The 124,995-nt window shown below is 40.8% G+C and overlaps 1 protein-coding gene across 1 annotated transcript; it reads left to right on the top strand.

Annotated features, from left to right (window-relative positions):
• The first annotated feature begins 6,843 nt into the window (after window positions 1-6,843).
• Window positions 6,844-56,196, top strand: LOC139757335 (uncharacterized). Its single transcript, XM_071677758.1, has 7 exons — window positions 6,844-7,036; window positions 10,605-10,686; window positions 22,090-22,264; window positions 26,860-28,141; window positions 28,397-28,611; window positions 44,550-44,783; window positions 55,855-56,196. The coding sequence occupies exons 1-7, from the start codon at window positions 6,844-6,846 to the stop codon at window positions 56,194-56,196; spliced, it is 2,523 nt and encodes an 840-aa protein (XP_071533859.1).
• Window positions 56,197-124,995: the final 68,799 nt, after the last annotated feature.

The following is a 124,995-nucleotide window of genomic DNA, read 5'->3' as shown; positions in this document are numbered from 1 at the left end:
ATATATATATATATATATATATATATATATATATATATATATATATATATATATATATATATATATATATATACAGCTGTTGAATCTTATAAATGTCCTGTAAACGTTTTATTGATTTGTTCTGGAGGCGACTCTTGCTTAGGAAGAACAAGTTTAATTTTCGGAGTGTCTCCTCATATGGTTTGTTACGCAAGAAGGGAATCAATTTATTTGGTCTTCGCTGCACTCCTTCCAGATCAAGAATGCCTTTACTTGATTGAGAGGCCCAAAACTACACTGCATATTCTAGGTGTGATCTAACTAGACTTAGGTGTAGCAGCAATATCACGTCCTTGCTTTCGTACGTAAAGTTTTTGCTTATAAATCCTAACATTCAACTTGCTCTCGTGGCAGCTTCATTGCAATGCTGGGAGAACTTGTAGTTATTGGAGAGAGTGAACACTATGGGTGTCCTTATCATGTGGCTCACCAGTTCATGATCATTTCTCTTTTGAGGTTTCCTACTTTTAAGAGCTGACATCTATTGACGTTAATTGGCATTAGCCTCTTACTAGACTACCCAGAGATTTTATCTAGGTTTCTTGTAATCTTATCCTATCTTCTTCATTCAATATGGCACTGCTGATCTTTGTGTCGTCTGCAAATTTGGAGATTAGGTTATTTACCCTACGTCAACATTGTTAACATAAATGATGAAAAGTATAGGCCCAAGTACGGATCCCTGGGGGACACCACTAGTAACGGGTGACCAATATGATGATTCCTCATTCATTACGACTCTCTCCTTCCTATCACATAACCAAGCTTCTATTCAATTTCCTATGCAACCTGTGATCCTCAAGTCCTGGACTTCGTGCATCACTTTAACTTAGGGGACTTTGCCGAATGTTTTTTTGGAAGTCTAGATATATTCTATCTATAGCTTTGTCTTGTTTTGAATATAGAATAATGTATGATAAAATTCAAGGAGGTTTGTAAGGCATGATCTGCGTCTTCTGAAGCCAATGGTGTGTATTATTGATCAGGTTGTGTTGTTCCAGATAGGCTACGATTTTATCTCTAATAATTGACTCCAGAAGTTTATATATGATTGATGTGAGACTAAGAGGACGGTAATTACCAGGCAATTCCCGTCTTCCCATTCTGTATATAGGAGTGACGTCTACCAGTCTCCAGTCCTGTGGGAGTATTCCATCCTGGAGGGATTTATTCAAAATATAGGTAAATGGTCCGGCAATTTCGTGTTTGACGTTTTTAACCACTTCTGCTATTTATCCATGGCAAAATTCGTGTTGCTTTCGTGCGTAAAACAGAACTGAAGAACATTTTCAGAGTTGTTGCTGTGCTTTTATTGTCCCTAGTGTGTTCCCCAACCTCGTTTACTAAGGTTCCTATTTCGCCCCTTATATGTTTCTTATTGATGTATTTATAATATCTTTCTAAGAGAGAGAGAGAGAGAGAGAGAGAGAGAGAGAGAGAGAGAGAGACAGACAGACAGACAGACAGACAGACAGGCAGACAAACAGACAGACAGACAGACAGACAGAGCTTAGGTAACGTACACATATCTCAGCAGCTTTTCTGCTTCTAATATCCCCAGATAAATCCAAGAGAGGGAAAAGGTCTGTTCGGCAGCCATACGTCAGCAGGGTCGTCAGAGGTCATGGAGGCCTGACGTGATCAGCGGAGGTCATGGCATATCCTACATTGTGTGGGGTCGACGTCAGGAACAAGCTGACGTTGCTCCTGCCGCTACTTGGCTGCTACACACTGTTTCTCTACTGTTTCCGTGAGTACCGCAGGTCAGCTGCTACACCCTTCCTCACGTGATCACGTGAGTACCGCAGGTCAGCTGCTACACCCTTCCTCACGTGAGTACCGCAGGTCAGCTGCTACACCCTTCCTCACGTGAGTACCGCTGGTCAGCTGCTACACCCATCTTCCCGTGAGTACCACAGGTCAGCTGCTACACCCATCTTCCCGTGAGTACCGCTGGTCACGTGCTACACCCATCTTCCCGTGAGTACCGCTGGTCACGTGCTACACCCTTCCTCACGTGAGTACCGCTGGTCACGTGCTACACACTCCCTCACGTGAGTACCGCTGGTCACGTGCTACACACTTCCTCACGTGAGTACCGCTGGTCACGTGCTACACCCTTCCTCACGTGAGTACCGCTGGTCACGTGCTCTACACCCTTCCTCACGTGAGTACCGCAGGTCACGTGCTACACCCTTCCTCACGTGAGTACCGCTGGTCACGTGCTACACCCTTCCTCACGTGAGTACCGCTGGTCAGCTGCTACACCCTTCTTTCCGTGAGTGCCGCTGGTCAGCTGTTACATTTTCTTCCCATGAATATCGCTGGTCAGCTGCTGTATCCTTCTCCACGTGAGCACTGCGAATTTCTTGTCTAATGTTTTCAAAATTTGCTGGTTTGTAATCTGGGATCAAGAGTTTATTGTCATTTATTTCATAATTTGAATTTATCTAGTATCTAATCAAACTGTGATCGCTGTCTGACAAACTCTCGCCTACTTCGAAAGAGTTGATTAAGTTTGTGTCTCTTGTGAGGACAAAATCAAGAATGTTTTTACCTCTAGTTGGTTTTGTAATTAACTGTTCTAGAAAAGCGTCTTCAGTCAGTTCCGTTAGTCTCGTTCCCTCTAATTCACCTGTTTATGTTCGGACTGTTGAGTTTTCCTACTACTGAAACCTCTTTACTGTTTACTATAATTTTGATTTCATTGCATGATATCTTATCGTCGTCTTTTTGCTTAGAAGGTCTGTAAATAACGCCGAGACGTAGTTTACTTTTGAACATGTCAGTAATGTCAATATGAAGAGTCGTAAGTGTTTGTATCTGCTTATCTTAATAGCATGTAGATCATAACTACACCACCCACCTTGTACAAGCGATCTTCGTTTATATCCGGGTATTGCTAACTCGGCCATTAAGTGTTTATTCTCAGAGTTCACCCACGTTTCTGAGATGGCAATGATGTTCGGTTTTTCAGTAACTGCAGAGGATATAATTTCATCGCGTTTCGTAATGCTGCTCTGGGCATTTGTGTATATCAAATTTGATTTCTGGACTTAATTTGCCTTTGTTTTTACTGTCCGTATGATGCGTGTTTGTATTATCTCTGTTAATGTCTGCGTCGTGTGCAGCAGCGGGAGAGAGACGATTCTCCATCTGTTTTGGGTTCGCCGCCTTACTCTGACCCTCCCCGCACTGGACCCTACCAGAATCGTTCTTAAAAATTACCTGAGAGTTGACCTGTAGCTGTGCTAACCCGCTACTTGTATACTGCCAGAGTTGTCCCCAACTGACCCTACTTGACCTTTCTTTGCTAATTCCTCTGCCTGTGAGGTTACCGCTACTAGCCGAGGATCCCTACCGCCAAGGTCCCATCCATCCTCCACCAATACCTTGTTCCTCAGTTCTCGTACACACTCAGATCCCCCCCCCCCACACATACACACCCCGCCTCAACCTGCCCCCACAGCTACTCTCCGACCCTCTCCCTCTCTCCTACCTCTTCCGTTAGCTAGACCATGATTTGCTCTCACTATTCCATGTAAGTGAAGACCATCCCTAGTGTACAGAGATCTATCATGACTAAAATGGTCCCACAGGTCTATACTAAACACACTATCCTCCTCCCTACAGAGAGCTTCCATTCTTCTGTTTATCCCCAACATTCTACTGAGGGTACAGGAATCGACGTCATACCTTGGCAGCAATCACGATATTATGAGCTTCCTACGACCTTCCTTGAACTTGTTAATTAGTTCGCTATACCTTACTACTATTTCTTCCGATCTCCCATTAACTGCCTCGTTCGTCCCCAGCTGAACGAGAAAAATCACATCCTCTGGATTGTTTGAGACTATGTCGTCAAACTTATCTAGGACGTGTTCCATATTATCACCTGCATAACACAAGTTCTTCCTGCTTCTACCCTTAACGCAGAACTCCTGGTCCTGATGTCTGACTATAGATTCCCCGACCCGGATGATGCTACGACCATCCTTCATCCTCCAGTACACTAAACCTATTGTGAGTGGAGAGTTCGTTCGGTTGTTGGGTAATGTGACGACAAGTTTTCCTCGCAGGTTGGAAGGTGGAAGTATCTTCCAGCTTCATCTCTACGGTTGCTATCCTATTATCTAAACTATCTACCCTAGATGATATACCTGTGTCTGTTTCCTGGATCGCAACCGCTTTCACCGTTATGAACCCAGCTTCCTCTTCCCACCCATTCATCCTAACATCTAGTTTCCCCAAGGCTTCCCTGTTTTTCGTAACACCTTCCGAAAACCTATCAAATACGTCGCAGAACAAACAAGAAGTGTACTCGCCTTCATCTCTGAGTAGAAAATTCCTGGTGAACTTTCGATGGCGTCTAGGGCAGGCAACTCGAGAAGCTAGTGCCATATTCTAGGATTTTCACAAAGCTTTAGATAATTATACCGATTCAAAGAATTTCACAAAGATTCAATGGATTTCACCAAGATTTAAGTGAGTCACTAAACGGCACATAAAAAGACCTGTATGAAATTGGTTCGGCGAGCGCTTGAGTAGGGCACATCTGTCAGTTGCTACGGAAAAGGTTCCGGATGAATGGAAGTTTGCTAGTGTAACATTGATAATCCAAGAAGGTAATGAGTCATTGCCGGGAAATTATCGTCTGGTTAGCTTAACGTCTGTAGTTGGAAAACTTATGAAAACCATCACTTGAGACCATTTAGAGGACCATCACTTGACAACGATTCTTAGCATTGGTTTCGACGATACACTTCATGTCTGATGAATCTGCTTAAATTCATCAATAAGATGATAAACATGTATGAAGAAAGTAAGACAACTGATACCGTCTACCTAGATATTGAGAAAAGCATTCGATAAAGTTCCGCATCAAAGGTTACGAGTAAAATTAAGTCACATGGCATTGACTGGGCTGTACTTCGTTGGCTGAGAAATTGATTAACTGGCCGAAAATAGAGTTGTGATTAATGATCCGTCAGAATGGTTGCACGTAAAAAGTGGTGTGCCACAAGGATCAGTCTTGGGACCGGTTTTCTTTCTAATGTATATCAATGATCTTCATAATTTGCTGCACTGAAATATATAGAAATTTTGCAGATTATACTAAGCTGGGGAATAAATTCACAAATAAACTTAAATGTATGCAGCTTCAAAGTGACATAGGCAATATAACTGACTGGGCTCTTGAGTAGAAAGTGAATTTTGGTTCAGATTAGGGCAAATTATTTCATATCAGTAGTAAAAACGAAAAGGAAAGCAAGATATAGTATGAAATCCGTTGAACTGCAAAAGTAAAAGAGAAAAAAGACCTGACTGAAAACTAAGAAAGCAGTGCATAGAAACAGTAAAAAGAGCAAACAAGGTTCTTGGATTCATCGGTATGACTTTTGAATTTAAATCTAGAGAAATAATCTTTGATTTTTACATTTCTCTGGTGTATCCCCATCTTGAAAATTGTGTTCAGTTTGTGTCACCTTACTTGAAATAAGATAAATAGAATGGCACAGAGTCGAGATACGAGGATAGATCGTAAGCTGAGTGACAAATCCTATAACAGCCAACTAAACGACTTCAGTCTATCTAGCTTAGAAAAGTGGCGGCCAGAAGGAAAGTATTATTGATTATCAAAAGCTTTGATATTCTTGATCTCCCAAACACTTAAGCCTTGATTCGTCTAATCATAGTCATAACATCAGACTTTTTACCTCGAATTAGGTGAACTAAAATTTTCTTCAATTGCACTGTTATCAGAGCTGTTGTTATCACTACATATACGTTTAAGAACTGACTTCATTAATATCTTTCTTCAAGTCCATGACGAACATTATTTGTGCCTTCTTAGTCACATGAAGTATTTGTAAGCTTTTGTCTTTAATTCATTTGTATGCCTTTCTACTTTTACCACACAAGTCTGTGAGTTCTTGATATCTTCCGCCATCACAAACAACCTCGAAAGGACCTAGGTGTCTGTTGCTATTTGAATACTTTTGTATAAGAAAGGAGTTTATTGCACCTAACTCATCCTCCATCCCCCAGTATCAACCTTGCTACTCTTATGAGGCATTTGCGGTCATGCTGGTTAAGAAGGCTGTCAGCTTCCTCTCACCAGCACTGCAAATGGAAGGTCTTGCCCAGAACTGTAGAGGACCGATCCTGTGGTGTTGCGTCGGCCATCCGTATGATTTACCTTCTCTCGAGTCACTGATATTAACTTTACCCTCTTGAGAACCAGTGCCACCTGAACAACAGGAACGACCCTTGACCACGGCAGTGCGATCCCTGGGTAGGATGGCCTGACCTTGACCTGCCCTCTGATAGTTACAAAGGCCAAGCCATCATACCCAAGGATCTTACCGTCGTGCTCAAAGATTGTATCGTCGAGCTCAAGGGGTTAGGAAAACGGTTTGTGGTCTGCTGTACAAAAATGGTTCTTTTATTGGTATGACTATAACTGTACAGAGTGAGATGAGGGTAAGAGTTAGCACGGCAGGTGTGACTAGGAAGCTACCCAGGTGAAGTCTGCCGTTGGCCACCCGCTGCCATCTCTACGACGTGACATCTAGCACTGCTTTTCTAAACATCTGATCTCGCTCAGAAGAGGCCTTTGTTTGTTCAGCAGGGAAAGGTTTTACAACGACCACACAAGGTATGTTATTTGCCCAGATATAACAGTTGCTACACGTCTCCCGGTAGATCCTGCTGGTGAAGTGACAGTGCTACATCTCTCAAGACAGGTCCTACTGGAGGAGTGACAGTGCTACATATCTTCCGGCAGGTCCTGTTGAAGGAGTGATGGTGCTACAGTTCCAGAAGGATCGGGTGGCATCGAGCGACACAGTAGCGTGGTACAAGGGCCAGCTGGACCCTGACAGGAAGCTCCTCTCTGTCACTCTCTGCGCCAGGTTCTTCCTCTTCACCATCCACGGCTGGGCCACCTTCTTCGTCTTATCCAATGCCCAGGGCGAAGTGTCCATTCTTGAGGGAGGTGAGTATTATGGCAAAGTCAAGTTCTCCTTGTGTAGCTGTTGTACTTCTTTTACATTTTGTTACATTATTCAATAAGCACTCGATAAAGTTCCACATCAAACGTTAGTGACAAAAGTTATGTCACATGGTATTGATGGGGTTGTACTTGGGTGGTTATGAAACTCGTTGACTCTCAGTAAACAAAGAGTGGTAAATAATAATCAAACCTCAGAAAAGTTAAACGTAGCAAGTGGTGTGCCACAGGGATCAATCTTGGGACCGGTTTTCTTTCTCATTTATATCAACGACATTGATAATGGGCTGCATTGTGATATATCGAAATTCGCTGAGATACTAAGTAATTGTAAGTGTCAGATAGTAGGCGTTGAATTGGTGCACGGAGCCATCTTACAACCTCCTTGTTAGAATTGCTGGTCTTACGTTATGTCCTCATCAAAACGGGACTATCGGGCTAGTTCCGCTGTTATGCCTACTGAGGTTTCACTTTTCTTCATATAAGTTCTCTCGCCATCTCTTTTCTGTACAATCTATTTCTAAATGTGATCATGGTAGGGTCCATGAAATTTATGGCTCCTATTCCCCGGCATTATGAGTTGACTGACAACCTTCGGATTCCTGCCTGACTCTACTGCCAATGAGAGGTAGGGTTTAGATGGTGGTAGTACCAGCCCTGCCATACCTCTCCCTCTCTAGTAGACCTTCCTCTTTTTCTCCTCACTATGCCAGCATTCGTGGTCTCTTTAGTAACCTCTCTTCTGTTGAACACCATCTGTCTACCACCTTTCCTAATAATGATGTTCTCACTGGCCCTTTTCTCATTTCCTGTCATAATGCCCATTCACGATTCCAGGTTCAGAAGTGATGTTTGTGCTTATTCCAACGTCAACACGCCTCTGGCACGCCTCAAGGACCTTGAATCACAAAAGTTTGATGTAATCTGACTCATGGTCTGTCTTCCAACTATCACTGTTTCTATCTGTTTCACCTGCTGCTCTCGTAATTCTACAACCTTTACAACTTTCTTCGACTGTCTAAACTCCTATCATGAGTCCATGGCATCCTCTCACCCGCAAGCCAAGATCCTCTGCCTCGGGGATTTCAACGTTCACCATAGAATGGTTGAAATATCTTTGATACAGATGGTGGTATTGGTATGTGTAGGGGTGGGGGAGAGAGGATGAGGTCCTCACGTTCTCCATTCTCAATGATCCAGAGCAAATCATCTCCCACCTGATCCATATTCCTGACCGCTGTTATCCCTCAATACGACTCAGTGGTGTGTTGTTGTTTGAATTTTTTTGTATATCTATTCCTTCTCTGTCTTTGGTTTATCTTTCTCTTGTGTTAATGTAGAATGTTGTTATTCGGCTACTTATTTTCATTACTTTACCATTCCTTGTTTCTATTAAGCCAGCTGCTTCCGAAATGTATGGATTTTTGTATCATTAAAAGTGGACGGCAGACAATACTATTCCTATTTCATACTGGCTCTAACTCCATTCTCCATATCTCTTTCGTAACTATTTGCTTTCCCAAATTTGCTTCTATCGTCAACTGTTTGTTGTCCCACTGTTCAGTTTCTATTGTTAATTGTTTGTCACTCTGTTCTTCAGCTTCTATTGTTAAGTGTTCGTTTCTCTGTGTTATATTAATTCAGTTTCTACTATAATCTGTTCCTTCCCCATAACTCAGTTTCTACTGTTATCTCTTCCTTCCCCATAATTCAGTTTCTACTGATATCTGTTCGTTCCCCATAATTCAGTTTCTACTGATATCTGTTCGTTCCTCATAATTCAGTTTCTACTGTTATCTGTTCGTTCCCCCATAATTCAGTTTCTACTGTTATCTGTTCCATAACTCAGTTTCTACTGTTATCTGTTCGTTCCCCATAATTCAGTTTCTACTGTTATCTGTTCGTTCATCATAATTCAGTTTCTACTGTTATCTGTTCGTTTTCTCAAAGTTTAGTAATAATATTATCCGTTTGTTTTCCCGCTCTGTCGTCTCTATCATTAATTCTTCGTTTCCCCATTGTATATTTTCTCCTGTTAACTGCTCCTCTCCCCGCACATCTGTCTCTGTTCTTACGTGTTCCTTACCCCGTAATTCCTTTTATACTGTAAACTTACAGTATGTTTTCCTCAGAGTTCAGTTTGTATTCTTTTACTATTTGTTAACCCATAGTTCATTTTCTATGGTTTACTGTTTCTATTGCCTTACTTCATTTTATATTATTTACTGTTAATCACCCCATGACTCATTTTCTTTCATCATCTGTTCTTTACTACGTAGTTCAGGTTATAGTCTTGATTAACTGTTCATTTGGACATAGTTTAGTGTCTGTTGGTGACCGCTCGTTACCCCACAACGCAGTTTCTATTCAAGCTGTTCATTACCCCATATTTCAGTTTCTATTGTAAACTGTTTATTACCCTATAGTTCACTCTCTATTGTTAAGTATTCATTAGCGCATAGTTCAGTTTCTATTGTTAACTATTTGTTACCGGATAGTTCAATTTCTATTAACTTATCTTCGTCCTATAGTTTAGCTTTGAGTTTTAACTGTTCATTACCTAATAGTTCAATTTCTGTTGCTAGTTGTTCTCTGTACAAAAGATTAGCCTAGTTACCCACCATAAGGCAGATTTGTTAATGTGGTTACCCACCACACAGGTCTGTGGACTAACCCACCACACAGGTCTGTGGACTAACCCACCACACACGTCTGTGGACTAACCCACCACACAGGTCTATGTACTAACCAACCACACAGGTCTGTGTACTAACCTACCACACAGGTCTGTGTACTAACCCACCACACAGGTCTGTGGACTAACCCACCACGCAGGTCTGTGTACTAACCCACCACACAGGTCTGTGGACTAACCCACCACGCAGGTCTGTGTACTAACCCACCACACAGGTCTGTGGACTAACCCACCACACAGGTCTGTGGACTAACCCACCACACAGGTCTGTGGACTAACCCACCACACAGGTCTGTGTACTAACCCACCACGCAGGTCTGTGTATTAACCCACCACGCAGGTCTGTGTACTAACCCACCACGCAGGTCTGTGTACTAACCCACCACGCAGGTCTGTGTACTAAACCACCGCACAGGTCTCTGTATTTAAAATGCGAGATATCAGGGGTTTCAAGACGTTTTTTGCAAAAAAAAAAAAAGATGAAACAGCATTTAGCTCCTCACATATTTATCTAAGTCTCTCCATCACATTTCCCTCTGATTATTTCTCAACTTTACTGTCTGATCGTTGACCAGGAGTTAACCACTAAACTAATAAATTAGTCTAGGGTGATGTTTTGTCTTTGATTATTCTTTGTATTTCTGTGGACAATCTGCCCATCGTGTCTAACCTCCTTCAAAACGAAGATGTATGTCTAATATTACTAGACTGAATGTCTATTGTCGCCTCCTTACCCATTAAGTTATAGATCTCATGGCTATGTTCTTCATGAAAGGTTTGTGTTTTAAGAACATTAATGAGAGCAATAGGAAGCCACCCAGAGAGGACAAGTGGTAACGTATAGTCCCTTCTCCTCAGACGTGTGGGTGGAGCGCGTCAGGCCAGTCCTCGCAAGGAATTGGAACTTCCAGATCCTCAAGGATAAGCTTTGGCTATACAGGTGGGTGTCCCAGCTGCTGACTGTACAGGTGGGTGTCCCAGCTGCTGACTGTACAGGTGGGTGTCCCAGCTGCTGGCTGTACAGGTGGGTGTCCCAGCTGCTTACTGTACAGGTGGGTGTCCCAGCTGCTGACTGTACAGGTGGGTGTCCCAGCTGCTGACTGTACAGGTGGGTGTCCCAGCTGCTGACTGTACAGGTGGGTGTCGTAGCTGCTGGCTGTGAAGGTGGGTGTCCCAGCTGCTGACTGTACAGGTGGGTGTCCCAGCTGTTGGCTGTGAAGGTGGGTGTCCCAGCTGCTGACTGTACAGGTGGGTGTCCCAGCTGCTGGCTGTGTAGGTGGGTGTCCCAGCTGCTGGCTGTGTAGGTAAGTGTTCAAATCACAGAGGCATAAGTTTGTTGAGTATTCCAGAGAAATTATACAGAACGTTATTGACTGAGAGGGTGAAGGAATATACAGAGAACGAGACTGGGGTAGAGCGGTGTGGTTTCTGAAGTGGTGGAGAACGTATGGATCAGGTGTTTGTTTTGAAGGATGTATGTGAAAAATACTTAGAAAAACAGATAGATTTGTATGTAGCATTTATGGATCTGGATAAGGCATGTGGTAGGGTTGATATACATACTTTGTGGAAGGTTGTGAGAGTATATGGTGTGGGAGGTAAGTCGCAAGAAGTAGTGAAAGGTTTTTGCCAAGGATGTAAGGCAGGTGTAGGAGTAGGTAGAGAGCAGAGTGACTGGTTCCCAGTGAATGTCGGTTTGCGGCAGGGGTGTGTGTTGTCCCTGTGGTTGTTTAATTTGATCATGAATGGGGTGGTTAGGGTGGTAAATGCAACAGTTTTGGAGAGAGGGACGTGTATACAGTCTTTTGTGGATGAGAGGGCCTGGGAAGTGAGTCATTTGTTGTTCGCCGATGATACAGCTCTAGTTGCTGATTCGTGTGAGAAACTGCAGAAGCTGGTGACTGAATTTGAAAAAGTTATTGAAACGAGAAAGTTGAGAGTAAATGTGAATAAGAGCAAGGTTATTAAGTTCAGTGAGGTTGAGGGACAAGTTAATTGGGATGTATGTTTGAGTAGAGAAAAACTGGGGATAGTGAAGTGTTCTAGATATCTGGAAGTGGATTTAGCAGCGGATGGAACCATGGAAGCAGAAGGGAGTCACAGGGTTGGGGAGGGAAAGAAGGTTCTGGGATGGATGAAGAATGTGTGGAACGAGAGAATGTTATCTCGCAGAGCAAAAATAGGTATAGGAAATAATGAATATAGCTCTCAGTGCGTGATCCTTTTGCAAAATTGTCTGTAGTTATGTCTGTTATTAAGAGCACTGCGGATATGTGATCCCATTGGCAAGGCAGATGAATGTAGTCATAAAAGACGCATCTTTAGTCAGTTACATTATCAAAATTGGTTTTTAAATGAAACTTTCTGGAAAAATAGAGACATTTTATGCTTCTTGTAATAAACATGTGACAAATAAGGCTCAGGCAAAAATTTAGTGTTGCCCTATTCTCACAACAGCTAATTTAAGAAATTTCCAAAAAAACAGTTCTTATAATGTTTCTTTCTAGTAATATAATACCATCAGCAATACCTTAGAAAAGAGTAGGCCAAATTATGCAACAAATGGTAGTGTTTACACCGTTCAATGCAAGGCATGTAAATTTATCTATGTAGGCTTGACCGGTAACACTGAAACGGAGAGGCGTCATTGGCTTCAGAAGTCAGTGCGGATGGATGACGAAAAAATGCGATCGCTAAACATTGTCATAAAAATTGATCACCCAATAGATCTTGAAAATCCCGTTATTTTAAACCCCTCTGCTGATTATGCCATATATCACTGAATATGTCTTAATTGCTAATACTAAAAGCTTCTCTTTGTCCCCAGGTAAATTTAAAGCCCATCTAAGCATTAACCAATTCATTATGAGAGTTTTGAAAAGAAAACTCAAAAACGTGTGCCACATGCATAGAAAAATTACATGTTCGATAAAAGTGTATGAACTGCTATTGAAGTGCGATTTCACCTTAATTTTATTTATTTATTTATTAAACTTCGTCTCCCGCGTTAGCGAGGTAGCGCAAGGAAACAGACGAAAGAATGGCCCAACCCACCCACATACACATGTATATACATATAAGTCCACACACAGCACATATGCATATCTATACATCTCAACGTATACATATATATACACACACAAACATATACATATATAAACATGTACATAATTCATACTGTCTGCCCTTATTCATCCCCGTCGCCATCACGCCACACATGAAATGGAAACCCTCTTCCCCTGCATGTGAGCGAGGTAGCGCTAGGAAAAGACAACAAAGGCCACAATCGTTCACACTCAGTCTCCAGCTGACATGTATAATTCATCGAAACCACAGCTCCCTTTCCACATCCAGGCCTCGCAAAAATTTCCATGGTTTACCCCAGACGCTTCACATGCCCTGGGTTAATCCACTGACAAGCACATCGACGGCGGTACACCACATCGTTCCAATTCACTCTATTCCTTGCACGCCTTTCACCCTCCTACATATTCAGACCCTGATCACTCGAAATCTTTTTCATTCTAACTTTCCACCTCCAATTTGGTCTCCCACTTCTCCTCGTTCCCTCCACCTCTGACACATATATCCTCTTGGTCAATCTTTCCTCACTCATTCTCTCCATGTGACCAAACCATTTCAAAACACCCTCCTCTGTTCTTTCAGCCACACTCTTTATATTACCACACATCTCTCTAACCCTTTCATTACTTTATCGATCAAACCACCTCACACCACATATTGTCCTCAAACATCGCATTTCCAACACATCCACCCTCCTCCGCACAACTCTATCTATAGCCCACGCCTCGCAACCATATAACATTATTGAAACCACTATTCCTTCAAACATACTCATTTTTGCTTTCTAAGATAACGTTCTCGACTTCCACACATTCTTCAACTCTCCCATAACCTTTGCCCTCTCTCCTACCCTATGATTCACTTCCGCTTCAATAGTTCCATCCGTTACGAAATCCACTCCCAGATATATAAAATACTTTACCTCCTCCATATATATATATATATATATATATATATATATATATATATATATATATATATATATATATATATATATATATATATATATATATATATATATATATATATATATATATATATATATATATATATATATATTTTTTTTTTTTTTTTTTTTTTTATACTTTGTCGCTGTCTCCCGCGTTTGCGAGGTAGCGCAAGGAAACAGACGAAAGAAACGGCCCCACCCCCCCCCCCCCATACACATGTACATACACACGTCCACACACGCAAATATACATACCTACACCGCTTTCCATGGTTTACCCCAGACGCTTCACATGCCTTGGTTCAATCCACTGACAGCACGTCAACCCCTGTATACCACATCGCTCCAATTCACTCTATTCCTTGCCCTCCTTTCACCCTCCTGCATGTTCAGGCCCCGATCACACAAAATCTTTTTCACTCCATCTTTCCACCTCCAATTTGGTCTCCCTCTTCTCCTCGTTCCCTCCACCTCCGACACATATATCCTCTTGGTCAATCTTTCCTCACTCATTCTCTCCATGTGCCCAAACCATTTCAAAAAACCCTCTTCTCCTCTCTCAACCACGCTCTTTTTATTTCCACACATCTCTCTTACCCTTACGTTACTTACTCGATCAAACCACCTCACACCACACATTGTCCTCAAACATCTCATTTCCAGCACATCCATCCTCCTGCGCACAACTCTATCCATAGCCCACGCCTCGCAACCATACAGCATTGTTGGAACCACTATTCCTTCAAACATACCCATTTTTGCTTTCCGAGATAATGTTCTCGACTTCCACACATTTTTCAAGGCTCCCAAAATTTTCGCCCCCTCCCCCACCCTATGATCCACTTCCGCTTCCATGGTTCCATCCGCTGACAGATCCACTCCCAGATATCTAAAACACTTCACTTCCTCCAGTTTTTCTCCATTCAAACTCACCTCCCAATTGACTTGACCCTCAACCCTACTGTACCTAATAACCTTGCTCTTATTCACATTTACTCTTAACTTTCTTCTTCCACACACTTTACCAAACTCAGTCACCAGCTTCTGCAGTTTCTCACATGAATCAGCCACCAGCGCTGTATCATCAGCGAACAACAACTGACTCACTTCCCAAGCTCTCTCATCCCCCACAGACTTCATACTTGCCCCTCTTTCCAGGACTCTTGCATTTACCTCCCTAACAACCCCATCCATAAACAAATTAAACAACCATGGAGACATCACACACCCCTGCCGCAAACCTACATTCACTGAGAACCAATCACTTTCCTCTCTTCCTACACGTACACATGCCTTACATCCTCGATAAAAACTTTTCACTGCTTCTAACAACTTGCCTCCCACACCATATATTCTTAATACCTTCCACAGAGCATCTCTATCAACTCTATCATATGCCTTCTCCAGATCCATAAATGCTACATACAAATCCATTTGCTTTTCTAAGTATTTCTCACATACATTCTTCAAAGCAAACACCTGATCCACACATCCTCTACCACTTCTGAAACCGCACTGCTCTTCCCCAATCTGATGCTCTGTACATGCCTTCACCCTCTCAATCAATACCCTCCCATATAATTTACCAGGAATACTCAACAAACTTATACCTCTGTAATTTGAGCACTCACTCTTATCCCCTTTGCCTTTGTACAATGGCACTATGCACGCATTCCGCCAATCCTCAGGCACCTCACCATGAGTCATACATACATTAAATAACCTTACCAACCAGTCAACAATACAGTCACCCCCTTTTTTAATAAATTCCACTGCAATACCATCCAATCCTGCTGCCTTGCCGGCTTTCATCTTCCGCAAAGCTTTTACTACCTCTTCTCTGTTTACCAAATCATTTTCCCTAACCCTCTCACTTTGCACACCACCTCGACCAAAACACCCTATATCTGCCACTCTGTCATCAGACACATTCAACAAACCTTCAAAATACTCATTCCATCTCCTTCTCACATCACCACTACTTGTTATCACCTCCCCATTTACGCCCTTCACTGAAGTTCCCATTTGCTCCCTTGTCTTACGCACCCTATTTACCTCCTTCCAGAACATCTTTTTATTCTCCCTAAAATTTACTGATAGTCTCTCACCCCAACTCTCATTTGCCCTTTTTTTTCACCTCTTGCACCTTTCTCTTGACCTCCTGTCTCTTTCTTTTATACTTCTCCCACTCAATTGCATTTTTTCCCTGCACAAATCGTCCAAATGCCTCTCTCTTCTCTTTCACTAATACTCTTACTTCTTCATCCCACCACTCACTACCCTTTCTAAACAGCCCACCTCCCACTCTTCTCATGCCACAAGCATCTTTTGCGCAATCCATCACTGATTCCCTAAATACATCCCATTCCTCCCCCACTCCCCTTACTTCCATTGTTCTCACCTTTTTCCATTCTGTACACAGTCTCTCCTGGTACTTCCCCACACACGTCTCCTTCTCAAGCTCACTTACTCTCACCACCATCTTCACCCCAACATTCACTCCTCTTTTCTGAAAACCCATACTAATCTTCACCTTAGCCTCCACAAGATAATGATCAGACATCCCTCCAGTTGCACCTCTCAGCACATTAACATCCAAAAGTCTCTCTTTCGCACGCCTGTCAATTAACACGTAATCCAATAACGCTCTCTTGCCATCTCTCCTACTTACATAAGTATACTTATGTATATCTCGCTTTTTAAACCAGGTATTCCCAATCATCAGTCCTTTTTCAGCACATAAATCTACAAGCTCTTCACCATTTCCATTTACAACACTGAACACCCCATGCATACCAATTATTCCCTCAACTGCCACATTACTCACCTTTGCATTCAAATCACCCATCACTATAACCCGGTCTCGTGCATCAAAACCGCTAACACACTCATTCACCTGCTCCCAAAACACTTGCCTCTCATGATCTTTCTTCTCATGCCCAGGTGCATATGCACCAATAATCACCCACCTCTCTCCATCAACTTTCAATTTTACCCATATTAATCGAGAATTTACTTTCTTACATTCTATCACATACTCCCACAACTCCTGTTTCAGGAGTATTGCTACTCCTTCCCTTGCTCTTGTCCTCTCACTAACCCCTGACTTCACTCCCCAGACATTTCCAAACCACTCTTCCCCTTTGCCCTTGAGCTTCGTTTCACTCAGAGCCAAAACATCCAGGTTCCTTTCCTCAAACATACTACCTATCTCTCCTTTTTTCACATCTTGGTTACATCCACACACATTTAGGCACCCCACTCTGAGCCTAAATGTGGACTTGTATGTATATATATATATATATATATATATATATATATATATATATATATATATATATATATATATATATATATATATATATATATATATATATATATACATATATATATATATATATATATATATATATATATATATATATATATATATATATATATTTTTTTTTTTTTTCTTTTTTTTTCATACTATTCGCCATTTCCCACGTTTGCGAGGTGGCGCAAGGAAACGGACGAAAGAAATTGCTTAAACCACCCCATACACAATGTATATACATACAAGTCCACACACGCAAATATACATACCTATACATCTCAATGCGCACAATTCACACTGTCTCCCTTTATTCATTCCCATCGCCACCTCGCCACACATGGAATACCTTCCCCCTCCCCCTTCATGTGTGCGAGGTAGCGCTAGGAAAAGACAACGAAGGCCCCATTCGTTCACACTCAGTCTCTACCTGTCATGAAATAATGCCCGAAACCACAGCTCCCTTTCCACATCCAGGCCCCACACAACTTTCCATGGTTTACCACAGACGCTTCACATGCCCTGATTCAATCCACTGACAGCACGTCAACCCGGTATACCATATCGATCCAATTCACTCTATTCCTTGCCCGCCTTTCACCCTCCTGCATGTTCAGGCCCCGATCACTCAAAATCTTTTTCACTCCATCTTTCCAACTACAATTCGGTCTCCCACTTCTCCTCGTTCCCTCCAACTCCGACACATATATCCTCTTGGTCAATCTTTCCTCACTCATTCTCTCCATGTGCCCAAACCATTTCAAAACACCCTCTTCTGCTCTCTCAACCACGCTCATTTTATTTCCACACATCTCTCTTACCCTTACATTACGTACTCGATCAAACCACCTCACACCACACATTGTCCTCAAACATCTCATTTCCAGCACATCCACCCTCCTGCGCACATCTGTATCCATAGCCCACGCCTCGCAACCACACAACATTGTTGGAACCACTATTCCTTCAAACATACCCATTTTTGCTTTCCGAGATAATGTTCTCGACTTCCATACATTCTTCAAGGCTCCCAGGATTTTCGCCCCCTCCCCCACCCTTTGATTCACTTCCGCTTCCATGGTTCCATCCGCTGCCAGATCCACTCCCAGATATCTAAAACACTTTACTTCCTCCAGTTATTCTCCATTCAAACTTACCTCCCAATTGACTTGACCCTCAACCCTACTGTACCTGATAACCTTGCTCTTATTCACATTTACTCTTAATTTTCTTCTTTCACACACTTTATCAAACTCAGTCACCAGCTTCTGCAGTTTCTCACATGAATCAGCCACCAGCGCTGCATCATCAGGGAACAACAACTGACTCACTTACCAAGCTCTCTCATCCACAACAGACTTCATACTTGCCCCTCTTTCCAAAACTCTTGCATTCACCTCCCTACCAACCCCATCCATAAACAAATCAAACAACCATGGAGACATCACACACCCCTGCCGCAAAACTACATTCACTGAGAACCAATCACTTTCCTCTCTTCCTACACGTACACATGCCTTACATCCTCGATAAAAACTTTTCACTGCTTCTAACAACTTGCCTCCCACAACATATATTCTTAATACCTTCCACAGAGCATCTCTCTCAACTCTATCATGTGCCTTTTCCAGATCCATAAATGCTACATACAAATCCATTTGCTTTTCTAAGTATTGCTCACATACATTCTTCAAAGCAAACTCGTGATCCACACATCCTCTACCACTTCTGAAACCACACTGCTCTTCCCCAATCTGATGCTCTGTACATGCCTTCACCCTCTCAATCAATACCCTCCCATATAATTTACCAGGAATACTTGGTAAACAGAGAAGAGGTAGTAAAAGCTTTGCGGAAGATGAAAGCCGGCAAGGCAGCAGGTTTGGATGGTATTGCAGTGGAATTTATTAAAAAAGGGAGTGACTTTATTATTGACTGGTTGGTAAGGTTATTTAATGTATGTATGACTCATTGTAAGGTGCCTGAGGATTGGCGGAATGCGTGCATAGTGCCATTGTACAAAGGCAAAGGGGATAAGAGTGAGTGCTCAAATTACAGAGGTATAAGTTTGTTGAGTATTCCTGGTAAATTATATGGGAGGGTATTGATTGAGAGGGTGAAGGCATGTACAGAGCATCAGATTGGGGAAGAGCAGTGTGGTTTCAGAAGTGGTAGAGGATGTGTGGATCAGGTGTTTGCTTTGAAGAATGTATGTGAGAAATACTTAGAAAAGCAAATGGATTTGTATGTAGCATTTATGGATCTGGAGAAGTCATATGATAGAGTTGATAGAGATGCTCTGTGGAAGGTATTAAGAATATATGGTGTGGGAGGCAAGTTGTTAGAAGCAGTGAAAAGTTTTTATCGAGGATGTATGGCATGTGTACGTGTAGGAAGAGAGGAAAGTGATTGGCTCCCAGTGAATGTAGGTTTGCGGCAGGGGTGTGTGATGTCTCCATGGTTGTTTAATTTGTTTATGGATGGGGTTGTTAGGGAGGTAAATGCAAGAGTTTTGGAAAGAGGGGCAAGTATGAAGTCTGTTGGGGATGAGAGAGCTTGGGAAGTGAGTCAGTTGTTGTTCGCTGATGATACAGCGCTGGTGGCTGATTCATGTGAGAAACTGCAGAAGCTGGTGACTGAGTTTGGTAAAGTGTGTGAAAGAAGAAAGTTAAGAGTAAATGTGAATAAGAGCAAGGTTATTAGGTACAGTAGGGTTGAGGGTCAAGTCAATTGGGAGGTAAGTTTGAATGGAGAAAAACTGGAGGAAGTAAAGTGTTTTAGATATCTGGGAGTGGATCTGGCAGCGGATGGAACCATGGAAGCGGAAGTGGATCATAGGGTGGGGGAGGGGGCGGAAATCCTGGGAGCCTTGAAGAATGTGTGGAAGTCGAGAACATTATCTCGGAAAGCAAAAATGGGTATGTTTGAAGGAATAGTGGTTCCAACAATGTTGTATGGTTGCGAGGCGTGGGCTATGGATAGAGTTGTGCGCAGGAGGATGGATGTGCTGGAAATGAGATGTTTGAGGTCAATGTGTGGTGTGAGGTGGTTTACTACTTCTGAAACCAAACTGCTCTTCCCCAATCTGCTGTTTTGTACATGCCTTTACCCTTTCAATCAATACCTTACCATGTAATTTCCAGGAATACTCAACAAGCTTATACCTCTGTAATTTGAACATTCATTTTTATCCCCTTTGCCTTTGTACATTGGCACTATGCATGCATTCTTCCAATCCTGAGGCCCTTCACCATGATCCATACATACAGTGAATATCCTTACCAACCAATCTGCTGTAATACCATCCAAATCCGCCGTCTTGCCAGTTTGTATCTTCCGCATAGCTTTCACTACCTCTTCCCTGTTCACGAAACCATTTTCCCTGACCCTCTCGTTTCGCACACCACCCCGACCAAAGCAAACTATATCTGCCACTGTATCATCAAACACATTCAAGAAACCTTTAAAATATTCACTCAGTCTCCTTCTCACTTCATCACTAACTGATTATTACCTACCTATTTGACCCCTTACAGATATTCCCCTTTGTTCCCTTGTCTTACACATTATATCTCTCTAAAATTTATCGTTTCTCACCCCAACTCTCATTTGCCATCTTTTTCACCCCTTGCACCTTTCTCTTGACTTCCTGCAGCTCTCCTTTATACATCTCCAAGTCATTTGCACTACTTATCTGTAAAGTTCGTCCAAATGCCTCTCTTTTCTCTTTCACTTTCTTACCACTTTATCCCACCAATTATTCCCATTTCTAATCTGCCCACCTCCCACCTTTCTCATGAAAGATGCATCTTTTGTGCAAACCGTCACTGCTTCCCTAAATACATCCCATTCCTCCCCCACTCTCCTTACGCCATTTGCTCCCATTTTTTGCCATTCTGCACTCAATCTTTCGTGGTACTTCCTCATACACGTCTCTTTTCCAAGCTCACTTACTCTCACCACTCTCTTTTCTTCAACATTCTCTCTTCTTTTCTGAAAATCTGTACAAACCTTCACTTTCGCCTCCACAAGAAGTAATCAGACATCCCTCCGGATGCCCCTTTCAGTTTCTCTTTCACACGTCCATCAATTAACACGTAATTCAATAACGTCTCTGGCCATTTCTCCTATTCACATACGTATATCTCTCTTTTTAAACCCAGTATTCCCAATCACCAGTCCATTTTTAGCACACAAATCCACAAGCTCTTCATCATTTCCATTTACAACACTGAACACCCCATTTACACCAATTGTACCCTCAGCTGCCACATTACTCACCTTTGCTTTCAAATCACCCATCACTATAACCCGGTCTCGCGTCTCAAAGCTGCTAACACACTCACTCAGCTGCTCCCACAACACTTGCCCCATGAACCACTTACTGAAAGAGTACTGGTGTTATTCCAGGACCCCCTTATCGAGGATATCCTAGGTATACCCGCAAGATGCGTTTTGCAGAAGAACGTCCAGGTCCAATTTCCATTAGTAAGAAAATGATGGATTATTTGGATGGAAAAGTTCCTTAATAAGACTGTGTTCCTTTTCGTTGATAGATGATGGTCTACACAATATCTTGAAAAATAGAATTACGTGTAATATGATTTTTTCTATTACTAATCTGACTTGGTTATAATCACTAAATATACAACCATTGCAGTATAGATAGTGAAAATGTAATGTTTGATACAGAGAACCTAACGTTGAAATTGAAATAAATTAATACAAACATTTTCAATGACTTCCTGTTGGTAGCAGGGAACCTGATCGCTAAAAGTCATCGTCCAAGTCATGTCTTCCTGGATTTGTTAATTCCTGCATCCAGTTGTCATGCTGTTTTCATATTAGCCAAACAGTCAGAAGAATTGCCGAAGGCAAGCATCCTGTTCTCTAGTTCATCACCTGTAATGGTGCATGCCTATACAAACACACAAAAAAGAAACGAGATTTTCCTTCCACATAAAACACAAGGGAACAGATGATACTCTCACCTGCAGATGGCACCACCTGTGCTTCACCTACGACCACCAGCGGCACTTGATCAGCACCTACGTGGACGGACGACTCAACAATCACCAGGAGTATGACGTCGGCCGACACATGTCTGGGGACAGGGCCAAGCTGGGCCAAGGCGCAGAGATACAGCGCAGCCTCAGCGGTGACCTCACACAGGTAAGGTTCGTCAGTGGTGACCTCACACAGGTAAGATTCGTCAGTGGTGACCTCACGCAGGTAAGGTTCGTCAGTGGTGACCTCACACAGGTAAGGCTCGTCAGTGGTGACCTCACGCAGGTAAGGTTCGTCAGTGGTGACCTCACGCAGGTAAGATTCGTTAGTGGTGACCTCACACAGGTAAGGTTCGTCAGTGGTGACCTCACGCAGGTAAGGTTCGTCAGTGGTGACCTCACGCAGGTAAGATTCGTTAGTGGTGACCTCACACAGGTAAGGTTCGTCAGTGGTGACCTCACGCAGGTAAGGTTCGTCAGTGGTGACCTCACGCAGGTAAGGTTCGTCAGTGGTGACCTCACACAGGTAAGGTTCGTCAGTGGTGACCTCACGCAGGTAAGGTTCGTCAGTGGTGACCTCACACAGGTAAGGCTCGTCAGTGGTGACCTCACGCAGGTAAGGTTCGTCAGTGGTGACCTCACGCAGGTAAGATTCGTTAGTGGTGACCTCACACAGGTACGGTTCGTCAGTGGTGACCTCACACAGGTACGGTTCGTCAGTGGTGACCTCACGCAGATAAGGTTCACCAGTGGTGACCTCACGCAGGTAAGGTTCCTTAGTGGTGACCTCACGCAGGAAAGGTTCGGAAGTGGTGACCTAACGCAGGTAAGGTTCGTCTGTGGAGACTTCACGCAGGTGAAGTTCGACAGTGTGACCTCACGCAGGTAGGATTCATCAGTAGTGATCTTCCACAGATATGGTTGGTCAATGGTGACCTCACGCAGTTAAGGTTCGTTATTGATCTCACGCAGGTAAAGTTCGTCAGTGGTGACTTCACGCAGGTAATGTTCTTCAGTGGTGACCTCACGCAGGTAAGGTTAGTTAATGGTGACCTCACACAGGTAAGGTTTATCAGTGGTGACCTCACGCGGGTAAGGTTCATCAGTGGTGACCTCAGGCAGGTAAGGTTCTTCAGTGGTGACCTCAAGCAGGGAATGTTCGTCAGTGGTGACCTCACACTGGTAAGGTCAGTGGTGACCTTACGCACGTAATGTTCGTCAGTGGTGACCTCACACTGGTAAGGTTCGTCAGTGGTGACCTCACGCTGGTAAGGTTTGTCAGTGGTGACCTCACACAGCTAAGATTTGTCAGTAGTGACCTCACACAGGTAAAGTTCACCTGTGGCGACCTCACACTGGTAAGGTCAGTGGTGACCTTACGCACGTAATGTTCGTCAGTGGTGACCTCAAGCAGGTAAGGTTAGTCAATGGTGAACCCACACAGATAAGATTAATCAGTGGTGACCTCGCGCAGGTATGTTTCGTCAGTGGTGACCTCACGCAGACAAGGTTCTTCGGTAGTGTCCTCACACAGGTAAGCTTCGACAGTGGTGACCTCACAGGGGAAAGGTTCGTCAGTGGTGACCTCACGCAGGTAATGTTCGTCAGTGGTGACCTCACGCAGGTAATGTTCGTCAGTGGTGACCTCACGCAGGTAAGGTTCGTCAATGGTGACCTCACACAGATAAGATTCAATAGTGGTGACCTCACGCAGGTAGGTTTCGTCAGTGGTGACCTCACGCAGATGAGGTTTTTCAATGGTGACCTCAAACAGGTAAGGTTCGTTTGTGGTGACCTCACACAGGTAAGGTTTTTCATTGATGACCTCACGCAGGTAAGGTTCGTCAGTGGTGGCCTAACACAAGTAAGATTCATTAGTGGTGACCTCATGTAGGTAAGGCTCGACAGTGGTGCCCTCATGCAGGTAAGGTTGGTCAGTGGTGACCTCACACAGGTAAGGTTCCTCAGTGGTGACCTCACACAGGTAAGGTTCGTCAGTGGTGACCTCACGCAGGTAAGGTTCCTCAGTGTTGACCTCACGCACGTAATGTTCGTCAGTGTTGACCTCAAGCAGGTAAGGTTCGTCAGTACTGACCTCACGCAGAGAAGGGTCATCAGTGTTGACCTTACACAGGTAAGGCGCCTCAGTGGTGACCTCACACAGGTAAGGTTTGTCATTGGTGACCTCACGCAGGTAAGGTTCATAAGTGGTGACCTCATGCAGGTAAGGTTCATCAGTGGTGACCTCACACAGGTAAGGTTTGTCATTGGTGACCTCACGCAGGTAAGGTTCATAAGTGGTGACCTCACGCAGGTAAGGTTCATCAGTGGTAACCTCATGCAGGTAAGGTTCGTTATTGGTGACCAGGCGCAGGTAAGATTCGTCAGTGGTGACCTAGTGCGGATAAGATTTATCAGTGGTGACCTCTCAGAGGTAAGGTTCGTCAGTGGTGACCTCACGCAGGTAAGGTTCGTCAGTGGTGACCTCACACAGGTAAGGTTTGTCATTGGTGACCTCACGCAGGTAAGGTTCATCAGTGGTGACCTCACACAGGTAAGGTTCATCAGTGGTGACCTCACACAGGTAAGGTTCATCAGTGGTGACCTCACACAGGTAAGGTTCGTCAGTGGTAACCTCATGCAGGTAAGGTTCCTCCGTGGTGACCTCACACATCTAAGGGTCATCAGCGGTGACCTCAAACAGGTAAGGTTCATCAGCGGTGACCTCACGAAGGTACGGTTCCTCAGTGGTGACCTAAAGCAGTTAAGGTTCGTCTATGGTGACCTCACACAGATAAGGCTCATCAGTGGTGACCTCACGAAGGTAAGGTTCCTCAGTGGTGACCTCACAAAGACAAGGTTCGTCAATGGTGACCTCACACAGGTAAGATTCATCAGTGGTGACCTCCGCAAGTATGTTTCATCAGTGATGACCTCAAGAAATTACGTTAATCAGTGGTGACCTCACACAAGTAAGGTTCGTCAATGGTGACCTCAAGCAGGTAAGGTGCGTCAATGGTGACCTCAAGCAGATAAGGTTTATCAGTGGTGACCTCACACAGGTAAGGTTCGTCAGTGGTGACCTCACACAGATAAGGTTCATCACTGGTGACCTCAAACAGGTAAGGTTCGTTAGTGGTGACCTCAGGCAGGTAAGGTTCGTTAGTGGAGACCCATGCACACCAATTATACCCTCAACTGCCACATTACGTACCTTCGCACCTAAGTCACCCACCACTAACATCCGGTCTCAGCAGGAAGCAGCAAATTGACTGAAACATCTTTAATTGCAGGATTTTGAGGGGACTAAAGGAGTGTTGGGGTTGGTTATGAAATGTCTTATCAATTACCATTAACCTTTAAGAATATATCACATGAACATGTGCTCCAGAAATATATGTTTGTGTGTTATATGATGTTGACTCTCGTGTTTATCCTGCCACTCGCCTCACTTTCACCCACATGAGGTACATTAACTAACAGTGGTGCTGTGCCACATGTACTGAGTCACCTTTGAGGCAAAGATCATTACATATTTGTGCATCTATCCGACTGATGCCTAACGGAAAGCTTGTAAACATTTCCTGTTATGTTTACGAGGATCATGGAAAAGTTTCTTATCTGAATTATGTACTGTTTATTCAGTCTGTAAAGCAATCTTACAAATAATTCTGTTTTGACATTGCCCGTGTTCCTTCATTTAACAGTTATTTTGAAAGTTGTCGAACGTGTCAGATGCTGCAAAACTTCACTCATTTTTTTGCCAAACATCAGTTATATTATATTAGTAAGAGGTTGATTGACATTCAGCCCTAAAAAAGGGGTTATGTGTTCAGTCACACTGTTATCTCCCCACTGAGGAGCGCCTCTAGATGCATAAAGATCATGTCATCCGAAAAGATCAATCCTTATTTTCTTTCGTAACACAAATACCTACACAGTATATAGGTAATAATTCACGGTAAAACTAACAGAATTATCTGAACTGTAGCTTAACTCACAGGTAAGTTAATCTCCCTCTTACTACACCAACATTAGCCTAGCCTGTCTTCAGGTTGGACCAACCACGACCAACACTCAACTGCGCCTAGGATTAGTAGTCTACAACTTCTTACATTCTGGAACGTAGAGTTCATATTTTACGATGTTTGTGTTGTGACTGGTTCGTTACATTTGACACCTTACGATGTTTGGGTTGTAACTGGTTCGTTACATTTGACACCTCACGATGTTCGTGTTGTGACTGGTTCGTTACATTTGACACCTTACGATGTTAGGGTTGTGACTAGCTCGTTACATTGACACCTTACGATGTTAGGGTTGTGACTAGTTCGTTACATTGACACCTTACGATGTTAGGGTTGTGACTAGCTCGTTACATTGACACCTTACGATGTTAGGGTTGTGACTAGTTCGTTACATTGACACCTTACGATGTTAGGGTTGTGAGTGGTTCATTACATTTGACACCTTTTCAGATATATCAATTTTTAAACATTTCTATTTGGTTTACCTGAGGACCTCACACGCTTTGTATAGATATTACATTTGAGACTCCACTGTAAGTCCTGTTATATCATGGAAGGTCTATAAACAAAGAAATAAATAAGTTTTGGGTAAGCTGTATTGGTAAGGTATTATTAATTTCGAACAGATTGAGGTGCCAGAGCTTCTGGGTTATCCCCGCAATATTTTTGCCTGTATTTAGTCTTATGTATATACGTGTGTTTACAGTAAGTTATCATCTTGTGGCCACTGTAGGTCAATGTGTGGGACACAGCGCTGAGCCAGGAGGAGATCCAGGCGATAGCCCAGTGCCGGAGTGACCCCCAGGGAAACTACGTGTCTTGGGAGGTGGGCTGGACGCTGACCAACGTCACCAGCCGTGACGTACCCCTGGCTGACCTCTGTCGACAGAAGGTTGACCTGACATATTTCTGGTTCCCTTCCGCTCCGTACGACACGGCGCAGTACCTGTGCCGGGCGCTGGGCACCCACCTGACCAGCACTAAAGCCGAACTGCTGGCCATACTTAACGTATCGTCTGTGACCTTCACCAGGGAGGATAGTTGCTACACTGACATCTGGGTAGCCATGAACGACATCGACGAGGAAGGAGTGTGGAAGATCAATGGCCTCCCGGTGACTGGTGAGATCAGCTGGGCGCCTCAGGAACCCAACGGACTCCACTACGAGAACTGTGCCTCAGGCGTTTTAACAGGCATGGCAGATGTTGACTGCCATGCAAATTTGAAATGTGTTGTATGTCCTATGAATGACCAAACGAGATTCTCATTCCTTGGAACGTGTGAGACTGAACTGCGGAACGTCTACTTCACCGCCTTCCAGCACAGCCCTAGTGAGGTGGTCTTCGTGGGCTACGGCGCCTACCACATCAAGAGACAGGAAGGGATATGGACATGGGTGAACGTCGTCAACAACCGCACGATCGCTCAGCTGGGGGAAAGTGTCCCAGACTTCCCGATGGGCCGGCGATGGTGGCACCTACAGGAGCCAGTCTGTGGCCAGAAACCAGGAGGACGGAGACTCTTACTGCTCTCGCCCTGTGGCACAGACCAGTTCACCTGTGACGACGCCACCTGCATCCCCCTAGACAACCGCTGCGACCTAAAGTACGACTGTCGGGACAACACGGACGAGCTAGAGTGTCACACGGTGGCCTTCCCAAGGGACTACCAGGACCATCTGCCACCTAGAGCCAGCGGGATCGACCAGAAGAGTTTACCTATAATTGTCACCATAAATATTGAGTCCTTATCTGTCCAGACTATGGAAATGACCATGGAGGTTTCCTACAGGCTGGAGTTGACGTGGTTGGATAACCGATTACAGTACCAGAACCTGAAGGTGGAGAACACGCTGAACATCCTGCCAGCCAGCACAGTGGACAGGCTATGGACGCCGCAGGTCGATTTCATCAACACCATCGGCAACCATCACACCCTCATGGATGTGGACACCATCATGTTGGTCACCCGGCTGGCCGACTCGATCGGGAGGAACATCACTGCTCCTGCTGAAGGTCAGTTTGTCTACGTCAGCTCAGAGCTGAGACAAATCTGCAGTTGAAGGTTTGGTCACATTAGGTTGGCTATACGGTGACACACGAAACGTAAGTAGTGGGAAGGAAGATTTCTCACCAGGTTATACAAAGAATAATTAGAATAATTCTTTATCCATGATTCAGTTTATGAGATTAGCAAGACTATGATTCTCAATGGTTCCAGTCAACTTCCCTCAGATAACTCTCTTGTCTTTCTCTCTCTCTCTCTCTCAGTGGAAGTCTTCTCTGGAGAGACGAACACCATGACGACCCGCAGGAAGTACGGGACGGTATTTATGTGTGACCTGGACCTGGCTCTCTACCCCTTCGACGCCCAGGAGTGCTTCATGCACCTCATGATCACCTCTGCCACCAAGTCCTTCCTGGAGTTCGACACCATCATATCCTCAGTCAACAACACTGCCAGCAACCTCCTCCTGGAGTATAATGTGAGTACACCAGGCTACAGAACCAACATCTCACCCGCATGAGTCTACACCACTGTGAAAAGTTGCTTTGGCAAGGCTGTATCATTAAGAATACAGTTTCGTCAAAGAACTTATCATTCAAAAGGATTCATCATTTCCCTACCACTGGAAGTAGTGCATCCTTGGAGCCATAGGAGCTCCTGAATAAAAATCTGCCTACACCACAGCTGAGGAATGAAGGACCAATTGATCTGAGAGGCATGGGAAGTTCGACCACAACGGGAAAGCTACCCGTACCTCTACCCAGCAAGGAACATCATGTCTGCTTCAGCTTTCTTAGTTTTGCTACATTTCAAAAGAGATTTCATGAAGGCACAATCTAATTCATACAGTCCTTCATTTATGCTTATGGCGCTGTTAGTTTTGATATGAAATGATTCAACAATAAGCCTTTTGATAAGTGTCACAAAAGGGAAAAAAAAATTTGACATCCTCCAATTCACTGGATGTGAATGATCTTTTGAATGTCTGAATACTGCATCTGATTCCAAGGCTGTCCTTAAAGATTTCTAATACTGTTAAATCTTCCTTTAAAGATTTACCAATTTAGCCAACATACATCTTATCACAAAATAGACACCAGATTTTTCATTAGTTGATGGTCTGTACTTTATTAAGGATATTCGTGTGGTGTTTTCATAACTGAAAGCAACATTCAGGTGAACTACTTTTGAGATACGAGTATGAGATGAAAATTCTTTATGAAAGGGTAGACTCAAATATTTCTCTTGTTGAATTCGTCTTTCTTCTCAATTGTATGCATTTGTCAACAACTTTCTCAGGATAACAAAGTTTTCTTGCAATACCATAAACATAATCAATTTTTTCATTTAAGAATTCAGGATCTCAAATTCTTAAGGTTCTAAGAATCATCCACAAAAGGTGACCATTTTGACAATCCTGGTGGTTCGAAAAATTATGTGTAAATGCATCACCTTGGGTTGATTTCCTACAAACTTTGAGCTTAAGACCCCTAGCTACTCTTATTCTCAGGTGTCAAAGACCAATGAATTAATGACTTCCTCTTCCATTCTTAAAGTTATACAAGGAATAAAGTTATCAAGTTTTTCTAAAAATTCCCTGGGATCGTCACTGGTAGAGCATAGACATATCTATATATCTGCACTATGGTAAACTGAAGGTGCAAAAGAATTCCAGACCCATTGAACATTGGTCTAATTCATTACAAAAATTGCTATAAACTCTGAAAACAAGGTCCAATATTCATTCGTATGTAAGTTCACGAAGTATATTCTCCCTAACTAGAGGCTATGATATACATATATATATTTTTTTTTCTTTTTGCTTTGTCGCTGTTTCCGGCGTTTGCGAGGTAGCGCAAGGAAACAGAGGAAAGAAATGGCACAAAACACCCCCATACACATGTATATACATACACGTCCACACACGAAAAAATACATACCTGTACATCTCAATGTACACATATATATACACACACAGACACATACATATATACCCATGCACACAATTCACACTGTCTGCCTTTATTCATTCCCATCGCCACCTCGCCACACATGGAATACCATCCCCCTCCCCCCTCATATGTGCGACGTAGCGCTAGGAAAAGACAACAAAGGCCCCATTCGTTCACACTCAGTCTCTAGCTGTCATGCAATAATGCCCGAAACCACAGCTCCCTTTCCACATCCAGGCCCCACACTACTTTCCATGGTTTACCCCAGACGCTTCACATGCCCTGATTCAATCCATTGACAGCACGTCAACCCCGGTATACCATATCGATCCAATCCACTCTATTCCTTGCCCGCCTTTCACGCTCCTGCATGTTCAGGCCCCGATCACTCAAAATCGTTTTCACTCCATCTTTACACCTCCAATTCTGGTCTCCCACTTCTCGTTCCCTCCACCTCCGACACATATATCCTCTTGGTCAATCTTTCCTCACTCATTCTCTCTATGTGCCCAAACCATTTCAAAACACCCTCATCTTCTCTCTCAGCCACGCTCTTTTTATTTCCACACATCTCTCTTACCCTTACATTACTTACTCGATCCAACCACCTCACACCACACATTGTCCTCAAACATCTCATTTCCAGCACATCCACCCTCCTGCGCACAACTCTATCCATAACCCACGCCTCGCAACCATACAACATTGTTGGAACCACAATTCCTTCAAACATACCCATTTTTCCTTTCCCAGATAATGTTCTCGACTTCCACACATTCTTCAAGGCTCCCAGGATTTTCGCCCCCTCCCCCACCCTATGATTCACTTCCGCTTCCATGGTTCCATCCGCTGCCAGATCCACTTCCAGATATCTAAAACACTTTACTTCCTCCAGTTTTTCTCCGTTCAAACTTACCTCCCAATTGACTTGACCCTCAACCCTACTGTACCTAATAACCTTGCTCTTATTCACATTTACTCTTAACTTTCTTCTTTCACACACTTTACCAAACTCAGTCACCAGTTTCTACAGTTTTTCACATGAATCAGCCACCAGCGCTGTATCATCAGCGAACAACAACTGACTCACTTCCCAAGCTCTCTCATCCACAACAGACTGCATACTTGCCCCTCTTTCCAAAACTCTTGCATTCACCTCCCTAACAACCCCATCCATAAACAAAATAAACAACCATGGAGACATCACACACCCCTGCCGCAAACCTACATTCACTGAGAACCAATAACTTTCCTCTCTTCCTACAGGTACACATGCCTTCCATCCTCGATAAAAACTTTTCACTGCTTCTAACTACTTGCCTCCCACAACATTATTCTTAAAACCTTCCTGAGAGCATCTCTATCAACTCTATCATATGCCTTCTCCAGATCCATCAATGCTACATACAAATCCATTTCTTTTTCTAAGTATTTCTCACATACATTCTTCAAAGCAAACACCTGATCCACACATCCTCTACCACTTCTGAAACCACACTGCTCTTCCCCAATCTAATGCTCTGTACATGCCTTCACCCTCTCAATCAATACCCTCCTATATAATTTACCAGGAATACTCAACAAACTTATACCTCTGTAATTTGAGCACTCACTCTTATCCTCTTTGCCTTTGTACAATGGCACTATGCAAGCATTCCGCCAATCCTCAGGCACCTCACCATTAGTCATACATACATACATTAAATAATCTTACCAACCAATCAACAATACAGTCACCCCCTTTTTTAATAAATTCCACTGCAATACCATCCAAAAATGCTGCCTTGCCGGCTTTCATCTTCCGTAAAGTTTTTACCACCTCTTCTCAATTTACCAAATCATTTTCCCTAACCCTCTCACTTTGCACACCACCTCGACCAAAACACACTATATCTGCCACTCTATCATCATACACATTCAACAAACCTTCAAAATACTCACTCCATCTCCTTCTCACATCACCACTACTTGTTATCACCTCCCCATTAGCCCCCTTCACTGAAGTTCCCTTTTGCTAACTTGACTTACGCACTTTATTTACTTCCTTCCAAAACATCTTTTTATTCTCCCTGAAATTTAATGATACTCTCTCACCCCAACTCTCATTTGCCCTCTTTTTCACCTCTTACACCTTTCTCTTGACCTCCTGCCTCTTTCTTTAATATATCTCCCACTCAATTGCATTTTTTCCCTGCAAAAATCGTCAAAATGCCTCTCTCTTCTCTTTCACTAATAATCTTACTTCTTCATCCCACCACTCACTATCTTTTCTAATCAACCCACCTCACACGCTTCTCAACCCACAAGCATCTTTTGCGCAAGCCAACACAGCTTCCCTAAATACATCCAATTTCTCCCCCACTCCCCTTACCTCCTTTGTTCTCACCTTTTTCCATTCTGTACTCAGTCTCTCCTGGTACTTCCTCACACAAGTCTCCTTCCCAAGCTCACTTACTCTCACCACTCCCTTCACCCCAATATTCTCTCTTCTTTTCTGAAAACCCCCACAAATCTTCACCTTCGCCTCCACAAGATAATGATCAGACATCCTTCCACTTGCACCTCTAAGCACATTAACATCCAAAAGTCTCTCTTTCGTGCGTCTATCTATTAACACGTAATCCAATAACGTTCTCTGGCCATCTCTCCTACTTACATACGTATACTTATGTATATCTCGCTTTTTAAACCAGGTATTCCCAATCACCAGTCCTTTATCAGCACAAAAATCTACAAGCTCTTCACCATTTCCATTTACAACACTGAACACTCCAGGTATACCAATTATTCCCTCAACTGCCACATTATTCACCTTTGCATTCAAATCACCCATCACTATAACCCGGTCTTGTGCATCAAAACCACTAACACACTCATTCAGCTGCTCACAAAACACTTGCCTCTCATAATCTGTCTTCTCATGCCCAGGTGCATATGCACCAATAATCACCCATCTCTCTCCATCAACTTTCAGTTTTACCTATATCATTCTAGAATTTACTTTCTTACACTCTATCACATACTCCCACAACTCCTGATTCAGGAGTATTGCTACTCCTTCCCTTGCTCTTGTCCTCTCACTAAGCCCTGACTTTACTCCCAAGACATTCCCAAACCACTCTTCCCCTTTACATATATATATATATATATATATATATATATATATATATATATATATATATATATATATATATATATATATATATATATATATATATATATATATATATATATATATATATATATATATATATATATATATATATATATATATATATATATGGGGAATTAAGAATACTTCCCACGTATTCCCTGCGTGTCTTAGAAGGCGACTAAAAGGGGAGGGGGCGGGGGGCTGGAAATCCTCCCCTCTCGTTTTTTTTTTTTAATTTTCCAAGGGAAGGAACAGAGGGGACCAGGTGAGGATATTCCAAAAAAGGCCCAGTCCTCTGTTCTTGGCGCTACCTCGCTAACGCGGGAAATGGCGAATGGCTTGAAAGAAAGAAAGATATATATATATATATATATTGGGTGATTATTGGTGCATATGCACCTGGGCATGAGAAGAAAGATCATGAGAGGCAAGTGTTTTGGGAGCAGCTGAATGAGTGTGTTAGCGGTTTTGATGCACGAGACCGGGTTATAGTGATGGGTGATTTGAATGCAAAGGTGAGTAATGTGGCAGTTGAGGGAATAATTGGTATGCATGGGGTGTTCAGTGTTGTAAATGGAAATGGTGAAGAGCTTGTAGATTTGTGTGCTGAAAAAGGACTGATGATTGGGAATACCTGGTTTAAAAAGCGAGATATACATAAGTATACTTATGTAAGTAGGAGAGATGGCCAGAGAGCGTTATTGGATTACGTGTTAATTGACAGGCGTGCGAAAGAGAGACTTTTGGATGTTAATGTGCTGAGAGGTGCAACTGGAGGGATGTCTGATCATTATCTTGTGGAGGCTAAGGTGAAGATTAGTATGGGTTTTCAGAAAAGAGGATTGAATGTTGGGGTGAAGAAGGTGGTGAGAGTAAGTGAGCTTGGGAAGGAGACCTGTGTGGGGAAGTACCAGGAGAGACTGTGTACAGAATGGAAAAAGGTGAGAACAATGGAAGTAAGGGGAGTGGGGGAGGAATGGGATATATTTAGGGAATCAGTGATGGATTGCGCAAAAGATGCTTGTGGCATGAGAAGAGTGGGAGGTGGGCTGTTTAGAAAGGGTAGTGAGTGGTGGGATGAAGAAGTAAGAGTATTAGTGAAAGAGAAGAGAGAGGCATTTGGACGATTTTTGCAGGGAAAAAATGCAATTGAGTGGGAGAAGTATAAAAGAAAGAGACAGGAGGTCAAGAGAAAGGTGCAAGAGGTGAAAAAAAGGGCAAATGAGAGTTGGGGTGAGAGACTATCAGTAAATTTTAGGGAGAATAAAAAGATGTTCTGGAAGGAGGTAAATAGGGTGCGTAAGACAAGGGAGCAAATGGGAACTTCAGTGAAGGGCGTAAATGGGGAGGTGATAACAAGTAGTGGTGATGTGAGAAGGAGATGGAATGAGTATTTTGAAGGTTTGTTGAATGTGTCTGATGACAGAGTGGCAGATATAGGGTGTTTTGGTCGAGGTGGTGTGCAAAGTGAGAGGGTTAGGGAAAATGATTTGGTAAACAGAGAAGAGGTAGTAAAAGCTTTGCGGAAGATGAAAGCCGGCAAGGCAGCAGGTTTGGATGGTATTGCAGTGGAATTTATTAAAAAAGGGGGTGACTGTATTGTTGACTGGTTGGTAAGGTTATTTAATGTATGTATGACTCATGGTGAGGTGCCTGAGGATTGGCGGAATGCGTGCATAGTGCCATTGTACAAAGGCAAAGGGGATAAGAGTGAGTGCTCAAATTACAGAGGTATAAGTTTGTTGAGTATTCCTGGTAAATTATATGGGAGGGTATTGATTGAGAGGGTGAAGGCATGTACAGAGCATCAGATTGGGGAAGAGCAGTGCGGTTTCAGAAGTGGTAGAGGATGTGTGGATCAGGTGTTTGCTTTGAAGAATGTATGTGAGAAATACTTAGAAAAGCAAATGGATTTGTATGTAGCATTTATGGATCTGGAGAAGGCATATGATAGAGTTGATAGAGATGCTCTGTGGAAGGTATTAAGAATATATGGTGTGGGAGGCAAGTTGTTAGAAGCAGTGAAAAGTTTTTATCGAGGATGTAAGGCATGTGTACGTGTAGGAAGAGAGGAAAGTGATTGGTTCTCAGTGAATGTAGGTTTGCGGCAGGGGTGTGTGATGTCTCCATGGTTGTTTAATTTGTTTATGGATGGGGTTGTTAGGGAGGTAAATGCAAGAGTCCTGGAAAGAGGGGCAAGTATGAAGTCTGTTGGGGATGAGAGAGCTTGGGAAGTGAGTCAGTTGTTGTTCGCTGATGATACAGCGCTGGTGGCTGATTCATGTGAGAAACTGCAGAAGCTGGTGACTGAGTTTGGTAAAGTGTGTGGAAGAAGAAAGTTAAGAGTAAATGTGAATAAGAGCAAGGTTATTAGGTACAGTAGGGTTGAGGGTCAAGTCAATTGGGAGGTGAGTTTGAATGGAGAAAAACTGGAGGAAGTGAAGTGTTTTAGATATCTGGGAGTGGATCTGGCAGCGGATGGAACCATGGAAGCGGAAGTGGATCATAGGGTGGGGGAGGGGGCGAAAATTTTGGGAGCCTTGAAAAATGTGTGGAAGTCGAGAACATTATCTCGGAAAGCAAAAATGGGTATGTTTGAAGGAATAGTGGTTCCAACAATGTTGTATGGTTGCGAGGCGTGGGCTATGGATAGAGTTGTGCGCAGGAGGATGGATGTGCTGGAAATGAGATGTTTGAGGACAATGTGTGGTGTGAGGTGGTTTGATCGAGTAAGTAACGTAAGGGTAAGAGAGATGTGTGGAAATAAAAAGAGCGTGGTTGAGAGAGCAGAAGATGGTGTTTTGAAATGGTTTGGGCACATGGAGAGAATGAGTGAGGAAAGATTGACCAAGAGGATATATGTTTCGGAGGTGGAGGGAACGAGGAGAAGAGGGAGACCAAATTGGAGGTGGAAAGATGGAGTGAAAAAGATTTTGTGTGATCGGGGCCTGAACATGCAGGAGGGTGAAAGGAGGGCAAGGAATAGAGTGAATTGGAGCGATGTGGTATACAGGGGTTGACGTGCTGTCAGTGGATTGAATCAAGGCATGTGAAGCGTCTGGGGTAAACCATGGAAAGCTGTGTAGGTATGTATATTTGCGTGTGTGGACGTGTGTATGTGCATGTGTATGGGGGGGGGTTGGGCCATTTCTTTCGTCTGTTTCCTTGCGCTACCTCGCAAACGCGGGAGACAGCGACAAAGTATAAAAAAAAAAAAAAAAAAAAATATATATATATATATATATATATATATATATATATATATATATATATATATATATATATATATATATATATATATATATATATATATATAAACATATATATATATATATATATATATATATATATATATATATATATATATATATATATATATATATATATATATATATATATAAACATATATATATATATATATATATATATATATATATATATATATATATATATATATATATATATATATATATGTATATATATATATATATATATATATATATATATATATATATATATATATATATATTATATTATATTTTTCTTTCTCGCTGTCTCCCGCGTTAGCGAGGTAGCGTAAGCAAAGACGAAAGAATGGCCCAACCCACCTACATACACATATATTTACATACGCGTCCACACACGCATATATACATACCTATACATCTTAATATACACATATATATATATTTATATATATATTCTCACACAGCCATATACATATATACACATGTACATAATTCATACTGTCTGCCTTTATTTATTCCTATCGCCACCTCGCCACACATGGAATAACAACCCCATCCTCCCTCATGTGTGCGAGGTAGCGCTAGGAAAATACAACAAAGTCTTCATTCGTTCACACTCAGTCTCTAGCTGTCATGTAATAATGCACCGAATCCACAGCTCCCTTTCCACATCCAGCCCCCACAGAACTTTCCATGGTTTACCCCAGACACTTCACATGCCCTGGTTCAATCCATTAACAGCACGTCGACCCCGGTATACCACATCGTTCCAATTCACTCTATCCCTTGCACGCTTTCCACCCTCCAGCATGTTCAGGCCCCGATCACTGAAAATCATTTTCACTCAACCTTTCCACCTCCAATTTGGTCTCCTTTTTCCTCGTTCACTCCACCTCTAACAAATATATCCTCTTGGTCAATCCTTCCTCACTCATCCTCTCCATGTGACCAAACCATTTCAAAACACCCTCTTCTGCTCTCTCAACCACACTTTTTATTTCAACACATCTCTCTTACCCTTATATTACTTACTCGATCAAACCACCTCACACCACATATTGTCCTCAAACATCTCATTTCCAGCACATCCACCCTCCTGCGCAAAACTCTATCCATAGCCCACGCCTTGCAGCCTTACAACATTGTTGGAACCACTATTCCTTCAAACATACCCATTTTTGCTTTCCGAGATAATGTTCTCGACTTCCAAACATTCTTCAAGGCTCCCAGAATTTTCGCCCCCTCCCCCACCCTATGATTCACTTCCGCTTCCATGGTTCCATCCGCTGCCAAATCCACTCCCAGATATCTAAAACACTTTACTTTCTCCAGTTTTTCTCCATTCAAACTTAACTCCCAATTGAAATGACCCTCAACTCTACTGTACATAATAACCTTACTCTTATTCACATTTACTCTCAACTTTCTTCTTTCACAAACTTTACCAAGCTCAGTCACCAGCTTTTGCAGTGTCTCACATGAATCAGCCACCAGCGCTGTATCATCAGCGAACAACAACTGACCCACGTCCCAAGCTCTCTCATCCACAACATACTGCATACTTGCCCCTCTTTCCAAAACTCTTGCATTCACCTCCCTAACAACCCCATCCATAAACAAATTAAACAACCATGGAGACATCACACACCCCTGCCGCAAAACTACATTCCTTGAGAACCAATCACTTTCCTCTCTTCCTACACGTACACATGCCTTACATCCTCGATAAACACTTTTCACTGCTTCTAACAACTTGCCTCCCACACCATATATTCTTAGTACCTTCCACAGAGCATCTCTATCAACTCTATCATATGCCTTCTCCAGAACCATAAATGCTACATACAAATCCATTTGCTTTTCTAAGTATTTCTCACATACATTCTTCAAAGCAAACACCTGATCCAAACATCCTCTACCACTTCTGAAACCACACTGCTCTTTCCCAATCTGATGCTCTGTACATGCCTTCACCCCTCAATCAATACCCTCCTATATAATTTACCAGGTATACTCAACAAACTTATCCCTCTGTAATTTGAGCACTCACTCTTATCCCCTTTGCCTTTATACAATGGCACTTTGCACGCATTCCGCCAATCCTCAGGCACCTCACCATGAATCATACATGCATTAAATAACCTTACCAACCAGTCAACAATACAGTCACCCCTTTTTTTTTATATTCCACTGCAGTACCATCCAAACCTGCTGCCTTGCCGGCTTTCATCTTCCGCAAAGGCTTTACTACCTCTTCTTTGTTTACCAAATCATTTTCCCTAACCCTCTCACTTTGCACACCACCTCGACCAAAACAACCTATATCTGCCACTCTATTATCAAACACATTCAGCGAACCTTCAACTCACTCCATCTCCTTCTCACATCACCACTACTTGTTATCACCTCCCCATTAGCCCAATTCGCTGAAGTTCTCATCTGCTCCCTTGTCTTACGCACTTTATTTACCTCCTCCCAGAACATCTTTTTATTCTCTCTAAAATTTAATGATACTCTCACCCCAACTCTCATTTGCCCTCTTTTTCACCTCTTGTACCTTTCTCTTGACCTCCTGTCTCTTTCTTTTATACATCTCCTGCTCATTTGCATTTTTTTCCTGCAAAAATCGTCCAAATGTCTCTCTCTTCTCTTTCACTAATAATCTTATAATCTTACTTCTTCATCCTACCACTCACTACCCTTTCTAATCAACCCACCTCACACGCTTCTCATGCCACAAGCATCTTTTGCTCAAGCCATCACTGCTTCCTTAAATACATCCCATTCCTCCCCCACTCCCCTTACCTCCTTTGTTCTCACCTTTTTCCATTCTGTACTCAGTCTCTCCTGGTACATCCTCACACAAGTCTCCTTCCCAAGCTCACTTACTCTCACCAACCTCTTCCCCCCAACATTCCCTCTTCTTTTCTGAAAACCCATACAAATCTTCACCTTCGCCTCCACAAGATAATGATCAGACATCCCTCCAGTTGCACATCTGAGAAACATTAACATCCAAAAGTCTCTCTTTCGCGTGCCTGTCAAATAACACGTAATCTAATAACGCTCTCTGGCCATCTCTCCTATTTACATGCGTATACTTATGTACATCTCGCTTTTTAAACCAGGTATTTCCAATCACCAGTCCTTTTTCAGCACATAAATTTACAAGCTCTTCACCATTTCCACTTACAACACTGCACACCCATTGTATACGAATTATTCCCTCAACTGCCACATTACTCACCTTTGCATTCAAATCACCCATCACTATAACCCGGTTTTGTGCATCAAAACCACTAACACACTCATTCAGCTGCTCCCAAAACACTTGCCTCTCATGATCTTTCTTCTCATGCCCAGGTGCATATGCACCAATAATCACCCATCTCTACCCATCAACTTTCAGTTTTACACATATTAATCTAGAATTTACTTTCTTACATTCTATCACATACTCCCATAACTCCTGTTTCAGGAGTAGTGCTACTCCTTCCCTTGCTCTTGTCCTCTCACTAACCCCTGACTTTACTCCCAAGACATTCCCAAACCACTCTTCCCCTTTACCCTTGAGCTTCGTTTCACTCAGAGCCAAAACATATATATATATATATATATATATATATATTTTTCTTTTCTTTCTTTCATACTATTCGCCATTTCCTGCATTAGCAAGGTAGCGTTAAGAACAGAGGACTGGACCTTTCAGGGAATATCCTCACCTGGCCCCCTTCTCTGTTCCTTCTTTTGGAAACTTAAAAAAAAAAAAAAAAAAAAAAAAAAAAAAAAAAATGAGAGGGGAGGATTTCCAGCCTCCCGCTCCCTTCCCTTTTAGTCGCCTTCTACGACACGCAGGGAATACGTGGGAAGTATTCTTTCTCCCCTATCCCCAGGGATAATATATATATATATATATATATATATATATATATATATATATATATATATATATATATATATATATATATATATATATATATATATATATTTATATATCTTTCTTCTTTCACACACTTTACCAAACTCAGTCACCAGCTTCTGCAGTTTCTCACATGAATCAGCCAACAGCGCTGTATCATCAGCGAACAACAACTGACTCACTTCCCAAGCTCTCTCATCCCCAACAGACTTCATACTTGCCCCTCTTTCCAAAACTCTTGCATTCATCTCCCTAACAACCCCATCCATAAACAAATTAAAGAACCATGGAGATATCACACACCCCTGCCGCAAACCTACATTCACTGAGAACCAATCTCTTTCCTCTCTTCCTACACGTACACATGCCTTACATCCTCGATAAAAACTTTTCACTGCTTCTAACAACTTGTCTCCCACACCATATATTCTTAATACCTTCCACAGAGCATCTATATCAACTCTATCATATGCCTTCTCCAGATCCATAAAGAAAGTTAAGAGTAAATGTGAATAAGAGCAAGGTTATTAGGTACAGTAGGGTTGAGGGTCAAGTCAATTGGGAGGTGAGTTTGAATGGAGAAAAACTGGAGGAAGTGAAGTGTTTTAGATATCTGGGAGTGGATCTGGCAGCGGATGGAACCATGGAAGCGGAAGTGGATCATAGGGTGGGGGAGGGGGCGAAAATTCTGGGAGCCTTGAAGAATGTGTGGAAGTCGAGAACATTATCTCGGAAAGCAAAAATGTGTATGTTTGAAGGAATAGTGGTTCCAACAATGTTGTATGGTTGCGAGGCGTGGGCTATGGATAGAGTGGTGCGCAGGAGGATGGATATGCTGGAAATGAGATGTTTGAGGACAATGTGTGGTGTGAGGTGGTTTGATCGAGTAAGTAACGTAAGGGTAAGAGAGATGTGTGGAAATAAAAAGAGCGTGGTTGAGAGAGCAGAAGAGGGTGTTTTGAAATGGTTTGGGCACATGGAGAGAATGAGTGAGGAAAGATTGACCAAGAGGATATATGTGTCGGAGGTGGAGGGAACGAGAAGAGGGAGACCAAATTGGAGGTGGAAAGATGGAGTGAAGAAGATTTTGTGTGATCGGGGCCTGAACATGCAGGAGGGTGAAAGGAGGGCAAGGAATAGAGTGAATTGGATCGATGTGGTATACCGGGGTTGACGTGCTGTCAGTGGATTGAATCAGGGCATGTGAAGCTTCTGGGGTAAACCATGGAGAGCTGTGTAGGTATGTATATTTGCGTGTGTTGACGTATGTATATACATGTGTATGGGGGTGGGTTGGGCCATTTCTTTCGTCTGTTTCCTTGCGCTACCTCGCAAACGCGGGAGACAGCGACAAAGCAAAAAAAAAAAAAAAAATATATATATATATTCATACTATTCGCCATTTCCCGCATTAGCGAGGTAGCGTTAAGAACAGAGGACTGTGCTTTTGAGGGAATATCCTCACCTGGCCCCCCCCCTCTCTATTCCTTCTCTTGTAAAATTAAAAAGAAATAAAGGAGAAGGGAGGATTTCCAGCTCCCCACTCCCTTCCCTTTTAGTCGCTTTCTACGACACGCAGGGAATACGTGGGAAGTATTCTTTCTCCTCTAACCCCTTTTCGCCCCCCCCCCCCAATAACCTCACGTTATATATGCATATATATATATATATATATATATATATATATATATATATATATATATATATATATATATTTTCCCTGGGGATAGGGGAGAAAGAATACTTCCCACGTATTCCCTGCGTGTCGTAGAAGGCGACTAAAAGGGGAGGGAGCGGGGGGCTGGAAATCCTCCCCTCTCGTTTTTTTTTTAATTTTCCAAAAGAGGGAACAGAGAATTGCGCCAGGTGAGGGTATTCCCTCAAAGGCCCAGTCCTCTGTTCTTAACGCTACCTCGCTAATGCGGGAAATGGCGAATAGTTTGAAAGAAAAGAAAGATATATATATATATATATATATATATATATATATATATATATATATATATATATATATATATATATATATATATATATATATATATATATATATATATATATATATAAGAGAGTTTGAAGGAAGTAAATAACGTGCTTAAGACAAGATAAAGAAAGGAGAACATCTGGGAACTTGGCAAATGGGGAGGTAGTAACAAGGAATGATGAAGTGAGAAGGAGATAGAGTGAGCATTTTGAAGGTTTGTTGAATGTGTTTGATGATAGAGTGGCAGATATAGGGTGCTCTGGTCGAGGTGGTATGCAAAGTGAAAGGGTCAGGGAGAATCGTTTGGTATACAGAAAAGAGGTAGTGAAAGCTCTGCGGAAGATGAAAGCCGGCAAGGTGGCGGGTTTGGATGGTATTCTTTTGGATTTTTTTTTAAACAAGTGGGTCTTGTTGATTGATTGGTAAGGATATTCACTGTAAGTATGGATCATGATGAAGTGCCTGAGGATTGGCGAAATGCATGCATAGTGCCATTGTGCAAAGCAAAGGGGATAAAGGCGAGTGTTCAAATTACAATGGCAAAAGTTTGTTGAGTATTCCTGGAAAATGACATGGGAAGGTATTGATTGAGAGGATAAAGACATGTATAGAGCATCATACTGGGGAAGAGTAGTGTTGTATCAGAAGGGGTAGAGGATGTGTGGATTAGGTGTTTGCTTTGAAGAATGTATATGAGAAATACTTAGAAAAACAAATGGATTTGTATGTAGCATTTATGGATCTGGAGAAGGTATATGATAGTGTTGATAGAGATGCTCTGTGGAAGGTTTCAAGATTACATGGCGTGGGAGGTAAGATGTTAGAACCAGTGAAAAGTTCATTTAAGGATGTAAGGCATTTGTACGAGTGGGAAGAGAGGAAAGTGATTGGTTCCCAGTGAATGTCGGTTTGCGACAGGGGGTGCGTGATGTCTTCTTGGTTGTTTAATTTGTTTCTGGATGGGGTGGTGAGGTAGACGCAAGAGTTTTGGGGAGAGGAGGGCAAGAATGCAGTCTGTTGGGGATGTGAGGGCTTAGGAAGTGAGTCAGTTGTTGTTCGCAGATGATATAGCTTTGGTGGTTGAAGTTGGTGACTGAATTTGGTAAAGTGTTTGAAAGAAGAATGTTGAGAAAAATTCAATAAGAGTCAGGTTATTAGGTTCAGTAGGGTTGAGGAACAAGTTAACTGGAAGGTAAGTTTAAACGGAGAAAAATTGGATTGAGTGAAATCTTTTAGATATCTCGCAGTAGACTTAGCAGTGGATTTAACCATGGAAGCAGAAGTGAGTCACATGGTAGGGGAGAGGACGAAGGTTGTGGGAGCGATGAAGAATGTGTAGAAGGAAAGAACGTTATCTCGGAGAGCATAAATGGGTATGTTTGAAGGAATAATGGTTCCAAATATGTTATATGGTTGCAAAGCATGAGCTATGGGTAGGGTTGTGCGGAGAAAAGTGGATGTGCTTGAATTGAAATGTTTGAGGACCATATGTGGTGTGAGGTATTTTGATCAAGTAAGTAATGAAAGGATAATGAATGTGTGGTAATGAAATTAGTGTTGTTGAGACAGCAGAAGAGGGTGTGTTGAAATGGTTTGGAGAGAATGAGTGACGAGAAGTTGACAAAGAGAGTATATGTGTCAGAAGTGGAGGGAATGAAAAGAAGCAGGAGGCCAAATTGGTGGTGGAATGATGGAGCGAAAAAGATTTTCAGCGATCGCTGCCTGAACATGCAGGAGGGTAAATGGCGTGCAAGGAATAGAGTTAATTGAGACGATGTCAGTGAACTGCACCAGGGCATGTGAAGAGTCTGAGGTAAACTTTGGAAAGGTCTGTGGGGCCTGGATGTGGATAGGGAGTACGAGTTTCAGTGCATTATAAATGATAGCTAGAGAATGTATGTGAGAAGAAGTACCCTTTCTTTTTCTGTTCCTGGCGATAGAAATCCTCCTGACCATCGATATCTGAATATTGCCCTCCTATTTTCACCTCATTTGCATTTTCAATTTAGTTATCACACTCCCAAAAACTTCCAGGTAAACCTACATGTGACCTTTAGCTCCTGCAGCCCGCCACTTTTCCTATAGATCAGGAAGAAAAATCTTCACTCTCTCCACCCACCTGAACCTGACCCGACGTCTAACCGAGTGTCTGTGGTGTGCAGGTGGGCGAACTGGTGCTGGAGCACGGCAGGTCGGGGTCTGGTATGTTCAGCGAGGTGTGGGTTCGAGTGCCGCTCACCAGACGTTACGGCTACGCCATCCTCAACATCTACATCCCCACACTTGTCCTCCTCGTTGTCAGCTACGTCACTCTCTTCATCAGGCCCGACGTCTTTGACGTGAGGATGATGGCCGCCCTCACTGTCCAGCTGGTTATTGCCACGCTTTTCTCACAGGTGAGGCAGCTGTATACACTGTTGGAGGTCACATACGTGGATAACGGTCCTGTAAGCTAGGTATTTACACAGGTGAAACTTTCATCTGCTAAAGTTATTTCAAATCTGTGTGTCCGGGAAACAATATCCAGGAAAAATTACGTTCAGGTATCGCCTCACATCTATCTAAAGATATCTAAAAAAAAATTCATCAAAAAAGTCTTGCTTTATCTGATGTGATAACATCTTTACTGATCATGGTTGTATCATAACCTAGTTTGCTAATGATGGTAATTAAAGGTATAACCTAGCTGGGATGATATCTTCACTAATCATGATAATTCATGTTATAACCTAAGTCTTCCTTCACTAATGTAACAACTTCAGAATGATGGTATCTGGCAAATCACCACATAGTTTACGCAGAGATGTAACTATGGTGCCAGAGTTTGGCTGATGTTGTGCAATCAAGTCAAATCCTGCCAACAGATGCCGTCTGTATGCTCCAGCTTCCCTTGATTAAGTCAATCCAAACAAAACTTCATCCATGACCACCTCCAATATGATATGGAAATATCATAGCAAAAGAAACCCTAAGGAAATGCATTGCTGCATCAGAGGCAATGGACTCATTAACCAGTCGACTGCTCTACTGTTACGTGTGAGGCAAGGGACACATTACCCAGTCAACTGCTTTACTGTTACGTCTGAGGCAAGGGACTCGTTACCCAGTCAACTGCTCTACAGCTACGTCTGAGGCGAGGGATTCGTTAACCAGTCAGCTGCGTTGCTGTTACGTCTGAGTCAAGGGCCTCAATAACCAGTCAGCTGCTCTACTTCTACGTCTGAGGCAAGTGGTTCATTAACCAGTCAACTGCTTCATTACTTGGCGACTTAATTGAAGACAAAGGAGTCATGGCAAAGATCTTGAATGATCTAAATTTTGTTCTTATCCGTATTTACCAGTGAAGACGTCTCGTCTTCCAGATCCAGTCTCAGTTATAGTGGAGAACATTTTGCAAACCAATCAAAATATGGCGTCATTATATGCAATAAGGGTTAATAAGACCACAGGTCCTGAAAATTGTATATCTGGAAAAGAAGGAAGAAACTAAATAGTTAATCCCTTGGCTTCTCTTCAGTAAATCACCCACTATCCGGAGCGTTGTACGACATCGGAGACTTGCCAGTGTCACTGTTCATTTATTCATTATACTTTGTCGCTGTCTCCCGCGTCAGGAAGGTAGCGTAAGAAAACAAACGAAAGAATGCCCTAACCCACCCACATACACATGAATATACATACAAGTCCACACACGAACATGCACAGAACTATACCTCTCAACGTATACATGTATATACACACACAGACTTATACATATATACACATGTACATAATTCGTGCTGTCTGCCCTTATTCATTTCCGTCGCCACCCCGCCAAACATGAAATGACAACCCCCTCCCCCCGCAGGTGCGCGAGTTAGCTCTAGGAAAAGACAACAAAGACCACATTTGATCACACTCAGTCTCTAGCTGTCATGTACAATGCACCAAAACCACAGCTCCCTTTCCACATCCAGGCCCCACTAAACTTCACATGCCCTGGTTCAATCTATTGACAGCACGTCGACCCCGGTATACCATATCGTTCCAATTCCCTCTATTCCTTCAACGTCTTTCACCCTCCTGCATGATCAAGCCCAGATCACTCAAAATCTTTTTCACTCCATCTTTCCACCTCAAATTTGGTCTCCCACTTCTCCTCGTTCCCTCCACCTCTGACACATATATCCTCTTGGTCAATCTTTCCTCATTCATTCTCTCCATGTGACCAAACAATTTCAAAACACGCTCTTCTGCTCTCTCAACCACACTCTTTTTTTTTACCACACATCTCTCTTACCCTTTAATTACTTACTCGATCAAACCACCTCACACGACATATTGTCCACAATCATCTCATCTCCAGCACATCCACCCTCCTCCGCATAACTCTATCTATAGCACATGCCTCGCAACCATATAACATTGTTGGAACCACTATCCCTTCAAACATACCCATTTTTGCTTTCCAAGATAACACTCTCGACCTCCACACATTCTTCAACGCTCCCAGAACTTTCGCCCCCTCCCCATCCTATGATTCACTTCCGCTTCCATGATATCCACTCCCAGATATCTAAAACACTTCACTTCCTCCAATTTTTCTCCATTCAAACTTACGTCCCAATTGACTTGTCCCTCAAGACTACTGTACCTAATAACCTTGCTCTTATTCACATTTACTCTCAGCTTTCTTCTTTCACACACTTTACCAAACTCAGTCACCAGCTTCTGCATCTTCTCACACGAATCAGCCACAGCGCCGTATCATCACCGAACAACAACTAACTCACTTCCCAAGCTCTCTCATCCACAACAGACTGCATATTTGCCCCACTTTCCAAAACTCTTGCATTCACCTCCCAAACAACCCCATCCATAAACAAATTAAACCATGGAGACATCACACACCCATGCCGCCAACTAACATTCACTGAGAACCAATTACTTTCCTCTCTTTTTATTCGTACACATGTCTTACATCCTCGATGAAAAGTTTTCACTGCTTCTATCAACTTGCCTCCCACACCATATATTCTTGATACATTCCACAGAGCATCTCTATCAACTCTATAATATGCCTTCTCCAGAACCATAAATGCTACATACAAATCCATTTGCTTTCTAAGTATTTCTCACATACATTCTTCAAAGCAAACACCTGATCCACACATTCTCTACCACTTCTAAAACCACACTGCTCGTCCCTAATCTGATACTCTGTACATGCCTTCACCCTCTCAATCAATACCCTCCCATACAATTTCCCAGGAATACTCAACAAACTTATACCTCTGTAATTTGAGCACTCACTTTTATCCCTTTTGCCTTTGTACAATGGCACTATGCACGCATTCCGCCAATCCTCAGGCACCTCACAATGAGTCATACATACATTAAATAGCCTTATCAACCAGTCGACAATACAGTCACCCCCTTTTTTAATAAATTCCACTGCAATACCATCCAAACCCGCTGCCTAGCCGGCTTTTATCTTCCGCATAGCTTTACTACTTCTTTTCTGTTTACCAAATCATTCTCCCTAACCCTCTCACTTTGCACACCACCTCGGCCAAAACACCCTATATTTGCCACTCTATCATCAAACACATTCGACAAACATTGTAAATACTCACTCCATCTCCTTCTCACATCACCACTACTTGTTTTCACCTCCCCATTAGCCCCCTTCACTGATGTTCCCATTTGTTCCCATGTCTTACGCATTTTATTTACCTCCTTCCAAAACATCTTTTTATTCTCTCTAAAATTTAATGATACTCTCTCACCCCAACTCTCCTTTGCCCTCTTTTTCACCTATTGCACCTTTCTCTTGACCTCCTGCCTCTTTCTTTTATACATCTCCCACTCATTTGCATTATTTCCCTGCAAAAAATCATCCAAATGCCTCTCTCTTCTCTTTCACTAATAATCATACTTCTTCATCCCACCACTCACTACCCTTACTAATCTGCCTACCTCCCACGTTTCTCATGCCACAAGCATCTTTTGCGCAAGCCATCACTGCTTCCCTAAATACATCCCATTCCTCCCCCACTCCCCTTACGTCCTTTATTTTCACCTTTTTCCATTCTGTACTCAGGCTCTCCCGGTACTTCCTCACGCAAGTCTCCATCCCAAGCTCACTTACTCTCACCACTCTCTTCACTCCAACATTCTCTCATCTTTTTTGAAAACCTCTACAAGTCTTCACCTTCACCTCCACACCGATAATTTATATTCAAAAATCATAAGTGTAATTTGCAAGGAAATGATCAACCCATTAGCTATACGTCTGTAGCCGACAAATTTCAGGAAACCACATGGAGATGATGTGGTGGTGGAGAAACGCGAGGTCAAAGCAAAGACTTTGTTCAAGACGTTTTGACACAAGGTCTTCCTTAGGTGGAATTAACATATCATCACGTTTATATACGTACACTCGGCCACAGGAGTTCGCGACCACGCGCAGTACCTCGCACGTTTATGTCATCTGAGCTGATAACACTGTATAGGGGAGGAGCAAGAGTACGGGTAACATAGTAGAGCGACGTAAAATGTTAGATAGATGGCCATTAATAAAAGTCAGATTGTTGTTGCATCTACGTAGGTGTGGTAGTATTCTTATATAAGTGTTGATGATCAGGAATGTAAAAAAAAATAATTAATGAACGTAATATTTCGTGGTGCTAAGGCTGTTGTTATCGTACAGCCACTGTCAATCATCACGTAAAAACAATGTTAGATGGCACATTATTAGCAAGTGTCTGCTGTGGGAGTCCAGCTGGTCCTGAGAAAGGCCTCTGTGATAGCACATGACTTTACCCTATCGCTGTGGGCTTAAAGGGAGTAAATGAAATTGTCCCAGTTTGTCGGCTCCCTATACATAGGGAATCTTGAACCAGATCAGTCATCCAGATTACTGAGTCTAGGATGGAGGTTTCTACACATGGAAGGATACCAACAGGGGCAGATTTGATTACTTCCATTCAGCACACAGCGATGGAACAAAGTGTCATCATAGGGTACCTTCTCAGGGCCTTAAGGATTTACATGAAGAACATCTGGAGGAGATGCACTGTATGATATAAGCGCTTATGAAGTTGGGCTTCCCTAAGGGTCTGCTCATCAATTATCAAAACAAAGCAAGGAGAATAAGGAAAAGTACAGAGTAACGAATGGTGAGAATATAATAACGAAATGAATATTTTGGTAAGAAACACGTTCCTAGTCGTGCCTAACTCTCAAAAGGCACAAGACACAGAAAACTTCTTGAAAGGTGACAGGATGAACATCGTCTGGAGGAAATACTGGGGACCATACAAGACGGAAAGGTAGTGGCCAATCAAGACCAATAACTCAAACGTGGTTTATATGATCGCTTGCAGTGGATGCAAAATAGCAATTTTCTGTCAAACAGCGCATGAATTAGAACAAAGCCCCGTAGAACGTCGAATGCTCTTGTGGCACACGTGGATGAGAAGGGCCCTCTACCCAAGTGGAACGGAGCCCCGGTGCTGTATCATGAGCGAGAAAGGAGGAAAAGAAAGCTCTAAGCGCAGCGCATTTACGAGTGAATGATTCCACGATTACATGGTCTAGTTATGTCTGGTGGCCTGAGATTCCAGATCATATTGTGATTCGTGGGTTGTCGACAGTGAGAAGGGCGGAACTAGCCGACTGGTCCAGCCCATGGGAGAATGAGAACTGAATGAGCGCGAGGCCAACTGGACGAGAAACAAAGTGTTCATATAAGCTTGATGTTAACCTGATGTGTTTTACAATCTCAGGAAAACCTTGTCTCGAAACGTACGGAATGAAGCCTCTGTTCTAAGCTGGTGTTTCTTCCACGCCTCGTTATCTTCATATTTATCATTAACAATACTTATCATCATGGAAACCGCATGTTGAGGAAGACTCTAGATAATTTAGATTATCTCCGCTTACTCAGTGATTCGCGACAAGGTTTTTCACGGAATCATTCATGCCTGACAAATCTGTTTAATTGCTTTTATAACGTAAAACAAGATCTACACCATGAAAAAGCTATCCTGTCTTTCTGTTGAGACGCATGATGACTAACCCTCCAAACACCAATGACAGTGATCCATCTGTTTCTTTGGCAGGTTAGAAACTGCTAGCTGCTGGGGTGAATACTTAGAGGAAAATCGTGTTCTTTTTCTATCATACTATATCATACCATATTATTTATTTATTTATTTTGCTTTGTCGCTGTCCCCCGCGTTACCGAGGTAACGCAAGGAAACAGACGAAAGAATGGCCCAACCCACCCCCATACACATGTATATACATACACGTCCACACACGCAAATGTACATACCTATACATCTCAATATACACATATATATACACACACAGACATATGAATATATACACATGTACATAATTCATACTATCTGCCTTTATTCATTCTCATCGCCACCTCGCCACACATGGAATAACAACCCCCTCCTCCCTCAAGTGTGCAAGGTAGCGCTAGGAAAAGACAACAAAGGCCCCATTTGTTCACACTCAGCCTCTAGCTGTCATGTAATAATGCACCGAAACCACAGCTCCCTTTCCACATCCAGGCCCCACAAAACTTTCCATGGTTTACCCCAGACACTTCATATGCCCTGGTTCAATCCACTGACAGCACGTCGACCCCGGTATACCACATCGATCCAATTCACTCTATTCTTTGCACGCCTTTCACCCACCTGCATGTTCAGGCCCCGATCACTCGAAATGTTTTTCACTTCATCTTTCCACCTCCAATTTGGTCTCCCACTTCTCGTCGTTCCCTCCACCTCTGACACATATATCCTCTTGGTCAATCTTTCCTCACTCATTCTCTCCATGTGACCAAACCATTTCAAAAAAACCTCTTCTGCTCTCTCAACCACACTCTTTTTATTTCCACATATCTCTCTTACCCTGACATTACTTACTCGATTAAACCACCGCACACCATATATTGTCCTCAAACATCTAATTTCCAGCACATCCACCCTCCTACGCACATCTCTATCCATAGCCCACGCCTCGCAGCCATACAACATTGTTGGAGCCACAATTCATTCAAACATACCCATTTTTGCTTTCCGAGATAATGTTCTCGACTTCCACACATTCTTCAAGGCTCCATGAATTTTCGCCCCCTCCCCCATCCTATGATTCACTTCCGCTTCCATGGTTCCATCCGCTGCCAGATCCACTCCCAGGTATCTAAAACACTTTACATCCTCCAGTTTTTCTCCATTCAAACTTACCTCCCAATTGACATACCCTCAACCCTACTGTACCTAATAACCTTGCCCTTATTCACATTTACTCTTAACTTTCTTCTCTTACACACTTTACCAAACTCAATCACCAGCTTCTGCAGTTTCTCACATGAATCAGCCACCAGCGCTGTATCATCAACGAACAACAACTGACTCACTTTCCAAGCTCTCTCATCCCCAACAGACTTCATACTTGCCCATCTTTCCAAAACTCTTGCATTCACCTCCCTAACAAACCCATCCATAAACAAATTAAACAACCATGGAGACATCACACACCCCTACCGCAAACCTACATTCACTGAGAGCCAATCACTTTCCTCTCTTCCTACACGTACACATGCCTTACATCCTCGATAAAAACTTTTCACTGCTTCTAACAACTTGCCTCCCACACCATATATTCTTAATACCTTCCACAGAGCATCTCTATCAACTCTATTATATGTCTTCTCCAGATCCATAAATGCTACATACAAATCCATTTGTTTTTCTGAGCATTTCTCACATACATTCTTCAAAGCAAACACTTGATCCACACATCCTTTACCACTTCTGAAACCACACTGCTCCTCCCCAATCTGATGCTCTGTACATTCCTTCACCCTCTCAATCAATACCCTCCCATATAATTTACTAGGAATACTCAACAAACTTAAACCTCTGTAATTTGAGCACTCACTTTCATCCCCTTTGCCTTTGTATAATGGCAATATGCAAGCATTCCGCCAATCCTCAGGCACCTCACCATGAATCATACATACATCAAATAACCTTACCAACCAGTCAACAATACAGTCACCCCCTTTTTTTCATAAATTCCACTGCAGTACCATCGAAACCTGCTGCCTTGCCGGCTTTTATCTTCCGCAAAGCTATTACTACCTCTTCTCTGTTTACCAAATCATTTTCCCTAACCCTCTCACTTTGCACACCACCTCGACCAAAACACCCCATATCTGCCACTCATTCATCAAACACATTCAACAAACCTTCAAAATGCTCACTCTATCTCCTTCTCACATCACCACGACTTGTTATCGCCTCCCCATTAGCCCCTTCACTGAAGTTCTAATTTGCTCCCTTGCCTTACGCACTTTATTTACCTCCTTCTAAACCATCTTTTTATTCTCCATAAAATTTAATGATACTCTCCCACCCCAGCTCTCATTTTCCCTCTTTCTCAACTCTTGCACCTTATTCTTGACCTCCTGCCTCTTTCTTTTATACATCTCCCACTCACTTGCATTTTTTCCCTGCAAATGTCGTCCAAATGCCTCTCTCTTCTCTTTCACTAACAATCTTACTTCTTCATCCCACCACTCACTATCTTTTCTAATCAACCCACCTCCCATGCTTCTCATGCCACAAGCATCTTTTGCGCAAGCCTTCACTGCTTCCATAAATACATCCCATTCCTCCCCCACTCCCCTTACCTCCTTTGTTCTCACCTTTTTCCATTCTGTATTCAGTCTCTCCTGGTACTTCCTCACACAAGTCTCCTTCCCAAGCTCACTTACTCTCACCACTCTCTTCACCCCAACGTTCTCTCTTCTTTTCTGAAAACCCCTACAAATCTTCACCTTCGCCTCCACAAGATAATGATCAGACATCCCTGCAGTTGCACCTCTCAGCACATTAACATCCAAAAGTCTCTCTTTCGCTCGCCTATCAATTAACACATAATCCAATAACGTTCTCTGGCTATCTCCCCTAATTACATATGTATACTTGTGTATATCTCGCTTTTTAAACCAGGTATTCCCAATCACCAGTCCTATTCAGCACATAAATCTACAAGCTCTTCACCATTTCCATTTACAACACTGAGCACCCCATGTATACCAATTATTCCCTCAACTGCCATATTATTCACCTTTCCATTCAAATCACCCATCACTATAACCTGGTCTTGTGCATCAAAACCACTAACACACTCATTCAGCTGCTCCCAAAACACTTGCCTCTCATGATCTTTCTTCTCATGCCCAGGTGCATATGCACCAATAATCACCCATCTCTCTCCATCAACTTTCAGTTTTACCCATATCAATCTAGAATATACTTTCTTACACTCTATCACATACTCACACAACTCCTGTTTCAGGAGTAGTGCTGCTCCTTCCCTTGCTCTTGTCCTCTCACTAATCCCTGACTTTACTCCCAACACATTCCCAAACCACTGTTCCCCTTTACCCTTGAGCTTCGTTTCACTCAGAGGCAAAACATCCAGGTTCCTTTCCTCAAACATCCTACCTATCTCTCCTTTTTTTCTCATCTTGGTTACATCCACACACATTTAGACACCCCATTATGAGCCTCCGAGGAGGATGAGCACTCCCCGCGTGACTCCTTCTTCTGTTTCCCCTTTTAGAAGGTTAAAATACAAGGAGGGTAGGGTTTCTGGCCCCCCGCTCCCGTCCCCTTTAGTCGCCTTCTACGACAAGTGGGAAGTATTCTTTCTCCCCTACACCCAGGGATGAATATTATATGATATCATATTATATCATATCATATCATATATCATATCATATCATATTATAGATCATATCATATCATTTCATATCATATCATATCATGTTAAACTTCATATCATCTCACATCATATCATGCTTTAGATTATGTCACATCACATCATATCATGCTTTAAATTATCTCACATCACATCATATCATATTAAAGCGTAATATATCGTAGATACTGAGCATAACCGGGAGTTGTCAGACGCATGATGACTAACCTCAATATACAGTTGCCAATGATTTATCAGTTTTTGGACTGGCTAGAAATTGCTTGCTGGTGGGGTGAAATATTTTCTGGAAAATATGTTATTGTTGAACAGGAAGGTTCTGCCGGTGATATGACTGGTATAAGAGGAAACATTGCAGGGAAAATGGTTATGCCATTGAAGTATGCCATTACACCGTTCTACATCAAAAGCGAGCATATGAGGGCCCAAACGGGCCAACTCTGATTGAGTTTGATGAAGGTAAAATCGCTGATATTCATTTAGATTTTTTGAGTATATTAGATTGGGTTCTGCAAAAAAGATTATTATCAAAGTTGTCAAAAGATACAGACAGTGATGTGTTTACACTAGCTAGAAAGCCGAATGACCGTCCTTGAATAATGAATGACAAAATATAGCAAATGATTTGCCACAGGGGTCCTAGTCTTAGGACCAACGTTATATCTGAAACAGATGAGAAACATTTAAGATATGAGATATGCTACAAAGTATCTAAAATTCGTAGACGACCCTTACTAAGGTGAGCAATGAAACTAACACAGACTGAATCTTAGCACTTGCAGGCTGATAAGCTGATGGATTAGGCTCACAGCACAACTTTCACAAATACAAAGTTTTGCATGTCGATGGTAAAAACGAAAAGATTGTGAAAGGTACAGAATGAATTTGTTGACCTTCAAACGTAAATGAAAAGTTCTAGGTGTTATTAACTCCAAGTAAGCAATGCCTCGTTTCACAGGCAGTTAGTTCGAATCCGTCTTGAAAACAATACTCACTCCTTGCAATATACTTGTGCGTTACTGCTCTGAATATTGTGTTTAATTTTTGGCCACATTGAAAAAAGGCATGAAATTGTGAGAATACAGTTGTGAGCTGCCAAGATGATTCCCTGAAGAAGAAACGAATTCTAAAGTATCTAAACTTATCTAGTTTAAACAAGAGAACATTAAGATTCAATTTGATATATATATTGGAAATTAAAAGACTCTGGCAGTCTTGATCAAAGGAACCATCTAGGGTTAAATTTGTTCGATTTCAATCTCGTTGTAATAGATCCAAACTTGTGGGCAAACATTTTACCTCGAGAGAGACAAAATACTTTCTCAACAGATTTCAACACATGGAAGTATTTACCAGATGAGAGTAGTTGGAGGTAAAATCATAGATACGCTAGAGAAAAAACTTTCCAGATATTTAGCTTCAAGTCCACGAATTCCTTTATTTGTCCTTTCGTAGAAATTTATCCCAGATATTTCCCTTCTGTTACTGATCTGTGTTACCCGCATTGCGTTGTAAACATATGTACAAATACGCGCAACATACATCAATACATAAAGTTAAGTGTAGAACCACAGGAGTTGTTATCATGGTTATTCTTTTGTTAATCGTAGTTTACAAGTGTACATGAAGCCATTCCACAATCACTAAAGTGTAGCTTTCATATTGTCTCAGGTCTCTGGCTCCCTGCCTAAGACATCATACTACAAGATGGTGGACGTGTGGCTCATCTTCTGCATCAGCGCTACTTTCCTCACCATCATATTCCACGTGATAGTGGATAACATTCTGTTCTGGAGGGAGGGTGTGATCCAGCCCCTTAATGGGTCATCTGTGGCTCAGTCCAATACCTGGGTGGAGCCAGAAAATAAAGAAAAGTCTACAATAGTGGGTGGTAATAGATGGAGAGGGTCCGAGTGGCTTCAGCAGCGAGTGGTAGTGGCGACCAAGGTGATGGTGGCTGCCGTCTTCATCCTCTTCAACATCTGCTACTGGGCATACATACTGGCTCAGTGACTGCTAACACCCACTGCTGCTACCACAGACATGTACTGCACCATGCTGACATCATATACTGCTACCAGAGATACGTTCTATAGCATACAAACACCATCTACTGCTACCAGAGACAAACTGCACCATACTGACACCATCTACTGCTACCAGAGCCATGTACTACACCATGCTGACACCATCCACTGCTACTGGAGATACTTACTGTCCTATACTGACACCATCTACTGCTACCAGAGATATATAGTATAATATGCTCACACCCAAGACTGCTACTAGATACATATATATATATTTATATATTCAATTTTCTATTATACTTAATCGCTGTTTTCCTGCGTCAGCGAGGTAGCGCCAAGAAATAGATGAAGAGTGGCCCATCCACTCATATACACATATACATACATACATATATATATATATATATATATATATATATATATATATATATATATATATATATATATATATATATATATATATATATATATATATATATATATATATATATATATATATATATATATATATATATACATATATATATTGGTTCTCAGTGAATGTAGGTTTGCGGCAGGGGTGTGTGATGTCTCCATGGTTGTTTAATTTGTTTATGGATGGGGTTGTTAGGGAGGTAAATGCAAGAGTTTTGGAAAGAGGGGCAAGTATGAAGTCTGTTGGGGATGAGAGAGCTTGGGAAGTGAGTCAGTTGTTGTTCGCTGATGATACAGCGCTGGTGGCGGATTCATGTGAGAAACTGCAGAAGCTGGTGACGGAGTTTGGTAAAGTGTGTGGAAGAAGAAAGTTAGGAGTAAATGTGAATAAGAGCAAGGTTATTAGGTACAGTAGGGTTGAGGGTCAAGTCAATTGGGAGGTGAGTTTGAATGGAGAAAAACTGGAGGAAGTGAAGTGTTTTAGATATCTGGGAGTGCATCTGTCAGCGGATGGAACCATGGAAACGGAAGTGGATCATAGGGTGGGGGAGGGGGCGAAAATTTTGGGAGCCTTGAAAAATGTGTGGAAGTCGAGAACATTATCCCGGAAAGCAAAAATGGGTATGTTTGAAGGAATAGTGGTTCCAACAATGTTGTATGGTTGCGAGGCGTGGGCTATGGATAGAGTTGTGCGCAGGAGGATGGATGTGCTGGAAATGAGATGTTTGAGGACAATGTGTGGTGTGAGGTGGTTTGATCGAGTAAGTAACGTAAGGGTAAGAGAGATGTGTGGAAATAAAAAGAGCGTGGTTGAGAGAGCAGAAGAGGGTGTTTTGAAATGGTTTGGGCACATGGAGAGAATGAGTGAGGAGAGATTGACCAAGAGGATATATGTGTCGGAGGTGGAGGGAACGAGGAGAAGAGGGAGACCAAATTGGAGGTGGAAAGATGGAGTGAAAAGGATTTTGTGTGATCGGGGCCTGAACATGCAGGAGGGTGAAAGGAGGGCAAGAAATAGAGCGAATTGGAGTGATGTGGTATACAGGGGTTGACGTGCTGTCAGTGGATTGAATCAAGGCATGTGAAGCGTCCGGGGTAAACCATGGAAAGCTGTGTAGGTATGTATATTTGCGTGTGTGGACGTGTGTATGTACATGTGTATGGGGGGGGGGTTGGGCCATTTCTTTCGTCTGTTTCCTTGCGCTACCTCGCAAATGCGGGAGACAGCGACAAAGTATAAAAAAAAAAAAATATATATATATATATATATATATATATATATATATATATATATATATATATATATTTTTTTTTTTTTTTATACCTCGTCGCTGTCCCCTTTTTTAATAAATTCCACTGCAATACCATCCAAACCTGCTGCCTTGCCGGCTTTCATCTTCCGCAAAGCTTTTACTACCTCTTCTCTGTTTACCAAATCATTTTCCCTAACCCTCTCACTTTGCACACCACCTCGACCCAAACACCCTATATCTGCCACTCTGTCATCAGACACATTCAACAAACCTTCAAAATACTCATTCCATCTCCTTCTCACATCACCACGACTTGTTATCACCTCCCCATTTACGCTCTTCACTGAAGTTCCCATTTGCTCCCTTGTCTTACGCACCCTATTTACCTCCTTCCAGAACATCTTTTTATTCTCCCTAAAATTTACTGATAGTCTCTCACCCCAACTCTCATTTGCCCTTTTTTTCACCTCTTGCACCTTTCTCTTGACCTCCTGTCTCTTTCTTTTATACTTCTCCCACTCAATTGCATTTTTTCCCTGCAAAAATCGTCCAAATGCCTCTCTCTTCTCTTTCACTAATACTCTTACTTCTTCATCCCACCACTCACTACCCTTTCTAAACAGCCCACCTCCCACTCTCCTCATGCCACAAGCATCTTTTGCGCAATCCATCACTGATTCCCTAAATACATCCCATTCCTCCCCCACTCCCCTTACTTCCATTGTTCTCACCTTTTTCCATTCTGTACACAGTCTCTCCTGATACTTCCTCACACATATATATATATATATATATATATATATATATATAGATGGAACCATGGAAGCGGAAGTGGATCATAGGGTGGGGGAGGGGGCGAAAATTCTGGGAGCCTTGAAGAATGTGTGGAAGTCGAGAACATTATCTCGGAAAGCAAAAATGGGTATGTTTGAAGGAATAGTGGTTCCAACAATGTTGTATGGTTGCGAGGCGTGGACTATGGATAGAGTTGTGCGCAGGAGGATAGATGTGCTGGAAATGAGATGTTTGAGGACAATGTGTGGTGTGAGGTGGTTTGATCGAGTAAGTAACTTAAGGGTAAGAGAGATGTGTGGAAATAAAAAGAGCGTGGTTGAGAGAGCAGAAGAGGGTGTTTTGAAATGGTTTGGTCACATGGAGAGAATGAGTGAGGAAAGATTGACCAAGAGGATATATGTGTCGGAGGTGGAGGGAACGAGGAGAAGAGGGAGACCAAATTGGAGGTGGAAAGATGGAGTGAAAAAGATTTTGTGTGATCGGGGCCTGAACATGCAGGAGGGTGAAAGGAGGGCAAAGAATAGAGTGAATTGGAGCGATGTGGTATACCGGGGTTGACGTGCTGTCAGTGGATTGAATCAAGGCATGTGTATGGGGGTGGGTTGGGCCATTTCTTTCGTCTGTTTCCTTGCGCTACCTCGCAAACGCGGGAGACAGCGACAAGGCAAAAAAAAAAAGAAAAAAAAAAAAAAAAAATATATATATATATATATATATATATATATATATATATATATATATATATATATATATATATATATATATATATATGTGAGAAATACTTAGAAAAGCAAATGGATTTGTATGTAGCATTTATGGATCTGGAGAAGGCATATGATAGAGTTGATAGAGATGCTCTGTGGAAGGTATTAAGAATATATGGTGTGGGAGGAAAGTTGTTAGAAGCAGTGAAAAGTTTTTATCGAGGATTTAAGGCATGTGTACGTGTAGGAAGAGAGGAAAGTGATTGGTTCTCAGTGAATGTAGGTTTGCGGCAGGGGTGTGTGATGTCTCTATGGTTGTTTAATTTCTTTATGGATGGGGTTGTTAGGGAGGTAAATGCAAGAGTTTTGGAAAGAGGGGCAAGTATGAAGTCTGTTGGGGATGAGAGAGCTTGGGAAGTGAGTCAGTTGTTGTTCGCTGATGATACAGCGCTGGTGGCTGATTCATGTGAGAAACTGCAGAAGCTGGTGACTGAGTTTGGAAAAGTGTGTGGAAGAAGAAAGTTAAGAGTAAATGTGAATAAGAGCAAGGTTATTAGGTACAGTAGGGTTGAGGGTCAAGTCAATTGGGAGGTGAGTTTGAATGGAGAAAAACTGGAGGAAGTGAAGTGTTTTAGATATCTGGGAGTGGATCTGGCAGCGGATGGAACCATGGAAGCGGAAGTGGATCATAGGGTGGGGGAGGGGGCGAAAATTCTGGGGGCCTTGAAGAATGTGTGGAAGTCGAGAACATTATCTCGGAAAGCAAAAATGGGTATGTTTGAAGGAATAGTGGTTCCAACAATGTTGTATGGTTGCGAGACGTGGGCTATGGATAGAGTTGTGCGCAGGAGGATGGATGTGCTGGAAATGAGATGTTTGATGACAATGTGTGGTGTGAGGTGGTTTGATCGAGTGAGTAACGTAAGGGTAAGAGAGATGTGTGGAAATAAAAAGAGCGTGGTTGAGAGAGCAGAAGAGGGTTTTTGAAGTGGTTTGGGCACATGGAGAGGATGAGTGAGGAAAGATTGACCAAGAGGATATATATGTCGGAGGTGGAGGGAACAAGGAGAAGAGGGAAACCAAATTGGAGGTGGAAAGATGGAGTGAAAAAGATTTTGTGTGATCGGGGCCTGAGCATGCCGGAGGGTGAAAGGAGGGCAAGGAATAGAGTGAATTGGAGCGATGTGGTATACCGGGGTTGACGTGCTGTCAGTGGATTGAAGCAGGGCATGTGAAGCGTCTGGGGTAAACCATGGAAAGCTGTGTAGGTATGTATATTTGCGTGTGTGGACGTATGTATATACATGTGTATGGGGGGGGGTTGGGCCATTTCTTTCGTCTGTTTCCTTGCGCTACCTCGCAAACGCGGGAGACAGCGACAAAGTATAATAAATAAATATATAAAATATATATATATATATATATATATATATATATATATATATATATATATATATATATATATATATATATATATACATATATATATATATATATATATATATATATATATATATATATATATATATATATATGTATATATATATATATATATGTGTGTGACATTCATTTTTCATTTCATTTCAAGCTAGAAGTTTCAGTTTTCTAAATTATTTCTTACATTTTTCATATGTGTATATATATATATATATATATATATATATATATATATATATATATATATATATATATATATATATATATATATATATATATATGTATGTGTGTGTATGTGTGAATATGTGCGTATGTATATGTATGTATATATATATGTATATGCATATATATATTGTCCCTCGGGATACGGGAAAAAGAATACTTCCCACGCATTCCTCGCGTGTCGTAGAAGGCGACTAGAGGGGACGGGAGCGGGGGGCCAGAAATCCTCCCCTCCTTGTATTTCAACTTTCTAAAATGGGAAACAGAAGATGGAGTCACGCGGAGAGTGCTCATCCTCCTCGAAGGCTCAGACTGGGGTGTCTAAATGTATGTGGATGTAACCAAGATGTGAAAAAAGGAGAGCTAGGTATTATGTTTGAGGAAAGGAACCTGGATGTTTTGGCTCTGAGTGAAACGAAGCTCAAGGGTAAAGGGGAAGAGAGGTTTGGGAATGTCTGGGGAGTAAAGTCAGGGGTTAGTGAGAGGACAAGAGCAAGGGAAGGAGTAGCAGTACTCCTGAAACAGGGGTTGTGGGAGTATGTGATAGAGTGTAAGAAAGTAAATTCTCGATTAATATGGGTAAAACTGAAATTGGATGTAGAGAGATGGGTGATTATTGGTGCATATGCACCTGGGCATGAGAAGAAAGATCATGAGAGGCAAGTCTTTTGGGAGCAGCTGAATGAGTGAGTTAGTGGTTTTGATGCACGAGACCGGGTTATAGTGATGGGTGATTTAAATGCAAAGGTGAGTAATGGGGCATTTGAGGGAATAATTGGTATACATGGGGTGCTCAGTGTTGTAAATGGAAATGGTGAAGAGTTTGTAGATTTATGTCCTGAAAAAGGACTGGTGATTGGGAATACCTGGTTTAAAAAGCGAGGTTTACATAAGTATACGTATGTAAGTAGGAGAGATGGCCAGAGAGCGTTATTGGATTACGTGTTAATTGACAGGCGCGCGAAAGAGAGACTTTTGGATGTAAATGCGCTGAGAGGTGCAACTGGAGGGATGTCTCATCATTATCTTGTGGAGGCTAAGGTGAAGATTTGTATGAGTTTTCAGAAAAGAAGAGTGAATGTTGGGGTGAAGAGGGTGGTGAGAGTAAGTGAGCTTGGGAAGGAGACTTGTGTGAGGAAGTAACAGGAGAGACTGAGTACAGAATGGAAAAAGGTGAGAACAAAGGAGGTAAGGGGAGTGGGGGAGGAATGGGATGTATTTAGGGAATCAGTGATGGATTGCGCAAAAGATGCTTGTGGCATGAGAAGAGTGGGAAGTGGGTTGATTAGAAAGACTAGTGAGTGGTGGGATGAAGAAGTAAGATTATTAGTGAAAGAGAAGAGAGAGGCATTTGGACGATTTTTGCAGGGAAAAAATGCAATTGAGTGGGAGATGTATAAAAGAAAGAGACAGGAGGTCAAGAGAAAGGTGCAAGAGGTGAAAAAGAGGGCAAATGAGAGTTGGGGTGAGAGAGTATCATTAAATTTTAGGGAGAATAAAAAGATGTTCTGGAAGGAGGTAAATAAACTGCGTAAGACAAGGGAGCAAATAGGAACTTCAGTGAAGGGCGCAAATGGGGAGGTGATAACAAGTAGTGGTGATATGAGAAGGAGATGGAGTGAGTATTTTGAAGGTTTGTTGAATGTGTTTGATGATAGAGTGGCAGATATAGGGTGTTTTGGTCGAGGTGGTGTGCAAAGTGCGAGGGTTAGGGAAAATGATTTGGTAAACAGAGAAGAGGTAGTAAAAGCTTTGCGGAAGATGAAAGCAGGCAAGGCAGCAGGTTTGGATGGTATTGCAGTGGAATTAATTAAAGAAACGGGCGACTGTATTGTTGACTGGTTAGTAAGGTTATTTAATGTATGTATGAATCATGGTGAGGTGCCTAAGGATTGGCGGAATGCGTGCATAGTGCCATTGTACAAAGGCAAAGGGGATAAGAGTGAGTGCTCAAATTACAGAGGCATAAGTTTGTTGAGTATTCCTGGTAAATTATATGGGAGGGTATTGATTGAGAGGGTGAAGGCATGTACAGAGCATCAGATTGGGGAAGGGCAGTGTGGTTTCAGAAGTGGTAGAGGATATGTGGATCAGGTGTTTGCTTTGAGGAATGTATGTGAGAAATACTTAGAAAAACAAATGGATTTGTATGTAGCATTTATGGATCTGGAGAAAGCATATGATAGAGTTGATAGAGATGCTCTGTGAAAGGTACTAAGAATATATGGTGCGGGAGGCAAGTTGTTAGAAGCAGTGAAAAGTTTTTATCGAGGATGTAAGGCATGTGTAAGTGTAGGAAGAGAGGAAAGTGATTGGTTCTCAGTGAATATAGGTTTGCGGCAGGGGTGTGTGATGTCTCCATGGTTGTTTAATTTGTTTATGGATGGGGTTGTTAGGGAAGTGAATGGAAGAGTTTTGGAAAGAGGGGCAAGTATGAAGTTTGTTGGGGATGAGAGAGCTTGGGAAGTGAGTCAGTTGTTGTTCGCTGATGATACAGCGCTGGTGGCTGATTCATGTGAGAAACTGCAGAAGCTGTTGACTGAGTTTGGTAAAGTGTGTGAAAGAAGAAAGTTTATAGTAAATGTGAATAAGAGCAAGGTTATTAGGTACAGTAAGGTTTAGGGTCTAAGTCAATTGGGAGGTAAGTTTGAATGGGGAAAAACTAGAAGAAGAAAAGTGTTTTAGATATCTGGGAGTGGATCTGGCAGCGGATGGAACCATGGAAGCGAAAATGAATCATAAGGTACGGGAGGGGGCGAAAATCCTGGGAGCCTTGAAGAATGTGTGGAAGTCGAAAACTTTATCTCCGAAAGCAAAAATGGCAATGTTTGAAGGAATAGTGGTTCCAACAATGTTGTATAGTTGCGAGGCGTGGGCTATGGATAGAGTTGTGCGCAGGAGGGTGGATATGCTGTAAATGACATGTTTGAGGACAATATGTGGTGTGAGGTGGTTTGATGGAGTAATTAATGTAAGGGTAAGAGAGATGTGTGGAAATAAAAAGAGCGTGGTTGAGAGAGCAGAAGAGAGTGTTTTGAAATGGTTTGGGCACATTGAGAGAATGAGTGAGGAAAGATTGACCAAGAGGATATATGTGTCGGAGGTGGAGGGAACGAGGAGAAGTGGGAGACCAAATTGGAGGTGGAAAGATAGAGTGAAAAAGACTTTGATTGATCGGGGCCTGAACATGCTGGTGGGTGAAAGGCAGGGAAGGAATAGAGTGAATTGGATCGATGTCGTATACCGGGGTCGACGTGCTGTCAATGGATTGAATCAGGACATATGAAGCGTCTGGGATAAAGCATGGAAAGTTCTGTGGGGCCTGGATGTGGAAAGGGAGCTGTGGTTTTGGGCATTATTGAACGACAGCTAGAGACTGAGTGTGAAGGAAAGGGGCCCTTTGTTGTCTTTTCCTAGCGCTACCTCGCACACATGAGGGGGGGGAGGGGGATGTTATTCCATGTGTGGCGAGGTGGCGATGGGAATGAATAAAGGCAGACAGTGTGAATTGTGTGTATGTTTCTCTATGAGTATATATATGTATACATTGAGATATATAGGTATGTATATTTGCGTGTGTGGACGTGTATGTATATACATGAGTATGGGGGTGGGTTGTGCCATTTCTTTCGTCTGTTTCCTTGCGCTACCTCTCAAAAGCGGGAGACAGCGACAAAGCAAAAAAAAAAAAGAGTGTGTGGATGTAACCAAGATGAGAAAAAGGAGAGATAGGTAGTATGTTTGAAGAAAAAAACCTGGATGTTTTGGCTATGAGTGAAACGAAGCTTAAGGGGAAAGGGAAGAGTGGTTTGGGAATGTCTTGGGAGTAAAGTCAGGGGTTAGTGAGAGGACAAGAGCAAGGGAAGGAGTAGCACTACTCTTGAAACAGGAGTTGTGCGAGTATGTGATAGAGTGTAAGAAAGTATATTCTAGATTGATATGGGTAAATCTGATAGTTGATGGAGAGAGATGGGTGATTATTGGTGCATATGCACCTGGCCATGAAAAGAAAGATCATGAGAGGCAAGTGTTTTGGGAGCAGCCGAATGAGTGTGTTAGTAGTTTTGATGCACAAAACCGGGTTATAGTGATGGGTGATTTGAATGCAAAGGTGAGTAATGTGGCAGTTGAGGAAATAATTGGTATACATGGGGTGTTCAGTGTTGTAAATGGAAATGGTGAAGAGCTTGTAGATTTTTGCTGAAAAAGGACTGGTGATGAGGAATACCTGGTTTAAAAAGAGAGATATACATAAGTATAAGTATGTAAGTAGGAGAGATGGCCAGAGAGCGTTATTGGATTACATGTTAATTGATAGACGCGGGAAAGAGAGACTTTTGGATGTTAATGTGCTGAGAGGTGCAACTGGAGGGATGTCTGATCCTTATCTTGTGGAGGCGAAGGTGAAGATTTGTAGGGGTTTTCAGAAAAGAAGAGAGAATGTTGGGGTGAAGAGAGTGGTGAGAGTAAGTGAGCATGGGAAGGAGACTTGTGTGAGGAAGTACCAGGAGAGACTGAGTACAGAATAGAAAAGGGTAAGAACAAAGGAGGTAAGGGGAGTGGGGGAGGAATGGGATGTATTTAGGGAAGCAGTGATGGCTTGCGCAAAAAATGCTTGTGGCATGAGAAGTGAGGGAGGTAGGCAGATTAGAAAAGGTAGTGAGTGGTAGGATGAAGAAGTAAGATTATTAGTGAAATAGAAGAGAGAGGCATTAGGACGATTTTTGCAGGGAAATAATGTAAATGAGTGGTAGATGTATAAAAGAAAGAGGCAGGAGGTCAAGAGAAAGGTGCAAGAGGTGAAAAAGAGGGCAAATGAGAGTTGGGTTGAGAGAGTATCATTAAATTTTCGGGAGAATAAAGAGATGTTTTGGAAGGAGGTAAATAAAGTAAGAAAGACAAATGGGAACAAATGGGAACTTCAGTGAAGGGGGCTAATGGGGAGGTGATAACTAGTAGTGGTGATGTGAGAAGGAGATAGAGTGAGTATTTTGATGGTTTCTTGAATGTGTTTGATGATAGAGTGGCAGATATAGGGTGTTTTGTTCGAGGTGGTGTGCAAAGTGAGAGGGTTAGGGAGGATGATTTAGTAAACAGAGAAGAGGTAGTAAAAGCTTTGCGTAAGATGAAAGCCGTCAAGGTAATGGTTTTGGATGGCATTGCAGTGGAATTTATTGAAAAAGGGGTGACTGTATTGTTGACTGATTGGTAAGGTTATTTAATGTGTGTATGATTCATGGTGAGGTGCCTGAGGATTGGTGGAATGCTTGCATAGTGCCATTTTACAAAGGCAAAGGGGACAAAGGTAAGTAATGTAAGGGTAAGAGAGATGTGTGGAAATAAAAGTAGCGTGGTTGAGAGAGCAGAAGAGGGTGTTTTGAAATGGTTTGGGCACATGGAGAGAATGAGTGAGGAAAGATTGACCAAGAGGATATATGTGTCGGAGATGGAGGGAACGAGGAGAAGTGGGAGACCAAATCGGAGGTGAAATGATGGAGTGAAAAAGATTTTGTGTGATCGGGGCCTGAACATGCAGGAGGGTGAAAGGAGGGCAAGGAATAGAGTGAATTGGATCTATGTGGTATACCGGGGTTGACGTGCTGTCAGTGGATTGAATCAGGACATGTGAAGCGTCTGGGGTAAACCATGGAAAGCTGTGTAGGTATGTATATTTGCGTGTGTGGACGTATGTATATACATGTGTATGGGTTTGGGTTGGGCCATTTCTTTCGTCTTTTTCCTTGCGCTACCTCGCAAACGCGGGAGACAGCGAAAAAGAAAAAAAAAAAGTATATATATATATATATATATATATATATATATATATATATATATATATATATATATATATATATATGCCTTCTCCAGATTCATAAATGCTACATACAAATCCATTTGCTTTTCTAAGTTTTTCTCACATACATTCTTCAAAGCAAACACCTGATCCACACATCATCTACCACTTCTGAAACCACACTGCTCTTCCCCAATCTGATGCTCTGTACATGCCTTCACCCTCTCAATCAATAACCTCCCATATAATTTACCAAGAATACTCAACAAACTTATACCTCTGTAGTTTGAGCACTCACTCTTATCCCCTTTGCCTTTGTACAATGGCATATATATATATATATATATATATATATATATATATATATATATATATATATATATATATATATATATATATATATATATATATATATATATATATATATATATATATATATATATATATATATATATATATATATATATATATATATATATATATATATATATATATATATATATATATATATATATATATATATATATATATATATATATATATATATATATGTATATATATATATATATATATATTTATATATATATATATATATATATATATATATATATATATATATATATATATATATATATATATATATATATATATATATATATATATATATATATATATATATATATATATATATATATATATATATATATATATATATATATATATATATATATATATATATATATATATATATATATATATATATATATATATATATATATATATATATATATATATATACATACATATATATATATATATATATATATATATATATATATATATATATATATATATATATATATATATATATATATATATATATATATATATATATATATATATATATATATCTTCTGTTTCCCATTTTAGACAAAGCAACAAAGCAACAAAGCAAAAAAAAAAAATATATATATATAAATATATATATATATATATATATATATATATATATATATATATATATATATATATATATATATATTTTCTTTTTTCTGCTTTGTTGCTGTCTCCCGCGTTTGCGAGGTAGCGCAAGGAAACAGACGAAAGAAATGGCCCAACCCACCCCCATACACATGTATATACATACACGTCCACACATGCTAATATACATACCTATACATCTCAATGTACACATATATATACACTTTTTTTTTTTTTTGCTTTGTCACTGTCTCCCGCGTTTGCGAGGTAGCGCAAGGAAACAGACGAAAGAAATGGCCCAACCCCACCCCATACACATGTATATACATACGTCCACACACGCAAATATACATACCTACACAGCTTTCCATGGTTTACCCCAGACGCTTCACATGCCTTGATTCAATGCACTGACAGCACGTCAACCCCGGTATACCACATCGATCCAATTCACTCTATTCCTTGCCCTCCTTTCACCCTCCTGCATGTTCAGGCCCCGATCAAACAAAATCTTTTTCACTCCATCTTTCCACCTCCAATTTGGTCTCCCTCTTCTCCTCGTTCCCTCCACCTCCGACACATATATCCTCTTGGTCAATCTTTCCTCACTCATTCTCTCCATGTGCCCAAACCATTTCAAAACGCCCTCTTCTGCTCTCTCAACCACGCTCTTTTTATTTCCACACATCTCTCTTACCCTTACGTTACTTACTCGATCAAACCACCTCACACCACACATTGTCCTCAAACATCTCATTTCCAGCACATCCATCCTCCTGCGCACAACTCTATCCATAGCCCACGCCTCGCAACCATACAACATTGTTGGAACCACTATTCCTACAAACATACCCATTTTTGCTTTCCGAGATAATGTTCTCGACTTCCACACATTCTTCAAGGCTCCCAGAAGTTTCGCCCCCTCCCCCACCCTATGATCCACTTCCGCTTCCATGGTTCCATCCGCTGCCAGATCCACTCTCAGATATCTAAAACACTTCACTTCCTCCAGCTTTTCTCCATTCAAACTCACCTCCCAATTGACTTGACCCTCAACCCTACTGTACCTAATAACCTTGCTCTTATTCACATTTACTCTTAACTTTCTTCTTTCACACACTTTACCAAGCTCAGTCACCAGCTTCTTCCCACGTATTCCCTGCGTGTCGTAGAAGGCGACTAAAAGGTGAGGGAGCGGGGGAATGGAAATCCTCGCCTCTCATTTTTTTTTTTTTTTTTTTTTTCAATTTTCCAAAAGAAGGAACAGGGGGGGCCAGGTGAGGATATTCCAAAAAAGGCCCAGTCCTCTGTTCTTAACGCTACCTCGCTAACGCGGGAAATGGCAAATAGTTTAAAAGAAAGAAAGAATATATATATATATATATATATATATATATATATATATATATATATATATATATATATATATATATATATATATATATATATATATATATATATATATATTCCTATGAGTCCACGGGGAAAATGAAACACGAAAAGTTCCCAAAAATTTGGTACGGCAATGGGTGACCCTCTTTCACCTGTACTAAGTAATCTTTATATGGAACTTTTTGTAACAAAATTTCTAAAGGATATCTTACTTTCTAATGCAATTTGGTTTAGGTATGTAGGTGATGTTCTTTGTGCTTGGCCAACAAATGAAAATTTACAAATATTTCTCCCCTTACTTAACAATTTAGCACCTTCTATCAAATTTACTGTAGAAAATGAAAATAATGGTATGTTACCATTTTTAGATTGCATGATACATAGACAAGGAAACAAGTTTAAGTTTAGCATATACAGAAAACCCACCAATGTATGCTCATATATCCATTATTACTCATCTCAACATGACAGAGTTAAATTATCATTATTTCAATCTATGTTCCTTAGGGCATTACGTGTTTGCAGTCCAGAGTTTATTGATGATAAGCTTGAGAAGATATATTCTATTGGATCTAAGTTAACGTACCCTAGATCTTTCATCCATAAATCCCTTAAGTTTACAAAGAAATCATTTTATAGAGTTGAGCCCAAACTCCCATTGACACCAAGAATCTTTTAGTCCTCCCTTTTAATAATAATTTCACTTTGCTTCCCATGTTGCTTAAATCCTTTAATGTAAATGTTGCCTTTAGCAACAGTAATACTATAAAGAATATCTTAATTAGGAAGTCACCAGAAAATCTCTTGGTTGCATCTATAAAGTTCCTTGTGGAAGTTGTGATAAATTTTATGTTGGTCAGACTGGTAAGGATCTTTCTGCTAGACTTAAGCAACATAAATATAGTATAAGAACGGGACAAGAATCAAATGCCTTGTTTAATCATGTAAAAACTACGATCATTGTATTGACTGGAGTAACGCCATCTCAGTTGTTAACTCTAACTCTATTACCGAGAGAAATATCATTGAATCTTCTATTATTAAATACACAAAGAATTATAATCTTAATATTACAAATTAGATAACTTTATTGTTGATAAGTTTATGAACGCTCGTTGTATGTTTTGGACAATCACATGTTTTCCAAATGGCGTCCTAGCTTCGTCTCTTCGATGTATGTCAACTGACTTTTATATTTCTCTCTTGTGTCTCCCCTGATGATGTGATTATTACACGAGGTGCACTTGGGAGCTTTTCGTGTTTCATTTTCCCCGTGGACTCATAGGAATATCTTGATCACGCGCAAAATTGTGATCCTTTCCAATATATATATATATATATATATATATATATATATATATATATATATATATATATATATATATATATATATATATATATATATGAGAGAGTATCATTAAATTTTAGGGAGAATAAAAAGATGTTCTGGAAGGAGGTAAATAAAGTGCGTAAGACAAGGGAGCAAATGGGAACTTCAGTGAAGGGCGCAAATGGGGAGGTGATAACAAGTAGTGGTGATGTGAGAAGGAGATGGAGTGAGTATTTTGAAGGTTTGTTGAATGTGTTTGATGATAGAGTGGCAGATATAGGGTGTTTTGGTCGAGGTGGTGTGCAAATTGCGAGGGTTAAGGAAAATGAGTTGGTAAACAGAGAAGAGGTAGTAAAAGCTTTGCGGAAGATGAAAGCCGGCAAGGCAGCGGGTTTGGAGGGTATTGCAGTGGAATTTATTAAAAAAGGGGGTGACTGTATTGTTGACTGGTTGGTAAGGTTATTTAATGTATGTATGACTCATGGTGAGGTGCCTGAGGATTGGCGGAATGCGTGCATAGTGCCATTGTACAAAGGCAAAGGGGATAAGAGTGAGTGCTCAAATAACAGAGGTATAAGTTTGTTGAGTATTCCTGGCAAATTATATGGGAGGGTATTGATTGAGAGGGTGAAGGCATGTACAGAGCATCAGATTGGGGAAGAGCAGTGTGGTTTCAGAAGTGGTAGAGGATGTGTGGATCAGGTGTTTGCTTTGAAGAATGTATGTGAGAAATACTTAGAAGAGCAAATGGATTTGTATGTAGCATTTATGGATCTGGAGAAGGCATATGATAGAGCTGATAGAGATGCTCTGTGGAAGGTATTAAGAATATATGGTGTGGGAGGCAAGTTGTTAGAAGCAGTGAAAAGTTTTTATCGAGGATGTAAGGCATGTGTACGTGTAGGAAGAGAGGAAAGTGATTGGTTCTCAGTGAATGTAGGTTTGCGGCAGGGTGTGTGATGTCTCCATGGTTGTTTAATTTGTTTATGGATGGGGTTGTTAGGGAGGTGAATGCAAGAGTTTTAGAAAGAGGGGCACGTATGAAGTCTGTTGGGGATGAGAGAGCTTGGGAAGTGAGTCAGTTGTTGCTTCGCTGATGATACAGCGCTGGTGGCTGATTCATGTGAGAAACTGCAGAAGCTGGTGACTGAGTTTGGTAAAGTGTGTGAAGAAGAAAGTTAAGAGTAAATGTGAATAAGAGCAAGGTTATTAGGTACAGTAGGAATGGGGGTCAATTCAATTGGGAGGTGAGTTTGAATGGAGAAAAACTGGAGGAAGTGAAGTGTTTTAGATATCTGGGAGTGGATCTGGCAGCGGATGGAACCATGGAAGCGGAAGTGGATCATAGGATGGGGGAGGGGGCGAAAATTCTTGGAGCCTTGAAGAATGTGTGGAAGTCGAGAACATTATCTCGGAAAGCAAAAATGGGTATCTTTGAAGGAATAGTGGTTCCAACAATGTTGTATGGTTGCGAGGCGTGGGCTATGGATAGAGTTGTGCGCAGGAGGATGGATGTGCTGGAAATGAGATGTTTGAGGACAATGTGTTGTGTGAGGTGGTTTGATCGAGTAAGTAACGTAAGGGTAAGAGAGATGTGTGGAAATAAAAAGAGCGTGGTTGAGAGAGCAGAAGAGGGCGTTTTGAAATGGTTTGGGCACATGGAGAGAATGAGTGAGGAAAGATTGACCAAGAGGATATATGTGTTGGAGGTGGAGGGAACGAGGAGAAGAGGGAGACCAAATTGGAGGTGGAAAGATGGAGCGAAAAAGATTTTGTGTGATCGGGGCCTGAACATGCAGGAGGGTGAAAGGAGGGCAAAGAATAGAGTGAATTGGAGCGATGTGGTATAACGGGGTTGACGTGCTGTCAGTGGATTGAATCAAGGCATGTGTATGGGGTGGGTTGGGCCATTTCTTTCGTCTGTTTCTTTGCGCTACCTCGCAAACGCGGGAGACAGCGACAAAGCAAAAGAAAAAAAAAAAAAAATATATATATATATATATATATATATATATATATATATATATATATATATATATATATATATATATATATATAATATAATATATAATATATATATATATATATATATATATATATATATATATATATATTATATATATATATATATATATAGTGTGTGACATTCATTTTTCATTTCATTTCAAGCTAGAAGTTTTCAGTTTTCTAAATTATTTCTTACATTTTTCATAATGTGTATATATATATATATATATATATATATATATATTATATATATATATATATATATAATATATATATATATATATATAATATATATGTATGTGTGTGTATGTGTGAATATGTGCGTATGTATATGTATTATATATATATGTATATGCATATATATATTGTCCCTCGGGATACGGGAAAAAGAATACTTCCCACGCATTCCTCGCGTGTCGTAGAAGGCGACTAGAGGGACGGGAGCGGGGGGCCAGAAATCCTCCCCTCCTTGTATTTCAACTTTCTAAAATGGGAAACAGAAGATGGAGTCACGCGGAGAGTGCTCATCCTCCTCGAAGGCTCAGACTGGGGTGTCTAAATGTATGTGGATGTAACCAAGATGTGAAAAAAGGAGAGCTAGGTATTATGTTTGAGGAAAGGAACCTGGATGTTTTGGCTCTGAGTGAAACGAAGCTCAAGGGTAAAGGGGAAGAGAGGTTTGGGAATGTCTGGGGAGTAAAGTCAGGGGTTAGTGAGAGGACAAGAGCAAGGGAAGGAGTAGCAGTACTCCTGAAACAGGGGTTGTGGGAGTATGTGATAGAGTGTAAGAAAGTAAATTCTCGATTAATATGGGTAAAACTGAAATTGGATGTAGAGAGATGGGTGATTATTGGTGCATATGCACCTGGGCATGAGAAGAAAGATCATGAGAGGCAAGTCTTTTGGGAGCAGCTGAATGAGTGAGTTAGTGGTTTTGATGCACGAGACCGGGTTATAGTGATGGGTGATTTAAATGCAAAGGTGAGTAATGGGGCATTTGAGGGAATAATTGGTATACATGGGGTGCTCAGTGTTGTAAATGGAAATGGTGAAGAGTTTGTAGATTTATGTCCTGAAAAAGGACTGGTGATTGGGAATACCTGGTTTAAAAAGCGAGGTTTACATAAGTATACGTATGTAAGTAGGAGAGATGGCCAGAGAGCGTTATTGGATTACGTGTTAATTGACAGGCGCGCGAAAGAGAGACTTTTGGATGTAAATGCGCTGAGAGGTGCAACTGGAGGGATGTCTCATCATTATCTTGTGGAGGCTAAGGTGAAGATTTGTATGAGTTTTCAGAAAAGAAGAGTGAATGTTGGGGTGAAGAGGGTGGTGAGAGTAAGTGAGCTTGGGAAGGAGACTTGTGTGAGGAAGTACCAGGAGAGACTGAGTACAGAATGGAAAAAGGTGAGAACAAAGGAGGTAAGGGGAGTGGGGGAGGAATGGGATGTATTTAGGGAATCAGTGATGGATTGCGCAAAAGATGCTTGTGGCATGAGAAGAGTGGGAGGTGGGTTGATTAGAAAGACTAGTGAGTGGTGGGATGAAGAAGTAAGATTATTAGTGAAAGAGAAGAGAGAGGCATTTGGACGATTTTTGCAGGGAAAAAATGCAATTGAGTGGGAGATGTATAAAAGAAAGAGACAGGAGGTCAAGAGAAAGGTGCAAGAGGTGAAAAAGAGGGCAAATGAGAGTTGGGGTGAGAGAGTATCATTAAATTTTAGGGAGAATAAAAAGATGTTCTGGAAGGAGGTAAATAAACTGCGTAAGACAAGGGAGCAAATAGGAACTTCAGTGAAGGGCGCAAATGGGGAGGTGATAACAAGTAGTGGTGATATGAGAAGGAGATGGAGTGAGTATTTTGAAGGTTTGTTGAATGTGTTTGATGATAGAGTGGCAGATATAGGGTGTTTTGGTCGAGGTGGTGTGCAAAGTGCGAGGGTTAGGGAAAATGATTTGGTAAACAGAGAAGAGGTAGTAAAAGCTTTGCGGAAGATGAAAGCAGGCAAGGCAGCAGGTTTGGATGGTATTGCAGTGGAATTAATTAAAGAAACGGGCGACTGTATTGTTGACTGGTTAGTAAGGTTATTTAATGTATGTATGAATCATGGTGAGGTGCCTAAGGATTGGCGGAATGCGTGCATAGTGCCATTGTACAAAGGCAAAGGGGATAAGAGTGAGTGCTCAAATTACAGAGGCATAAGTTTGTTGAGTATTCCTGGTAAATTATATGGGAGGGTATTGATTGAGAGGGTGAAGGCATGTACAGAGCATCAGATTGGGGAAGGGCAGTGTGGTTTCAGAAGTGGTAGAGGATATGTGGATCAGGTGTTTGCTTTGAGGAATGTATGTGAGAAATACTTAGAAAAACAAATGGATTTGTATGTAGCATTTATGGATCTGGAGAAAGCATATGATAGAGTTGATAGAGATGCTCTGTGAAAGGTACTAAGAATATATGGTGCGGGAGGCAAGTTGTTAGAAGCAGTGAAAAGTTTTTATCGAGGATGTAAGGCATGTGTAAGTGTAGGAAGAGAGGAAAGTGATTGGTTCTCAGTGAATATAGGTTTGCGGCAGGGGTGTGTGATGTCTCCATGGTTGTTTAATTTGTTTATGGATGGGGTTGTTAGGGAAGTGAATGGAAGAGTTTTGGAAAGAGGGGCAAGTATGAAGTTTGTTGGGGATGAGAGAGCTTGGGAAGTGAGTCAGTTGTTGTTCGCTGATGATACAGCGCTGGTGGCTGATTCATGTGAGAAACTGCAGAAGCTGTTGACTGAGTTTGGTAAAGTGTGTGAAAGAAGAAAGTTTATAGTAAATGTGAATAAGAGCAAGGTTATTAGGTACAGTAAGGTTTAGGGTCTAAGTCAATTGGGAGGTAAGTTTGAATGGGGAAAAACTAGAAGAAGAAAAGTGTTTTAGATATCTGGGAGTGGATCTGGCAGCGGATGGAACCATGGAAGCGAAAATGAATCATAAGGTACGGGAGGGGGCGAAAATCCTGGGAGCCTTGAAGAATGTGTGGAAGTCGAAAACTTTATCTCCGAAAGCAAAAATGGCAATGTTTGAAGGAATAGTGGTTCCAACAATGTTGTATAGTTGCGAGGCGTGGGCTATGGATAGAGTTGTGCGCAGGAGGGTGGATATGCTGTAAATGACATGTTTGAGGACAATATGTGGTGTGAGGGTGGTTTTTATGGAGTAATTAATGTAAGGGTAAGAGAGATGTGTGGAAATAAAAAGAGCGTGGTTGAGAGAGCAGAAGAGAGTGTTTTGAAATGGTTTGGGCACATTGAGAGAATGAGTGAGGAAAGATTGACCAAGAGGATATATGTGTCGGAGGTGGAGGGAACGAGGAGAAGTGGGAGAAACCCAAAATTTGGGGGTGGAAAGATAGAGTGAAAAAGACTTTGATTGATCGGGGCCTGAACATGCTGGTGGGTGAAAGGCAGGAAGGAATAGAGTGAATTGGATCGATGTCCCTATACCGGGGTCGACGTGCTGTCAATGGATTGAATCAGGACATATGAAGCGTCTGGGATAAAGCATGGAAAGTTCTGTGGGGCCTGGATGTGGAAAGGGAGCTGTGGTTTTGGGCATTATTGAACGACAGCTAGAGACTGAGTGTGAAGGAAAGGGGCCCTTTGTTGTCTTTTCCTAGCGCTACCTCGCACACATGAGGGGGGGAGGGGGATGTTATTCCATGTGTGGCGAGGTGGCGATGGGAATGAATAAAGGCAGACAGTGTGAATTGTGTGTATGTTTCTCTATGAGTATATATATGTATACATTGAGATATATAGGTATGTATATTTGCGTGTGTGGACGTGTATGTATATACATGAGTATGGGGGTGGGTTGTGCCATTTCTTTCGTCTGTTTCCTTGCGCTACCTCTCAAAAGCGGGAGACAGCGACAAAGCAAAAAAAAAAAAGAGTGTGTGGATGTAACCAAGATGAGAAAAAGGAGAGATAGGTAGTATGTTTGAAGAAAAAAACCTGGATGTTTTGGCTATGAGTGAAACGAAGCTTAAGGGGAAAGGGAAGAGTGGTTTGGGAATGTCTTGGGAGTAAAGTCAGGGGTTAGTGAGAGGACAAGAGCAAGGGAAGGAGTAGCACTACTCTTGAAACAGGAGTTGTGCGAGTATGTGATAGAGTGTAAGAAAGTATATTCTAGATTGATATGGGTAAATCTGATAGTTGATGGAGAGAGATGGGTGATTATTGGTGCATATGCACCTGGCCATGAAAAGAAAGATCATGAGAGGCAAGTGTTTTGGGAGCAGCCGAATGAGTGTGTTAGTAGTTTTGATGCACAAAACCGGGTTATAGTGATGGGTGATTTGAATGCAAAGGTGAGTAATGTGGCAGTTGAGGAAATAATTGGTATACATGGGGTGTTCAGTGTTGTAAATGGAAATGGTGAAGAGCTTGTAGATTTTTGCTGAAAAAGGACTGGTGATGAGGAATACCTGGTTTAAAAAGAGAGATATACATAAGTATAAGTATGTAAGTAGGAGAGATGGCCAGAGAGCGTTATTGGATACATGTTAATTGATAGACGCGGGAAAGAGAGACTTTTGGATGTTAATGTGCTGAGAGGTGCAACTGGAGGGATGTCTGATCCTTATCTTGTGGAGGCGAAGGTGAAGATTTGTAGGGGTTTTCAGAAAAGAAGAGAGAATGTTGGGGTGAAGAGAGTGGTGAGAGTAAGTGAGCATGGGAAGGAGACTTGTGTGAGGAAGTACCAGGAGAGACTGAGTACAGAATAGAAAAGGGTAAGAACAAAGGAGGTAAGGGGAGTGGGGGAGGAATGGGATGTATTTAGGGAAGCAGTGATGGCTTGCGCAAAAAATGCTTGTGGCATGAGAAGTGAGGGAGGTAGGCAGATTAGAAAAGGTAGTGAGTGGTAGGATGAAGAAGTAAGATTATTAGTGAAATAGAAGAGAGAGGCATTAGGACGATTTTTGCAGGGAAATAATGTAAATGAGTGGTAGATGTATAAAAGAAAGAGGCAGGAGGTCAAGAGAAAGGTGCAAGAGGTGAAAAAGAGGGCAAATGAGAGTTGGGTTGAGAGAGTATCATTAAATTTTCGGGAGAATAAAGAGATGTTTTGGAAGGAGGTAAATAAAGTAAGAAAGACAAATGGGAACAAATGGGAACTTCAGTGAAGGGGGCTAATGGGGAGGTGATAACTAGTAGTGGTGATGTGAGAAGGAGATAGAGTGAGTATTTTGATGGTTTCTTGAATGTGTTTGATGATAGAGTGGCAGATATAGGGTGTTTTGTTCGAGGTGGTGTGCAAAGTGAGAGGGTTAGGGAGGATGATTTAGTAAACAGAGAAGAGGTAGTAAAAGCTTTGCGTAAGATGAAAGCCGTCAAGGTAATGGTTTTGGATGGCATTGCAGTGGAATTTATTGAAAAAGGGGTGACTGTATTGTTGACTGATTGGTAAGGTTATTTAATGTGTGTATGATTCATGGTGAGGTGCCTGAGGATTGGTGGAATGCTTGCATAGTGCCATTTTACAAAGGCAAAGGGGACAAAGGTAAGTAATGTAAGGGTAAGAGAGATGTGTGGAAATAAAAGTAGCGTGGTTGAGAGAGCAGAAGAGGGTGTTTTGAAATGGTTTGGGCACATGGAGAGAATGAGTGAGGAAAGATTGACCAAGAGGATATATGTGTCGGAGATGGAGGGAACGAGGAGAAGTGGGAGACCAAATCGGAGGTGAAATGATGGAGTGAAAAAGATTTTGTGTGATCGGGGCCTGAACATGCAGGAGGGTGAAAGGAGGGCAAGGAATAGAGTGAATTGGATCTATGTGGTATACCGGGGTTGACGTGCTGTCAGTGGATTGAATCAGGACATGTGAAGCGTCTGGGGTAAACCATGGAAAGCTGTGTAGGTATGTATATTTGCGTGTGTGGACGTATGTATATACATGTGTATGGGTTTGGGTTGGGCCATTTCTTTCGTCTTTTTCCTTGCGCTACCTCGCAAACGCGGGAGACAGCGAAAAAGAAAAAAAAAAAGTATATATATATATATATATATATATATATATATATATATATATATATATATATATATATATATATATGCCTTCTCCAGATTCATAAATGCTACATACAAATCCATTTGCTTTTCTAAGTTTTTCTCACATACATTCTTCAAAGCAAACACCTGATCCACACATCATCTACCACTTCTGAAACCACACTGCTCTTCCCCAATCTGATGCTCTGTACATGCCTTCACCCTCTCAATCAATAACCTCCCATATAATTTACCAAGAATACTCAACAAACTTATACCTCTGTAGTTTGAGCACTCACTCTTATCCCCTTTGCCTTTGTACAATGGCATATATATATATATATATATATATATATATATATATATATATATATATATATATATATATATATATATATTATATATATATATATATATATATATATATATATATATATATATATATATATATATATATATATATATATATATATATATATATATATATATATATATATATATATATATATATATATATATATATATATATATATATATATATATATATATGTATATATATATATATATATATATTTATATATATATATATATATATATATATATATATATATATATATATATATATATATATATATATATATATATATATATATATATATATATATATATATATATATATATATATATATATATTATATATATATATATATATATATATATATATATATATATATATATATATATATATATATATATATATATATATATATATATATATATATATATATATATACATACATATATATATATATATATATATATATATATATATATATATATATATATATATATATATATATATATATATATATATATATATATATATATATATATATATATATATCTTCTGTTTCCCATTTTAGACAAAGCAACAAAGCAACAAAGCAAAAAAAAAAAATATATATATATAAATATATATATATATATATATATATATATATATATATATATATATATATATATATATATATATATTTTCTTTTTTCTGCTTTGTTGCTGTCTCCCGCGTTTGCGAGGTAGCGCAAGGAAACAGACGAAAGAAATGGCCCAACCCACCCCCCATACACATGTATATACATACACGTCCACACATGCTAATATACATACCTATACATCTCAATGTACACATATATATACACTTTTTTTTTTTTTTGCTTTGTCACTGTCTCCCGCGTTTGCGAGGTAGCGCAAGGAAACAGACGAAAGAAATGGCCCAACCCCACCCCATACACATGTATATACATACGTCCACACACGCAAATATACATACCTACACAGCTTTCCATGGTTTACCCCAGACGCTTCACATGCCTTGATTCAATGCACTGACAGCACGTCAACCCCGGTATACCACATCGATCCAATTCACTCTATTCCTTGCCCTCCTTTCACCCTCCTGCATGTTCAGGCCCCGATCAAACAAAATCTTTTTCACTCCATCTTTCCACCTCCAATTTGGTCTCCCTCTTCTCCTCGTTCCCTCCACCTCCGACACATATATCCTCTTGGTCAATCTTTCCTCACTCATTCTCTCCATGTGCCCAAACCATTTCAAAACGCCCTCTTCTGCTCTCTCAACCACGCTCTTTTTATTTCCACACATCTCTCTTACCCTTACGTTACTTACTCGATCAAACCACCTCACACCACACATTGTCCTCAAACATCTCATTTCCAGCACATCCATCCTCCTGCGCACAACTCTATCCATAGCCCACGCCTCGCAACCATACAACATTGTTGGAACCACTATTCCTACAAACATACCCATTTTTGCTTTCCGAGATAATGTTCTCGACTTCCACACATTCTTCAAGGCTCCCAGAAGTTTCGCCCCCTCCCCCACCCTATGATCCACTTCCGCTTCCATGGTTCCATCCGCTGCCAGATCCACTCTCAGATATCTAAAACACTTCACTTCCTCCAGCTTTTCTCCATTCAAACTCACCTCCCAATTGACTTGACCCTCAACCCTACTGTACCTAATAACCTTGCTCTTATTCACATTTACTCTTAACTTTCTTCTTTCACACACTTTACCAAGCTCAGTCACCAGCTTCTTCCCACGTATTCCCTGCGTGTCGTAGAAGGCGACTAAAAGGTGAGGGAGCGGGGGAATGGAAATCCTCGCCTCTCATTTTTTTTTTTTTTTTTTTTTTCAATTTTCCAAAAGAAGGAACAGGGGGGGCCAGGTGAGGATATTCCAAAAAAGGCCCAGTCCTCTGTTCTTAACGCTACCTCGCTAACGCGGGAAATGGCAAATAGTTTAAAAGAAAGAAAGAATATATATATATATATATATATATATATATATATATATATATATATATATATATATATATATATATATATATATATATATATATATATATATATATATTCCTATGAGTCCACGGGGAAAATGAAACACGAAAAGTTTACAAAAATTTGGTACGGCAATGGGTGACCCTCTTTCACCTGTACTAAGTAATCTTTATATGGAACTTTTTGTAACAAAATTTCTAAAGGATATCTTACTTTCTAATGCAATTTGGTTTAGGTATGTAGGTGATGTTCTTTGTGCTTGGCCAACAAATGAAAATTTACAAATATTTCTCCCCTTACTTAACAATTTAGCACCTTCTATCAAATTTACTGTAGAAAATGAAAATAATGGTATGTTACCATTTTTAGATTGCATGATACATAGACAAGGAAACAAGTTTAAGTTTAGCATATACAGAAAACCCACCAATGTATGCTCATATATCCATTATTACTCATCTCAACATGACAGAGTTAAATTATCATCATTTCAATCTATGTTCCTAAGGGCATTACGTATTTGCAGTCCAGAGTTTATTGATGATAAGCTTGAGAAGATATATTCTATTGGATCTAAGTTAACGTACCCTAGATCTTTCATCCATAAATCCCTTAAGTTTACAAAGAAATCATTTTATAGAGTTGAGCCCAAACTCCCATTGACACCAAGAATCTTTTAGTCCTCCCTTTTAATAATAATTTCACTTTGCTTCCCATGTTGCTTAAATCCTTTAATGTAAATGTTGCCTTTAGCAACAGTAATACTATAAAGAATATCTTAATTAGGAAGTCACCAGAAAATCTCTTGGTTGCATCTATAAAGTTCCTTGTGGAAGTTGTGATAAATTTTATGTTGGTCAGACTGGTAAGGATCTTTCTGCTAGACTTAAGCAACATAAATATAGTATAAGAACGGGACAAGAATCAAATGCCTTGTTTAATCATGTAAAAACTACGATCATTGTATTGACTGGAGTAACGCCATCTCAGTTGTTAACTCTAACTCTATTACCGAGAGAAATATCATTGAATCTTCTATTATTAAATACACAAAGAATTATAATCTTAATATTACAAATTAGATAACTTTATTGTTGATAAGTTTATGAACGCTCGTTGTATGTTTTGGACAATCACATGTTTTCCAAATGGCGTCCTAGCTTCGTCTCTTCGATGTATGTCAACTGACTTTTATATTTCTCTCTTGTGTCTCCCCTGATGATGTGATTATTACACGAGGTGCACTTGGGAGCTTTTCGTGTTTCATTTTCCCCGTGGACTCATAGGAATATCTTGATCACGCGCAAAATTGTGATCCTTTCCAATATATATATATATATATATATATATATATATATATATATATATATATATATATATATATATATATATATATATATATATATATGAGAGAGTATCATTAAATTTTAGGGAGAATAAAAAGATGTTCTGGAAGGAGGTAAATAAAGTGCGTAAGACAAGGGAGCAAATGGGAACTTCAGTGAAGGGCGCAAATGGGGAGGTGATAACAAGTAGTGGTGATGTGAGAAGGAGATGGAGTGAGTATTTTGAAGGTTTGTTGAATGTGTTTGATGATAGAGTGGCAGATATAGGGTGTTTTGGTCGAGGTGGTGTGCAAATTGCGAGGGTTAAGGAAAATGAGTTGGTAAACAGAGAAGAGGTAGTAAAAGCTTTGCGGAAGATGAAAGCCGGCAAGGCAGCGGGTTTGGAGGGTATTGCAGTGGAATTTATTAAAAAAGGGGGTGACTGTATTGTTGACTGGTTGGTAAGGTTATTTAATGTATGTATGACTCATGGTGAGGTGCCTGAGGATTGGCGGAATGCGTGCATAGTGCCATTGTACAAAGGCAAAGGGGATAAGAGTGAGTGCTCAAATAACAGAGGTATAAGTTTGTTGAGTATTCCTGGCAAATTATATGGGAGGGTATTGATTGAGAGGGTGAAGGCATGTACAGAGCATCAGATTGGGGAAGAGCAGTGTGGTTTCAGAAGTGGTAGAGGATGTGTGGATCAGGTGTTTGCTTTGAAGAATGTATGTGAGAAATACTTAGAAGAGCAAATGGATTTGTATGTAGCATTTATGGATCTGGAGAAGGCATATGATAGAGCTGATAGAGATGCTCTGTGGAAGGTATTAAGAATATATGGTGTGGGAGGCAAGTTGTTAGAAGCAGTGAAAAGTTTTTATCGAGGATGTAAGGCATGTGTACGTGTAGGAAGAGAGGAAAGTGATTGGTTCTCAGTGAATGTAGGTTTGCGGCAAGGGTGTGTGATGTCTCCATGGTTGTTTAATTTGTTTATGGATGGGGTTGTTAGGGAGGTGAATGCAAGAGTTTTAGAAAGAGGGGCACGTATGAAGTCTGTTGGGGATGAGAGAGCTTGGGAAGTGAGTCAGTTGTTGCTTGCTGATGATACAGCGCTGGTGGCTGATTCATGTGAGAAACTGCAGAAGCTGGTGACTGAGTTTGGTAAAGTGTGTGAAAGAAGAAAGTTAAGAGTAAATGTGAATAAGAGCAAGGTTATTAGGTACAGTAGGAATGGGGGTCAATTCAATTGGGAGGTGAGTTTGAATGGAGAAAAACTGGAGGAAGTGAAGTGTTTTAGATATCTGGGAGTGGATCTGGCAGCGGATGGAACCATGGAAGCGGAAGTGGATCATAGGATGGGGGAGGGGGCGAAAATTCTTTGAGCCTTGAAGAATGTGTGGAAGTCGAGAACATTATCTCGGAAAGCAAAAATGGGTATCTTTGAAGGAATAGTGGTTCCAACAATGTTGTATGGTTGCGAGGCGTGGACTATGGATAGAGTTGTGCGCAGGAGGATGGATGTGCTGGAAATGAGATGTTTGAGGACAATGTGTTGTGTGAGGTGGTTTGATCGAGTAAGTAACGTAAGGGTAAGAGAGATGTGTGGAAATAAAAAGAGCGTGGTTGAGAGAGCAGAAGAGGGCGTTTTGAAATGGTTTGGGCACATGGAGAGAATGAGTGAGGAAAGATTGACCAAGAGGATATATGTGTTGGAGGTGGAGGGAACGAGGAGAAGAGGGAGACCAAATTGGAGGTGGAAAGATGGAGCGAAAAAGATTTTGTGTGATCGGGGCCTGAACATGCAGGAGGGTGAAAGGAGGGCAAAGAATAGAGTGAATTGGAGCGATGTGGTATAACGGGGTTGACGTGCTGTCAGTGGATTGAATCAAGGCATGTGTATGGGGTGGGTTGGGCCATTTCTTTCGTCTGTTTCTTTGCGCTACCTCGCAAACGCGGGAGACAGCGACAAAGCAAAAGAAAAAAAAAAAAAAATATATATATATATATATATATATATATATATATATATATATATGTATATATATATATATATATATATATATATATATATATATATATATATATATATATATATATATATATATATATATATATATATATATATATATATATATATATATATATATATAAGTTTGTTGAGTGTTCATGGTAAATTATATGGGAGGGTATTGATTGAGAGGGTGAAGGCATGTACAGAGCATCAGATTGGGGAAGAGCAGTGTGGTTTCAGAAGTGGTAGAGGATGTGTGGATCAGGTGTTTGCTTTGAAGAATGTATGTGAGAAATACTTAAAAAAGCAAATGGATTTGTATGTAGCATTTATGGATCTGGAGAAGGCATATGATAGAGTTGATAGAGATGCTCTGTGGAAGGTATTAAGAATATATGGTGTGGGAGGCAAGTTGTTAGAAGCAGTGAAAAGTTTTTATCGAGGATGTAAGGCATGTGTACGTGTAGGAAGAGAGGAAAGTGATTGGTTCTCAGTGAATGTAGGTTTGCGGCAGGGATGTGTGATGTCTCCATGGTTGTTTAATTTGTTTATGGATGGGGTTGTTAGGGAGGTGAATGCAAGAGTTTTGGAAAGAGGGGCAAGTATGAAGAAGAAGATTTTCGCCCCCTTCCCCACCCTATGATCCACTTCCGCTTCCATGGTTCCATCCGCTGCCAGATCCACTCCCAGATATCTAAAACACTTCACTTCCTCCAGTTTTTCTCCATTCAAACTCACCTCCCAATTGACTTGACCCTCAACCCTACTGTACCTAATAACCTTGCTCTTATTCACATTTACTCTTAACTTTCTTCTTCCACACACTTTTCCAAACTCAGTCACCAGCTTCTGCAGTTTCTCACATGAATCAGCCACCAGCGCTGTATCATCAGCGAACAACAACTGACTCACTTCCCAAGCTCTCTCATCCCCAACAGACTTCATACTTGCTCCTCTTTCCAAAACTCTTGCATTTGGGTATGTTTGAAGGAATAGTGGTTCCAACAATGTTGTATGGTTGCGAGGCGTGGGCTATGGATAGAGTTGTGCGCAGGAGGATGGATGTGCTGGAAATGAGATGTTTGAGGACAATGTGTGGTGTGAGGTGGTTTGATCGAGTGGGTAACGTAAGGGTAAGAGAGATGTGTGGAAATAAAAAGAGCGTGGTTGAGAGAGCAGAAGAGGGTGTTTTGAAGTGGTTTGGGCACATGGAGAGGATGAGTGAGGAAAGATTGACCAAGAGGATATATGTGTCGGAGGTGGAGGGAACAAGAAGAAGAGGGAGACCAAATTGGAGGTGGAAAGATGGAGTGAAAAGGATTTTGTGTGATCGGGGCCTGAACATGCAGGAGGGTGAAAGGAGGGCAAGGAATATATATATATATATATATATATATATATATATATATATATATATATATATATATATATATATATATATATATATATATATATATATATATATATATATATATATATATATATATATATATATATATATATATATATTTGGAAAGGATCATATATATATATATATATATATATATATATATATATATATATATATATATATATATATCTATACTTGCTTGCCTGCTTCCATTCCTGTCACTACCTCGCCACATAGGAAATAGTATCGCTACCCCCGCTTCAGCGAGATAGCGCCAGAAGAAGAAAAAAGAGGCCAGATTCGTTCACAATCAGTCTCTAGCTGTCATGTTTAATGCACCGAAAGCACAGCTCCCTATCCACATTCAGACCGCACAGACCTTTCCAAGGTTTACCCCAGAAGTTTCACATATCTTGGTTCAGTCCATTGACAGCACCTCGACCCCGGTATACCACATCGTTCCAGTTCACTCTATTCCTTGCACACCTCTCACCCACCTGTATGCTCTGGCCCCGATCGCTTACAATCTTTTTTCATTCCATTCTTCCCTCTCCAATTTGGTCTCCCGATTCTCTTTGTTGCCTTCACCTCTAACACGTATATCCTCTTTGTCAATCTTCCCTCACTCATTCCCTCGGTATGTCCAAACTATTTCGGCACACCCTCTTCTGCTTTCTCAACCTCACTCTTTTTATTTCCACGCATCTCTCTTGCCCTTTCGTTTTTCACCCAATCAATCTACCTCACACCACATATTGTCCTCATACATCTAATTTCCAACACATCCACCCTCCTCCGTACAACTCTATCTATAGCCCATGCCTCGCACCAATACATTCTTGGAGCTACTATTCCTTCAAACATACCCATTTTTTTGCTTTCCGACATAATGTTCTTTCCTTCCATACATTCTTCATCGCTCCCAGAACCTACCCCCACTCCCCACCCACCCTGTGACTCACTTCCGCTTCCATGGTTTCATCCGCTGCTAAGTCCACTCCCAGATATCCAAAACAATTCACTTCAGTTTTTCTCCATTCGAAATTACATTTCAATTAACTTGTCCCTCAGCACTACTGAACCTAATCACCATGTCCTTATTCACATTTGCTCTCATATTCCTCGTTTCATATACTTGTCCAAACTCAGTCATCAACTGCACCCGAATTAGTCAATAGAGCTGTATCATCGGCGAACAGCAACTGATTCAATTTCTAGACCCTCTCATCCACAACAGACTGCATACTCGCTCCTCTCTCAAAAGCTCTTGCATTTACCTCCTTAACTGCCCTATCCATAAACAAATCAAACAACTATGGGGAAATCACGAACCCCTACCGCAAACCGACATACACTGGGAACCAATCACCCTTATCTCTTCCTACTCGTACACATGAATAATGTGTAATAACTTTTCAATGATTCTAGCAACTTAACTCCCAACCCATATACTCTTAAAACCTTCTACATAGCATCTCTATCAACCCTACCGTATACTTTCTCCAGATCCATTTCTCACATACATTCTTCAAAGCGATCACCTGATCCACACATCCTCTACCACTTCTGAACCCACACTACTCTTCCCCAGTCTGATGCTCTGTACATGTCTACGCTCTCTCAGTCAACACTCTCCAACATAATTTCCCAGGAATACTCAAGAAACGTATGCCTCCGTAGTTTGAACATTCACCTCTATCCAATCTGCCTTTGTGCAATGGCATTATGCATACATTCCGCCAACTCACAGGCACTTCACCATGATCCTGTGATTCTGGAGAAGTTCCCGTTATTCCAAAGGGGTTCTTGTAATTCCAGCGGATTCCTGTGATACTATAGGGTTTCGTGATTCCAGAGGGGTTCCTGTTATTCCACAGGGGATCCCATGATTCCACTGGGTTCCATGATTCCAGATGAGTTCCTTATACTCCAGAGGAGTTCTCGTAATTAAAGAGAGGTTCCTGTGATTTCAGAAGGTTTCCCTTTATTCCAGATGGGTTTTGTGATCCTAAAGAGACTCCCGTGATCCCAAAGAGGTTCCTGTGATTAGAAAGGAGTTCTTATGATTTCAGATGGGTTTCTGTAATTTTAGAAGTGTTCCAGTAATTACAGAGAGGTTTCTCTGATTCCAGAGGGGTTCTTATGATTACAGAGGATTTCCGTGATTTTCGAGGGGTTCCTATGGCTCCAGCGGGGTTCCTGTGATTCCATACTCCCGTAATTCTAGAGGGGTTCCTGCAATTCCAGAGGAGTTCCGGTAATTCCAGATGGGGTTTCCGTGATTGAACAGGGGCTCCCGTGATTACAGAAGGGTTACTGTAATTCTAGAAGGATTCCTGTGATTACAAAGGATTTCCCATGACTCCAGAGGGTTCTTGCGATTTCAGAGAGGTTTCTGTGATTCCAGAAGATTTTCCATGATTCCAGAGGGGTTCCTGTCATACCAGAGTGGTTTATGTGGTTTCTGAGGAGTCCCTGTATCTCCAGATGGGTTTCTGTGATGCTAGAGGAGTTTCCCTGATTCCAGAGGGGTTCTTGGGATTCCATAAGGGTTTCCGTGATTACAAATGATTCCCGCGATTCCATAAGCATTCCTGTGATTCCAGAAGGGTTTCTGTGATTTCATAAGGGCTCCTTTAATTTCAGAGGGGCATCTGTGTTTCAGAGGGCTTCCTGTGATTCCACAGGGATACCTATGATTTCATAAGGTTTCCTGTGATTTCATAAGGGTTCCTGTGATTCCAGAAAGGTTCTTGTGATTCCAGGGGAGTTACAGTGACTCCAAAGGGTTCATGTGATTTCAGAGGAGTTTCTGTGATTCCAGAGAGGTTCTCGTTTTCCAGACGGGTTTCTGTGATTCCAGAGAGGTTCTCGTTTTCCAGACGGGTTTCTGTGATTCCAGAAGGGTTCCTTTAATTCCAGATGGGTTCCTTTTATTCCAGAAGGTTTCCCGTGACACCAGAGGGGTTCCTTTGTTTCAGGGGGATTCCTATGATTCCAGAGGCGATACCGTGTGCAGAATGTCTTGAAAATATCGCTTGACTGTGGATGTGAAGTGTAATAACTGCACTGAAGACGAAAGATGACAATTAAGGTACATGAAACATTTAAAAAGGATGAAAATCGAAAATGGATATCATATGAAATACTGTAACCAAATACATAAGGAAGCATATAACATTTAAGGTCAGAAATTCATATGTATGGAAAAATTCCTTCGCATGCACATACAACTGTGCAAGCTGACAAGTCCATTTGAATTACCCTAATTTTTTCTAGTAACATTTTTTCTGTTTTGGTTCATTAGCTTCGATGTGAACAGCTAGAAGCTTAAGTACAACAAAAGCATCGTTGATATCAGAATCAAACATAGTCCAATTCTTCTTTGCGATAATTGGAGCAACAAACGAAAATTTACAAATATTTCCTTTACTTAACAATTCAGTACCTTCTATCAAATTCACTTTGGATATGGAAAATGTATGTTGCCATTTTTAGATTGTGTGATCCATAGGGTTGGGAACATGTTTAAGTTAAGCGTATACAGAAAACACACCAATGTTTCTTCTTAGATTCATTATATACATTTATTCATTGTTTATCATTCTTAGTCGCTGTCTCCCAACCCACCCACAAACACATGAATATACATAAACGCCCACACACGAACATATGCATACCTATACATTCTAACGTATACATACCTATACATACACACACATGTACATATATACACATGTACATATTCATACAGGCTGCCTTCATCCATTCTCATTGCTACCGCGTCACATATAAAACAGCATCCACCCCCCCCCCCTTCCCTCGCGGGCGAGCGAATTAGTGCTAGGAAAGCACGACAAAAGCCACATTCGTTCACACTCAGTCTCTAGCTGTCATGTATAATGCACCGAAACAACAGCTCCTTCTCCACATCCAGGCCCCACAAAACTTTTCATGTTTTACTCCGGACACTTCGCATGCCCTGACTCAATTCGTTGACAGTACATCGACCTCGGTATAACACATCGTTCCAGTTCACTCTATTCCTTACACGCCTTTCACCCTCCTGTATGTTCAGGCCTCGACCGCTCAAAATCTTTTTCACTCCATCCTTCCACATCCATTTTTTTCTATCACTTCTCCTAGTTCCCTCCACCTCTGACACATATATCCTCTTTGTCAGTCTTTCCTCACTCATTCTCTCCATGTGTCCAAACCATTTCAATATACCTCTTTCTGCTCTCTCAACCACACTCTCTTTATTACCGCACATCTCTCTCACCCTTTCATTACTTACTCGATCAAACCACCTCACTCTACATATTGTCTTCAAACATTTCATTTCCAACACATCCACCCTCCTCTTCACAACCCTGTCTATAGCCTGAGCCTCGGAACGATATAACATTGTTGGAACAACTATTCCTTCAAATATACCCATTCTTGCTCTCCGAGATAACGTTTTCGCCTTCCACATATTTTTCAAAGCTCCCAGAACCTTCGCCCCTTCCCCCACCCTGTGACTCACTTCTGCTTCCATGGTTCCATCCGCTGCTATATCCACTCACAGATATGTAAAACACTTCACTTCCTCCAGTTTTACTCCATTCAAACTTACTTCGCAGTAGACTTGCCTCTCAACCCTGCTGAACGTAATAACCTTACTCTTATTCACATATACTCTAAGCTTTCTTCTTTCACACACTTCACCAAACTCAGTCACCAACTTATGCAGTTTCACAACCGAATCAGCCACCAGCGTTGTATCACCTGCGAACAACAACTAACTCACTTCCTAAGCTCTCTCATCCACAACAGACTAAATACTTGTCCCTCTCTCCAAAAGTCTTGCGTTCGCCTCCCTAACAACCCCATCCATTAACAAATTAAACAACCGTGGGGACATCACGCACCCCTGCCGCAAACCGATATTCACTGGGAACCAGTCACTTTCCTCTCTTCCTAATCGTACACATGCCGTATATCCTTGGTAAAAAGTTTTTACTGCTTCTAGCAACTTACCCCCTACACCATATAATCTAAATGCCTTCAACAATGCATCTCTATCAACTCTATAATAGGCCTTTTCCAGGTCCATAAATGCTAATAACAAATTCATCTGCTTTTCTAAGTATTTCTCACATACATTCTTTAAAGCAAAGACCTGATCCATACATCCTCTACCACTTCTGAAATCACACTGCTCTTCCCCAATCTGATGCTCTGTACATGCCTTTACCCTCTTAATCGATACCCTCCCATATATTTTCCCAGGAATACTCAACAAACTTATACCTCTGTAATTTGAACACTCACCTTTATCCCCTTTGCCTTTGTACAGTGGCACTATTTATGCATTCCGCCAATCCTCAGGCACTTCACCATGAACCATACATACAATGAATATCCTTACCAAGTAGTTAACAACATAGTCACCTCCATTTTCAATAAATTCCACTGCAATACCATCTTCCGCAGAGCTTCCGCTAGCTCTTCTCTGTTTACCAAACCATTCTCCCTGACCCTGTCACTTCGCAAATCACCTAGACCAGAACACCCTATATCTGCCAATCTATGATTAAACACATTCAACAAACCTTCAAACTACTCACTCCATTTCCTTCTCACTTAATTTCCCATAAGCCCCTTTCACCGATGTTCACATTTGTTCTCTTGTCTTACGCACTATATTTACCTCCTTCCAAAACATCTTTTCATTTCTCTTAAAGTTTAATCATACTCTCTAACCCCAACTCTCATTTGCCCTCTTTTTCACATCTTGCACCTTTCTCTAGACCTCCTGCCGCTTTCTTTTATACATCTCCAAGTTTTTTGCACTACATCACTGTAAAAATCGCCAAAACCCCTCTCTCTTCACTTTCACTAACAATCTTACTTCTTCATCCCACCACTCACTACCCTTTCTAATCTGCCCAACACCCCCCTTTCTTATCTTAGAAGCTTCTTTTGTGCAAGCCATCACTGCTTCTCTAAATACATCCCATTCCTTCCCCATTCCCTTTACGTCATTTTTCCATTCTGCACTCAATCCTCCTCACACAAGTCTCCTTCTAAAGCTCACTTACTCTCACAACTCTCTTCACCCCAACATTCTCTCTTCTTTTCAGAAAACCTCTACAAATCTTCAACTTCGCACCCACGAGATAACGATCAGGCATCCCTTCAGTGGTCCCTCCCAACATATTAACATCCAAAAGTCTCTCTTTCACGCACCTATCAATTAACACGTAATCCAATAACGCTCTCTGGCCATCTCTCCTACTTGCATACGTATACTTATGTATATATCTCATTTTAAACCAGGTATTCCCAATCACCAGTCATTTTTCAGCACACAAATTTAAAAGCTCTTCACCATCTCCATTTGCAACACTGAACACCCCATGTACACCAATTATACTCTCAGCTGCCATAATGCTCACCTTTGCATTCAAATTGCCCATCACTATAACCCGGTATCGTGCATCAAAGCTGCTAACACACTATTCACATCTCCCCAAACACTTGCCTCTCATGATCTTTCTTCTCAAGACCAGGTGCATAGGCACCAATAATTACCCATATCTCTTTCCATCCACTTTCAGTTTTACCCATATCAATCTAGAGTTTACTTTCATAAACTCTCTCACATACTCCTACAACTCCTGCTTCAGGAGTAGTGCTACTCCTTCCTTTGCTCTTGTTTTCACACTAACCCCGACTTTGTTCCCAAGACTATCCCAAACCACTCTTCCCCTTCACCCTTGACATTCGTTTCTCTCATAGCCAAAACATCCAGGTTCCTTTCCTCATATATACTGCATATCTCTCCTATTTTCTCATCTTGGTTACATCTACACACATTTAGACACCATAATCTGAGCCTTCCAGGAGGATGAGCACTCCCCGCATGACTCCTTATGTTTCCCCTTTTAGAAAGTTAAGACGCAAGGAGGGGAGGGTTCCCAGTGAATGTTAGTTTTCGGCAGGGCTACGTGATGTCTCCGTGGTTGTTTGATTTCTTTATGAATGGGGCTGTGAGGGAGGAAATGCAAGAGTTTTGAAGAGAGGGGCAAGTATCCAGTCTGCTGTGGCTGAGAGAGCTTGGGAAGTGAGTCAGTTGTTGTTCGCTGATGATAAGGCGCTGGTGGCTGATTCAGGTGAGAAACTGTAGAAGCTGGTGACTGAATTTGGTAAAGTGTGTGAAAGAAGAAAGATGAGAATTAATTTGAATAAGAGCAAGGTTATTAGATACAGTAGGGTTGAGGGACAAGTCAAGTGGGAGGTAAATTTGAATGGAGAAGAACTGGAGGAAGTGAACTGTTTTAGATATCTGAAAGTGGATTCAACAGCGGATGGAACCATGGAAGCGGAAGGGAATCATAGGGTGAGGGAGGGGGCGAAAGTTCTGGGAGTGTTGAAAAATTTGTGGAAAGCGAGAACATTACCTCGGAAAGCAAAAATGGGATGTTTGAAGGAATCGCGGTTCCAACAACGTTATATGGTTGCGAGGCGTAGGCTATACTTAGGGTTGGTCGGAGGAGGGTGGATGTGTTGGAAATGAAATGTATGACCACAAATGTGGTGTGAGGTGGTATATCGAGTGAGTATAGAAAGGGTAAAAGAGATGTGTGGTAATAAAAAGAGTGTGGTTTTGAGAGCAGAAGAGGGTGTGTTGAAATGGTTTGGTCCCATGGAGAGAATGAGTGAGGAAAGATTGACGAAGAGGATATATGTGTGAGAGGTTGAGGGAAGAAGGAGGAGCGTGTAACCAATTTGAAGGTGGAAAGATGGAGTGAAAAAGATTTTGAACGATCGAGGCCTCAACATAAAGGATGGTGAAAGGCATGTAAGGAATAGAGTGAATTAGAACGATGTGATATACTGGGGTCGACGTGCTGTCAATGGACTGAGCCAAGGGTATGTGGAGCGTCTAGAATAAACCTTGGAAAGGTCAGTGGGGCCTGGATGTGGAAAGGGAGCTGTGGTTTCGGTACATTACATATGGCAACTAGAGACTTAGTGTGAACGAAATGTTGCTTTTCTTTTGTCTCTTCCTGGCGCTACCTCGCTGGTGAGGGGGGGATGCTATTTCATGTTTGGAGGGTGGGGGGGGGGGGCGATGGGAGTGGATGAATGCAGCAAGTATGAATATGTACATGTGTATATGCGTATATGTCTGTTTATATATATATGTATGTATACGTTGAATTGTATATGCACTCGGAATCCCTTCTGCAAGCAGAGGAATCCCTCTGAAACAATGGAAACCCTCTAGAGCTACTGGAAAGCCTCTGGAATAACAGGAACCCATCAGGAATTAAAGGAACTCTTCTGGAGTCACAGGAACCCGTCTGTAAAGCGAGATCCTCTCTGGAATCATAAGAGCCATTTTGGAATCACAGAAACTCCTCTGAAATCACAGAAACCCCATTGGAGTAACAGCAACCCCTCTGGAATCACAGAAACCTCTCTGGAACACAGGCACCCCTCTAGAATTAAAGGATCCCTTCTGGAATCCCAGAAACCCTTCTGGAATAACAGGAATGCCTATGAAATCACAGGAACCCTTTTGTAATCTTGGGAACCCTTCTGAAACCACAAGAACCCCTCTGGAATCACGGAAATTCCTCTAGAATCACAGAAACCCATCTGGAGTTACAGGGACCCCTCTAAAATCACACGAACCTCTCTCGAATCACAGGAACCCCTCTGGAATCACGGAAAACCTTCCGGAATCACTGGAACCTCTCTAAAATCGCAAGAACCCCTCTGGAATCATGGGAACTCCTTTGGAATCACAGGAATCTTTCTAGAATTACAGGAACCCTTCTGTAATCACGAGAGTCACTATTCAATCACGGAAACCCCATCTGGAATTACTGGAACTCCTCTGGAATTACGGAAACTCCTCTATAATCACAGGAATCACAGGAACCCCTCGAAAATCACGGAAACCCTCCGGAATCAGAGAACCTCTCTGGAATTACTGGAACCCTTCTGGAATTACAAAAACCCATCTGAAATCACAAGAACTCTTTTCTAATCATAGGAACCTCTCTGGAATCACGGGAGTCTGTCTGGGATAAAAAAAAAAGAAACTCTGGAATTACGGAAACTCCTCTGAAATCTTTTGCATCTTCTTACTTTAACATTAGTGTTCAAGAAGTTGTTCTTCCTCTGAATTATTTCTAAACGATAGCGGCGATTTACATGATTCTCTCATCTTCTGCTGGTGTTGTATTGTGGTGCTATTGTGACAATATGTGTGTGTGTGTGTGTGTGTGTGTGTGTGTGTAGGTATGTGTGTGTGTGTGTGTGTGTGTGTGTGTGTGTGTGTGTGTGTGTGTGTGTGTGTGTGTGTGTGTGTGTGTGTGTGTGTGTGTGTGTGTGTGTTGTGTGTGTGTGTGTGTGTGTGTGTGTATGTGTGTGTGTGTGTATGTGTGTGTGTGTGTGTGTATGTATGTTGTATGTATGTATGTATGTATGTATGTATGTATGTATGTATGTATGTGTATGTGTGTGTGTGTGTGTGTGTGTGTGTGTGTGTATGTGTGTGTGTGTGTGTGTGTGTGTGTGTATGTATGTATGTATGTATGTATGTATGTATGTATGTATGTATGTATGTATGTATGTATGTATGTATGTGTGTGTGTGTGTGTGTGTGTGTGTGTGTGTGTAATCTGACCTCCCCAGCCTTAGTGCATCCTGTTTGGTTATTAAACCACAAGACATTTAAAACTCAGTTCGTCTGTCTCCTGGGATTAACAAATGAATAACAGTACCTGGGCCCACCACTGCCTGACTCACTTATAAACACGACAGCAGCGAGCGGCCGGAGTCATTCCTACCCAGAATATCTCGCCCTTAGCAGCCTCCCTCTCCACCAACACCCTTACTGTACGGCTCAGCAGCTTCGCCGCCAGCCTCCACCCATCGCCACCCTTACCGTAAGGCACTGCACTGGTAATGACTTTTCTATAGTGACAACAACAAACATGTTATATCCTTACCTCATTGTTATCTTGGTAGTGTGTGTGGCTCTCTATAGTGACAATATCAAACATGTTATATCCTTACCTCCTTGTTATCTTGGTAGTGTGTGTGGCTCTCTATAGTGACAATATCAAACATGTTATATCCTTACCTCCTTGTTTTCTTGGTAGTGTGTGTTCTCCATAGTGTTCTTGGTAGTGTGTGTGGCTTTCTATAACGAAGACATCATCATACATGTGACGCCGATGAACTTTGCTACAATATAGTAATACAGTGTATGAGTTTTCCTCTTGTATCGCCTAATCTTCATTTGCCTCGATTGGTTTTGGCTTTTGGTAGACCTAGGTACAATTAGTTTGTTACCAACATATTATTTCACTACATGATATCAGTTTCTACGAGAAATATTGATGTAATATGATTTATAAAATGACCATGAATGTGAATCACAGTAACAACGTAAATTACTTATGTGTCAATTTGTCTTTCAATTGCAACCTCAGCACTATGATATCAGTACAGTGGTGTTGTACTCTATTATCCTGTGCATCTGGAGACAGTGAAACCACACAACAGTACCCGCCGAGAGGCAACATATCAGACAATAAGAAAAGAAAATGTTTTTTCAATATGCCAAGTCGGTTTCCGGAGAAAGAAATACCAGAGTAGCAGAAGACAATATCTGGTCCTGATGCTGTTAGTCGTAATGTTGTTCTTTGAATTGAAGTGATCTAACAAATATACAGACAAGAAGAAAGACAAACATACTTAGACAAATTAACACACATTTATACGGGCCACCGTAGTATATTGCATATTGTTACTAACTATAAATCACTATGGAACAGCCAGGGGTCGGACCAGCATGGGTTCCAATCCTGGGTGTGGCAGTAAGCCTATAGCCAACCCAGATGCACATCCTCCCCTCATGGCTTCTCCATAGATGGGGCAAGAGACGGAACAACACGACTGAACTCTCTCATATTAGTGAAACTTACATAGAAATATGCATACACTCACAGATAACTTCTTCATGGTTAGGATATCAACTCTATTGATTTTTTATGGTACCTGAGATGTCAGACACAAATGAGGCCCCAATCAACGACAATTCATTAACGCTATGTATCCATATATATATATATATATATATATATATATATATATATATATATATATATATATATATATATATATATATATATATATATATATATCATTTATTTTTTATTATACTTTGTCGCTGTCTCCCGCGTTTGCGAGGTAGCGCAAGGAAACAGACGAAAGAAATGGCCCAACCCCCCCCATACACATGTATATACATACGTCCACACACGCAAATATACATACCTACACAGCTTTCCATGGTTTACCCAAGACCCTTCACATGCCCTGCTTCAATCCACTGACAGCACGTCAACCCCGGTATACCACATCGCTCCAATTCACTCTATTCCTTGCCCTCCTTTCACCCTCCTGCATGTTCAGGCCCCGATCACACAAAATCTTTTTCACTCCATCTTTCCACCTCCAATTTGGTCTCCCTCTTCTCCTTGTTCCCTCCACCTCCGACACATATATCCTCTTGGTCAATCTTTCCTCACTCATCCTCTCCATGTGCCCAAACCACTTCAAAACACCCTCTTCTGCTCTCTCAACCACGCTCTTTTTATTTCCACACATCTCTCTTACCCTTACGTTACTCACTCGATCAAACCACCTCACACCACACATTGTCCTCAAACATCTCATTTCCAGCACATCCATCCTCCTGCGCACAACTCTATCCATAGCCCACGCCTCGCAACCATACAACATTGTTGGAACCACTATTCGTGTACGTGTAGGAAGAGAGGAAAGTGATTGGTTCTCAGTGAATGTAGGTTTGCGGAAGGGGTGTGTGATGTCTCCATGGTTGTTTAATTTGTTTATGGATGGGGTTGTTAGGGAGGTAAATGCAAGAGTTTTGGAAAGAGGAGCAAGTATGAAATCTGTTGGGGATGAGAGAGCTTGGGAAGTGAGTCAGTTGTTGTTCGCTGATGATACAGCGCTGGTGGCTGATTCATGTCAGAAACTGCAGAAGCTGGTGACTGAGTTTGGAAAAGTGTGTGGAAGAAGAAAGTTAAGAGTAAATGTGAATAAGAGCAAGGTTATTAGGTACAGTAGGGTTGAGGGTCAATTCAATTGGGAGGTGAGTTTGAATGGAGAAAAACTGGAGGAAGTGAAGTGATTTACATATCTCGGAGTGGATCTGGCAGCGGATGGAACCATGGAAGCGGAAGTGGATCATAGGGTGGGGGAGGGGGAGAAAATTCTGGGAGCCTTGAAGAATGTGTGGAAGTCGAGAACATTCTCGGAAAACAAAAATGTATATGTTTGAAGGAATAGTGGTTCCAACAATGTTGTATGGTTGCGAGGCGTGGACTATGGATAGCGTTGTGCGCAGGAGGATGGATGTGCTGGAAATGAGATGTTTGAGGACAATGTGTGGTGTGAGGTGGTTTGATCGAGTAAGTAACGTAAGGGTAAGAGAGATGTGTGGAAATAAGAAGAGCGTGGTTGAGAGAGCAGAAGAGGGTGTTTTGAAATGGTTTGGTCACATGGAGAGAATGAGTGAGGAAAGATTGACCAAGAGGATATATGTGTCGGAGGTGGAGGGAACGAGAAGAGGGAGACCAAATTGGAGGTGGAAAGATGGAGTGAAAAAGATTTTGTGTGATCGGGGCCTAAACATGCAGGAGGGTGAAAGGAGGGCAAAGAATAGAGTGAATTGGATCGATGTGGTATACCGGGGTTGATGTGCTGTCAGTGGATTGAATCAAGGCATGTGTATGGGGGTGGGTTGGGCCATTTCTTTCGTCTGTTTCCTTGCGCTACCTCGCAAATGCGGGAGACACCGACAAAGCAAAAAAAAAAAAAATATATATATATATATATATATATATATATATATATATATATATATATATATATATATATATATATATATATATATATATGTATGTATTCCTGGTAAATTATATGGGAGGGTATTGATTGAGAGGGTGAAGGCATGTACAGAGCATCAGATTGGGGAAGAGCAGTGTGGTTTCAGAAGTGGTAGAGGATGTGTGGATCAGGTGTTTGCTTTGAAGAATTTATGTGAGAAATACTTAGAAAAGCAAATGGATTTGTATGTAGCATTTATGGATCTGGAGAAGGCATATGATAGAGTTGATAGAGATGTTCTGTGGAAGGTATTAAGAATATATGGTGTGCGACGCAATTTGTTAGAAGCAGTGAAAAGTTTTTATCGAGGATGCAAGGCATGTGTACGTGTAGGAAGAGAGGAAAGTGACTGGTTCTCAGTGAATGTAGGTTTGCGGCAGGGGTGTCTGATGTCTCCATGGTTGTTTATTTTGTTTATGGATGGGGTTGTTAGGGAGGTGAATGCAAGATTTTTGGAAAGAGGGGCAAGTATGAAGTCTGTTGGGGATGAGAGAGCTTGGGTTGTGAGTCAGTTGTTGTTCGCTGATGATACTGCGCTGGTGGCTGATTCATGTGAGAAACTGCAGAAGCTGGTGACTGAGTTTTGTAAAGTGTGTGAAAGAAGAAAGTTAAGAGTAAATGTTAATAAGAGCAAGGTGATTAGGTACAGTAGGGTTAAGGGTCAAGTCAATTGGGAGGTAAGTTTGAATGGAGAAAAACTGGAGGAAGTAAAGTGTTTTAGATATCTGGGAGTGGATCTGGCAGCGGATGGAACTATGGAAGTGGAAGTGGATCATAGGGTAGGGGAGGGGGCGAAAATCCTGGGAGCCTTGAAGAATGTGTGGAAGTCGAGAACATTATCTCGGAAAGCAAAAATGGGTATGTTTGAAGGAATAGTGATTCCAACAATGTTGTATGGTTGCGAGGCGTGGGCTATGGATAGAGTTGTGCGCAGGAGGATGGATGTGCTGGAAATGAGATGTTTGAGGACAATGTGTGGTGTGAGGTGGTTTGATCGAGTAAGTAACGTAAGGGTAAGAGAGATGTGTGGAAATAAAAAGAGCGTGGTTGAGAGAGCAGAAGAGGGTGTTTTGAAATGGTTTGGGCACATGGAGAGAATGAGTGAGGAAAGATTGGCCAAGAGGATATATATGTCGGAGGTGGAGGGAACGAGGAGAAGTGGGAGACCAAATTGGAGGTGGAAAGATGGAATATATATATATATATATATATATATATATATATATATATATATATATATATATATATATATATATATATATATATATATATATATATATATATATATATATATATATATATATATATATATATATATATATTTTTTTTTTTTTTTTTTTTTTATACTTTGTCGCTGTCTCCCGCGTTTGCGAGGTAGCGCAAGGAAACAGACGAAAGAAATGGCCCAACCCCCCCCATACACATGTACATACACACGTCCACCCACGCAATATACATACCTACACAGCTTTCCATGGTTTACCCCAGACGCTTCACATGCCTTGATTCAATCCACTGACAGCACGTCAACCCCTGTATACCACATCGCTCCAATTCACTCTATTCCTTGCCCTCCTTTCACCCTCCTGCATGTTCAGGCCCCGATCACACAAAATCCTTTTCACTCCATCTTTCCACCTCCAATTTGGTCTCCCTCTTCTCCTCGTTCCCTCCACCTCCGACACATATATCCTCTTGGTCAATCTTTCCTCACTCATTCTCTCCATGTGCCCAAACCACTTCAAAACACCCTCTTCTGCTCTCTCAACCACGCTCTTTTTATTTCCACACATCCCTCTTACCCTTACGTTACTTACTCGATCAAACCACCTCACACCACACATTGTCCTCAAACATCTCATTTCCAGCACATCCATCCTCCTGCGCACAACTCTATCCATAGCCCACGCCTCGCAACCATACAACATTGTTGGAACCACTATTCCTTCAAACATACCCATTTTTGCTTTCCGGGATAATGTTCTCGACTTCCACACATTTTTCAAGGCTCCCAAAATTTTCGCCCCCTCCCCCACCCTATGATCCACTTCCGCTTCCATGGTTCCATCCGCTGACAGATCCACTCCCAGATATCTAAAACACTTCACTTCCTCCAGCCTCTCACCATTCAAACTCACCTCCCAATTGACTTGACCCTCAACCCTACTGTACCTAATAACCTTGCTCTTATTGACATTCACTCTTAACTTTCTTCTTCCACACACTTTACCAAACTCCGTCACCAGCTTCTGCAGTTTCTCACATGAATCCGCCACCAGCGCTGTATCATCAGCGAACAACAACTGACTCACTTCCCAAGCTCTCTCATCCCCAACAGACTTCATACTTGCCCCTCTTTCCAAAACTCTTGCATTTACCTCCCTAACAACCCCATCCATAAACAAATTAAACAACCATGGAGACATCACACACCCCTGCCGCAAACCTACATTCACTGAGAACCAATCACTTTCCTCTCTTCCTACACGTACACATGCCTTACATCCTCGATAAAAACTTTTCACTGCTTCTAACAACTTGCCTCCCACACCATATATTCTTAATACCTTCCACAGAGCATCTCTATCAACTCTATCATATGCCTTCTCCAGATCCATAAATGCTACATACAAATCCATTTGCTTTTCTAAGTATTTCTCACATACATTCTTCAAAGCAAACACCTGATCCACACATCCTCTACCACTTCTGAAACCACACTGCTCTTCCCCAATCTGATGCTCTGTACATGCCTTCACCCTCTCAATCAATACCCTCCCATATAATTTACCAGGAATACTCAACAAACTTATACCTCTATAATTTGAGCACTCACTCTTATCCCCTTTGCCTTTGTACAATGGCACTATGCAAGCATTCCGCCAATCCTCAGGCACCTCACCATGAGTCATACATACATTAAATAGCCTTACCAACCAGTCAACAATACAGTCACCCCCTTTTTTAATAAATTCCACTGCAATACCATCCAAACCTGCTGCCTTGCCGGCTTTCATCTTCCGCAAAGCTTTTACTACCTCTTCTCTGTTTACCAAATCATTTTCCCTAACCCTCTCACTTTGCACACCACCTCGACCCAAACACCCTATATCTGCCACTCTGTCATCAGACACATTCAACAAACCTTCAAAATACTCATTCCATCTCCTTCTCACATCACCACTACTTGTTATCACCTCCCCATTTACGCCCTTTACTGAAGTTCCCATTTGCTCCCTTGTCTTACGCACCCTATTTACCTCCTTCCAGAACATCTTTTTATTCTCCCTAAAATTTACTGATAGTCTCTCACCCCAACTCTCATTTGCCCTTTTTTTCACCTCTTGCACCTTTCTCTTGACCTCCTGTCTCTTTCTTTTATACTTCTCCCACTCAATTGCATTTTTTCCCTGCAAAAATCGTCCAAATGCCTCTCTCTTCTCTTTCACTAATACTCTTACTTCTTCATCCCACCACTCACTACCCTTTCTAAACAGCCCACCTCCCACTCTTCTCATGCCACAAGCATCTTTTGCGCAATCCATCACTGATTCCCTAAATACATCCCATTCCTCCCCCACTCCCCTTACTTCCATTGTTCTCACCTTTTTCCATTCTGTACACAGTCTCTCCTGATACTTCTTCACACAGGTCTCCTTCCCAAGCTCACTTATTCTCACCACCTTCTTCACCCCAACATTCACTCTTCTTTTCTGAAAACCCATACTAATCTTCACCTTAGCCTCCACAAGATAATGATCAGACATCCCTCCAGTTGCACCTCTCAGCACATTGACATCCAAAAGTCTCTCTTTCGCACGCCTGTCCATTAACACGTAATCCAATAACGCTCTCTGGCCATCTCTCCTACTTACATAAGTATACTTATGTATATCTCGCTTTTTAAACCAGGTATTCCCAATCATCAGTCCTTTTTCAGCACATAAATCTACAAGCTCTTCACCATTTCCATTTACAACACTGAACACCCCATGCATACCAATTATTCCCTCAACTGCCACATTACTCACCTTTGCATTCAAATCACCCATCACTATAACCCGGTCTCGTGCATCAAAACCGCTAACACACTCATTTAGCTGCTCCCAAAACACTTGCCTCTCATGATCTTTCTTCTCATGCCCAGGTGCATATGCACCAATAATCACCCACCTCTCTCCATCAACTTTCAATTTTACCCATATTAATCGAGAATTTACTTTCTTACATTCTATGACATACTCCCACAACTCCTGTTTCAGGAGTATTGCTACTCCTTCCCTTGCTCTTGTCCTCTCACTAACCCCTGACTTCACTCCCCAGACATTTCCAAACCACTCTTCCCCTTTACCCTTGAGCTTCGTTTCACTCAGAGCCAAAACATCCAGGTTCCTTTCCTCAAACATACTACCTATCTCTCCTTTTTTCACATCTTGGTTACATCCACACACATTTAGGCACCCCACTCTGAGCCTTCGAGGAGGATGAGCACTCCCCGCGTGACTCCTTCTTCTGTTTCCCATTTTAGAAAGTTAATACAAGGAGGGGAGGATTTCCGGCCCCCCGCTCCCGTCCCCTCTAGTCGCTTTCTACGACACGCGAGGAATACGTGGGAAGTATTCTTTCACCCCTATCCCCAGGGATAATATACATATATAAACACACACACACACACACACACACACACACACACACACACGCACACACACACCCACACATACATATATATACATATGAAAAATGTAAGAAACAATTTAGAAAACAAACTTTTAGCTTGAAATGAATGAAAAAATGAACGTCACATAATGGTTCAACCTCTGGTTATGGAAAAGGAAATGTACAATTTATTCACACAAACGTCAATAGCAGTTCTCATCAATTTCACCACTGAATCAATAAGCTTCAATGTCTAAGCTACATTTTTCTCCAACTTCACTATTTTCTTGTCAAAACACCATGCATGAAAACTATCACTCCATATATATATATATATATATATATATTCCTATGAGTCCACGAGGAAAATGAAACACGAAAAGTTCCCAAGTGCACTTTCGTGTAATAATCACATCATCAGGGGAGACACATGAGAGGAATATAACAGTCAATTGATATACATCGAAGAGACGAAGCTAGGACGCCATTTGGTAAACATGTGATTGTCCAAAACATACAACGAGCGTTCATAAACTTATCATTTTACAAATCTTATCAACAATAAAGTTATCTAATTTGTACAGACCATCACCAATATTAAGATTATAATTCTTTGTGTATTTAATAATAGAAGATTCAATGATATTTCTCTTGGTGATAGAGTTAGAGTTAACAACTGAGATGGCGTTACTCCAGTCAATACAATGATCATAGTTTTTAACATGATTAAACAAGGCATTTGATTCCTGTCCCGTTCTTATACTATATTTATGTTGCTTAAGTCTAAGAGAAAGATCCTTACCAGTCTGACCAACATAAAATTTATCACAGTTTCCACAAGGAACTTTATAGATGCAACCAAGAGAATTTTCTGGTGAATTCCTGATTAAGATATTCTTTATAGTATTATTGTTGCTAAAGGCAACATTTACATTAAAGGATTTAAGCAACATGGGAAGCAAAGTGAAATTATTATTAAAAGGGAGAACTAAAAGATTCTTGGTGTTAATGGGAGGTTTGGGCTCAACTCTATAAAATGATTTCTTTGCTAACTTAAGGGATTTATCAATGAAAGATCTAGGGTACTTTAACTCAGATCCAATGGAATTTATCTTCTCAAACTCATCATCAATAAACTCTGAACTGCAAATACGTAATGCCCTTAGGAACATAGATTGAAATGATGATAATTTAACTCTGTCATGTTGAGATGAGTAATAATGGATATATGAGCATACATTGATGGGTTTTCTGTATATGCTAAACTTAAACTTGTTTCCTTGTCTATGGATCATGCAATCTAAAAATGGTAACATACCATTATTTTCATTTTCTACAGTAAATTTGATGGAAGGTACTAAATTGTTAAGTAAGGGGAGAAATATTTGTAAATTTTTATCTGTTGGCCAAACACAAAGAACATCATCTACATACCTAAACCAAATTGCATTAGAAGGTAAGATATCCTTTAGTAATTTTGTTTCAAAAAATTCCATATAAAGATTACTAAGTACAGGTGAAAGAGGGTTACCCATTGCCATACCAAATTTTTGAGCATAATAATCTCCATTAAATTGAAATACACAGTCTTTTATACACTAATTTATCAGTTCAATAAAATTAGACTTTGAAACAGGTAATTGAATATCATCCAAGACATCAAATAAATATTCTAAAAGGTCATCAACTGGAACTTTAGTGAAAAGTGAGGAAACATCAAAGCTAACTAGTTTGAAATCAAAATTAATGTTGATATTGTTTAGCTTGTTGACTAAATCTACATTGTTCATGATATTAGAATTTGATACCTTACCTACTAAAGGGCTTAATAAGGAAACTAACCATTTTGATAATTTATATGTGATGGAGCCTACTGTACTCACTATACGTCTTGCTGGAAAATTTTGTTTATGTGTTTTGATAAGTCCATACATATATGGCAATGAAGGGGACAAAGATGACAAATTTTTGATAAGAGAAATGTTACCTTTCAAAAACAACTTCATTTTTTCATTGAAGTGAGAATTAACTGCTTCTAATGGATTTTTACTAAGTTTAGAATATGTTGTGTTATCATTTAGAAGATCATTCATTATAGATAAATAGTTACCTTTGTCTAAAATCACAACAGTGTTAGCCTTATCTGCTTTAGTAATATGAACATCCTTGTCTTTTTTTAAGGTGCTAATAGCTCTTATGAATCTTTTAGAGCTATTAACACCTTAAAAAAAGACAAGGATATACATATTACTAAAGCAGATAAGGCTAACACTGTTGTGATTTTACACAAAGGTAACTATTTATCTAAAATGAATGATCTTCTAAATGATAACACAACATATTCTAAACTTAGTAAAAATCCATTAGAAGCAGTTAATCCTCACTTCAGTAAAGAAATGAAGTTGTTGTTGAAAGGTAACATTTATCTTATCAAAGATTTGTCATCTTTGTCCCCTTCATTGCCATATATGTATGGACTTATCAAAACACATAAACAAAATTTTCCAGCAAGACCTATAGTGAGTTCAGTAGGCTCCATCACATATAAATTATCAAAATGGTTAGTTTCCTTATTAAGCCCTTTAGTAGGTAAGGTATCAAATTCTAATATCATGAACAATGTAGATTTAGTCAACAAGCTAAACAATATCAACATTAATTTTGATTTCAAACTAGTTAGCTTTGATGTTTCCTCACTTTTCACTAAAGTTCCAGTTGATGACCTTTTAGAATATTTATTTGATGTCTTGGATGATATTCAATTACCTGTTTCAAAGTCTAATCTTATTGAACTGATAAAATTGTGTATAAAAGACTGTGTATTTCAATTTAATGGAGGTTATTATGCTCAAAAATTTGGTATGGCAATGGGTAACCCTCTTTCACCTGTACTTAGTAATCTTTATATGGAATTTTTTGAAACAAAATTACTAAAGGATATCTTACCTTCTAATGCAATTTGGTTTAGGTATGTAGATGATGTTCTTTGTGTTTGGCCAACAGATGAAAATTTACAGATATTTCTCCCCTTACTTAACAATTTAGTACCTTCCATCAAATTTACTGTAGAAAATGAAAATAATGGTATGTTACCATTTTTAGATTGCATGATCCACAGACAAGGAAACAAGTTTAAGTTTAGCATATACAGAAAACCCACCAATGTATGCTCATATATCCATTATTACTCATCTCAACATGACAGAGTTAGATTATCATCATTTCAATCTATGTTCCTAAGGGCATTACGTATTTGCAGTCCAGAGTTTATTGATGATGAGTTTGAGAAGATATATTCCATTGGATCTGAGTTAAAGTACCCTAGATCTTTCATTGATAAATCCCTTAAGTTAGCAAAGAAATCATTTTATAGAGTTGAGCCCAAACCTCCCATAAACACCAAGAATCTTTTAGTTCTCCCTTTTAATAATAATTTCACTTTGCTTCCCATGTTGCTTAAATCCTTTAATGTAAATGTTGCCTTTAGCAACAATAATACTATAAAGAATATCTTAATCAGGAATTCACCAGAAAATTCTCTTGGTTGCATCTATAAAGTTCCTTGTGGAAACTGTGATAAATTTTATGTTGGTCAGACTGGTAAGGATCTTTCTCTTAGACTTAAGCAACATAAATATAGTATAAGAACGGGACAGGAATCAAATGCCTTGTTTAATCATGTTAAAAACTATGATCATTGTATTGACTGGAGTAACGCCATCTCAGTTGTTAACTCTAACTCTATCACCAAGAGAAATATCATTGAATCTTCTATTATCAAATACACAAAGAATTATAATCTTAATATTAGTGATGGTCTGTACAAATTAGATAACTTTATTGTTGATAAGATTTGTAAAATGATAAGTTTATGAACGCTCGTTGTATGTTTTGGACAATCACATGTTTACCAAATGGCGTCCTAGCTTCGTCTCTTCGATGTATATCAATTGACTGTTATATTCCTCTCTTGTGTCTCCCCTGATGATGTGATTATTACACGAAAGTGCACTTGGGAACTTTTCGTGTTTCATTTTCCTCGTGGACTCATAGGAATATCTTGATCACGCGCAAAATTGTGATCCTTTCCAACATATATATATATATATATATATATATATATATATATATATATATATATATATATATATATATATATATATATATATATATATATATATATATATATATATATAATTTTTTTTTCTTTTTTTTTTTTTTTTTTTTGCTTTGTCGCTGTGATTGGTTCTCAGTGAATGTAGGTTTGCAGCAGGGGTGTGTGATGTCTCCATGGTTGTTTAATTTATTTATGGATGTTGTTGTTAGGGAGGTGAATGCAAGAGTTTTGGAAAGAGGGGCAAGTATGACGTCTGTTGTAGATGAGAGAACTTGGGAAGTGAGTCAGTTGTTGCTCGCTGATGATACAGCGCTGGTGGCTTAATCATGTGAGAAACTGCAGAAACTGGCGACTGAGTTTTGTAAAGTGTGTGAATGTGAATAAGAGCAAGCTTATTAGGTACAGTAGGGTTGAGAGTCAAGTCAATTGAGAGGAAAGTTTGAATAGAGAAAAACTGGAGGACGTGAGGTGTTTTAGATATCTATGAGTGAATTTGGCAGCGGCTGGAACCATGGAAGCGGAAGTGAATCATAGGGTTGGGGAGGGGGCAAAAATTCTGGGAGCCTTGAAGAATGTGTGGAAGTCGGGAACATCATCTCGGAAAGCAAAAATGGGTATGTTTGAAGGAATAGTGGTTCCAAAAATGTTGTATGGTTGCGAGCCATGGGCTATGGATAGAGTTATACGCGGGAGGGTGGATGTGCTGGAAATGAGATGTTTGAGGACAATATGTGGTGTGAGGTGGTTTGATCGAGGAAGTAATAATATGGTATGAGAGATATGTGGTACTAAAAAGAGTGTGGTTGAGAGAGCAGAGGAGGATGTTTTTCACCTTTTGCACCCTACAAAGGTGCAGAAGGTGAAAAAGAGGGCAAATGAGAGTTGGGGTGAGAAAGTATCATTAGATTTTAGGGAGAATAAAAAGATCTTTTGGAAGTAGGTAAACAAAGTGCGTAAGACAAGATAACAAATGGGAACATCGGCGAAGGGGGATAATGGGGAGGTGATAACAAGTAGTGTTATAGAGGAGATAGAGTGAGTATTTCGAAGGTTTGTTGAATGTGTTAGATGATAGAGTGGTCGAGGTGGTGTGCGAAGTGAGAGGGTTAGGTAGAATGATTTGGTAAACAGAGAAGAGGTAGTAAAAGCTTTGCGGAAGATGAAAGCCGGCAAGGCAGTGGGGTTGGATGGAATTGCAGTGGAATTTATTAAAAAGGGGGTGACTGTGTTGTTGACTGGTTGGTAAGGTTATTTGATATATGTATGATTCATGGTGGGGTGCCTGAGGATTGGCGGAATGCATGCACATTGCCATTGTAGAAAGGGAAAGGGGATAAAGGTGAGCGCTCAAATTGCAGAGGTATAAGTTTGTTGAATATTCCTGGGAAATCATATGGGAGGACATTGATTGAGAGGGTGAAGGCATTTACAGAGCACCAGATTTGGGATGAGCAGTGTGGTTCCAGAAGTGGTAGAGGATGTGTGGTTCAGGTGTTTGCTTTGAAGAATGTATGTGAGAAATACTTAGAAAAAAAAATTGATTTGTATGTAGCATTTATGGATCTGGAGAAGGAATATGATAGAGTTGATAGATATGCTCTGTGGAAGTTATTAAGAATATATGACGTGGGAGGCAAGTTGTTAGAAGAAGTGAAACGTTTTCATCGAGGATAAAATGCATGTGTACGAGTAGGAAGAGAGGGAAGTAATTGGTTCTCAGTGAATGTCGGTTTACAGCAGGGGTGTGTGCTGTCTCCATGGTTGTTTAATTTGTTTATGGATGGAGTTTTTAGGGAGGTGAATGCAAGAGTTTTGGAGAGAGGGGCAAGTATGCAGTCTGTTGTGGATGAAAGAGTTTGTGAAGTGAGTCAGTTCTTTCTCATTGATGATACAGAGCTGGTGGCTGATTCGGGTCAGAAACTGCAGAAGCTGATGACTGAGTTTGGTAAAGTTTGTGAAAGAAGAAAGCTGAGAGTGTATGTGAATAAGAGCAAGGTTATTGGGCACAGTAGGGTTGAGGGACAAGTCATTTGGGAGGTAAGTTTGAATGGAAAAAAACTGGAGAAAGTGAAGATATCTGGAAGTCGATTCGGCAGCGGATGGAACCATGGAAGCGGAAGTGAATCATAGGGTGGGGGAGGGGGCGAAAGTTCTGGGAGCGTTGAAGAATGTGTGGAAGGAGAAAACTTTATCTTGGAAAGCAAAAATGGGTATGTTTGAAGGAATAGTGATTCCAACAATGTTATAAGGTTTCGAGCCGTGGGCTGTAGATAGAGTTGTGCGGAGGAGGGTGGATGTGTTGGAAATGAGATGTTTGAGGACAATATGTGGTGTGAGGTGGTTTGATCGAGTAAGTAATGAAATATAAGAGAGATATATGGTAACTAAAAGAGTGTGGTTGAGAGAGCAGACGAGGGTGTTTTGAAAAGGTTTGGTCACATGGAGAGAGTGAGTGAGGAAAGATTGACATAGAGGATATATGTGTCAGAGGTGGAGGGAACGAGAAGTGGGAGACCAAATTGGAGGTGGAAGTATGGAGTGAAAAAGATTTTAGGCGATCGGGGCCTGAACATGCAGGAGGGTAAAAGGGGTACAAGGAATAGTCTGAATTGGAACGATGTGGTATACTGGGGTCGACGTGCATGTGAAGCGTCTGGGGTAAACCATGGAAAGTTTTGTGGTGCCTGGATATGGAAATGGAGCTGTGGTTTCGGTACATTACACATGAGAGCTAGAGACTGAGTTTGAACGAATGTGGCCTTTATTGTCTTTTCCTAGCTCTACCTCGCGCGCATGCGGGGAAGGGGGTTGTCATTTCATGCGTGACGGGGTGGCGACGGGAATGAATAAAGGCAGCTAGTATGAATTATGTACATATGCATATATATATGTCTGTGTATGTATATGTATATACGTTGAAATGCATAGGTATGTATACGTGCGTGTGGAGACATGCATGTATATACATGTGTATGTGGGTGGGTTGGGCCATTCTTTCGTTTGTTTCCTTGCGCTACCTCGCTAACGCGGGAGACAGCGACAAAGTATAATAGAATAATAGAATGATAGAATATATATATATATATATATATATATATATATATATATATATATATATATATATATATATATATATATATATATATATATATATATATATATATACATATATATATATATATATATATATATATATATATATATATATATATATATATATATATATATATATATATATATATATATATTTTTTTTTTTTTCTTTTCTTTTAAACTATTTGCCATTTCCCGCGTTGGCGAGGTAGCGTTAAGAACAGAGGACTGGGCCTTTTTGGAATATCCTCACCTGGCCCCCTCTGTTCCTTCTTTTGGAAAATTAAAAAAAAAAAAAACGAGAGGGGAGTATTTCCAGCCCCCCGCTCCCTCCCCTTTTAGTCGCCTTCTACGACACGCAGGGAATACGTGGGAAGTATTCTTAATCCCCTATCCCCAGGGATAATATATATATATATATATATATATATATATATATATATATATATATATATATATATATATATATATATATATGTATATATATATATAATATATATATATATATATATATATATATATATATATATATATATATATATATATATATATATATATATATATATATATATATATATATATATATATATATATATATATACATATATATATATATATATTCATTCCAAAACCCAACATATCCTTTACTCTCCTGGAAAAAAGAGCAGAACTTTGATATGCGTGGCAACATCCCCTCCGCCCATACCAAAACTGCAACTATCTACAAGGCATCTATGTTAACCCTATCACATACATTCGTCAGACCCCTTTTTATCCAAGTAAATCTTCCATATTTTCAACAAAGCGAAATTCTGGTGCACACACCTGCTGTCTCTCATGAAACCACATTGTTCCCCTCCAGTCAGCTGCTCCGTGCATAACATCACTGGTGCAGCGGAAAATGGTTGATTCAAACGGCAGTCAGAAAGTTAAAACAATGAAATGGCAGGTGGAAGGGAGAGTTAATGGGAGGGTATGGTGAAAGGTCCCTAAACCAAATGTAACACAAGAGACCTGTATTTATATTACTGACAACCTTGGCGGAAACTGGGTAGATACATTTACTCTTTTACCCCATACTGTACTTTCAGCATCAACCTTTTCAAAGAATACATCTAATTTCTGCAGAGGATTATGTTGAGGAGACAAAAATTCCAGCCAACAACTCTGGATGAACGCGTGAGGCTGGTGTGGATGTGGGTGGATGGCGTACCTACCCGCATCATAGCCAGAGAGATGGGCACCAGTGTGACAACAGTCTGCAGATGGGTCAGGCGGTGGCAGCAGGAAGGGAATGTCAACACGAAACATCAAAGACGCACACCAGGCATGAAGCTTGAGCCCAACACATATGATGTTCGCCCCATGTATTGTCACTTTGCTGCGCCATCGGTTTATGTAGTTCGTAGTCATCGATTTCTTATATAGTTGAAATGAAGAGAAAAAATCTCTGTTCTTTGAAAGTACGAACAAAATGCGTCCATTTTCCAAACCATTTATTGAAAATCATAAAATAGGTTAGTGAGGAAATATAGAAACTAAGATGTGTTATGCATCTGAAGGAAAGATCAGCACTTCCTAAATAACTCTCTATATCGAAATTTAGAAAGACCAGTTATCAAGGACACATACAGTCGGGCGTATATCAAAAGCGCGGATTCGAGAAGGTGACCACGTTCGAAACTCACCCCCTTTTTTAAAAAAATTCCTCTGCAATACTTTCCAAACCCACCGCCTTGCCGGGTTTTATATTCGCAAAGCTCTCACTACCTATTCCCTGTTGACCAAACCAATCTCCATGACCATCTCACTTTGCACACCACCTCGACCAAAACACCCTGTGTCTGCCACTCTATCATCAAGTACATTCAACAAACATTCAAACCTCCATCTCCTTCTTACTTTACCAATACTTGATATTACCTTCCCATTAGCCCCCTTCAACGATGTTCTCATTTGATAGATCTTGTCTTACGCACTTTATTTACCTCCTTCCTAAACATCTTTATATTCTCACGAAAACCTAATGATACTCTCTCACCCCAGCTCTCATTTGCCCTCTTTTTAAACTCTTGCACCATTCTCTTGACCTCCTGCCTCTTTCTTTTATATATATATATATATATATATATATATATATATATATATATATATATATATATATATATATATATATATATATATATATATATATATATATATATATAAATATATATATATATATATATATATATATATATATATATATATATATATATATATATATATATATTTTTTTTTTTTTTGCTTTGTCGCTGTCTCCCGCGTTTGCGAGGTAGCGCAAGGAAACAGACGAAAGAAATGGCCCAACCCACCCCCATACACATGTATATACATACGTCCACACACGCAAATATACATACCTACACAGCTTTCCATGGTTTACCCCAGACGCTTCACATGCCCTGATTCAATCCACTGACAGCACGTCAACCCCGGTATACCACATCGCTCCATTTCACTCTATTCCTTGCCCTCCTTTCACCCTCCTGCATGTTCAGGCCCCGATCACACAAAACCTTTTTCACTCCATCTTTCCACCTCCAATTTGGTCTCCCTCTTCTCCTCGTTCCCTCCACCTCCGACACATATATCCTCTTGGTCAATCTTTCCTCACTCATTCTCTCCATGTGACCAAACCATTTCAAAACACCCTCTTCTGCTCTCTCAAACACGCTCTTTTTATTTCCACACATCTCTCTTACCCTTACGTTACTTACTCGATCAAACCACCTCACACCACACATTGTCCTCAAACATTTCATTTCCAGCACATCCATCCTCCTGCGCACAACTCTATCCACAGTCCACGCCTCGCAACCATACAACATTGTTGGAACCACTATTCCTTCAAACATACCCATTTTTGCTTTCCGAGATAATGTTCTCGACTTCCACACATTCTTCAAGGCTCCCAGAATTTTCGCCCCCTCCCCCAAACTATGATCCACTTCCGTTTCCATGTTTCCATCCGCTGCCAGATCCACTCCCAGATATCTAAAACACTTTACTTCCTCCAGTTTTTCTCCATTCAAACTCACCTCCCAATTGACTTGACCCTCAACCCTACTGTACCTAATAACCTTGCTCTTATTCACATTTACTCTTAACTTTCTTCTTTCACACACTTTACCAAACTCAGTCACCAGCTTCTGCAGTTTCTCACATGAATCAGCCACCAGCGCTGTATCATCAGCGAACAACAACTGACTCACTTCCCAAGCTCTCTCATCCCCAACATACTTCATACTTGCCCCTCTTTCCAAAACTCTTGCATTCACCTCCCTAACAACCCCATCCATAAACAAATTAAACAACCATGGAGACATCACACACCCCTGCCGCAGACCTACATTCACTGAGAACCAATCACTTTCCTCTCTTCCTACACGTACACATGCCTTACATCCTCGATAAAAACTTTTCACTGTTTCTAACAACTTGCCTCCCACACCATATATTCTTAATACCTTCCACAGAGCATCTCTATCAACTCTATCATATGCCTTCTCCAGATCCATAAATGCTACATACAAATCCATTTGCTTTTCCAAGTATTTCTCACATACATCCTTCAAAGCAAACACCTGATCCACACATCCTCTACCACTTCTGAAACCACACTGCTCTTCCCCAATCTGATGCTCTGTACATGCATTCACCCTCTCAATCAATACCTCCCATATAATTTACCAGGAATACTCAACAAACTTATACCTCTGTAATTTGAGCACTCACTCTTATCCCCTTTGCCTTTGTACAATGGCACTATGCACGCATTCCGCCAATCCTCAGGCACCTCACCATGAGTCATACATACATTGAAAACCTTACCAACCAGTCAATAATACAGTCACCCCCTTTTTTGATAAATTCCACTGCAATACCATCCAAACCTGCTGCCTTGCCGGCTTTCATCTTCCGCACAGCTTTTACTACCTGTTCTCTGTTTACCAAATCATTTTCCCTAGCCCTCTCACTTTGCACACCACCTCGACCAAGACACCCTATATCTGCCACTCTATCATCAAACACATTCAACAAACCTTCAAAATACTCACTCCACCTCCTTCTCACATCCCCACTACTTGTTATCAACTCCCCATTTGCGCCCTTCACTGAAGTTCCCATTTGCTCCCTTGTCTTACGCACTTTATTTACCTCCTTCCAGAACATCTTTTTATTCTCCCTAAAATTTAATGATACTCTCTCACCCCAACTCTCATTAGCCTTTCTTTTTCACCTCTTGCACCTTTCTCTTGACCTCCTGCCTCTTTCTTTTATACATCTCCCACTCATTTGCATTTTTCCCTGCAAAAATCGTCCAAATGCCTCTCTCTTCTCTTTCACTAATAATCTTTCTTCTTCATCCCACCACTCACTACCCTTTCTAATCAACCCACCTCCCACTCTTCTCATGCCACAAGCATCTTTTGCGTAATCCATCACTGATTCCCTAAATACATCCCATTCCTCCCCCACTCCCTTTACTTCCATTGTTCTCACATTAAGTCTCCCTCCCAACCTCACTTACTCTCACCACCCTCTTCACCCCAACATTCACTCTTCTTTTCTGAAAACCCATACAAATCTTCACCTTAGCCTCCACAAGATAATGATCAGACATCCCTCCAGTTGCACCTCTCAGCACATTAACATCCAAAAGTCTCTCTTTCGCGCGCCTGTCAATTAACACGTAATCCAATAACGATCTCTGGCCATCTCTCCTACTTACATACGTATACTTATGTATATCTCGCTTTTTAAACCAGGTATTCCCAATCACCAGTCCTTTTTCAGCACATAAATCTACAAGCTCTTCACCATTTCCATTTACAACACTGAACACCCCATGTATACCAATTATTCCCTCAACTGCCACATTACTCACCTTTACATTCAAATCACCCATCACTATAACCCGGTCTCGTGCATCAAAACCACTAACACCCTCATTCAGCTGCTCCCAAAACACTTGCCTCTCATGATCTTTCTTATATATATATATATATATATATATATATATATATATATATATATATATATATATATATATATATATATATATATATATATATATATATATATATATATATATATATATATATATATATATATATACCTATGAGTCAACGGGGGATATGAGACACGATAAGTTTCCAAGTGCAATTTCGTGTAATAATCACTTCATCAGGGGAGATACAAGAAAGAAATATAAGTCAGTTTATATAAAAAGAAGATACGCAGCTAAGAAGCCATTTGGTAAACAAGTGATTGTCTAAGACAGACAACGAGCGTATCATAAACTTATTGCCTGGACAAGAAGGGAAATTGTTTATCAACAATAAAGTTATCCAATTTATATACAATTTATATAGACCTTCACTAATATTAAGGTTATAATTCTTTGTGTATTCAGAGATATAAGATTCAGTGATATTTCTTGCGGTACTGGAATTAGAGCTGATAACTGTGATGGCATTACTCCAGTCAATACAATGATCATAGTTTTTAAAGTGATTAAACAAGGGATTTGATTCTTGTCCTGTTCTTATACTATATTCATGTTTCTTAAGTCTAACAGAATGATCCTTACCAGTCTGTCCAACATAAAACTTATCACAATTTCTACATGGCACTTTATAGATGCATCCAGGAGAGTTTTCTAGTTAGTTCCTGATTAAGATATTCCTTATAGTTTTATTGTTGATGAAGGCAAAATTTAAATTAAAGGATTTAAACAACAAGAGATGTAAAGTAAGAATATCATTAAAAGGAAGAACTATAAGATTCTTGGCGTCACAGGGGGGTTTGGATTCAAATCTATGAAAAGAATTCTTTTCTAACTTAAGGGATTTATAAATGAAAGATTTAGGGTACTTTAACTTAGATCCAATAGAACATATATTCTCAAACTCATCAACGATAAACGCTGGGCTGGAAATACGTAATTCCCTAAGGCACATAGATTGAAATGATAGCTTAACTCTGACATTTTGAGATGGGTAATATTGAATATATGAACATACATTGGTAGGTTTCCTGTATATGCTAAACTTAAACTTGTTTCCTTAGCTATGGATCATACAATCTAAAAATGGTAACATACCTTTACTTTCATTTTCTAGAGTAAATCTAATGCATGGTACAAAATTGTTAAGTAGGAGAAGAAATATTTGTAAATTTTCATTTCTTGGCCAAACACAAAGAACATCATCTACATACCTAAACCAAATTGCATTAGAAGGTAAGATATCCTTCAGTAATTTTTGTTTCAAAGAATTCCATGTGGCTTAACCCCCACAAACACACGTATATACATAAACGCCCACAAATGCACATGTACATACCTATACATTTCAAGGTATACATACATATGTATACACAGCCATACACATATATACATGTATACATATTCAGATATGCTGCCTTTTATCCATTCCCGCCGCTATCCCGCCACACATGAAATGGCACCCCCCACCCCCCAGCGCCACCCCCCGCGAGGTAGCGCTAGGTGAAGACAAAAATGGCCACATTCACTCTCACTTAGTCTCTAGCTGTCATGTGTAATGCACCGAAAACACAGCTCTCTTTCCATATTCAGGCCCCACAAAACTTTCCATTGTTTACCCCAGACGCTTCACACCCCCTGGTTCAATCCATCGACAGCACGTCAACGCAGGAATACCACATCATTCCAATTCACTCTATTCCTTGCATGTCTTTCACCCTCCTGTATGTTCAGGCCCCGATTACTCATAATCTTTTTTACTCCATCCCTCCACCTCCAATTTGGTCTCCCACTTCTCCTCGTTCCCTCCACCTCTGACACATATATCCTCTTTGTCAATCTTTCCTCACTAATTCTCTCCATGCGACCAGACCACCTCAATACACCCTCCCCTGCTTTCTCTACCACATTCTTTTTATTACCACACATCTCTCTTACCCCTTCGTTGCTTACTCAAATGAACCACCTCACACCACATACTGTCCTCAAACATCTCATTTCCTACACATCCACCTTCCTTCGCACAACCCCATCTACAGCCCATGCCCCACAAACACACAACATTGTTGGAACCACTAATCCTTCAAACACACCCATTCCTGCTCTCCGAGACAACGCTCTCGCCTTCCACACATTCTTCAACGCTCACAGAACCTTCACCTTTTCTTTATGTGTTTTGATAAGTCCATACATATATGCAATTAAGGGGACAAAGATGATAAACTTTTGATAGGAGAATCATTACCTTTCAACAACAGCTTTAGTTCTTTATTGAAATAGAAATTAACTGCTTCTAGGGTATTCTTACAGAGTTTAAAATATGTTCTGTCATCATTTAAAAGATCGTTCATTTTAGATAAATAATCACTTTTTTGAATAACTACAACATTGTTAGCTTTATGTGCTTTAGTAATATGTATATCTAAACCCTTAAAGATATCAATTTCATCATTAGATAATTTACTGTACTTCTCTAAATTGCAAAATGACTATGTGACATCAACACAGCTGGCTTCCCTATTAGAGCACACAAAACTTAATCCATAGCCTAGAGCACACAAGGAATCCTTATCTAGTTGTTCATTGGACAGGTTTCCCTCAAAAGAAGGGTTCGTATTCTTAGTCACTGTTTTCAATAAGATGGTCCATCTAAAAATTCATTTTGATTTATAGCCTATTGAGTTCACTTATTAATCTGTCATAACATGAACAATGTAGATTTACTTAAAAAGCTTAAAAATATCAATGTTAACTTTGCTTTCAACTCTAAATCCAGTAACACGAGAAATATCATTGATTCTTCTATTATCAAATACTCAAGGAATTATAACCTTAAGATTAGTGAAGGTCTATACAAATCCGATAGCTTTATTGTTGATGAAATTTATAAGCATTTCTCCTTCAATCCACACAATAAGTTTATAACACGCTCGTTGTCTGTCTTCGACAATCACGTGTTTCCAAATGGCGTCCTAGCTACGTCTCATCGTTGTATATCAGCTGACTTATATTTTTTATTGTATCTCCCCTGATGATGTGATTATTACACGAAAGTGCACTTGGGAACTTATGGTGTTTCACTTTCCCCTGGATTCAAAGGAATGTACTAGATCACGCTCAAATATATATATATATATATATATATATATATATATATATATATATATATATATATATATATATATATATATATATATATATATATATATATATACATATATATATATATATATATATATATATATATATATATATATATATATATATATATATATATATATGTATCAAATAACCTTACCAACCAGTCAATAATACAGTCACCCCCTTTTTTGATAAATTCCACTGCAATACCATCCAAACCTGCTGCCTTGCCGGCTTTCATCTTCCGCAAAGCTTTTACTACCTCTTCTCTGTTTGCCAAATCATTTTCCCTAACCCTCTCACGTTGCACATCACCTCGACCAAGACACCCTATATCTGCCACTCTAAGGTGAGGTGCCTGAGGATTGGCGGAATGCGTGCATAGTGCCATTGTACAAAGGCAAAGGGGATAAGAGTGAATGCTCAAATTACAGAGGTATAAGTTTGTTGAGTATTCCTGGTAAATTATATGGGAGGGTATTGATTGAGAGGGGGGAAGGCATGTACAGAGCATCAGATTGGGGAAGAGCAGTGTGGTTTCAGAAGTGGTAGAGGATGTGTGGATTAGGTGTTTCCTTTGAAGAATCTATGTGAGAAATACTTAGAACAGCAAATGGATTTGTATGTAGCATTTATGGATCTGGAGAAGGCATATGATAGAGTTGATAGAGATGCTCTGTGGAAGGTATTAAGAATATATGGTGTGGGAGGCAAGTTGTTAGAAGCAGTGAAAAGTTTTTATCGAGGATGTATGGCATGTGTACGTGTAGGAAGAGAGGAAAGTTTTTGGTTCTCAGTGAATGTAGGTTTGCGGCAGGGGTGTGTGATGTCTCCATGGTTGTTTAATTTGTTTATGGATGGGGTTATTAGGGAGGTAAATGCAAGAGTTTTGGAAAGAGGGGCAAGTATGAAGTCTGTTGGGGATGAGAGAGCTTGGGAAGTGAGTCAGATGTTGTTCGCTGATGATACAGCGCTGGTGTCTGATTCATGTGAGAAACTGCAGAAGCTGGTGACTGAGTTTGGTATAGTGTGTGAAAGAAGAAAGTTAAGAGTAAATGTGAATAATAGCAAGGTTATTAGGTACAGTAGGGTTGAGGGTCAAGTCAATTGGGAGGTAAGTTTGAATGGAGAAAAACTGGAGGAAGTAAAGTGTTTTAGATATCTGGGAGTGGATCTGGCAGCGGATGGAACCATGGAAGCGGAAGTGGATCATAGGGTGGGGGAGGGGGTGAAAATCCTGTGAGCCTTGGAGAATGTGTGGAAGTCGTGAACATTATCTCGGAAAGTAAAAATGGGTATGTTTGAAGGAATAGTTTTTCCAACAATGTTGTATGGTTGCGAGGCGTGGGCTATGAATAGAGTTGTGCGCAGGAGGATGGATGTGCTGGAAATGAGATGTTTGAGGGCAATGTGTGGTGTGAGGTGGCTTGATCGAGTAAGTAACGTAAGGGTAAGAGAGATGTGTGGAAATAAAAAGAGTGTGGTTGAGAGAGCAGAAGAGGGTGTTTTGAAATGGTTTGGGCACATGGAGAGAATGAGTGAGGAAAGATTGACCAAGAGGATATATGTGTCGGAGGTGGAGGGAACGAGGAGAAGTGGGAGACCAAATTGGAGGTGGAAAGATGGAGTGAAAAAGATTTTGTGTGATCGGGGCCTGAACATGCAGGAGGGTGAAAGGAGGGCAAGGAATAGAGTGAATTGGATCGATGTGGTATACCGGGGTTGACGTGCTGTCAGTGGATTGAATCAGGGCATGTGAAGCGTCTGGGGTAAACCATGGAAAGCTGTGTAGGTATGTATATTTGCGTGTGTGGACGTATGTATATACATGTGTATGGGGGTGGGTTGGGCCATTTCTTTCGTCTGTTTCCTTGCGCTACCTCGCAAACGCGGGAGACAGCGACAAAGCAAAAAAAAAAAAAGAAATATATATATATATATATATATATATATATATATATATATATACCTCGCTGAAGCAGGGGGTAGCATTGATATTCCCTGTGTGGCTGGGTGGGTAGTGACAGGAATGGATGAAGGCAAGCAAGTATGAATATGTCCATGTGTATATGTTAATTATCCCTGGGGATAGGGGAGAAACAATACTTCCCACGTATTCCCTGCGTGTCGTAGAAGGCAACTAAAAGGGGAGGGAGCGGGGGGCTGGAAATCCTCCCCTCTCATTTTTTTTTTTTTTTATTTTCCAAAAGAAGGAACAGAGAAGGGGCCAGGTGAGGATATTCCCTCAAAGGCCCAGTTCTCTGTTCTTAACGCTACCTCGCTAACGCAGGAAATGGCGAATAGTTTGAAAGAAAGAAAGAATATATATATATATATATATATATATATATATATATATATATATATATATATATAGTGGTGATGTGAGAAGGAGATGGAATGAGTATTTTGAAGGTTTGTTGAATGTGTCTGATGACAGAGTAGCAGATATAGGGTGTTTGGGTCGAGGTGGTGTGCAAAGTGAGAGGGTTAGGGAAAATGATTTGGTAAACAGAGAAGAGGTAGTAAAAGCTTTGCGGAAGATGAAAGCCGGCAAGGCAGCAGGTTTGGATGGTATTGCAGTGGAATTTATTAAAAAAGGGGGTGACTGTATTGTTGACTGGTTGGTAAGGTTATTTAATGTATGTATGACTCATGGTGAGGTGCCTGAGGATTGGCGGAATGCGTGCATAGTGCCATTGTACAAAGGCAAAGGGGATAAGAGTGAGTGCTCAAATTACAGAGGTATAAGTTTGTTGAGTATTCCTGGTAAATTATATGGGAGGGTATTGATTGAAAGGGTGAAGGCATGTACAGAGCATCAGATTGGGGAAGAGCAGTGTGGTTTCAGAAGTGGTAGAGGATGTGTGGATCAGGTGTTTGCTTTGAAGAATGTATGTGAGAAATACTTAGAAAAGCAAATGGATTTGTATGTAGCATTTATGGATCTGGAGAAGGCATATGATAGAGTTGATAGAGATGCTCTGTGGAAGGTATTAAGAATATATGGTGTGGGAGGCAAGTTGTTAGAAGCAGTGAAAAGTTTTTATCGAGGATGTAAGGCATGTGTACGTGTAGGAAGAGAGGAAAGTGATTGGTTCTCAGTGAATGTAGGTTTGCGGCAGGGGTGTGTGATGTCTCCATGGTTGTTTAATTTGTTTATGGATGGGGTTGTTAGGGAGGTAAATGCAAGAGTCTTGGAAAGAGGGGCAAGTATGAAGTCTGTTGGGGATGAGAGAGCTTGGGAAGTGAGTCAGTTGTTGTTCGCTGATGATACAGCGCTGGTGGCTGATTCATGTGAGAAACTGCAGAAGCTGGTGACGGAGTTTGGTAAAGTGTGTGGAAGAAGAAAGTTAAGAGTAAATGTGAATAAGAGCAAGGTTATTAGGTACAGTAGGGTTGAGGGTCAAGTCAATTGGGAGGTGAGTTTGAATGGTGAAAAACTGGAGGAAGTGAAGTGTTTTAGATATCTGGGAGTGGATCTGTCAGCGGATGGAACCATGGAAGCGGAAGTGGATCATAGGGTGGGGGAGGGGGCGAAAATTTTGGGAGCCTTGAAAAATGTGTGGAAGTCGAGAACATTATCCCGGAAAGCAAAAATGGGTATGTTTGAAGGAATAGTGGTTCCAACAATGTTGTATGGTTGCGAGGCGTGGGCTATGGATAGAGTTGTGCGCAGGAGGATGGATGTGCTGGAAATGAGATGTTTGAGGACAATGTGTGGTGTGAGGTGGTTTGATCGAGTAAGTAACGTAAGGGTAAGAGAGATGTGTGGAAATAAAAAGAGCGTGGTTGAGAGAGCAGAAGAGGGTGTTTTGAAATGGTTTGGGCACATGGAGAGAATGAGTGAGGAAAGATTGACCAAGAGGATATATGTGTCGGAGGTGGAGGGAACGAGGAGAAGAGGGAGACCAAATTGGAGGTGGAAAGATGGAGTGAAAAAGATTTTGTGTGATCGGGGCCTGAACATGCAGGAGGGTGAAAGGAGGGCAAGGAATAGAGTGAATTGGAGCGATGTGGTATACAGGGGTTGACGTGCTGTCAGTGGATTGAATCAAGGCATGTGAAGCGTCTGGGGTAAACCATGGAAAGCTGTGTAGGTATGTATATTTGCGTGTGTGGACGTGTGTATGTACATGTGTATGGGGGGGGGGTTGGGCCATTTCTTTCGTCTGTTTCCTTGCGCTACCTCGCAAACGCGGGAGACAGCGACAAAGTATAAAAAAAAAAAAAAAAAAAAAAAAAAAAATATATATATATATATATATATATATATATATATATATATATATATATATATATATATATATATATATATATATATATATATATATATTATCATATTTTTTTTTATTTTGCTTTGTCGCTCTCTCCCGCGTTAGCGAGGTAGCGTAAGGAAACAGACGAAAGAATGGCCCAACCCACCCACATACACATGTATATACATACACGTTCACACACGCAAATATACATACCTGTACATCTCAACGTATACATATAAAGACACACATAGACACATAGACAAATACATATATATACATGTACATGGTTCATACTGTCTGCCTTTATTCAATCCCATCGCCACCCGCCACACATGAAATAACAACCCCCTCCCCCTGCATGTGCGTGAGATAGCGCTAGAAAAAGACAACAAAGCCCACATTCGTTCACACTCAGTCTCTATCTTTCATGTATAATGCACTGAAACAATAGCACCCTTTCCACATCCAGGCCCCACACAACATTCTATGGTTTACCCCAGACGCATCACAAACCCTGGTTCAATCCATTGACAGCATGTCGACCCCGGTATACCAAATCGTTCCAATTCACTCTATTCCTTGCACACCTTTCTCACTCCTGCATGTTCAGGCCCCGATCACTCAAAAGCATTTTCACTCCATCTTTCCACCTCCGATTTGGTCTCCCAGTTCTCCTAGTTCCCTACACCTCTGACACGTATATCCTCTTGATTAATCTTTCCTCACTCATTCTCTCTATGTGACCAAACCATTTCAAAACACCCTCTACTGCTCTCTCAACCACACTATTTTTATTACCACATATCTCTCTTACCCTTTCATTACTTACTCGATCAAACCACCTCATACCACATATTGTCCTCAAACATGTCATTTCCAGCACACCCACCCTCCTCCGCACAACTATATCTATAGCCCTCGCCTCGCACCCATATAACATTGTTGGAAACACTATTCCTTCAATCATACCCTTTTTTGCTTTCCGAGATAATGTTCTCGACTCCCACACATTCTTCAACGCTCGCAGAACTTTCGCCCCCTCCCCCACCCTATGATTCACTTCCGCTTCCATGGTTCCATCAGCTGCCAAATCCACTCCCAGATATTTAAACACTTCACTTCCTCCAGTGTTTCTCCATTCAAACCTACCTCCCAGTCGACTTGTCCTTTAACCCTTTAAACACCAGCTTCTGCAGTTTCTCACACGATTCAGTCACCAGCGCTGTATCATCAGCGAACAACAGCTGACTCACTTCAAAAGCTCTCTCACTCACAATAGACTGCATACTTGCCCCTCTTTCCAAAACTCTTGCATTTACCTCAATAACAACTCTATCCATAAACAAATTAAACGACCATTTAGACATCACACACCCCTGTCGCAAACCTACATTCACTGAGAACCAATCACTTTCCTCTCTTCCTACACGTACACATGCCTTACATCCTCGATAGAAACTTTCACTGCTTCTAACAAATCGCCCCCCGCAATATATATTCTGAATACCTTCAAAGAGTATCTCTATCAGCTCTATCATATGCCTTCTCCAGATCCATGAATGCTACTTACAGATCCATTTGCTTTTCTAAGTATTTCTCACATACATTCTTCAAAGCAAACACCTGATCCACACATCCTCTACCACAGCTGAAACCACGCTGCTCTTCCCCAATCTGGTGCTCTGTACATGCCTTCGCCCTCTCAATCAAAATCTTCCCATTTAATTTCTCAGGAATACTCAACAAACTTATACTTCTGTAATTTGAGCACTCACTTTTATCCCCTTTGCCTTTGTACGATGGCACTATGCAAGCATTCCGCCAATCTTCAGGCACCTCACCATGAGCCATACATACATTGAATAACATTACCAACCAGTCAACAATACACTCACCCCCTTTTTAATAATTTCCTTTACAATACTATCCAAATCCGCTGCCTTGCCGGCTTTCATCTTTTGCAAAGCTTTTACTACCTCTTCTCTGTTTACCAAATCATTTTTCCTAACCCTCTCACTTTGCAAAC

The sequence above is a fragment of the Panulirus ornatus genome, chromosome 25 (genome assembly GCF_036320965.1).
Source record: "Panulirus ornatus isolate Po-2019 chromosome 25, ASM3632096v1, whole genome shotgun sequence".
NCBI classification, from domain to species: domain Eukaryota; kingdom Metazoa; phylum Arthropoda; class Malacostraca; order Decapoda; family Palinuridae; genus Panulirus; species Panulirus ornatus.
Note: the sequence above shows the minus strand (reverse complement) of the source record. Positions and strands in the feature narration are given on the sequence as shown.

What these genes read in the sequence shown, in the direction of transcription:
- LOC139757335 (XM_071677758.1), top strand. Translation starts at nt 6,844, where the DNA reads ATGGTGCTACAGTTCCAGAAGGATCGGGTGGCATCGAGCGACACAGTA. An exon ending in CATCACTGCTCCTGCTGAAG is followed by an intron (nt 28,142 to 28,396) that starts GTCAGTTTGTCT and finishes TCTCTCTCTCAG; the next exon opens with TGGAAGTCTTCTCTGGAGAG. An exon ending in ACCTCCTCCTGGAGTATAAT is followed by an intron (nt 28,612 to 44,549) that starts GTGAGTACACCA and finishes TGTGGTGTGCAG; the next exon opens with GTGGGCGAACTGGTGCTGGA.